We start from the raw sequence: 140717 nt of genomic DNA, 5'->3' as shown, positions 1-140717 counted from the left end.
TTGCGCTATACTGCAGGTGTGGAAGCCATTAAACTGTGTGCCCATGGTCCAAACAGGACCTCAGGCCTGCAGCTCTAACAAGATGTCTAGCTTATTGTGCTTTGGTGTTTGCATTAGTACAAAACCACAGAAGTAAACATCCTAATTGAAAAGCATCACTGGACATAGCTGGACTGGATAGCTCATCTATGGTATCAGTGTGCAGAAGGTGGCACACAGACATTAGACCGATCGTGGGTCTTGGAGGTGACGTAGCAGCACGGACACACCATAGGCATGGCTTTGCTGAAGGCCCTGTGCTGCTTTTGCAGCTGCATGTGAATTCACCAGACAGCCGGTGCTATCGCCTCTCTGGCCCTCAGCTGATGCCCAGGAAAGAGGTGTCTATCTCAGGGATTTCCCACACGGTTTACAAGCACTGGCACACATCAGGAGCAGCCCAGGCATGGTGTGCATCACACAGTGTCTGTGTGTGAGCAGCTGCATCCCGGCTGAAGGACCGAGGATTCAGAGCAGGAGCTCACATGCAGGCAACTCCTTGTGCACTTCTGAACTGAACCAGAGGAATCCCAGCTCCTGTGGGTGTGTAGGGAGCTGAATCCCATTTCAGCTCCAGGATTTCTGTCAAGGGATGAGACTCCTGCACTGCCTCAGCTGGATCACTGTCCTGCACAGGGAAAGTCCAAACCTCACCTCCCTTGTCTGGGTGCCCTCATCAAACGATCTGTGGGAGCACTCCCCATATGTCTCCAATCTGTCACTGACCACTGGACATGTGGTGGTTAATTGAGAGAATTTCATTGCACAGTCATGATGCAGTTGTCTTTCAGGAGCTGTTGGCCGTGAGGACCCAGGGACGTGTCAGAGTAGATGAGTGGGAAGTATAAAAATGACATAATCTGTGGCTGATCTGGGCTGGGCTCCTGGGGCACAGGGAGCTCATAAAAGTGGGCAGAGATGCAGAGAGACAGCTGTGCCCAGGAGCAGCTCTTGTTCACAGCACAGCCTGCAGTTGACAGAAGGAGAGGAGAGAAACTGGAGAGAGCTTCCAGGATGTGTGCGGTGTGAGAGGGATGCGTGCTCTCTGCAGGAGAGACCATGACAAGGTAAGTCTCACTGCAGACCGTGAGCTGCTTTTCATAGAGGGTTAACTTAATTTGGGATAACCCATAGCAGATCTGGATGTAGGCACTGCATGTTTCTTTACTGTGGAAAAAGTCTTCTGCTCCAGCTGATGGCATCTGTACTGCAGTGTCAGAGCACAGCCCTGAGGGCTGCATGTCCCAGCACGGCTGCAGGCTGTGCAGCCGGGGCTGCAGGCGGGTGCCCAGGGCTGTCCTGCAGAGCAGGGTCCCTGCTGTGCCCCAGGGGCTGTGTGCCGGGTATGGGACTCTGCCGCCTGCCAGGCTCAGCACTCAGCCTGCCCGGGGAGCTGCCCAGGGCGCTGCCGGGAGACGTGTGGGGGGAAGGAGCCCCCCGGCAGGGCTTGTGCTGCCACAGCTGCTGCCTGGGGCAGAGGATCACAGCTCCACTACACAACTGAATGTTTCTGAGGGCCCTTTGCAAGAGGAGAGCCAAGGCAGGGGGTTTCCATTTCCTGTTCTGAGGCGAAGAGGTTTGGAGTCAGAAATCTAAAAGGGGCAATAGGAGTTCTGAGAATTTTTCGTCAATCAATTGCTTGTTTTGTGAACAGTCACACATTATTTGCTTTCAGTCTCCCCTTTCTCGAAGGATGGAATTATCATCATTTTCTGTAGGCATGAATAATTCACTTATCCAACAAACAGTCAGCATTTTCTAACTGAAACTGAATGACACAGAAACTGGAGTATGGGGCTCTAAGAGCACTTGGGGTAAATATATGAGACATGAAGCACATGAAAATATCCAGGGAGAAACGATAAGAAAATAAGAGGAAGGTTAGAGCTCCATACGCTGCTTCTGCTTAAGGAATGCTGAACGACATGAAATTAAATGCAAGTAATGGTGCTAAATGTACACTGTTGTAGGAGAATAAAAACATTTCATAGTATAGCAAGAGGAATGCCTCGGAGAGTGGTCTGGACTTGTCATTATCTTCTGCACTCTGAACAGGACTCCAAGCCCATCAACAGCAGATGCCCAACAGCAGCTCCATCAGCGAGTTCCTACTGCTGCCGTTGGCAGACACGCGGCAGCTGCAGCTCCTGCACTTCTGGCTCTTCCTGGGCATCTACCTGGCTGCCCTCCTGGGCAACGGCCTCATCAGCACAGCCGTAGCCTGCGACCGCCGCCTGCACACCCCCATGTACTTCTTCCTCCTCAACCTGGCCCTCCTCGACCTGGGCTGCATCTCCACCACTCTCCCCAAAGCCATGGCCAACGCCCTCTGGGACACCAGGGCCATCTCCTACACAGGATGTGCTGCGCAGGTGTTCTTCATTTTATTCTTCCTCTCAGCAGAGTATTCCCTTCTAAACATCATGTCCTATGACCGCTACGTTGCCATCTGCAAGCCCCTGCACTACGGGACCTTGATGGACAGCAGAGCTTGTGCCACCATGGCAGCAGCTGCCTGGGTGCTCTGTGCTTCTCTATTCCCTGCTGCACACTGCCAGTACGTTTTCATTGCCTCTCTGCCAAGGCAATGTTGTCAACCAGTTTTTCTGTGAAATACCCCAGATCCTCAAGCTCTCCTGCCCAGAATCAAATCTCAGGGAAACTGTGTTTCTCAATTTTAGTGCCAGTTTAGCCTTTGGCTGCTTTGTTTTCATAGTGGTGTCCTATGTGCAGATCTTCGTGGCCATGCTGAGGATGCCCTGTGAGCAGGGACGGCACAAAGCCTTCTCCACATGCCTCCCTCACCTGGCTGTGGTCTCCCTATTTCTCAGCACTGGCTTTTTTGCCTACCTGAAGCCCCCGACCATTTCTTCCCCACTCCTGGATCTGACAGTGGCACTTCTGTACGCAGTGGTTCCTCCAACACTGAACCCTATTATCTACAGCATGAGGAACAGGGAGAACAAGCACCCTCTCATGAAGGTATTGCATTATGCACTATTCTACCTTCCATAAACTGCACATCTTCCTCACAGGATTCCCAGTTATGGTTCTTTATGTTTTATTCATCTTTGATTGTTTGATTGTGTGTGATATAGTAACCCACAAAAAAATGTTAATGAACATATAAATAAATAAAAATTTAGTTCATTTCTTTCCCACCTACTTTCCATTTTCTCACTCCGAGAGCTCATGTAAACATGGAACCGAATTCCCCAAATAGGCCAAGTGAAAAATAAAAAGCATTCAAAATACGCTTTTCCTTAGCTCTTCTCTTTTCCAACTTTGTCTGGATCTGGGGGAGGTACAGCCACAGATAGGAGCACAACGTGCTCTTTTTATTCCTCCCCTCTTTACACTGCCACAATGCACAGAGGATTTGAGTCCTCTTATTTGTACAGTCCTGAAGGTCTTGTGTGTCTCACAGCAGACCCGTTGCCTCTACAGCAGCACTCCGGGGCTGCAGTCAGTAGCCGGCAATATGAATAGCTGTGTCAGAGCTGGTCTCCTTGCTGGCACTGCCATAACAAGAGGGCCCCTTCAGAGCAGGACCAGAGAACTGGAGGCCTCTTCCAAAGCTGGTGTAAGGAATATACCTCAGGAGCTGCTCCCTGAGAAGTCTTTGAGATCTTTTGTTGCTCTTCAGTGTGTGACCGGATCAGATTGAATAGTCCCAAGGAGATCACTAAGTGACTCGGGGCAGTGCTGTGGTTTAAAGTTTATGGGTTGAGACAAAGAGAAAAAGAAAAGGATAATAATTATGACAAATGTATTTATACATATATAATATATTTAGTGTATTTTCACACATATACACCATATGCAGTTGCAATCATATATGAACTAATTCCTATGTTTATCTGTTTTCAAGTCCAGGACTAGTTGCAGGGGTTTTAACAGCCAGAGGGTTCACTGTAGGAGCTGTACTGACTTTCAGGCTGTTGCTGGAGTTGAAGTGACCCCAGAGTTCATTGCCAGAGCTGGAACCACCACAGGACATGTGACGAAGTTGGAGCAGCCACTGGGCTCATTGGAGGGGTTGGAGTGACCACAGGGCTGAACCTCCTGGCACAGTGCACCTCCCTTGGGAGGAATTTGTTTCATTTTCTTATAGCAATACATGGAACAGCTACAGGACCTGTAGCAGGAGTGACTGCAGAGCTCATTATGAGGGGTGGAGTGACAGCGGGATCTGTCCAGAGTGTGGAGTAAGTGCAGAACGTGTAGCAAAACCTTGGAGCTGCTGCAGGGTCTGTGCCAAGAGTTGCAGAGGCTGCTGCACTGTCAGCAGATCCAGCTCTCTTCCCCTTGAGGATGCTGAAGACACACTTATGGGGCTGGGGACTCAGTTATGGGGCTGGGGATGCAGTTATGGGGCTGGGGACTCAGATATGGGTCTGTGTTCCCACTTATGGGGCTGGAGAGGCAGTTATGGGATTGGGGATGCAGGTATGGGGCTGTGGGTGCACTTATGGGGCTGGAGATGAACCTATGGGGCTGGGGAACCACTTATGGGTCACACTTACGGGGCTGGGAACAGGTATGTCAACCAGGGACCCCCATCGTGTCCCTATTGGGGTCACACTTATGGGGCTGGAGATGCAGTTATGAAGTTTGGGGTCTCACTTGTGGGACTGGGGATGCACTTATGGGGCTGGGGAGGCACTTATGGGTCACACTTTTGGGGCTGGGGACAAAATTATGGGGCTGGGGAACCACTTATGGGGCTGGGGTCCCCATTTGGCCCCTATGGGGTCACACTTATGGGGCTGGGGACCCACTTATGTGCCTGGGGATGCACTTATGGGTCACACTTATGGGGCTGGGAACATCTCTAAGTCTATAGTTATGGGGCTGGGGACACAGTTATCAGGCTGAAGATTCAATTATGGGGTTTTGGGTAACACTTATGCGACTAGGGATGGACTTATGGGGTTGGGGTCCCCATTGGCTTCTATGAGGTCACACTGATGGGGTTGGGGATGCACTTATGGGGCTGGGGAGGCACTTATGGGTCACACTTATGGGTCTGTGTTCCATGTTATGGGGCTGGGGTCCCCATTGGCCCCTATGGGGTCCCACTTATGAGGCTGGGGACATCTCCAAGTCTTTAGGGTCTCAGTTATGGGGTTGGGGTTACAGTTATGGGGCTGGGGATGCAGTTATGGGGCTGGGGTCCCCATTGGCCCCTATGGGGTCACACTTATGGGTCTGGAGCCTCACTTATGGGTCTGGAGCCTCAGTTATGGGTCTGGAGACCCACTTATGGGGCTGGATTCACACTTAGGAACTCAGTTATGGGGTTTGGGGTCCCACTTATGGGTCTGGAGACCCACTTATGGGGCTGGGGCCATCTCCAAGTCTATAGTTATGGTGTTTTGGGTCATACTTATGGGTCTGTGTTCCCACTTATGGGGCTGGAGTCCCCACTGGCATTTATGGGGTCACACTTATGGGGCTGGGGATGAAGTTATGGTGCTGGAGCCACACTTATGGGTCACATTTATGAGGCTGGGGACATCTCAAAATTTTTATAGGGTCTCGGTTAGGGGGCTTTGGGTGACACTTATGGGGCTAGGGTCCCCATTGGCCCCTATGGGGTCACACTTATGGGTTTGGAGCCTCTCTTATGGGTCACACTTATGGGGCTGCGGAGGCACTTATGGGGTTTGGGGTGTCACTTATGGGGCTAGAATCATACTTATGGGGTTTGGGGTCACACTTATGGGATTGGGGTCCCCGTTGACCCCTATGGGGTCCCACATATGGGTTGCACTCACCTTGTTCCTTGCCGGCCTTCCCGTTGTCATTGGGGTGAATTAGGCCCTATATAAATGGGGTTTGTGGTCACACTTATGGGTCTGTGTTCACACTTATGGGTCTAGGGACCCACTTATGGGGCTGGAGCCTCACTTATGGGTCTGGAGACCTCTCCAAATCTATAGTTATGGGGTTGGGGCCACACTTATGGGTCTGTGTTCACACTTATGGGGCTGTGGACATCTCCAAGTCTATAGTTATGGGGCTGTGGCCACACTTATGGGTCTGGGGGCCCACTTATGGGTCTGGATCCTCACTTATTGGTCCCACCTATGGGTCTGTGTTCCCACTTATGGGTCTGGGGTCCCCATTGGCCCCTATGGGGTCACACTTATGGGTCGCACTTACCTTGTTGCTTGCTGGCCTTCCCGTTGTCATTGGGATGAATGAGGTCCCATATAAAGGCCTTGATGGACTCATCACCCCGATAATGGATTAGGCAATAGAGCAGGATGGCCCTAGAGATGGTGACTTGTGGAATCAAACCCCATAGCCACCAAGTAGTTCTAAAGCAGGTATGTTTAAGGAGTGATGCACACACACCCTGGTGCAAGGGAGAGAGCTCCACCTCACTTGCAAACCGTCAGGAGAAAGCGTGCAACAGATACAGGCTGAACTAATACATCATCAGTAGTTGGCAGGAATTGGGATACATATTCATTACATTCCTCAGACCCCATTAGCTTGCAGTCCCTCCCCCCTTGTGCATGTGTAGTGAGTTGTGGGGGTGGTCGTGGGATGAAAGCTCATCATCTTCCTCACCATAAACTTTCGACCCTTCAGGAGGGGCACCCCCCAACCTGGTTCCAGTTGCTCTGTGGACATCTAATCACCACGCTGTTCTCGGGCTGTTCCACCCTGATCTTCATGGCCTTCATCCCCTTCTTTTCTCAAGCGTAGCGTCTGCTATTCCCCCTCTCTCTGCTCCCCCTTAACATAAACTATCTATCTGTAACTACCCTTTGCCTTAGTGAGGCCCCCTTTCCCTTTCTGTAGCAAAGTGTTCTCTTTTCATCTACTATGGGCTCCCTTTTCCCTATTCACTGACACTTCATGATGGATGGGCAAGGAAGATGAGGAAAGGCTGCTGCCCTTTGTGAGAGTGCACTGAGCTCTGCCTGGAGATGGCAGAGGAGCCAGCTGAGAACTGATGGAAAAGGCACAAAGAGGAGAGCGGCAGATTCTGTTCCTTGCTTCCTGATCAGGAAGAACAAGAGGAGGAGGACAGGCAGGAATCTGAGTTACAGCTCAGATGGAATTGTCTTCAGACTGCCTGCTATGGTTCAGTGTTTTGGTTCTAAGAGAAAACCATTGATAACACTCTGATGTTTACAGCTGCTGCTAAGCAGTGTTGTACGGAGCCAAGGCCATGGTCAGTGGAGGGCACATGGAGCTGGGAGGGAACAGAGTGAGGACAGCTGACTGAAAGTGGCCAAAGGGACGTTCTCTATCAGCTGACAGCAAGCAGAAATTGTATTGAAAGGGGTGGGAGTTCATCTCAGTCTCTTCACTGCCCAGAGCCCAGCTGAGCATCAGTCTGGTGGTGCTGAGCAAGAGCTTGTGCATCAGTTGTTACATACAATTCCATATCAAGAGATATATAGCAATAACTATTACTCCTCTCATTTTATCTCTCTTAGTAAATTGCTTTGTTACAACCCACAAGTTGTACTTTTTTTCCCAGTTCTCATCCCCATCCCACTGGGAATGGGGCAGTGCACAAAGCATTATGTGCTGCTGAGCCACATGTTGGGTTCAACAACCACCATCATTTTGGTGCCTGATGTGAGGCTCCAAGGGTTGAGATAACAGCACAACTGTCCTGAGTGAGATAATACAGGGCTTTGTGGGAGCTGGAGAACTGCTGTCCATGATGCTGATAGTTTCCCTATTTGTGGAGCTTGTTGAGTCTTCTCATGAAGCTGCAATGCACAGCTCGTTACTTGGTGCTTGGATTCTGGATTAGGGTATTTATTTTGCTATGCTGTTTGACCTCAGTTTGTACCACGATAAAATTGGCAGCTGACAAAGTGAAGTTTTGTGCACATTCAGCTCTGTGGTCATCTTTGGGTTTTAGAAGTAATATTGTCGATATGATTATGAATTACACAATTTACATTGTCGTCTCTGTGAGTCTGGGGGTGTTCAAGGAGTTACTGGATGTTGTGTTGAGGGACATGTTTTAGTGGGAGCTATAGGTAATAGGTGAACGGTTGGACTGGATGATCTTTTAGGCCTTTTCCAACCTTGGTGATTCTATGAATCTATGATTGAGGTTAAACAATTATTGAGGAATATCAGTGAGAGATCTGCGACAAGGTGAGAAAGCTCTGCATGGCAGAGGGTGTGGGACGGTCTCGGCAGATGCCTGGAGCGGTGGGAACCCCCAGGGCTTTGGAACTTCATCTCCGAGCAACTGCAGGATCCTCAGAAACTGGTAGAATATTGGGAGCAGGTCTGCTGTAGCTTTGGTAACCCCTAAGAGGCACACATGACTGCAGTGTGCCAGATCCAGAGAGCTGGAAATGCTGACAGTGCTGCAGCCTCTGCAACTCCAGTCACAGACCATGCAGCAGCTCCAAGGTTTTGCTACACGTCCTGCAGTTGTTCCATGCTCTGGACAGATCCCGCTGTCACTACACCCCTCATAATGAGCTCTGCAGTCACTCCTGCTACGGGTCCTGTAGCTGTTCCAAGTATGGTAATGAGAAAATGCAACAAATTCCTCCCAAGGGAGGAAGTACAGCCCTGCAGTGGCTCCAACCTTTCCAATGAGCCCAATGGCTGCTCCAACTTAGTCACAGGTCCGGTGGTGATTCCAGCTCTCGCAATGAACTCTGAGGTCACTTCAACTCCTGCAACAGCCCGACAGCCACTTCAGCTCCTACAGTGAACCCTGAGGCTGTTAAAACCCCTGCAACTAGTCCTGGACTTGCAAACAGATATGCATATGTATTTAGTATCTGTGCATATATGTTTGCAGCTGCGTATGTTGTATATGTGTGAAAATATAATAAATATATTATATATCTATTAATACATTTGTCATAATTATTATCCTTTTCTTTTTCTCTTTGTCTCAACCCATAAACTTTAAACCACAGCACTGCCCCGAGTCACTTAGTGATCTCCTTGGGACTATTCAATCTGATCCGCTCACACACTGAAGAGCAAAATAAGATCTTGAAGTTTTCACAGGGAGAAGCTCCTGAGGTATATTCCTTACACCAGCTTTGGAAGAGGCCTCCAGTTCTCTGGACCTGCTCTGAAGGGGCCCTCTTGTTATGGCAGTGCCAGCAAGGAGACCAGCTCTGACACAGCTATTCATATTGCCGGCTACTGACTGCAGCCCTCGATTTCTGCTGTAGAGGCAACAGGACAGTCATGAGACACACAAGACCTTCAGGACTGCACAAATGAGAGGGCTCGAGAGCACTGTGGTGGTGTAAGGAGATCAGAAATGAAAAGAGCACGTTGAGCTGCTGTCTGTGGCTGTACCTCCCCAAATGCAGACAAAGTAGGAAAATGGAAAACCTAAGCAAATGTTCTTTTGGAAACATTTTAGGTATCTTCAAACATATTCAGGGAATCCGGTTACATGTTTACATGAGATCTTGGAGTGAAAAAATGGAAATTAGGTAGGAAAGAAGTGTAATACATTTTTATTTATGAGTTCAATTTTTTATTTTTTTTTTATTTTTATTTTTTTTTTACGTTGCTATATCTCATGTAATCAAACAAACAAAGATGCATAGAACATAAAGAACCATCACTGGGAATCCTATGAGGAAATTGTGCATTTTATGGAAGCTGGAATAGTGTGTATTGCAACACCTTCCTGAGAGCGTGCTTGATCTCCCTGTTCCTCATGCTGTAGATAAAAGGGTTCAGTGTTGGAGGAACCACTGCGTACAGAAGTGCCACTGTCAGATCCAGGAGTGGGGAGGAAATGGTCGGGGGCTTCAGGTTGGCAAAAAAGCCAGTGCTGAGAAAGAGGGAGACCACAGCCAGGTGAGGGAGGCATGTGGAGAAGGCTTTGTGCTGTCCCTGCTCACAGGGCATCCTCAGCACGGCCATGAAGATCTGCACATACGACACCACTATGAAAACAAAGCAGCCAAATACTAAACTGATACTAAAATTGAGAAACACAGTTTCCCTGAGATTTGATTCTGAGCAGGAGAGTATGAGGATCTGGGGGATTTCACAGAAAAACTGGTTGACAACATTGCCTTGGCAGAGAGGCAGTGAAAATGTACTGGCAGTGTGCAGCAGGGAATTGAGAACCCCAGTGCCCCAGGCAGCTGCTGCCATGGTGGCACAAGCTCTGCTGTCCATCAAGGTCCCATAGTGCAGGGGCTTGCAGATGGCAACGTAGCGGTCATAGGACATGAAGGTGAGAAGGGAAAACTCTGCTGAGATGAAGAAGAGAAAGAAAAAGAGCATTGCAGCACATCCTGTGTAGGAGATGGCCCTGGTGTCCCAGAGGGCGTTGGCCATGGCTTTGGGGAGAGTGGTGGAGATGCAGCCCAGGTCGAGGAGGGCCAGGTTGAGGAGGAAGAAGTACATGGGGGTGTGCAGGCGGCGGTCGCAGGCTACGGCTGTGCTGATGAGGCCGTTGCCCAGGAGGGCAGCCAGGTAGATGCCCAGGAAGAGCCAGAAGTGCAGGAGCTGCAGCTGCCGCGTGTCTGCCAACGGCAGCAGGAGGAACTCGCTGATGGAGCTGCTGTTGGGCATCTGCTGTTGTTGGGCTTGGAGTCCTGTTCAGAGTGCAGAAGATAATGACAAGTCCAGACCATTCATTCTCAGACACAATCCTCCTGCTATAACATGAAATGTTTTTATTCTCCTACAACAGTGTACATTTAGCACCATTACTTGCATTTAATTTCATGTTGTTCAGCATTCCTTAAGCAGAAGCAGCATATGGAGCTCTAACCTTCCTCTTCTTTTCTTATCCCTCCTCCCTGGATATTTTCATGTGCTTCATGTCTCATATCCTTAACCCAACTGCTCTTAGAGCCCCAAAAACAGCCTCTGTGCCATTCAGTGTGAATCCTAAAAAACTGCCTGTTTGCAGATGAAGTGAATTATCCATGTCTACTGAAAATTAAGATTCCCTCAGAACAGGAAAAGGAAACCCCCATCCATGGCTATCCTCAAACGAAACACCATCACGAACATACTGTTGTGCAGTGGAGCTGTGTTCCCCTGCCCCAGGCAGTAGCTGTGGCAGCACAAGCCCTGCCGGGGGGCTCCTTCCCCCCACACGTCTCCCCGCAGCGCCCTGGGCAGCTCCCGGGCAGGCTGAGTGCTGAGCCTGGCAGGCGGCAGAGTCCCATACCCGGCACACAGCCCCTGGGGCACAGCAGGGACCCTGCTCTGCAGGACAGCCCTGGGCACCCGCCTGCAGCCCCGGCTGCACAGCCTGCAGCCGTGCTGGGACATGCAGCTCCCCCCCCACACACACACCCTGTAGCCCTTATGCTGCAGCACAGAAGCCCTCAGCTGGACCAGAAGGCTTTTTCCACAGTAAAGAAACATGCATTACCTGCAGCCAATCTGCTATGGAATGTCGCATATTTTGTTAACCCTCTATTAAAAGCAGCTGCATTGCCTACTGCATGAGACTTACCGTGTTGTGGTCTGTGAGCGATGCTCCTTCATAGAGCTCACAGCCCGCTCACACAGTACATATCTTGTAAGCTCACTCCAATTTCTCTCCTCTCTTTCTGTCAATTGCAGGCTGTGCTGTGCACAAGAGCTGCTCCTGGGCACAGCTGTCTCTCTACATCTCTGCCCACTTTTATGAGCTCCCTGTGTTTTAGGAGCCCAACCCAGCTGAGCAGTAGAGGATGTCATTTTTATCCTTCCCACTTGTCTCCCCTGAGATTTCCCTGCATCATCATGGCCAACAGTTCCTGAAAGTCAACAGCATCATGACTGTGCTTTGAAATGTGTTGAATTTAACACCAGATTTCAGGTGGTCAGTGACAAATTCCTGACATGTGGTGAAGCCTCTCAGAGAGTGTTTGCTAAAGCAAAAAGGAGCACACAGACAGGGACAGGATACCATAGAATCATAGAAACACCAAGGTTGGAAATGACCTAAAGGATCATCCAGTCCAACTATTCACCTATCACCAATAGCTCCCACAAATCCATGGCCCTCAGCACAACGTTCAATGATTCCTGGAACACCTCCAGGGTCAGTGAATCCACCCCCACCCTTGGCAGTCCATGCCAGGTCCCAAAGTTCAGGACGTGGCATTTGGTCTTGGTGAAACTCATCCCATTGGCTTCAGCCCAGATCTCCAGCCTGTCCAGATCCTTCAGTAGGTCCTTGCTAATGACAGACAGGTCCACACTCGCAGTCAATTTGGTGAAATCAGCAAACCTACATAGGATGCACTCAGTGCCCTCATCCAGGTCATCAATAAAAATATTGAAGAGGACAGGCCCCAGCACAGACCCCTGGGGAACACCAGGTAGGCACACAGGTGGGCGTCCAGGCGGGTCTTGAATATCTCCAGTGAAGGATACAACACAACCCCCTCGGTTAGCCTGTTCCAGTGCTCCATCACCCTCACCATAAAGAAATTCTTGCACAAATTCGTGCAGAACTTCCTATGCTCCAGTTTCTGTTCAGTTCCCCTACTCATATTTCCTCACACTGACATCACGACACCCAGGTCCCTCTCTACAGAGCTCCTCTCCAGCAGCTCATTCCCCAAACTGTCCTGGTGTGTGCAATTATTCCTTCCTAAGTGCAACACTCTACACTTGCTTTCATTGAACCTCGTCTGGTTTCTTGCTGCACATCTATCCAGCCTGTCCAGGTCTCGCTGAATGGCAGCACAGCCTTCAGGCGTGTCAGCCAATCATCAGCAAACTTGCTGAGGGTGGCCACTATCCCCTTGTCAAGGTCACTTATGATGAAGCTGAACAAGACCAGGCTCAGCACCAGCACCTGGGGAACACCGCTACTTACAGGTCTCCAAATGGACTCTGCTTTGACAACGACCACCCTCTGTGCTCTGTCAGTCAGACAGTCCTCAAACACCTCACTGTTCACTCATCTTTCCCACATTTCCTTATCCTTGTTATAAGGGTATTGTGGGTGACAGTATCAAAAGCCTTGCTGAAATCAAGGTAGACAACATCTACCGCTCTCTCCCAATCCACCCAGCCAGCAACAGTGTTAGGCTGGTGTTAGGCTACCAGGTTGGTCACACATGACCTCCACTTGGTAAACCCATGCTGACAACTCCTGATAACCTCCTTTTCTTCCAACTGTCTGAAGATGGCATTCAGCACAAGCTGTTCCATCGCCTTTCCAGGGACAGAGGTGAGGCTCTCTGGCCTGTAGTTACCCAGATCTTCCTTCATACACATTTTTGAAGACAGGATTGACACTGGCTATCCTCCAGTCTTCAGGCACCTCCCCCATTCTCCAAGCCCTCTCAAAGATGATAGAGAGTGGTTCTGCAGTCATCTCTGCCAGCTCCCTCAGCACACATGGATTTCTGAATATTCTTGTGGCCTAGGCGCTCATGGGCCAACTCTACCTTGACTAAAGGCAAGTCCTCCATTCCCCATACCCTCTCACTAAGCTCCAGGGTCTGGGATTCCTGAAGGAGAGCTTTTACCCTGAAGACAGAAGCAAAGTAGGCCTTCAGTATCTCCACCTTCTCAACAACCCCCATTACCAGAACACCTCCCTCACTTAGTAGGGACTCACAGTCTCACTGGTCTTCATATTATTCTTAACGTAATTTCAAAAGCCTTTTTTATTATCCTATTTAATGAGTGTCAACCCATTTACGTAATACTATGTTCTGCCTGTGAGGAAGCGTGAGAGGGAGGAGGGCCACTCAGTGCTGGTTCTGTGGCAAGGTGTTTTTCACTGAAGAATACTAACTGTTAATGGAAAGATATATGGTATTAACGGAGTTTATGGGAACTGAAGTACTGTATTGTTTGACAAACTGTTCTTATGGTATAAGAAAGCATAATTGTTAATGGCATACGGAAGTGTTGTTGAGGGAATGTGGAAGTGTATCTGAGGGTACAAATAGTGGAATAGTTCACAGAGGAAAAAGGGTTAAAGAGAAAGTGAGTTTATCTGCACTGACATGAGAGCAACCCCCCGCTCCATTCCCCTGCAAGCAGAGCAAAGCAGAGCAGAGCAGAGTAGAGCAACTGTCCCCATGTAGCATGTAGTGTTATTCTGCTTACTAAATGGATGAGCTCACTACAGAAGAGGCAAATCTTCTGTTCTGCTCCATCTCTGGCATACTCTGGAGTCCAAGGCATTTCAAAGCTATGGAACACCTACGTTCTTTCAATGATGACACCTTAGTATGCTCTGGGCTCTCATTTCAATTGCATCTAAGTAAGTTAAGAGTCATGACAGCTGACTGGAAGGCCAATGGTCCCATAAAGTGCATCAAGTAAGTTATTGCCATCTGGGTGAGGGAAAGGGTCGTCCCTGTCTGCTCTGCACTGCTGCAGCCTCACCTGGAGCACTGGGTGCACTTCTGGGCACCACAGAAGATAAAGTGCATCAAACTATGGGGGAGTGTGCACAGGAGGGCAACTGAGAGATCAGAGATTCAGACTTACATTGGGATTGACTGCTTGTTCAGACGGGGCCCTTCTCACATCCCACATCCTGTGATGAGACACAGGGCACATGTGGGTTATGAACTTGACAGCATTTCTGCAACACATGCAGAGCCTGGGATCTTCCCTTCCCATGTCTTTCACTTAACATCATATAGATTTCCAACTCACTGCCACAGGAAGTGCCCTGAGCCAACATGAGAGACAGGATCTCCATGCCAAGGGTCTGGGAATCAGGTCTTGTCCTGTTTGCTTTTTAAGACAAAGGAGGATTTTCTTAGCATCAGAGCCACCATACCAGTGCCTTTGCCTGACTGGAGTCATGGCTTCCAATTATCTGCTCTAACAAGTCCCTTGGGAAGCTTACTTGGTAATGGCCCTCAGTGGGCCCATTAATACTCCAAGAAACTTCATTGTTACTTCTGACTTTGTCTTGCCAAGTACTTTATGCAAACTTCTCTCTGCACTGGAGGTTGATGGACTCAGCACCAAATGCACCCTGGGGCCCATTCTAAACTAAAGAGCCTCTTGTGCCTTGTGCCTTCCTGTTGTCTTCAGGTTTTCAGAACGTGTTCAGCAAAATGGAGAGAGCTTAAAGAGCAAGAATCCAAAATGCATTTAATGTCTGTTTATTTATAGTTTGTTTTATACAAGAAGTTAAAGAAGCACTTTGCAACTGATGTCAATGCAGGATGTCCCCAATGAGTTCTATTCTGTTGCTGTGTGGACAAAGTTCCTCCTCAACCTCCCCACCCCTCTTCTACTCTCATTGGCCCCATGGGACTTGCATCACTTTTCCTCACATCACTCTTCTCTGTTGTCACCCGCTCAGTGTTAAACCTCCTTTGTACCAACTCCCACTGGCTTTCCACAGAGAACCAGCTGCACACAGAAAAAGAAAGAATTCTCTTCATTTATGGACAACAAACAGAAGGAAAGGTGATGCAATTGAATGAACAGTAAAACACAGTGATCAACTGCATGCCATGTCCAAACTGTTTCTATTGAGGTTTATGTTTCACAGGGACTATTTCCTCAAGAAATGAGTTAGACACAGATAGGACGGGGTAGATAGAATCACGGTGAAAGAGTTGACAACAGACTTTTGAGGAATGGGGCAAATTCCACTAATCTCTCTGGGATAGATCAGCCAGGGAGCTGGGAGGTATCAACTTAAAACTGAACAGGACTCGTGAGTATTTCACACACTGAGATGAGTTAACACATTCTTACTGATTTCTATCTATGTCTTCAAATCTTTTTTTCACTTTTACTGACACTAATGAACATCTTTCAGAATTAATGATTTTTTAAAGTATGAAAATAAAGAGAAAGTGAAAAAGAAAAAAAGTGAAATAGTAAAAGGAAAAGGAAAATAATAAAAAGGATATGGAAATTGAAAAGGAGAAGGAAAAGGAAATGGAGAAGGAAACGGCATAGAAAAAGATAAAGAAAGAGATAAAGAAAAGGCAGGAAGGGATTGATAGAATCACGGTGAAGGAGTTGACAACACAGTCCATCAGACTTTGGCAAGATGGAGCAAATTTGTGTCATCCCACAAAAAGTCAGAAATCAGACAGATATATGGGAGGTATCAGACTGAACAAAGAGGAAGGGATGGGGAAATCTGGCAGGCTGCGGCAGGAGCGTGTGTCTAAATGGCCTGCTGAAAACATGCCCTTAACCACGGCCATTTATTGAGGAGAACTGGAGACACCTGGAGGATGAGGGACATCAAATAGGCAGCAGGGAAGAGCAGTGGTGACGCCAGGATTTAGTCACAGGGCATTGGCACTGGCACTGCTGTCTGTGTCCCTGAACCTGAAGGCATTTGTGTCCAGCAAACACAGTTCTGGAAAAACATAGTAATTTCAGAGAAAAAAAAAAAAAGAAAAAAAAAAAGATAATAATAAAAAAAAAAGACATCAAATAAGCTCAAATATTCATATTTACAACTTAAAATGGAACAAGACTCATGAGATATTCTCATGTTAAGAAGGGTTAACACATTTTCATTGATTTCAATCTTTGTTTTCAATTATTTGTCTCAATTTTATTGACGTATATGAACATTTTTTAAGCTTACGGCCAAAATATAAATAAATAAATAAATAAATAAATAAATAAATGAAAAGAGATCCATTTGCGTCTTGAACTTGGCCTGATGCCCCTTTGACCTTTATAATTCCCACCAGACCTTCCATGCTGGAGAGCATGAGATCCAGCAGAGAATCTCTCCACTTTGGTTCCTCCACAGCTTGGTCAAGAATCTCCCATCTGTGCTCTCCACGGATCTGCTGGATAGCACATGCCCTGCTGTGCTGTCCCTGCAGAAGATACTGGAGTGAAAAAGGCTCCCAAAGAGGACAATGGCCTGACAACATTTTAAACCCATCTGTCTGCAGAGGGCACCTTCCAATTGCTCTCTATGATCAAGAAGCCAGGAACAGACACTGATGGTCTCCTCTGTTGGCCATTTCCATTAGCTTTGACCTGGCTGCTCTTCCATCCCCAGGCAGAGCTCAGTGCACTCTCACAAAGGGCAGTCGCCCTTCCTTGACTCCTCGCCCATCCATCCTAAAGACTCCGTATCCCCCTTGCGCTACAGTGCAGTTGTGGAAGCCATTAAACTGTGTTCCCATGGTCCAAACAGGAGCTCAGGCCTGCAGCTCTACCAAGATGTCTAGCTTATTGTGCTTTGGTGTTTGCATTGGTGCAAAACCGCAGAAGTAAACATCCTAATTGAAAATCATCACTGGACATAGCTGGACTGGATAGCTCATCTATGGTATCAGTGCGCAGAAGGTGGCACACAGACATTAGACCGATCGTGGGTCTTGGAGGTGACGTAGCAGCACGGACACACCATGGGCATGGCTTTGCTGAAGGCCCTGTGCTGCTTTTGCAGCTGCATGTGAATTCACCAGACAGCCGGTGCTATCCCCTCTCTGGCCCTCAGCTGATGCCCAGGAAAGAGGTGTCTATCTCAGGGATTTCCCACACGGTTTACAAGCACTGGCACACATCATGAGCAGCCCAGGCATGGTGGGCATCACCCAGTGTCTGTGTGTGAGCAGCTGCATCCCGGCTGAAGGACCGAGGACTCAGAGCAGGAGCTCACATGCAGGCAACTCCTTGTGCACTTCTGAACTGAACCAGAGGAATCCCAGCTCCTGTGGGTGTGTAGGGAGCTGAATCCCATTTCAGCTCCAGGATTTCTGTCAAGGGATGAGACTCCTGCACTGCCTCAGCTGGATCACTGTCCTGCACAGGGAAAGTCTGAACCTCCCCATCCTTGTCTGGGTGCTGTTTGTGCTTCATCAAACAAACTCTGGTAGCACTCCCTATATGTCTCCAATCAGTCACAGACCACTGGACATGTGGTGGTTAATTGAGCGAATTTCTATACACAGTCATGATGCAGTTGTCTTTCAGGAGCTGTTGGCCATGAGGACCCGGAGACGTGTCATGGGAGATGACTGAGAAGGTCAAAAATGTCATCATCTGCTGCTTGCTTGTCCGGGCTCCTGGGACACAGAGAGCTCATAAAAGTGAGCAGAGCTGCAGAGAGACAGTTGTGCCCAGGAGCAGCTCTTGTGCACAACACAGCCTGCAGGTGACAGAAGGAGAGGAGAGAAATTGGATTGAGATTTCAAGTTATGTACTGTGTTAGCAGGCTGCAAACTCTCTGAAGGAGCATTGCTCACAGACCATGACACGGTAAGTCTCATGCAGTAGGCAATGCAGATGATTTTAACTGAGGGTTAACTAAATCTGGGACATTCCATAGCATATTAGCTGCAGGTAATGCATGTTCTTTACAGAGGAAAAAAGACTTCTGCTCCACCTGAGGGCTTCTGTGCTGCAGCATAAGAGCTTGGGGGGGGGGGGGGGGGGGAGCTGCGTGTCCCAGCACGGCTGCAGGCCGTGCAGCCGGGGCTGCAGGTGTGTGCCCAGGGCTGTCCTGCAGAGCAGGGTCCCTGCTGTGCCCCAGGGGCTGTGTGCCGGGTATGGGACTCTGCCGCCTACCAGGCTCAGCACTCAGCCTGCCCGGGGAGCTGCCCAGGGCGCTGCGGGGAGACGTGTGGGGGAAAGGAGCCCCCCGGCATGGCTTGTGCTGCCACAGCTGCTGTCTGGGGCAGGGGGATCACAGATGCATTGCACAACTCTGTTTTTAGGGCCCATGGAAGAGGAGATCCAAGGCAGGGGGTTTCCATTTCCTGTTCTGAGGCAAAACAAATTGGAGGCAGATAGTGGCAGTCACACTTTTGAGAATTTTTCATCAGTCAGTTGCTTGTTTTGTAAAACTCACACGTGATGTGCTTCCAGTCTCCCATTTTTTGATGGATGGAAACAATTTAATTATCATCATTTTATGTAGGCATGAATAATTTACTTTAGCTGCAAGCAGGCAGCTTATTCTAACTGAAATTGAATGGCACAGAGGCTACTTTTGGGGTGCCAAGAGCAGTTGGGGTAAAGACATGAGGCAGAAAACAGATGAAAACATCCAGGGAGACGGGATGAGGTAAGAAAGTAAGAGGAATGGTTAGAGCTCCATATGCTGCTTCTGGAATTATGGAAGGAATGCTGAACGAAATGAAATTAAATGCAAGTAATTGTGCTAAATGTACACTGTTGTAGGAGAATGAAAACATCTCATATTATAGTATAGCAAGAGGAATGCCTCAGAGAATGGTCTGGACTTGTCATTATCTTCTGCACTCTGAACAGGACTCCAAGCCCAACAACAGCAGATGCCCAACAGCAGCTCCATCAGCGAGTTCCTCCTGCTGCCGTTGGCAGACACGCGGCAGCTGCAGCTCCTGCACTTCTGGCTCTTCCTGGGCATCTACCTGGCTGCCCTCCTGGGCAACGGCCTCATCAGCACAGCCGTAGCCTGCGACCGCCGCCTGCACACCCCCATGTACTTCTTCCTCCTCAACCTGGCCCTCCTCGACCTGGGCTGCATCTCCACCACTCTCCCCAAAGCCATGGCCAACGCCCTCTGGGACACCAGGGCCATCTCCTACACAGGACGTGCTGCACAGCTCTTTTTCTTTGTCTTCTTCTGTGGAGAGTGTTTATGCAGAATGGCTTCATGAGAAAGGACATGAAGAGATTCCACTAGTTAAATTGTAAAAGAATGAACGTGATTAAAGACAAAGACGCTCTATTCTAGGGACGGTCACGGGCTAAGCAGCTGTGGAGAAATCAGTATGTGAAAAGACAGGGTATGTAGCTAAAGAAGAAATATGTATCTAGAAGCAAGGACGGCCTAAGGGAAAAGCAAGATGTGTAGCAAGGTGTAGACAAAGCTGCAAAGAAAAAGTATCCATAAGACTAACCACAAAGGTCAGACGAAGTAATGTCTAATTCACCAATCCTGAGCTTAACTTTTGCAATATGCATGAACTTATTACTGATTTTATAAATGAGATGCTGTAACACCTAATAAACGAGGCTTGTTGACCATGATAGCATGAGACTTGTCTCCCGCGGTTACTTCCAACACTACACAGGATGTGCTGCACAGCTCTTTTTCTTTGTCTTCTTCCTCTCAGCAGAGTATTCCCTTCTCACCATCATGTCCTATGACCGCTATGTTGCCATCTGCAAGCCCCTGCACTACGGGACCTTGATGGACAGCAGAGCTTGTGCCACCATGGCAGCAGCTGCCTGGGGCACTGGGGTTCTCTATTCCCTGCTGCACACTGCCAGTACGTTTTCACTGCCCCTCTGCCAAAGCAATGTTGTCAACCAGTTTTTCTGTGAAATCCCCCAGATCCTCATACTCTCCTGCTCAGAATCAAATCTTAGGGAAGTTGTGTTTCTCATTTTTAGTGTCATTTTAGCCCTCGGGTGCTTTGTTTTCATAGTGGTGTCGTATGTGCAGATCTTCATGGCCGTGCTGAGGATGCCCTCTGAGCAGGGACGGCACAAAGCCTTCTCCACGTGCCTCCCTCACCTGGCTGTGGTCTCCCTCTTTCTCAGCACTGCCTTTTTTGCCTACCTGAAGCCCCCATCCATTTCCTCCCCACTCCTGGATCTGACAGTGGCACATCTGTACGCAGAGGCTCCTCCAACACTGAACCCTGTTATCTACAGCATGAGGAACAGGGAGATCAAGCACACTCTCAGGAAGGTGTTGCAATACACACTATTCCAGCTTCCATAAAATGCACAACTTCCTCACAGGATTCCAAGTAATGGTTCTTCATATTTTATGCGTCTTTGATTGTTTGATTATGTTAGATATAGCAACATGCAAAAAAATGTTATTGAGCTTATAAATAAAAATGTCTTTTTTTCTTCTTCCTACTTCTTTCCTACCTAATTTCCATTTTTTTCACTCCAGGAGCTCATGTAAACATGTATCCAGATTCCCCGAATACATTAAAAGTTACCTAAAAAGGTTTCAAAATAGTCTTTTACTTAGCTTTTTTCTTCCTACTTTGTCTGCATTTGGGGAGGTACAGCCACAGACAGCAGCTCAACGTGCTCTATTCATTTCTGATCTCTTTACACCACCACAGTGCTCTCGAGCCCTCTCATTTGTGCAGTCCTGAAGGTCTTGTGTGTCTCACGACAGTCCTGTTGCCTCTATAGCAGCAATCCAGTGCTGCAGTCAGTAGCCAGCAATATGAACGGCTGTATCAGAGCTGATCTCCTTGCTGGCACTGCCATAACAAGAGAGCTGCTTTAGAGTAGGACCAGAGAACTGGAGGGAGGCCTCTTCCAAAGCTGGTGTAAGGAATATACCTCAGGAGCTGCTCCATGAGAAAACCTCGAGATCTTCTGGTGCTCTTCAGTGTGTGACCAGATAAAATTGAATAGTCACAAGGAGACCCGTAAGCGTCTCAGGGCAGTGCTGTTGTTTAAAGTTTATGGGTTGAGACAAAGAGAAAAAGAAAAGGATAATAATTATGAGAAATGTATTTATAAATATATAATTAGTGTATTTTCACACATATACAACATATTCAGTTGCATACATATATGCACAGATACTAAATACATATGCATATCTGTTTGCAAGTCCAGGACTAGTTGCAGGGGTTTTAACAGCCAGAAGGTTCACTGTAGGAGCTGAAGTGGCTGTCTGGCTATTGCAGGAGTCAAAGTGACCTCAGAGTTCATTGCCAGAGCTGGAATCACCACAGGAACCGTGACTAAGCTGAAGCAGCCAATGGGCTCATTGGAGAGGTTGGAGTGACCACAGGGCTGAACCTCCTGGCACAGTGCACCTCCCCTGGGAGGAATTTGTAGGATTTTCTTATTACCATCCCTGGAACAGCTACAGGACCTGTAGCAGAAGTGACTGCAGAGCTCATTATGAGGGGTAGAGTGACAGCGGGATCTGTCCTACAGCTTGGAACAACTGCAGGACACGTGGCAAAAACTTCAAACTGCTGCAGGGTCTGTGCCAGGAGTTGCAGAGGTCACAGCACTGTCAGCATTTCCAGCTCTCTGGATCTGGCACACTGCAGTCATGTATGTGTTTTGGGGAATTACCAGAGCCACAGCAGACCTGCCCCCAATATTCTACCAGTTTCTCAGGATCCTGCAGTTGCTCGGAGATGATGTTCCAAAGCCCTGGGGGTGCTCACCTCTCCAGGCAGCTGCCCAGACCGTCCCACACCCCCTGCCATGCAGAGCCTTCTCACCTTGGGGCAGATCTCTCACTGATATTCCTGAATAATGTTTAACCTCAATCCTAGAACCATAGAATCACGAAGGTTAGAAAAGGCCTAAAAGATCATCCAGTCCAACCGTTCACCTATTACCAATAGCACCCAGTAAACCGTGTCCCTCAACACAATATCCAGTCACACCTTGAATACCCTTGGGCTCCCAGAGAAGTCAATGTCAAATGTGTAATTCCTAATCATACCAACAGTATTACTTCCAAAACCCAAAGATGACCACAGAGCTGACTGTGCACAAAATTTCATTTGTCAGCTGCCAATTTTATCATGATACAAATCAAGGTCAAACAGCATAGCAAAATAAATACCCTAATCCAGCATCCCGAGTTGACAAATAATGTAGCAGGGAAAACAAGCAAAAGCAAGGAGCTGTGCATTGCAGCTTCATGAGAAGACTCAACAAGCTCCACACATAGGGAAACAATCAGAATCATGGCCAGCAGTTCCCAACTCCCACAAAGCCCTGTATTATCTCACTCTGGACAGTTGTGCTGTTATCTCAACCCTTGGAGCCTCACATCAGGCACCAAAATGATAGTGGTTGTTGAACCCAACATGTGGATCAGCAGCACATAATGCTTTGTGCACTGCCCCATTCCCAGTGGAATGGGGATGAGAACTGGGAAAAAAAGTACATCGTGTGGGTTGTAACAAAGCAATTTACTAAGAGAGATAAAATGAGAGGAGTAATAGTTATTGCTATATATCTCTTGATATGGAATTGTATGTAACAACTGATGCACAAGCACTTGCTCAGCACCACCAGACTGAAGCACAGCTGGGCTCTGGGCAGTGAAGAGACTGAGATGAACTCCCACCCCTTTCAATACAATTTCTGCTTGCTGTCAGCTGATAGAGAACGTCCCTTTGGCCACTATCAGTCAGCTGTCCTCACTCTGTTCCCTCCCAGCTCCATGTGCCCTCCACTGACCATGGCCTTGGCTCCGTACAACACTGCTTAGCAGCAGCTGTAAACATCAGAGTGTTATCAGTGGTTTTCTCCTAGAACCAAAACACTGCACCATAGCAGGCAGTCTGAAGACAATTCCATCTGAGCTGTAACTCAGATTCCTGCCTGTCCTCCTCCTCTTGTTCTTCCTGATCAGGAAGCAAGGAACAGAATCTGCCGCTCTCCTCTTTGTGCCTTTTCCATCAGTTCTCAGCTGGCTCCTCTGCCATCCCCAGGCAGAGCTCAGTGCACTCTCACAAAGGGCAGCAGCCTTTCCTCATCTTCCTTGCCCATCCATCATGAAGTGTCAGTGAATAGTGAAAAGGGATCCCATAGTAGATGAAAAGAGAACACTTTGCTACAGAAAGGGAAAGGGGGCCTCACTAAGGCAAAGGGTAGTTACAGATAGATAGTTTATGTTAAGGGGGTCAGAGAGAGGGGGAATAGCAGATGCTAAGCTTGAGAAAACAAGGGGATGAAGGCCATGAAGATCAGGGTGGAACAGCCCGAGAACAGCGTGGTGATTAGATGTCCACAGAGCAGCTGGAACCAGGTTGGGGGGTGCCCCTCCTGAAGGGTCGAAAGTTTACGGTGAGGAAGATGATGAGCCTTCATCCCACCACCACCCCCACAACTCACTACACATGCACAAGGGGGGAGGGACTGCATGCTAATGGGGTCTGAGGAATGTAATGAATATGTATCCCAATTCCTGCCAACTACTGATGATATATTAGTTCAGCCTGTATCTGTTGCACGCTTTCTCCTGACGGTGTGCAAGTGAGGTGGAGCTACCCCCCTTGCACCAGGGTGTGTGTGCATCACTCATTAAACACACCTGCTTTATAACTACTTGGTGGTTATGGGGTTTGATTCCGCAAGTCACCATCTCTAGGGCCATCCTGCTCTATTGCCTGCTCCATTATCGGGGTGATGAGTCCATCAAGGCCTTTATATGGGACCTCATTCATCCCAATGACAACAGGAAGGCCGGCAAGCAACAAGGTAAGTGCGACCCATAAGTGTGACCCCATAGGGGCCAATGGGGACCCCAGCCCCATAAGTGGGAACACAGACCCATAAGTGAGGGTCCAGACCCATAAGTGGGTCCCCAGAATCATAAGTGTGACCCAAAACGACATAACTATGATTCTAGCCCCGTAAGTGTGACCCCATAGGGGCCAATATGGGCCCCAGACCCATAAGTGTGACCCGTAAGTGAGGCACCAGCCCCATAAGTGGGTCCTCAGATTATAAGTGTGGCCACAGCCCCATAACTATAGACTTGGAGATGTCCCCAGCCCCATAAGTGGGTCTCCAGCCCCATAAGTGTGAACACAGACCCATAAGTGTGGCCCCAACCCCATAACTATAGATTTGGAGAGGTCTCCAGACCCATAAGTGAGGCTCCAGACCCATAAGTGGGTCCCTAGACCCATAAGTGTGAACACAGACCCATAACTGTGACCACAAACCCCATTTATATGGGCCCTCATTCACCCCAATGACAACGGGAAGGCCGGCAAGCAACAAGGTGAGTGCGACCCATAAGTGGGACCCCATAGGGGTCAACGGGGACCCCACCCCCAGAAGTGGGAACACAGAGCCATAAGTGTGACCCCAAACCCCATAAGTACGATTCTAGCCCCATAAGTGATACCCCAAACCCCATAAGTGCCTCCGCAGCACCATAAGTGTGACCCATAAGAGAGGCTCCAAACCCATAAGTGTGACCCCACAGGGGCCAATGGGGACCCTAGCCCCATAAGTGTCACCCAAAGCCCCCTAACCGAGAACCTATGAAACGTTGAGATGTCCCCAGCCTCATAAATGTTACCCATAAGTGTGGGTCCAGCCCCATAACTTCATCCCCAGCCCCATAATTGTGACCCCATAAAGGCCAGTGGGGACCCCAGCCCATAAGTGGGAACACAGACCCATAAGTGTGACCCATAGGGGCCAATGGAGACCCCAGCCCCATAAGTGGGAACACAGACCCATAAGTATGACCCAAAACACCATAACTATAGACTTGGAGATGGCCCCAGCCCCATAAGTGGGTGTCCAGACCCATAAGTGGGACCGAAAACCCCATAACTGAGTTCCTAAGTGTGAATCCAGCCCCATAAGTGGGACTCCAGCCCCATAAGTGAGGCTCCAGACCCATAAGTGAGGCTCCAGACCCATAATTGTGACCCCATAGGGGCCAATGGGGACCCCAGCCCCATAACTGGGAACACAGACCCATAAGTGTGACCCATAAGTGCCTCCCCAGCCCCATAAGTGCGTCCCCAACCCCATCAGTGTGACCTCATAGAAGCCAATGGAGACCCCAGCCCCATAAGTCCATCCCTAGCCGCATAAGTGTGACCCAAAACCCCATAACTGAATCTTCAGCCTGATAACTGTGTCCCCAGCCCCATAACTATAGACTTAGAGATGTTCCCAGCCCCATAAGTGTGACCCATAAGTGCATCCCCAGGCCCATAAGTGGGTCCCCAGCCCCGTAAGTGTTACCCATAACTGAGTCCCCAGCCCCATAAGTGGGAACACAGCCCCATAAGTGCCTCCCCAGCCCCATAAGTGTGACCCACAAGTGAGGCTCCAGCCCCATAAGTGTGACCCATAACTACATCCCCATCCCCATAACTGAGTCCCCAGCCCCATAAGTGGGTCCCCAGCCCCATAAGTGTGACCCATAAGTGTGACGCCATAGGGGCCAAATGGGGACCCCAGCCCCATAAGTGGTGCCCCAGCCCCATAATTGTGTCCCCAGCCCTGTAAGTGTGACCCCATAACTAAATCCCCAGCCCCATAAGTGGGAACACAGCCCCATATGTGCCTCCCCAGCCCCATAAGTGTATCACCAGACCCAAAAGTGTGTTCCATAAGTGAGGCTCCAGCCCCATAAGTGTGACCCCAACCCCATAATTGTGTTCCTAAGTGCCTCCCCAGCCCCATAAGTGTTACCCATAACTGAGTCCCCAGCCTTATAAGTGGGAACACAGCCCCATAACTGCGTCCCCAGCCCAATAAGTGGGTCTCCAGCCCCATAAGTGTGACCTATAACTGCATCCCTAGCCCCACATCTGAGTCCGCAGCTCCATAAGTGTGACCCGGGCCCCATAAGTGTGACCCATAAGTGAGGCTCCAGCCCCATAAGTGGGTCCTCAGACCCATAAGTGGGACCCCAGACCCATAACTGCGTCTTCAGCACCATAAGTGTGGCCCATAACTACATCCCCAGCCCCTTAAATGTGACCCATATCTGCATTCCCAGCCCCATAAGTGTGACCCGTAACTGCATCTCCAGCCCCATAACTGAGTCCCCAGCCCCATAAGTGTGTCCCCAGCCCCATAAGTGCATCCTCAGCCCCATAAGTGTGACCAATAAGTTGTCATGGTTTAATAATTTTGTATTTTTTGCTATCAGTATTCCACATCATAACATCATATAAAGCATGAATAATTTTACTGAATCTGCAACTTACAGAAGAAGACTACATCTCCCAGGGAACAACACGATAGGTCACGGGACCTGGACTCTATATTAACTTGGTCGCAGAACAGACTGACATCTTTCGAGTTCTGGTGTTCAGGGGTGTGTGTGGGAGCCTTCAGCCGTTCGCCCAGATTCACAGTAGGCCTCTCGGTTACGGGACTCATTCTCTCTCCTATTTTGCTTGATTCGTTAGCTCAATTTTCAATTATATTGTATTATATTGTGTTATCCTGTATTTTGATATAGTATTTAGTAAATAAGTGTGCCTCCTTAGATCGTTGCCGCTGTTTTCTTTTCCTAATTAATTTTTTTCCTTTCGGCCTAGGGCCCCTCTGGGGCCCACGGCCCCCTGTCACGGATGCAGGTGGATTTTTAGTTCAAACCGTGACATAAGTGTAACCCCATAGGGACCAAGGGGGACCCAAGCCCCATAAGTGTGACCCCAGCCCCAAAAGTGTGACCCATAAGTGCCTCCCCAGCCCCATAAGTGCCTTCCCAACCTCTGCAACTCTTGGCACAGACCCTGCAGCAGCTCCAAGGTTTTGCTACACGTTCTGCACTTACTCCACACTCTGGACAGATCCCGCTGTCACTCCACCCCTCATAATGAGCTCTGCAGTCACTCCTGCTACAGGTCCTGTAGCTGTTCCATGTATTGCTATAAGAAAATGAAACAAATTCCTCCCAAGGGAGGTGCACTGTGCCAGGAGGTTCAGCCCTGCGGTCACTCCAACCCCTCCAATGAGCCCAGTGGCTGCTCCAACTTCATCACATGTCCTGTGGTGGTTCCAGCTCTGGCAATGAACTCTGAGGTCGCTTCAACTCCGGCAACAGCCTGAAAGTCAGTACAGCTCCTACAGTGAACCCTATGGCTGCTAAAACCCCTGCAACTATTCCTGGACTTGCAAACAGATAAACATAGGGATTAGTTCATATAGGACTGCAACTGCATATGGTGTATATGTGTGAAAATACACTAAATATATTATATATGTATAAATACATTTGTCATAATTATTATCTTTTTCTTTTTCTCTTTATCTCAACCCATAAAATTTAAACCACAGCACTGCCCCAAGTCTCTTACTGATGGCATTGGGATTATTTAGTCTGATCCGGTCATGCACTGAAGAGCAGCAGAATATCTTGAGGATTTCAAAGGGAGCAGCTCCTGAGGTATATTCCTTACACCAGCTTTGGAAGAGGCCTCCAGTTCTCTGGACCTGCTCTGAAGGGGCCCTCTTGTTATGGCAGTGCCAGCAAGGAGACCAGCTCTGACACAGCCGTTCATATTGCCGGCTACTGACTGCAGCACTGGATTGCTGCTATAAAGGCAACAGGACTGTCATGAGACACAGAAGACATTCAGGACTGCACAAATGAGAGGGCTCGAGAGCACTGTGGTGGTGTAAAGAGATCAGAAATGAAAAGAGCACGTTGAGCTGCTGTCTGTGGCTGTACCTCCCCAAATCCAGACAACGTATGAAGAAAGAAAACCTAAGCAAATGTCCTTTTTGAAAATACTTTAGGTATCTTCAAACGTATTCAGTAAATCTGGATACATGTTTACATGAGCTCTTGGAGTGAAAAAATGGAAATTAGGTAGGAAAGAAGTATAATACATTTTTATTTATGAGTTCAATTTTTTTTTATTTTTTTTTTACGTTGCTATATCTCAAGTAATCAAACAACCAAAGATGCATAGAACATAAAGAACCATCACTGGGAATCATATGAGAAAGTTGTGCATTTTATGGAAGCTGGAATAGTGTGTATTGCAACACCTTCCTGAGAGCGTGCTTGATCTCCCTGTTCCTCATGCTGTAGATAACAGGGTTCAGTGTTGGAGGAACCACTGCGTACAGAAGTGCCACTGTCAGATCCAGGAGTGGGGAGGAAATGGATGGGGGCTTCAGGTTGGCAAAAAAGGCAGTGCTGAGAAACAGGGAGACCACAGCCAGGTGAGGGAGGCACGTGGAGAAGGCTTTGTGCCGTCCCTGCTCACAGGGCATCCTCAGCACAGCCACAAAGATCTGCACATAGGACAAAACTATGAAAACAAAGCAGCCAAAGGCTAAAATGACACTAAAAATGAGAAACACAATTTCCCTGTGATTTGATTCTGGGCAGGAGAGCTTGAGGATCTGGGGGATTTCACAGAAAAACTGGTTGACAACATTGCCTTGGCAGAGAGGCAGTGAAAACGTACTGGCAGTGTGCAGCAGAGAATTGAGAACCCCAGCGCCCCAGGCAGCTGCTGCCATGGTGGCACAAGCTCTGCTGTCCATCAAGGTCCCGTAGTGCAGGGGCTTGCAGATGGCAACGTAGCGGTCATAGGACATGATGTTTAGAAGGGAATACTCTGCTGAGATGAAGAAGAGAAAGAAAAAGAGCTGTGCAGCACATCCTGTGTAGGAGATGGCCCTGGTGTCCCAGAGGGCATTGGCCATGGCTTTGGGGAGAGTGGTGGAGATGCAGCCCAGGTCGAGGAGGGCCAGGTTGAGGAGGAAGAAGTACATGGGGGTGTGCAGGCGGCGGTCGCAGGCTACGGCTGTGCTGATGAGGCCGTTGCCCAGGAGGGCAGCCAGGTAGATGTCCAGCAAGAGCCAGAAGTGCAGGAGCTGCAGCTGCCGCGTGTCTGCCAACGGCAGCAGGAGGAACTCGCTGATGGAGCTGCTGTTGGGCATCTGCTGTTTTTGGCCTTGGAGTCCTGTTCAGAGTGCAGAAGATAATGACAAGTCCAGACCATTCTCAGAGACACTCCTCCTGCTATACTATGAAATGTTTTCATTCTCCTACAACAGTGTACATTTAGCACCATTACTTGCATTTAATTTCATAAATTTCAGAATTCCGTAGGCAGAACCAGCATTTGGAGCTCTAACCATTCCTCTTACTTTCTTACCTTATCCCTTCTGATTACTATCCCCTGCTGGTAGTTCAGGCTGGCAGTGAAGAAGTTAGTAAAAAAAAGCCTGAAAACTCTCAAAGATGATTTCAGGGTACTGGGGCGGGTAATCGAAGGAACCGGTGTGCAAGTGGTTATTGCATCTGTACCTTCACTGGCAGGGAGGGATACTGAGTTGGGCCTAAAAACCCACCTCTTAAACAAATGGTTATAGAGTTGGTGCAGACATAGGAGTCTTGGTTTTTTTGATCATGGGGCAAATTATTCGGCACCTGGCATGACAGCTGCAGATGGAAGCGGCCTGTCTCAAAGGGGTAAGAGGGTTCTAGCCGAGGAACTGTCAGGACTTATTGACAGGTGTTTAAACTAGGTAGGATGGGGGAAGGGGACAAAACAAGGGTCGCTGGGTCTGAGGCGGCAGTTCAAGACTTAAAGCAGAGCTCGCTGGGTGCAGACAATGGAGTCAAAAGGCATGGAGAGGGGTGGGGAGATGCTGCCTCTCTCAAGTGCCTGTATACCAACGTGCAAAGCATGGGGAATAGACAGGAAGAATTGGAGCTCTGTGTGCGGTCAAGTGGCCATGATCTCATTGCGATCACGGAGACGTGGTGGGACAGCTCGCATGACTGGAATGTTGTCATGGAGGGCTATGTGCTTTTTAGGAAAGATCGGCTGGCAAGGCGGGGTGGTGGAGATGCTCTTTATGTGAGAGAGCAGCTAGAATGTATTGAACTCCACCTGGGGGAGAGTAATGTAGAAGTCGAGAGCTTGTGGGTGAGAATCAAGGGCCAGGCTGGCAAAGGGGACACTGTTGTGGGTGTGTACTACAGGCCTCCTGATCAGGAGGAGGAGGTTGATGAGGCCTTCCATAAGCAACTAGAAGTAGCGGCACGCTCCCAGGCACTGGTACTTATGGGGGATTTCAATTATCCAGATATTTGCTGGACGACCAACATGGCCAGGCATGCGCAGTCCAGACAATTCTTGCAGTGCATTGAAGATAACTTCCTGATGCAGGTGGTAGAGGAACCGACGCGGGGTGGGGCGTTGCTGGACCTTATTCTCACCAATAAGGAAGGACTTGTTAAGGAAGTAAAAGTTGGGGGCAGCTTGGGATGTAGTGACCATGAGATGGTGGAGTTCGAGATCCTGAGTGGAGGTAGCAAAGCAAAAAGTAGGAATGCTACCCTGGACTTTAGGAGAGCCAACGTTGATCTCCTTCAGGACCTACTTGGGGCTATCCCGTGGGCCAGGGTGCTAGAAGGCAAGGGGGCCTGTGAGAGCTGGTTAGCGTTTAAATGGCTCTTCTTCCAAGCTCAGGATCGGTGCGTCCCTGTGACTAAGAAATTGGGAAAAGGTGCAAGGAGACCTGCGTGGATGAGTAAGGAGCTCATGTGCAAGCTCCACGGAAAGAAGAAAGTACATGATATGTGGAAGAAGGGTCTGACCACTTGGGAACAATACAAGAATGTAGTCAGGGACTGCAGAGATACGACCAGGAAGTCCAAAGCCCACCTGGAGTTGAATCTAGCTAAGGAGATAAAGGATAATAAAAAAGGCTTTTTAACATACGTTAACAGCAAAAGGAAGGCTAGGGAGAATGTGGGCCCCATACTAAGTGAGGGGGGCGCTCTGGTAACAGGGGATGCTGAGAAGGCGGAAATACTGAACGCTTTCTTCGCTTCTGTCTTTAGTGAAAGGGCTCTCCCTCAGAAATCCCGGACCCTGGAGGTTGATGAAAGAGTCCGGGGAATGGGAGATTTCCCTTTAGTCAGGGAAGAGGTGGTCCGTGAGTGCCTAGGAAACATTAAAGTCCATAAATCCGTGGGACCTGATGGGGTGCATCCGCGGGTGCTGAGAGAGCTGGCGGAGGTCGTTGCTGAGCCGCTCTCTGTAATCTTTCAGAGGTCATGGAGAACTGGGGAGGTGCCTGAAAACTGGAGGACGGCCAATGTCACTCCAGTCTTCAAAAAGGGCAAGAAGGAAGACCCAGGTAACTATAGGCCAGTCAGCCTCACCTCTGTCCCAGGGAAGGTGATGGAACAGCTTGTTCTGGATGCCATCTCCAGACAACTGGGTGATAAGGAGGTTATCAGGAGTACCCAGAATGGGTTCACCAAGGGGAGGTCGTGCTCGACCAAGCTGGTGGCCTTTTATGAAGATGTCACTAGCTGGGTGGATGGGGGGAGGGCGGTAGATGTAGTCTACCTTGATTTCAGTAAGGCTTTTGATACTGTCCCCCATGACATCCTTATAACAAAGCTGAGGAAGTATGGGATAGATGAGTGGAAGGTGAAGTGGGTCAAGAATTGGCTGACTGGCAGAGTGCAGAGGGTTGTCGTTGGCGGTGCGGTGTCTGGCTGAAGGCCTGTAACTAGCGGCATCCCCCAGGGGTCTGTACTGGGTCTGGTCTTGTTCAACATCTTCATCAACGACCTTGATGAGGGGATAGTGACCACCCTCAGCAAGTCTGCTGATGACACGAAGTTGGGAGGATTGGCTGACACGCCTGAAGGCTGTGCTGCCATTCAGCGAGACTTGGACAGGCTGGAGAGCTGGGCAGTAAGAAACTGGATGAGGTTTAGCAAAAGCAAGTGTAGAGTCTTGCACCTAGGGAGGAATAATTGCATGCACGGGTACAGGCTGGGGGAAGACCTGCTGGAGAGGAGCTCTGCTGAGAGGGACCTGGGCGTCCTGGTGGACAACAGATTGGCCATGAGCCAGCAGTGTGCCCTTGTAGCCAAGAAGGCCAATGGCATCCTGGGGTGCATTAAAAAGAGCGTGTCCAGCAGGTCGAAGGAGGTGATCGTCCCCCTCTACTCTGCCCTATTAATGCCTCATCTGGAATATTGTGTCCAGTTCTGGGCTCCCCAGTACAAAAAAGACAGGGATCTCTTGGAGAGAGTCCAGCGGAGGGCCACGAAGATGGTGAAGGGCCTGGAGCATCTCCCCTATTAAGAAAGGAAATGCCTTGTCCAGAAGCAAGCAGTGGGCTGGAGAGGGCACCAAAACCAAACCCTGCTTGCACCTTTCCCTCTCCTCATTCCACATGCTGACATTTATTTTAAGAGCAAAAACAAGACTACAGTGAAGAAAGCTCCAGAACAACTCAGCTACTTTATTCACCCCCTTCTCTTTCCACTACAGAAGATTCTCAGAAAACCTCCAAGAGCCACGTTACTGCTCTGCTGACCCTTCTCTGGGATGCATCAGTGCGCCCAGAAATGACTGAGAGCAACACATGCACACAGACACACAGCAGATCCCTACACAACCACTTCTCCACTAGGAAACAGCATCAAAAAGCAGCTGGTGAGAAGAGTAGAAGTGGAAAGCGGGCATGGTGAGAGAAGTGCTTTGGGCAGCAAGGAAAGGCCATCTGAAGCTCCTGGGTTAAGTCCCTTCTGCAGAGGGTGTCGGTGATGCCGTCTCCTTTGCAAACTCTTCCTGCATGGAGAGAAGCATTGGTCTCCCTCATCCCTGGGCTCTCCAGCATTTTGAGGGTCTCTCCTGCTGGGTTGTTTTCCCATGAGAAATGAGGCACCAGCCCTGAGAGAAACTCTTCCTGCAGGAGATGCACTCCTAGTAGCTACCTGTCCTGTGGACTGCAATGTTTAATGAGGACTGAGCTTTGCATGAAGTTCTTCTGGGAGTGTGAGGAGCTCTCTGCTAGGCACAAAGCCCTTCTCACACTCAAGGCTTCCTGCCATTTCAGCTCACTGGTGCAGACATTCTGGTAACACAGCAGATGGGATTCTCTGAGGGAGAGAAAAGACAAGTTCCCAGGCATCTCCCTGCATGCAGGCCTGGCCAAAATGTTCTAAAATGTCTGACAGAAGCTATGGTCTCTCTCCTGTGTGCATATGCTGGTGCAGCTTCAATTCAGAACTCCCTTTGAAGCTCTTACCACACTCAGGACACTCACAGGGTCTCTTTTTCCTGATGGATGCTCTGATGCAGTGTCAGCTCAGAACACCTTTTAAAGCTCATCCCACACTCAGGACACTTATAGGGTCGCTCTCCTGTGTGCATGCACTGGTGCATCTTCAATTCAGAACTGCTTATGAAGCTCTTCCCACACTCAGGACATTTATATGGTCTCTTTCCTGTGTGGATGCGCTGGTGGCGCTTCAAATCAGAACTGCTTATGAAGCTCTTCCCACACTCAGAGCACTTATATGGTCTCTCTCCTGTATGGATGCGCTGGTGGTGCTTCAAATCAGAACTGCTTATGAAGCTCTTCTCACACTCAGAGCACTTGCAGGGTCCCTCTCCTGTATGGATGCTCTGGTGGTGCTTCAAATTAGAACTGCTTTTGAAGCTCTTCTCACACTCAGAGCACTTATATGGTCTCTCTCCTGTGTGGATGCGCTGGTGGAGCTTCAAATTAGAACTGCTTATGAAGCTCTTCTCACACTCAGAGCACTTATATGGTCTCTCTCCTGTGTGGACACGCTGGTGCATCTTCAGTTCAGAGCTGCTTATGAAGCTCTTCCCACACTCAGAGCACTTATATGGTCTCTCTCCTGTGTGGACACGTTGGTGTATTTTGAGTGTAGAACTATCCTTAAAGCTCTTCCCACACTCAAGGCACTTATACGGTCGCTCTCCTGTGTGGACACGTTGGTGTATTTTGAGTGTAGAACTATCCTTAAAGCTCTTCCCACACTCAAGGCACTTATACGGTCGCTCTCCTGTGTGGACACGTTGGTGTATTTTGAGTTTAGAACTATCCTTAAAGCTCTTCCCACACTCAAGGCACTTATACGGTCGCTCTCCTGTGTGGACACGTTGGTGTATTTTGAGTTTAGAACTATCCTTAAAGCTCTTCCCACACTCAAGGCACTTATACGGTCGCTCTCCTGTGTGGACACGTTGGTGTATTTTGAGTTTAGAAATACCTTTCAAGCTCTTCCCACACTCAAGGCACTTGTACAGTCTCCCTCTTCTGTGGATACACTGGTGGGAAGTGAGGCTCCCACTGTCCGTAAAAGTCTTTCCACAGTCAGAGCACTCAAAGGCTCTCTCTCCTGTGTACATGCACTGCTGGCCGGTGGGGTGGAGTCTCCATTTCATGCTCTCTGCAGAATCACAGATCTCATAATGCCTCTTTGCTGAGTGCGTGCACTGGTGGCTAGTGATGCTGGAATCCAGTTTAAAGCTTTTCTCACACTCAGTGCATGGATTCTGCTTTTTCTTCTGGCACACATCCTTGCTCCTGGTTTCCTCAGGCTGCTTTGGACCTATGTTGGAGTCCACTGGGTTCCTCAGTGTCATTCCCAGATGCTTTCCCAGGGGCTTCTTGATGTGCTCACCCTGACCTTGCTGCAGGACTTCCTGGACATCCCTTCTGATTTCTTCCACAGAGATGTGATTCAGCTGCATTTCCGCTACACAATTTCTCTGCGGAACCTCCTTTGTATTTTTGATCCCATCAGCTGCTGGATGACAGAGGAAATGCAGCAATAGCACACGGTGCCCAAAATAAAACACAGGCAGAGAAGGCTCTTACAGCCCCAACATTCCCCTTCCCTCCACCACCTCACCTGGGCTGAGGTCTCCTGGCATGGCCTCAGGGCTACGCACATCTGGGATCCAGGGGTCTTCCCCTCCTTCAAGCAGGGAGATCAGCATGGGCTTGGGGGCTGGAAGTGGAGCTTCAGGGAGAGAAACAGGGAACAAGAGAGCATTTCCCTCATGCTGGCACAGTGCCTGTTCAACAGTTCCACTCTGTGCCCCTCCCCAAGGAGAAACCACCATTTAGGTCTAAATGACACTGTGCCTACAGCTTCCCTTGGAGCAAAGAATGTTTTGACATCTCTGAACATTGTGAAGGGATATTTTTTCTTTCAAATTAACATTACAACAGCTTATTTGTTTTCTTACAGTCTACCAGAGGTCAAGGCATCAAAATGTTGATGGCAGTTGCATGGAAAATCCTCAATTCCATAGCAGTAACCAGGGATTCATCTGTGAGCTGGAGCTGGTGGCACCAAGCAACACACAACACAAGGGCTGGTTTTCTCCCTCCTGGTTGATGCCTGCTTGCCAGCACTGACTCTGTGGCTTAGATCAGAGTGCCGTGCATACTAATCCCTTCTGAAACTCATGCTTTTCAGTATCTCCTTTCTTGCTGGCACTGTGGTGTGAGTCAATATGTAGCTGCATGGTGTTTATTCAAGGCCCGGCTTGCAGAGGCTCATTCTGCACAGCCAAAGGTGCCCTAACAAGGAGGAAAGGCAAACAAGCTCTCACCCAGCGAGGCCACACACTGGTATGTCTCCAACATCACGTCCCGGTAGAGCTCTTGTTGCACAGGGTCCAGCAGCGCCCACTCCTCCCTGCTGAAATACACGGCCACCTCCTCAAAGCTCACGGGCTCCTGCAAGCAAAGAGGCTCCTTGCTGGGAACAGCCAAGGCCCAGGCAAGCAGCTCGCACAGGACAGAACCTCACACCCCAGCTGCTTTTCTGTCCCCAGCACACACACACTGGCTGAGGGCACCTCCCTCTACCCCTGCATTCACATCCCTGGCCCCTTGGCCTCTCCTGCCTGCTTCCCCAACCCCTACCTCAACTGGATGTGCTGCGGCCATTTGCTGCTCTCCTGCAGGCTGGGATGATCACGGCTGGAAGGCAGAAGTTGAACTGGAGCCTGCAGAGAGAAGAGAAATGGCAGGGGAGCTGTGAGGGAATGCAGCAGTCCCAGTCCCAGCTCAGCCCTTCTGCAGGGCACTGCCTGGCCTTGCAGAGAAAGACAATGAGCTGCAGCACAGGAAACAGTCTGGCTCAAAGAGATGAACCGTCACAAAGCTGTCTCAGACTGGGAGGCTGAAACAACTGGTAGCTGACACTTAGTTCAACAGCTGAGACTAAGATGGGACTTAAGACAAAGCACGGCAAGGAGGCAGTCATCTTACCCCAAAAGAGGGAGCAGCCCAAGTGCCCCTCCAGCTCTGCTGCACAGCAGCGGGCTGCACCACAGGACCTGCCCTCAAGCAGGGCTGTTTCTGCAGCTCACACCTGCACAGAGATCCCTTGCAGCTTGACATCGAGACTCCTTCTCAATACAGATCTTCTGTAAGACACCCATGGTTACTTTGGAGCTTTCATGTATTCTCTAAGGTTTTGTCTTAGAGGGACTGTGCACGTATGATTCCTTCCACACAAAGCCTTGACCAAGCTTGGGACTAGGAGAGGATCCAGCCACATCCCAGCTCCTTACCTCTGTGGACTGAAGACATGAGAAAAAAAGGGGAACTACTCTGAGCCTCGTGACTCAATGGGAGGGCCTCCTGTAGGTGTGTGCGTAACCCTACCCTCCATGCAGTAAATAACCAAGTGTATCCAGCCACCTCCGATCCTGCTGTGTCACTGTTAAATCACTACAGCATATCCCTATTATATCAACAAATATAGTCCTGCTTCTCCCTTAGTCTCGTGGCGACTGCTGTAGTTGAGCGGAAAGCAGAGGTCACTGGGGACAGTAATTGGATGCAAAATGGGAAAGGTGTTATCAGCATCGTGTCGGGTTTGGAAGTGACATATGAAGCAAAGGAGAACTGCACCAGTCCTCCCAGAATCAAAAGCGACTGATATTCCACAATATTTCTGCTGCACTACGTGGTGCAAGTTGTGCAGGTAATGCTTATTCACACAATAAACGAAGACCTCCCCGAGTCGCCTACAATCCTTTAGGCCACACATCCTCCACCTGTAGGGTTTGGCTCCAAACAGATGCAAAACTGCACCCATTGCACTAATTAAAGGCACTGCCTCTACACAGTTAAGGCAAACAGGGGCAGCAGAATGACGGCTTATCGCCTGCCCTAGCTGCAGTTAAGGAAACTGAAGAGTGATACAGAAGGAATGGGAAAGGGGAGTTTTATTGGAGGTCTGAGTGGTGAAGGAAGTTGAGGACATACAACAAGGACAGCCTGTGCCAACTGGGGGATCTTTTGATTGACTGGAAGCACGCCTAAAGGGGACGGCTACCCAGGAAAGAGATGCAGAAATACTGTTAGAAAATGGTATGGCCATCCAACCATCCAGCAGGAGGTGCAGAAAAGCACCTGGTTCATGGAAGAACACCGTGAATGCAGCCCCCAACACTCAAACACAGCAAGCCTGCTGGAGCACCACCTCCACAGATCCGTGAGGGAACACCTGGTGGCAAATGGATTAAATCCTCTGGCAGATGTCCGTACATCCTCTCAGGAGTGGAAGTAGCCCTGGGCTTGCTGAAATCAAGCAAGCCCTCAGAAAAGGGTTGGGAAAAGTACTCTGTAAAGGTGACTGATGTAGTTCTCAAAACCACCTACTGCTGATGTTACCTAAAAGTGGTGATGGCTCACATTCCTCAGGTAAGGAAGTGCAAAACGGCGAGGAGTCAACTGGATGGTTCACACTTCTCAAATAAATAGGATGGCTTACTTAAACACAACAATAAATCAACAAAACATCCAACCACATGGAGATTATTTTTCCATCTCCTGAGAAGAGAGAGTATCTGACAGCACTGCAGCCAAACCAGCCTGTGACGGTCACAGCCACCACCAGCCGATGCTGTGCTGGGAATTTTAACTGAACCGTGAAGGCAACTTATCGAATAGCAGCAGTGCTAAACAGAACAATTAAGGCAATAAACAACCACGTGGTTACAACAGCCTTGTTAAGCAGTTGTTAGAGCACTCCAGGACACCTGCATGATATCAATAAATTCATTCCTCCCTCCCTCTTCAGCCGAGCACGCAGACTGTGCTCACTGCCAGGGGACGCTCTCAGCAGCGCGTGCCCTTTGCAGAAGGCACCTGGGCTGTGCTTTACTGACCTGCTGCTGCTCGGCCGTGTTCTCAACGCGTGCTCCAGTCAGCCCACAGGCTGCCAGCTTCTCATCGTCTGTTCCAGAGCCCAGTGCCGGAGCTGCTGCAGATGCTGAACGTGCTCAGGGCCCGCAGCTGTGCGCTCAAGGCATCTGCAGCTGCCGGGACAGCCTGAACAAAAGCCTTGCCAGGGCTTTGCACAACCCCAGCTGAGCCATCAGGCAAGCGCTCAGCAAACAAAAGGTAACGCCATTTCAAGGGTCGCCAGAGGCACGTGTTGCCCGCAGGGTCCCCGAAGAGAAGCTGGGGGCTGCCGGGGAGGAGGAGCAGGGCGAGTGCAAATTTCCACTTGGAGGCTTCACATTAAGACACTCCAAAGGAGGCATCGGGGGGTTTAAAGCTTCCGTCAATCCACGCGTGCACAGCTGCAGAGCGAGGCCGTCTCGTGTCTCCCGTGGCCCAGAGGAAGAACTGCAGCCCCAGCTGCGCTGTGTTACAGAGATCCAACCGGGCAGCAGAGCACGCTGACCTCCTCTGCTCCCTTCCTCACTGTCCCAGCTCCCAGCCCGTTCCCGTGCCCCTCGGAGCCAAGCCCGGGCTGCATGAACTGCCGCCCTGGTTGCAGCCCGTCTGGGCCAGCAAACCTGCTGCGCTGAGCGGGAGCTGGAGCCGGGACCAGGGTCCCGCCTGGGGTACGGCAGTGCGGGTTCCGCCCCGTCCGGGGCCGCTCCCCGCTCCTCTCCCGGTGCTGCTGGCAGGGGGCAGGAAGCGTGCGCTCCTCTGCACGAGCCACGAAGGGCACCTACCTTGGGTGCGGAGCAGGCTGCTCCCAGCTCTGGTGCAGGTAGCCGGGCTCCTCGGAGTCGCGTAGAGCAGAGGACGCCGAGTGCCCTCAGCCCGGAGCTGGCCGCAGGACGGCCTTGGTGCACCTCCTGCCACCGCGGTGCTGCCCGGATGGCTTCCAGCCAGGCTCTCGCCTCTTCCGCACAGGCTCAGGAAGGCAGGAATTCCCACAACGATCACACCCAGAGCTCGTTTTCATGGCACATCTGCCCCCGGGGGATGGCGATGGGAAGGGGTGCGGGGGAGGAGGGAGGGAGGAATGGGGGCTGTGTTTTGTTACGCTAATGAAGCATCGCTTTCTGCCGGCTCTCTTTGCTTCCTTCGGTGGGGACATTCGCACACCCTTGTCATCAGGCATCCCTCCCTTGCTGTCCTGGCGTTCCTGTTACTGCTCTCCCCCACGAGTATGTCCCAGCAAGAGGCAATCTCCAGTACAGCACCAGAGGACATTGTGTGTTGAACAGAACTCTTGCAATGGAACCGAGCTGTGGGTAGGAGCTTTACCCAGAAGCTGCTGTAAGAATACGACTTTCCCCAGGTCCTTGTCTAAGGGTCCTAATAAGTCTTCTGTGCAGCGATACCTTGCGGTTCTGTGTGGGTTTGTGGTCCGTATGGCTGGCCATACCTACCGTTGAGTTGCACTGGGCAATGTACCTGGGGGTCACCTCACTGGAAGGAAAGCAGTGTGCAAACTGCAATGGGAAATTGCATTTAGGAAAGCAGGATATTGAGGTTCGTTTTCTGGTGGATATGGGTGCTTCTTACTACCCATAGATGGTTTTGTAACAGTAGTAGATGCTACTGCCCAACGGGAAAAGTTTTCCTTTTTTGGATTAATTAAACATAAGCTAAGAAAACAAGCAGGAATACAGAAATTCTTGTACCTGCCAGGTTACTCTGGCAAGAAATTGAATAAAACTGGAGCTAAGAGTGCAACGATATTGGCTGATTTAAAACTGTAACTCTGGCTTTAACACAAACTGGGCAAAACAATGTTGTACCCCCAGGAGTTACAGCAGTCTCAAATATGATACACTTAGTGGTGTGGGCATCAGGGCCAAAAATGAAGCCCTAAGTAGAAGTTAAAAGCAAGAGCTTGCCTAGTCAGGGTAAAGCGGTGCCCTTTGAGGGTATGGGACTGTAGGAGGATAAAAGAAATAATAGGTAACTTTTTGGAGTTTGGATTCCAATTTTGATAGCAAGTGCTGTACTTTGGTACAAGACTTGAGGGCAAGTACTAGAATAGTTGAATGGATACACTCAGTGGTGGCAAATCCGTGCACTTTATTAACCAAGTTAAGGAACGAAAAGATGGAGTTTACCTTCTGGATTTGAGGGATGTCTCTTCTGCCTGGTTTGGCCAAAGGAAGCCTAAGGTTATTTGTCTTTGAATAGGAAAGCCCTGATATGGGGAGAAGAGTCTCAGTTAACCTGGACAGTGTTACCCAGGGTTGTGAGAACAGCTTAATGATGGTCAACTCATGAGCCTGAGATCTGGGATCCTCCATCCTAGGGTGGAACTTTACTGCAGCACGTGGCTGCCACAGCAACAAAAGGACTGTGTACAATAGACTGAGAGTTTGCTGAGTTTCTTGGTTTACAGAAAGCACAAATAACTCAACAGGAAGTGACATATTTGGGAAATGAGATTACAGCTGGACTTTGAACCTTAAGAACTGCCAGGAAAAAAGTCATCTGCCAAACCCCTGAGCTGCAAATTGCCAAGGAAGTGAGTAAGGGATGGCCAGGGTGCCTGAGGGCGGTGGCTGCACTGGTACTTGTGGGAATACAAGAAAAGCTGTTCAGAGCAGCAGCTGTGGAGCAAGATAAACAGCATGAGAACCAAGGACACCTCTGCAAGGAGAAGAAGGGTCTCACAGCTCTGATTGGATACGTGCCTGCATGGACAGTTGAAAAGGGTTCTGTAGAATGCTTTGTTGACATGTAAAGGTGGTTGGGAAAGTTGTAAGGGCGGACGGGAAAGTTAGAAAATAACAACTTGTGAAGGTCTATAAGGGATGTGAGAACTTGTAATAAACGATTTGGATCGTTCACATCTGAGTCCGTGCCTCAAACGCTGCAAATGTGGTGCTGATAGGTTGATGGTTGGACTTGTTCTTAGAGGTATTTCCAACCGTAATGATTTTTTTATTCTATGAGGGTTAAGGACTCCAGGACAGTATCAGTGAATACTTCATTCATGGCTTGAAAGCTGAAGCTTGAAGCTGCTGAGGTTGAATGAGGAAGAGTATGTCCTTTGATGTGGTTGAAAACTGATCTTGAACAGACTTTCTCAACAGGATACTCTTTGGTTGGGACAAATACAGAGGAGTGTATTTGTGATTTTTCTTGCACAGGGTCAGTGATCACTGTCTGCACAACAGTTTTAGGAAACAAGAAAAGAGAAACAAAAAAAACTGCACGGGACCTAAGTAAAATGAATTCTTAATGACTGACTGTGCTAGTGAAACATATTGAGTAGCTTGAAGCTTAAGACAAAGGAGTTAATTGCTTTGTTGTATGTGACTATATGAAGGGTTGCTGTAAAGAAGAATTGTAAACTTGTTATATGGCAAACAGGCTATGAACTAGTGGTTGTATCAGTCAGGAAGATTCGTGTTAGTTACTGCCTTTGAGTAGTAAAGCTTGTAGAGCTTGGGAAGAATAGGTTGGAAAAGCTACAGAATTTTCATCAGTAACAGCTTAGACATATATTGGGGTTAGTCTAGTTATGGATTTTATTGCTGTAAGACATGAGGGATGGGCAAAATGACTTGTTCCTAGTCCCTCCCAGTGCTGTTATTCTGTGCTGCTTGTGTGTTTTCAGAAATCTATGTATTACTTACTATTGTGCCTTTGTTCTTTAGTTGTCATTAGTTGTGGCAAGGGTGACAGCCCTTTCTTCACTCTGTTTCCTTACTGTAGAATTAGGAAATTTACAAAGAGGAAAAACGTGAATAGTCAGGAATATTTTGGAAAGTGTTTCCACTGTTAAACACTTCAGAATTTCTCAGAAATTCTGCTTCCCAGCTGTAAAGAAAAGGCTTGTGCATAATTTCAAAGGGTTGAGAATACTTAATCCTGAAATTGTTTATTGGTTTTTTACTCTGTTTTGGCCTTGTACTTTGTCTCCAGTAGTATGTAGTTGGCACTCAGAAGTAATTTGATTCAGCTTGTCCTTCTGCACTGTTTGCTTTCTGTTCCGTTGTGCTGCTTTGCCTGTGGAGTCCTCTAGTCTGAGATCTGTTTTCTCACCTTGCCTGAATTCTGCCTCAACTGAATAGACATAGATTCAAAACCTGTGTTGCATTATTTTCTGGTTTCAGAAGTGTCCAGTCTTTTACTAGACAGACTTTCCTGGTTTTGAGTAACTTGCAAAACTGATAGTATTCCTGCCTGCTTCCCAAGAGTCTCTGTTTTTCAGACAAGGTTATGTTAACAAATCCATGAAACCCCAATAGAAATTCTGGGCTCTTTGCTGTGTGTCTACTTGCATCTTCTGCTTTCTGCCCTTGTCTTTGTGATGTCTTCGTTTTGCACATCCTCTTTATTTGTCTTACTTGAGTAAATGAATCCATCTGTCACAATCTTCTCACCTGGATGTCTGAAAGTTCTCTTCCCGGCAGGGGAATTATTTCACTGTTTACCTCTTAACTTTTGTCCTTCCATTTCCTTCTCTGTTACTTTGGTTTTATTTGCTGCAACGCTTCCTCCTCTTTATTTTCAGGAGTACTTCTAATCTCTTAACATGAACTGTGTGTTCCTGTACTTCAGGTTCTCTTCAAAGATTTTTTCCATATCTCTTCTTTGATTTTGATTAACGTTAACTGTTGAGATTTTTCTGGATGTATTCCCAAGACTCAGTCTGAGGTTTAAAATCCATCCAGTAGTACTACTGAATTCAAGTCTGCAATTCAGAATTGCATCGTTTGTAGAGCAGGGCCTTTTTAGAATTGAATTCAGTGGGATGAATCACAGAAGACTCAGGGCAGCAGGGTCTGTTTTAGTTGGATAAGGCTTTTGGTTAACTCTTCTCATTCCTGTAGATATGGATTTATCTTGTTTCATCTACACGCAAAACTTTGTAGTGTAATCAGTTACATAAAAATACATTCTCTTCCCTTCCTGTGTTTCTAGTTCTGTCTTAGTAATTTTCTTGAAATGTGTTAGCACAGTCCTGCTTCATGTAGTTCCTGTCCTTGTTTTTCTGTTCCTCCTGCTTTCCCTAGTCCTGTTCTGATAACCTCAGAAGTACTCTCTGTTCTTCTTAATTTCTTCATGCCTAAATAGAATTGTCTCCTCAACACCAAATCTGAAATGTTTTTGTGTTATCTTAGCAGCCCACAAGTAAATACCAGGTTAGTTTTTATGAGAATTTCCTTTTCAGTGTCAGAATCTGAGCTTGGTTTACCAGAAGAGCTCAGGAAAACTAATGTTTATTAAAAATCAGTGTATTCTGTAACTCCACCACGTTCGGCATAGTGCAGTTTAGGTTCAATGGAATACAGTATTCTCCTGAAGCTTTGAGATGTTTGTCTTTTTGATTAATGGAAATGGTGGAAAGCATTGTACTTGAATTGCAGGTGTTGTGCTTCTTCCAAGGATTATGAAAATCAGCTGTATTGTCTGGTGCCTTGGGAAAAATACAGCAGGAATTGAAAAGTCCTGCCAGGTTTCATGCTTTTGTTTTGCATGTGGTAGTATTGAGCTATTAAGAAAGACTTCAAATGTTGTGCGGTACAGCTCGTATTTCCTATCTGCTTAAAGGGAGAAGCAAAGTCTTTGATACTGCTACAGCTGTTGGATGTGAAGCTTTAATTAAAAAGTTCTTTGCTTTGTTTGGTAGCAATAGCTAAATATCCTGTTGAAGGAAATGTAACTTTTTTTAATCAGGGGTGATTAAATTCTTATGATCATGTTAGCAGATGTTTTGGGACAGATCTTAAACGAAAGTTTTAACAGTCATATCTGTTTCCATTGCTTACATGTCCATTACCAGTAGTTGTGGGTCTGTTTAACATGTTTTTCTTTGCTCCGTGTAATTATTATTTTTTCAACAAAATAACAGTACTTTGTGCTTTTACTGTGCATTCTGCTATTATCTTATTGTAAAACATGGGACCCCATTGTAATATATCTATGAGGGCTGCTCTGAAAGTAATGCCTCCTATTTTATTATGTCAGCCCATGACATGAGAGGCAGATGTTAGTGGGATGGCAGTAGAGGTTGAACCTCCCCGCCAGTATTCCATTACATTTTATTACTGTGCAATGAAAGCTTTGCTTCTATCATAAGCATGTATCCTTCTCAGTGTCTAGCTTCAGCAGTAGAGGTTTTCACAGAGCTCTGAGAGCAGAGCTACACTTTATAACCGGTGAGTCTGCCCCATGGGTTGGAAGTGATAAGCTTGGCTTTTGTTTGTAACTTTGAGACAGCTGCTCAAGAGTGGGGTTATTCTCATGTGTGCATTAACAGATAGCTTATTACCTGCTGGTGAAGATTAGTTAAGCATCCATAAATGTTGACGGTTTTTGTCATCACCAGGCATAATGTTAGGATTTAAATGCATTCCCAAAGTGGAAAATGCTCATGAAGATTTCTGTTTGATTGTTTTCAGAGTTGTGGGTTATACTGCTTTCTTTTAATGGGCTTGCTATGACAAATATAAAGCCTGTTCTTTTCAGCCTTTAGTTTACTAGCTATTAACAACAGAATATTTACAGTGAAAAAGATCTAAGGGGATAAACACATTATATTTTAGCACCTCAACATTTGCAAAAAATAAATGGACAAAACCACCTCCCTTCCCACTACAGCACTTATCTGGCAGAACTGGTTGGATTGCTTCTGTTCTCTTAGCTCTTGGGGCTGTTGTTTTGCCACTCATAGAACTGCTTCCCATGAGTTTATGTTGTGTTTGCACTGGAGGGGTTGAGAAGCAGCTGAAACTGTCAGCTTCATTCTTGTCCTGCATCCCACTGAATGTGAGCTGTGTATGAACTCAATAAGCAAATACGATTTTTGGTATTGCATTAAGTATATTCCTGTGCTGTGCTCTGGTGGTATGTAGCTGTTCAGGCTTTGACATTATTAATGGAAGCATGCCTGACTTCAGCATGTGCAAGGCTTAATCATGAGCATCTAACCCATCTTTTAACAATGAGGCAGAGTTCAAGTAGATTTTCAGGTGATCAGTTGTGCCAGACAAAACTGAATTCCTTCTTTGATAGAACGACCAATTCCTTTTTTCCTCCAGACAAAGAGAAGAGATGTAGTCCCATATGTCATACTTCACTTGTGCTCTTGAGGCTGTGCCAGACAGTAAACAGCTAATTCATGTAAAAGAGATGATCGTTGCGAGAGTTGGTGTTTGCTGAAGGAAACAACTGCTTGTGGTTCTTTTTTTTATTTAGGGCAACCACCTCAAAAGCCATAAGCAACAACAAAAATTCCTGCAGGAGTGATTGGAACGAGAAATGTTGGCAATAAGGGGATTTTCCAAGGGCTCAAATTGAGGGCTAGTCTTGCACTGTTTGCAGTAATGACCTTGGCACCAAAAACTCGTTGGGATTTTCTTATGAGAATTTGTGGTGTGTTGTCAGTAGGTGACAACTGAGGAAACGCATGTGCAGCAGAACACATGCGTTTGGGACATGGTACAGATACAGAAAAACCAGTAAGACTGGGCATGTCAAGGCCAATAACAACCCTCCTGGGAGACAGTAGAAATCCTTACTGTTGCAGCATGAGTAACTGGAGAGAAGTGAACATGAGAGTGGAAGATGTATAGGGAAGGATATTCTGTGGAGAATAAGCTGCAATTAAGGCATTGTACAATGTTCTTCCAGCTGGAATATTACTTGCAGTTCTGGCTACTGTATTCAAGAAACATTGATTGAAGCTGCTTGGAATTCAATGAAGGGAATATTATGGGAATAAAGAGCCTGTTATGGAAGGACAGTAGAGAAATTTTTCAGTCTGTGGGTAAGATCTAATGGCTGGATAAAATAAATGTAAATGAATGGAAAAGCTCTTGCCTCTTAAGGTGGGATCCTGGAAGAGCCTCTGTGGTCATTTGTCCAGTGTGTTTTCCCCCAACTCTTTCTGTACAGGGAGTGATATTGTTTAAACCTACCTTTATAAATGAATCAGTTGGGTATCTTACATGAGTTATTGCCTTTGTTTATAAACAGTATTGGACAGTATTGATTTATGTAATTGGAAATGAAAAATCATCGTTATGAAGATTTTGTTTGGGACCTGAGCAAGGTCAGTTGAGCTCCCAACACGCTGTGGAAGAAAACTTGTTTTTATTCTTGTGAATTATTTTTTTAATCTCTAATGTCGTTCTGGGAACACTGTTACATCCCTAAAAGGCAGCAGCATATTTAAATTATCCCAGTAATGAATAATAATATACAGTAAGGAATAATAATAGTTTCATTATAAGTGTTAAAATTTTCACTGATAGTTTAAAAAAAGGAAATGCTATTTATCAGATGTCAAAAACAGGATAATTTACCAAATGCAGAAATTTAGGATTTAGTGAAATTAATTCAGGTGTAAGAATATTGGTGGCCTGTATTTGACTCCTGCATAGTTTGCAAGATTCTTGCACATAAAACCTAGTTTTGTGGTATTTTTGCTTCTAATTCTACCCTCTTGTTAGCAATTTGTGGGTCAGGCTGGGTCACATCACACTTCATTTCAGTTTTCAGTTCCTTCTTACTTCATCTACTTTTATTCCTCCATCATACAGGTAGTTAGGGCAGTCGATATATGAATCATTGTGGAGATGACTGTTCCTGTAACATTTGAAAGAAAAAATTGTTTTTTGATCAAGCATTCCCAGTAAAAGATAAATAATTCTATGTGAACCAAAAAACTCTGAGTAACTAGTGAAATAAGTTGACCTTTTTCTTTCCAGTTTTGCAGGTAGGAAGACAAACCTGATGAGCTGAATGAGTTTTCTGTTTAGCTGCTGTGTCTGAAATAAAACTAGTTCATAGACTGCATGCAATTTCAGTTATTCATTGGTGGGGTATTTCTTGTTTTGCTTGTAGTTGCCTTGTGGTCACCGGTGTGAAGAGATTTGCCATTCAGGTGATTGTCCTCTGAACTGCAGCCAGAAGGTTAAACTCAAGTGTCCTTGTAAGCGACTGAAAAAGGTAAGTTTTGAAGTTGCAGTTCTGAGAGTGACACATTTTCTTTGTATGTTCCTAGGCTTGTGTACATGGATTGTCTCTGGTCAAGACTGGAATAGAATCAGTTACTTGAGCAGAGCAGCAACAGCAGCTGAAAGTCTGGGTGGAACAATCAAAATATTCACTAAGGAAAATAAAATTCATTGTAGAAAATGTTAGCTCCCAGATTTGCAATACCTTTCTCTTCAAGCACACTTCAATTTTTGTAGTTCCATTAGGAAAATAATCAGATGATCTGGAGTGATTTAAGAAGTCAAAGCACATTTTCCTCATTAGGAACTGAGAAGTTTATAATTACATAAATTGGAACAGTCACAGATGTTTTGAATTCCTAATTGATGGTTGTCTGAGGCCCTTAAAGCAAACAGAGGCATCAGCATCCTTAGCTTTCAGCAGAGATAAAGGACAAAGCTTATAGCTATCAAGTATGATGAGGGGAAAACCAGAGGCTGCTGTGACCTCTTGACAAGTGTTAACTTAATGAAAAATTCACTATCTGGCTTGAACAAAGCATGCTTAAATTATTTTCAAGACCCGGTTAACTTCTGAGCTTTCCACACAGATGCAGTTTCCCCAGAGTTCTTAGCTTCTCCAAGAAATGTCTTCAGAAATCTCAGATCTTGCAGGGCGCATGTTCAAGAGAAAGGATGGTAATGCCCAGAGTACGTGCTTCAAATTGAGCAGTCTCTGCTTATAAATAACTAGCTTTTCTTTATTTGTAAGTTGAAATGTTGACTTCTGCTGAGGATAAATTATTTTGTTGTGACTAAGTGCTCTTACTAATTTCAGTTTTTCTTACTCTACTGTGTTCAGTAAAATCAATAATATCATTGGTTGCGTGTATACTTCCGCTTCTTGTTCCTTAAGATATAGGTTTACAGTTGGACTTGATGATCTTTGAGGTCTTGTTTCTTATGCCAGACTTAATTGAATAAGGAAGATGGGTATTTCCATGATAGCTCTGTTACATCTAGTTGTTGCTGTCCCTAATTTTCATACTGTTTTTGGAAAACTGAAATGTGTTATCATCTTCTGCTGAGTTCTGATGCTGTATAGCTATTTCAGACCAGTTCAGATTTTATTGTCCCAGAGTGCCGGGATGTCTTCAGTGATTATGTGGATGTCCAACTGAAATGTGGTAGCAAGAAGCAATGAAATTAATGTTTAGGATGCTCACTTTTCACTTTTACAGTGGCCTGAAATGGAACATTCCAGATCTGCTATTCTGAAAGTTTTATGGTCCTTAAATATGATGACGGTTACTTTTTTTCCCCCCCTCAATCTTGTAAATTTGATTTTAATAAGGTGGAAAGGTTGTTATGAGTTAATTATATAATTAATAAAAATTAATTCTTATATGATGACAGCCCACTTATTTAAATAGCCATGAAGTGGTCCTTCTGATTCCTAGTGAAATGGTGTCTCCCTTCAGAAAGAGAAGAAAACACTATCCCCACCTTAAATATCATCTCACTGTTTTCCAGGTCAAGCCCCAAATCCATGCTCTCTTTTGTACAGAGAGCTACAGTGTAGAGGGTAAATGATGGTAGAACAAATAAGCCACTGATAATTGGACTGTGTATTAGTTGCAGCTAATCTGACTGCAGAAATATGACTCGTTTCTGTAGTGTGAAAGATGATGTCCTTTAACGTTTGCTTTATGCATCTGCCCTTGCCTGAGATCGTAATTAGGATATCTTTGATTCCAGAAGGTCCTTATGCATATTTGCTTGGAGCTGCATACTTACAGCAGATAGTGTACTTCTTTCTTAGCTTGGATTGGATAGTGTACCTGTATATTTAGTCTTTTGTGCCTGCAGCCTGCGATCTTGAAGATAAGGAGAAACAGAATTGAGTACCTAATATTTGCAGTTGAATTCTCCTCTACCAGTCTTCGGTCTGTGTATACTACTGGTGAAGTTGGGGGTTGACAGGACACGTATTCCAAGCTGCTCTGTAAATATGCCTCATCTGAACCATCACAATTAATATCAAATGTAGGAGCTCATAATTTGAGTGCAAAACAGGAGGATTTTTTCTTCCTTTTCTGGTGTTGAAGTTAACTGTTGCATCATGAGGCTATGCATGTAAACATGCAAGGTCGTATAAACCACTTGAATTTGTAACCCACAACTTGTAGTGGACCATATTCTTAACCATCTAGGCAGGTGGTTTATCTTAGCGTGCTGGAATTGCTCTGAAGAAGTTAGTTTTTGGATTTTGCTGTATGCTATGAAAATTGTTCTGCATATTGTCAGAAAGCATGAAAACCAGAATAGCTTCTGGCTATGTTACTGTGCTTTCCTGACAAAATTCTTCATAGGCTAGTAGTATAGATTATAAGATTATAACTTTCTCTCTGTGCTGGTATTCTGTTTTGGTTTTGTTGGTGGTTTTTTTTGGGGTTTTTTTTCTGTTGTTGTTTGTTTGTTTGTTTTGGCCTTCAATGTAAGGGGGAGGAAGGAGAAGGAAGTAGGGGAGATCTTCCCATGACCAGACCTTGCCCTGTAGTTTCAGCCAGTTTAGAGAATTGATACGAAGTTTCAGAAGAGTTACTTATTAGTTACTTTGCATGGTATCTTTTGTAACAGAGTTCACAAGGTTATATTGCTTTGTCTTAAATAAACAAGTGAAAAAAAAGACAAGAAAAATTAAACTGGACCACTTGATTTATTCTTGATTCAGTTTAGCTTATCAGAAAGAAGGAAAATAGAAAAGGATGCTTGAATACAGTTACAGTTTCAAATAATATTTATTTATTAGCTTCATTCTGTAAATATACCGAATAAAATTGTTTTACAATTTTCCCAACAAAATGAACGTTATAATTAAATTTTTATATAGGGAAATGAATTACAAACAATTCAATTTATACTTAACAGGAAGTACAGTGCAGCAAGATACAAGAAGGCCAAGTTTCCCTGGAGTGTGATGCGTTATGCAAGGAAATGAAACGGAAGGCGTCTGAGGTGGTGTATCCATTTTAGTTATGTTGTCTTCATTACCTTGAGAAAAGTTGGAAAAAACAGGCAGATCGTTATTTTTTCAAGACAGTAATAGCAAGAAATGCAGTGTAACTCAGCGTACAGTTTAATGGCACATTTAATTTTTGGACTATTGAATCTGGCTTATTGCTGAGAATTGCACTACTTGTAGATAGTGTCAACTCACTTGATGAAACACTATGTTAAGGTAATGCTCTATTACCTCTTTATTTTTATATAATATATAAATGAAATAGAGATGAAAAGATAGAAAGAGAATTGTAAAAAGCTTTGTTTGGAAATGCTTGTGGCTTCTGTTACAAGACTGGAGGGAGGGGAAACACATCAGGAAAGGGCTTTCCCTTTCAAAGGACTTTTAAAGAGACTGTTACAGCACATAAAAATTAGGATATTTATCTTCACTTAGGGGAAATGTTCAGCAAAACACAGAATGAAGAAAACCCAGTTCAAACAAATACAACCATAAATGTAAACTCATTTCTAGGCTCTCAGGATGGGAACATGACAGAATCACTGCAAAAATTGGAAGCTGGCTCCAGAACAAGACTTGCAGTCTTTTGTAACCAAGCACTGATTAACAGTGAGTGCCAAGGAAGGATATACATTACTTTGAAAACCAGGAATAATTTAACTATTCAGGTTGTCAGTACAGAGAGAGCCTAAGTGACCTCTTGAATTCCTTTCCAACTATTTCCCCCTTGAGATTCCAAGTTGTATTTGATACTGCGAGGTCAGGCACTGTGCCCTGACTCCCAGCTGACCAGCTGCACCAGTTTGTGTAGGTTGAAGACAGAGGAAATGGACACTGAGGTGCTCCAGGCAATGCTGACCCACAAGCACATGTCCAATCCCTGGGACATTTGTATTCTCTGTCCTTCCTGCTTGGCCTTCATCTCCCTCCATAGCCATTTAAAGCATTTTAAGAATGCAACTCATGTCTTAGAGGCAGTCCCTTATTAAAACAATACCTAGTTTTATTGTTCACACAGGTTTGTAAAGTCTGAGAAAAAAAAAAAAAAAAAAAGAAAAAGAAAAAGAAAAAAAAAAAAAAAAGAAGAAGAAAATAAAAAGAAATTAAGAAAAGGAGAACCAAGATGGGTATTAAAGGGAACATTAGCTCATCTTCTAACACCCTACTTAGTGCTGTTTGAGATCGCTAAATTCTGAATGGCTTTCTTAATGCCCCTAATAATCAAGATGTGCTAGACTCTCACACACCCACCACCACAGCTGACTGGCTCTGGCATAACTCCAGCTCTTTGATTAAAACCTGGCACTAGAAGAATCCACAGGTTAACCCCATCCACTTGCCTGGGGCTGGATCTTCCATCCCCTTCATGGAGTGAGAAGGTGGGAGGTCTGCAGCTGGAAGAAAGATGGATGTGGTGTGGCAGAACTTTGAAAAAGCACTTGATGGCTGCTTGGCAAACATTTTCTCCCTGGTGGTACTGGTAGCAGGTTCTTAGTGCTGTAGGTCTCAGGGTGTTTCACTGTGCAGATGACACTATTTCCTCTTCAGAGATGGGCAAAAGAGGGGGAAAAAATGTCCTGATGAAGGCAGACTCCACTGAAAGCTCACAGGTGCCAGCTCAGCAGTCTATTCATCAAGCTGCCCTGCCTTTAGCGTTATCACAGCAAAGATTGAAAAACAATTGCATGCAGCATCTCAGCCATCTGTAGTCCATTCCAGCCTCTGGGACATATACTGCCTTGGGAACAGCCCTTTTCACACTGACAAAGTGGTAAGTCCCGTACCATCTTCTATCCCTTTCCACGCTCAGCTGCTTGTACTCACTGTTTACTTGTTTCTCCTTCAGGAAGAGGCAGCTGGTAGCAAGAAACGCAGGAATCCTGCAACTCCTCCATCCCTCGCAGCCAGCTCTCAGGGATGCCCAGCACTGGGGGTCTGCTGGACAGCAAAGGAGGGTTCACAGCTCCTGGATGTGGCAGCAGGACACCGGGGTTCAGTTCTGATTCTGCTATATATCAGACACCTGGAGCTATCCTTAGCTCCACTGGCCATGAAATGAGAGACAAGCAGAACTAATCTCCCATACACACAAAGGAAACACTTTCATCCATTAATCTGGCCATACAACTAGGAGAATCTCAGGGCAGGCACTAATTGTAGTTTTTCCAGTTTTGTTTTTCATGCACCAACAATAAACAGCCTGATTGTTTCATTATCTGCAAACTTAATGCACTGCACAATTTCAAATCCTTGCCATTGCAGAGAGAGTACTCTCACCATCTCTCAGCACAGAGGATTTTTTTTGGCTAGAGCTTAAGTTAGATTGCTGTTGCATAATCAGTGTTTCATTAGGGCAAGCTGCCAGGTCAGGGAACATGTAAATCCCTATAATATCTGTCCTGGTAGAAATCCTACTGATCTAATCCAGAGAGATCCCAGCTCTACATCAGTGGCCCCTACCAGATGCAAGCACAGATAGACACATCACAGCCTCCTGCATTCTAGGGACTGTCATTGCTATGAGATTTTAATCAGATCCTCCTGGACCAGCTCCCTCCATTGCCACACCCAGGGCCAGGCTGATCAGGGGCTCATCCAAGATTCATTAATTCTGGTTCCCCACATTTTTATAATGAGCTTGTGGTGCCATCCATTCTTTTCTGCCTCCCTCTGCTGTGACCACAGGGATCACTTTGTCGGATGGGGAAAGCCAGCAACTCCAGCAGGAAGAGCAGCTGAGTGGGTTTTCCCTGTATTAAACTCCAGAGGGAAAGACACAAAATTAGTGACTTTTCCTAAACACACAGTCTGAACTGACAGTCTGTAGCACAATTTCTTTTGTCCTGGCTATGCTGTGCACAAGGAAGTCTGCTCTCCACTGGCTCTTGGTGCAAATCCCCTCCGACTGCAGGGGAGAAAGGTTATACTCACATAAGAGAAGGAGTTCATAAGTTGCTCTTCTTCATACAAACAGCACTCCTGAGCAAAGACATGCTTTCCTCATGGACACAGGGAGCTGCAGAGCAGAGCTGAAGCTGCAAGGAAGCAGCCAGATGCACATCCCACCAGCAGGCAATGGTACATGGTATTTCTCCTGCACCTACAGCCTGGATGCTGCAAGTCATTGGGTTTGTGCAACTGCAGGCTCAGCATGAGTCTGGCTCCAACAGCAGGTGGTCTGATGAATCTATTTGAGGCTGCTTTCATTCGTCAGGCCACTATGGTCACCTCCTGGCCCCTCTGCTTTCCCAACCTGTTTCCAAGTAGTTCCTCATGCACTATAAGGATACAAACCCTCAACGAATTTCCTTTATCTTCCTGCAGTGTATTTGTTAGACGCTGATTGGGTCCTTCTTTGCATTTATTTCTTTGCACCAGCTGCCATTCCCACCTGCATCATTGTGGATGCCTAGCAGCTCCAAATGACAATATGGATTTCCACCACCTCTTACACCTGTGCTCATAGCTGATCTTTTGCTGTTCAGTATTCAGCTTTAGGTCTGTCCAAGAGCTTTTGCACAGCCTTCAGTAAACAGAGGAGACTACACTGGTATTCAGTGACAGAAATCCATTAGTGCCAATATTTGTTAGCTTTAATAAAGCCATGATGAAAAAAGCAGTCACCTTTTACATGGCCTTTGGCTATGCCTAGGATACAAGAGAAAATCTGGCAGTGCCAGTCCTATGAGATACAGAGGGCCACTCAGGAGGTTTGTAGTCAATTGACTTCAAAGAACCTCAGAGTGCTCAGCAACCCACAAGAAGAGCTTTGTTTATAAAAGCAAAAAGACTCCAATCTTCAAAAAGGGCAAGAAGGAAGACCCGGGTAATTACAGGCAAGTCAGCCTCACCTCTGTCCCAGGGAAGGTGATGGAACAGCTTGTGCTGGATGCCATCTCCAGACAACTGGGTGATATGGAGGCTATCAGGAGTACTCAGCATGGGTTCACCAAGGGGAGGTCGTGCTCGACCAACCTGGTCGCCTTTTATGAAGATGTCACTAGCTGGGTGGACAGGGGGAGGGCGGTAGATGTAGTCTACCTTGATTTCAGTAAGGCTTTTGATACTGTCCCCCATGACATCCTTATAAAGCTGAGGAAGTATGGGATAGATGAGTGGACAGTGAAGTGGGTTGAGAATTGGCTGACTGGCAGAGTGCAGAGGGTTGTCATTGCCGGTGTGGTGTCTGGATGGAGGCGTGTAACTAGCAGTGTCCCCCTGGGGTCTGTACTGGGTCTGGTCTTGTTAAACATCATCAGCAACCTTGATGAGGGGATAGTGACCACCCTCAGCAAGTTTGCTGATGACACGAAGTTGGGAGGATTGGCTGACATGCCTGAAGGCTGTGCTGCCATTCAGCGAGACCTGGACAGGCTGGAGAGCTGGGCAGTAAGAAACCGGATGAGGTTTAGCAAAAGCAAGTGTAGAATCTTGCACCTAGGGAGGAATAATTATATGCACCGGTACAGGCTGGCAGAAGACCTGCTGGAGAGGAGCTCTGCTGAGAGGGACCTGGGCGTCCTGGTGGACGACAGATTGACCATGAGCCAGCAGTGTGCCCTTGTAGCCAAGAAGGCCAATGACATCCTGGGGTGCATTAAAAAGAGCGTGTCCAGCAGGTCGAAGGAGGTGATCCTCCCCCTCTACTCTGCCCTATTAATGCCTCATCTGGAATATTGTGTCCAGTTCTGGGCTCCCCAGTACAAAAAAGACAGGGATCTCTTGGAGAGAGTCCAGCGGAGGGCCACGAAGATGGTGAAGGGCCTGGAGCATCTCCCCTATTAAGAAAGGAAATGCCTTGTCCAGAAGCAAGCAGTGGGCTGGAGAGGGCACCAAAACCAAACCCTGCTTGCACCTTTCCCTCTCCTCATTCCACATGCTGACATTTATTTTAAGAGCAAAAACAAGACTACAGTGAAGAAAGCTCCAGAACAACTCAGCTACTTTATTCACCCCCTTCTCTTTCCACTACAGAAGATTCTCAGAAAACCTCCAAGAGCCACGTTACTGCTCTGCTGACCCTTCTCTGGGATGCATCAGTGCGCTCAGAAATGACTGAGAGCAACACATGCACACAGACACACAGCAGATCCCTACACAACCACTTCTCCACTAGGAAACAGCATCAAAAAGCAGCTGGTGGGAAGAGTAGAAGTGGAAAGCGGGCATGGTGAGAGAAGTGCTTTGGGCAGCAAGGAAAGGCCATCTGAAGCTCCTGGGTTAAGTCCCTTCTGCAGAGGGTGTCGGTGATGCCGTCTCCTTTGCAAACTCTTCCTGCATGGGGAGAAGCATTGGTCTCCCTCATCCCTGGGCTCTCCAGCATTTTGAGGGTCTCTCCTGCTGGGGGTTTTCCCATGAGAAATGAGGCACCAGCCCTGAGAGAAACTCTTCCTGCAGGAGATACAGTCCTAGTAGCTACCTGTCCTGTGGACTGCAATGTTTAATGAGGACTGAGCTTTGCATGAAGTTCTTCTGGGAGTGTGAGGAGCTCTCTGCTAGGCACAAAGCCCTTCTCACACTCAAGGCTTCCTGCCATTTCAGCTCACTGGTGCAGACATTCTGGTAACACAGCAGATGGGATTCTCTGAGGGAGAGAAAAGACAAGTTCCCAGGCATCTCCCTGCATGCAGGCCTGGCCAAAATGTTCTAAAATGTCCGACAGAAGCTATGGTCTCTCTCCTGTGTGCATATGCTGGTGCAGCTTCAATTCAGAACTCCCTTTGAAGCTCTTACCACACTCAGGACACTCACAGGGTCTCTTTTTCCTGATGGATGCTCTGATGCAGTGTCAGCTCAGAACGCCTTTTAAAGCTCATCCCACACTCAGGACACTTATAGGGTCGCTCTCCTGTGTGCATGCACTGGTGCATCTTCAAATCAGAACTGCTTATGAAGCTCTTCTCACACTCAGAGCACTTATATGGTCTCTCTCCTGTGTGGACACGCTGGTGCATCTTCAGTTCAGAGCTGCTTATGAAGCTCTTCCCACACTCAGAGCACATGCAGGGTCTCTCTCCTGTATGGATGCTCTGGTGGAGCTTCAAATTAGAACTGCTTATGAAGCTCTTCTCACACTCAGAGCACTTATATGGTCTCTCTCCTGTGTGGATGCGCTGGTGGAGCTTCAAATTAGAACTGCTTATGAAGCTCTTCTCACACTCAGAGCACTTATATGGTCTCTCTCCTGTGTGGACACGCTGGTGCATCTTCAATTCAGCACGCCTTTTGAAGCTCTTCCCACACTCAGGACATTTATATGGTCTCTCTCCTGTGTGGATGCGCTGGTGGCGCTTCAAATAAGAACTGCTTATGAAGCTCTTCTCACACTCAGAGCACTTATATGGTCTCTCTCCTGTGTGGACACGCTGGTGCACCTTCAGTTCAGAGCTGCTTTTGAAGCTCTTCCCACACTCAGGACACTTATAGGGTTTCTCTCCTGTGTGGATGCGCTGGTGGTGCTTCAAATCAGAACTGCTTATGAAGCTCTTCTCACACTCAGAGCACTTATATGGTCTCTCTCCTGTGTGGACACGCTGGTGCATCTTCAATTCAGCACGCCTTTTGAAGCTCTTCCCACACTCAGGACATTTATATGGTCTCTCTCCTGTGTGGATGCGCTGGTGGCGCTTCAAATAAGAACTGCTTATGAAGCTCTTCTCACACTCAGAGCACTTATATGGTCTCTCTCCTGTGTGGACACGCTGGTGCATCTTCAGTTTAGAGCTGCTTTTGAATTTCTTCCCACACTCAGAGCACTTATAGGGTTTCTCTCCTGTGTGGACACGCTGGTGGATGGTGAGGTGGGTTCTCCTTTTGAAGCTCTTCCCACACTCAGTGCACTTGCAGGGTCTCTCTCCTGTGTGAATGCGATGGTGGATGGTGAGGCTGGAACTGTTTTTGAAGCTCTTCCCACACTCAAGGCACTTATACAGTCGCTCTCCTGTGTGGACACGTTGGTGTATTTTGAGTGTAGAACTATCCTTAAAGCTCTTCCAACACACAAGGCACTTATACGGTCGCTCTCCTGTGTGGACACGTTGGTGTATTTTGAGTTTAGAACTATCCTTAAAGCTCTTCCCACACTCAAGGCACTTATACGGTCGCTCTCCTGTGTGGACACGTTGGTGTATTTTGAGTTTAGAACTACCTTTCAAGCTCTTCCCACGCTCAAGGCACTTGTACAGTCTCTCTCTTCTGTGGATACAATGGTGGGAAGTGAGGCTCCCACTGTCCGTAAAAGTCTTTCCACAGTCAGAGCACTCAGAGGCTCTCTCTCCTGTGTACATGCACTGCTGGCCAGTGGGGTGGAGTCTCCATTTCATGCTCTCTGCAGAATCACAGAACTCGTAATGCCTCTTTGCTGAGTGCGTGCACTGGTGGCTAGTGATGCTGGAATCCAGTTTAAAGCTTTTCTCACACTCAGTGCATGGATTCTGCTTTTTCATCTGGCACACATCCTTGCTCCTGGTTTCCTCAGGCTGCTTTGGACCTATGTTGGAGTCCACTGGGTTCCTCAGTGTCATTCCCAGACGCTTTCCCAGGGGCTTCTTGATGTGCTCACCCTGACCTTGCTGCAGGACTTCCTGGACATCCCTTCTGATTTCTTCCACAGAGATGTGATTCTGCTGCATTTCCGCTACACAATTTCTCTGCGGAACCTCCTTTGTATTTTTGATCCCATCAGCTGCTGGATGACAGAGGAAATGCAGCAATAGCACACGGTGCCCAAAATAAAACACAGGCAGAGAAGGCTCTTACAGCCCCAACATTCCCCTTCCCTCCACCACCTCACCTGGGCTGAGGTCTCCTGGCATGGCCTCAGGGCTACGCACATCTGGGATCCAGGGGTCTTCCCCTCGTTCAAGCAGGGAGATCAGCATGGGCTTGGGGGCTGGAAGTGGAGCTTCAGGGAGAGAAACAGGGAACAAGAGAGCATTTCCCTCATGCTGGCACAGTGCCTGTTCAACAGTTCCACTCTGTGCCCCTCCCCAAGGAGAAACCACCATTTAGGTCTAAATTACACTGTGCCTACAGCTTCCCTTGGAGCAAAGAATGTTTTGACATCTCTGAACATTGTGAAGGGATATTTTTTCTTTCAAATTAACTTTACAACAGCTTATTTGTTTTCTTACAGTCTACCAGAGGTCAAGGCATCAAAATGTTGATGGCAATTGCATGGAAAATCCTCAATTCCATAGCAGTAACCAGGGATTCATCTGTGAGCTGGAGCTGGTGGCACCAAGCAACACACAACACAAGGGCTGGTTTTCTCCCTCCTGGCTGATGCCTGCTTGCCAGCACTGACTCTGTGGCTTTGATCAGAGTGTCGTGCATACTAATCCCTTCTGAAACTCATGCTTTTCAGTATCTCCTTTCTTGCTGGCACTGTGGTGTGAGTCAATATGTAGCTGCATGGTGTTTATTCAAGTCCCAGCTTGCAGAGGCTCATTCTGCACAGCCAAAGGTGCCCTAACGAGGAGGAAAGGCAGACAAGCTCTCACCCAGCGAGGCCACACACTGGTATGTCTCCAACATCACGTCCCGGTAGAGCTCTCGTTGCACAGGGTCCAGCAGCGCCCACTCCTCCCTGCTGAAATACACGGCCACCTCCTCAAAGCTCACGGGCTCCTGCAAGCAAAGAGGCTCCTTGCTGGGAACAGCCAAGGCCCAGGCAAGCAGCTCGCACAGGACAGAACCTCACACCCCAGCTGCTTTTCTGTCCCCAGCACACACACGCTGGCTGAGGGCACCTCCCTCTACCCCTGCATTCACATCCCTGGACCCTTGGCCTCTCCTGCCTGCTTCCCCAACCCCTACCTCAACTGGATGTGCTGCGGCCATTTGCTGCTCTCCTGCAGGCTGGGATGATCACGGCTGGAAGGCAGAAGTTGAACTGGAGCCTGCAGAGAGAAGAGAAATGGCAGGGGAGCTGTGAGGGAATGCAGCAGTCCCAGTCCCAGCTCAGCCCTTCTGCAGGGCACTGCCCAGCCTTGCAGAGGAAGACAATGAGCTGCAGCACAGGAAACAGTCTGGCTCAAAGAGATGAACCGTCACAAAGCTGTCTCAGACTGGGAGGCTGAAACAACTGGTAGCTGACACTTAGTTCAACAGCTGAGACTGAGAGGGGACTTAAGACAAAGCACGGCAAGGAGGCAGTCATCTTACCCCAAAAGAGGGAACAGCCCAAGTGCCCCTCCAGCTCTGCTGCACAGCAGCGGGCTGCACCACAGGACCTGCCCTCGAGCAGGGCTGTTTCTGCAGCTCACACCTGCACAGAGATCCCTTGCAGCTTGACATCAAGACTCCTTCTCAATACAGATCTTCTGTAAGACACCCGTGGTTACTTTGGAGCTTTCATGTATTCTCTAAGGTTTTGTCTTAGAGGGACTGTGCACGTATGATTCCTTCCACACAAAGCCTTGACCAAGCTTGGGACTAGGAGAGGATCCAGCCACATCCTAGCTCCTTACCTCTGTGGTCTGAAGACATGAGAAAAAAAGGGGAACTACTCTGAGCCTCGTGACTCAATGGGAGGGCCTCCTGTAGGTGTGTGCGTAACCCTACCCTCCATGCAGTAAATAACCAAGTGTATCCAGCCACCTCCGATCCTGCTGTGTCACTGTTAAATCACTACAGCATATCCCTATTATATCAACAAATATAGTCCTGCTTCTCCCTTAGGAGTGTATGCTGTGTTTGGATCCACTTGTGACCAATGGGCAAAGTCTGCAGGATGGCAAGAAGGGAAACAAACCGATGACAAGAGACATGAAGCGCATCCCAAATTCTTCTGTGAGTGTTCTCCTGGCGACTGCTGTAGTTGAGCGGAAAGCAGAGGTCACTGGGGACAGTAATTGGATGCAAAATGGGAAAGGTGTTATCAGCATCGTGTCGGGTTTGGAAGTGACATATGAAGCAAAGGAGAACTGCACCGGTCCTCCCAGAATCAAAAGCGACTGATATTCCACAATATTTCTGCTGCACTACGTGGTGCAAGTTGTGCAGGTAATGCTTATTCACACAATAAACGAAGACCTCCCCGAGTCGCCTACAATCCATAGGCCACACATACTCCACCTGTAGGGTTTGGCTCCAAACAGATGCAAAACTGCACCCATAGCACTAATTAAAGGCACTGCCTCTACACAGTTAAGGCAAACAGAGGCAGCAGAATGACGGCTTATTGCCTGCCCTAGCTGCAGTTAAGGAAACTGAAGAGTGATACACGAGGAATGGGAAAGGGGAGTTCTATTGGAGGCCTGAGTGGTGAAGGAAGTTGAGGACATACAACAAGGACAGCCTGTGCCAACTGGGGGATCTTTTGATTGACTGCAAGCACGCCTAAAGGGGACGGCTACCCAGGAAAGAGATGCAGAAATACTGTTAGAAAATGGTATGGCCATCCAATCATCCAGCAGGAGGTGCAGAAAAGCACCTGGTTCATGGAAGAACACCGTGAATGCAGCCCCCAACACTCAAACACAGCAAGCCTGCTGGAGCACCACCTCCACAGATCCGTGAGGGAACACCTGGTGGCAAATGGATTAAATCCTCTGGCAGATGTCCGTACATCCTCTCAGGAGTAGAAGTAGCCCTGGGCTTGCTGAAATCAAGCAAGCCCTCAGAAAAGGGTTGGGAAAAGTACTCTGTAAAGGTGACTGATGTAGTTCTCAAAACCACCTACTGCTGATGTTACCTAAAAGTGGTGATGGCTCACACTCCTCGGGTAAGGAAGTGCAAAACGGCGAGGAGTCAACTGGATGGTTCACACTTCTCAAATAAATAGGATGGCTTACTTAAACACAACAATAAATCAACAAAACATCCAACCACATGGAGATTATTTTTCCATCTCCTGAGAAGAGAGAGTATCTGACAGCACTGCAGCCAAACCAGCCTGTGACAGTCACAGCCACCACCAGCCGATGCTGTGCTGGGAATTTTAACTGAACCGTGAAGGCAACTTATCGAATAGCAGCAGTGCTAAACAGAACAATTAAGGCAATAAACAACCACGTGGTTACAACAGCCTTGTTAAGCAGTTGTTAGAGCACTCCAGGACACCTGCATGATATCAATAAATTCATTCCTCCCTCCCTCTTCAGCTGAGCACGCAGACTGCGCTCACTGCCAGGGGACGCTCTCAGCAGCGCGTGCCCTTTGCAGAAGGCACCTGGGCTGTGCTTTACTGACCTGCTGCTGCTCGGCCGTGTTCTCAACGCGTGCTCCAGTCAGCCCACAGGCTGCCAGCTTCTCATCGTCTGTTCCAGAGCCCAGTGCCGGAGCTGCTGCAGATGCTGAACGTGCTCAGGGCCCGCAGCTGTGTGCTCAAGGCATCTGCAGCTGCCGGGACAGACTCAACAAAAGCCTTGCCAGGGCTTTGCACAACCCCAGCTGAGCCATCAGGCAAGCGCTCAGCAAACAAAAGGTAACGCCATTTCAAGGGTCGCCAGAGGCACGTGTTGCCCGCAGGGTCCCCGAAGAGAAGCTGGGGGCTGCCGGGGAGGAGGAGCAGGGCGAGTGCAAATTTCCACTTGGAGGCTTCACATTAAGACACTCCAAAGGAGGCATCGGGGGGTTTAAAGCTTCCATCAATCCACACGTGCACAGCTGCAGAGCGAGGCCGTCTCCTGTCTCCCGTGGCCCAGAGGAAGAACTGCAGCCCCAACTGCGCTGTGTTACAGAGATCCAACTGGGCAGCAGAGCACGCTGACCTCCTCTGCTCCCTTCCTCACTGTCCCAGCTCCCAGCCCGTTCCCGTGCCCCTCGGAGCCCAGCCCGGGCTGCATGAACTGCCGCCCTGGTTGCAGCCCGTCTGGGCCAGCAAACCTGCTGCGCTGAGCGGGAGCTGGAGCCGGGACCAGGGTCCCGCCTGGGGTACGGCAGTGCGGGTTCCGCCCCGTCCGGGGCCGCTCCCCGCTCCTCTCCCGGTGCTGCTGGCAGGGGGCAGGAAGCGTGCGCTCCTCTGCACGAGCCACGAAGGGCACCTACCTTGGGTGCGGAGCAGGCTGCTCCCAGCTCTGGTGCAGGTAGCCGGGCTCCTCGGAGTCGCGTAGAGCAGAGGACGCCGAGTGCCCTCAGCCCGGAGCTGGCCGCAGGACGGCCTTGGTGCACCTCCTGCCACCGCGGTGCTGCCCGGATGGCTTCCAGCCAGGCTCTCGCCTCTTCCGCACAGGCTCAGGAAGGCAGGAATTCCCACAACGATCACGCCCAGAGCTCGTTTTCATGGCAAATCTGCCCCCGGGGGATGGCGATGGGAAGGGGTGCTGGGGAGGAGGGAGGGAGGAATGGGGGCTGTGTTTTGTTACGCTAATGAAGCATCCCTTTCTGCCGGCTCTCTTTGCTTCCTTCGGTGGGGACATTCGCACACCCTTGTCATCAGGCATCCCTCCCTTGCTGTCCTGGCGTTCCTTTCACTCCTCTCCCCCACGAGTATGTCCCAGCAAGAGGCAGTCTCCGGTACAGCACCAGAGGACATTGTGTGTTGAACAGAACTCTTGCAATGGAACCGAGCTGTGGCTAGGAGCTTTACCCAGAAGCTGCTGTAAGAATACGACTTTCCCCAGATCCTTGTCTAAGGGTCCTAATAAGTCTTCTGTGCAGCGATACCTTGCGGTTCTGTGTGGGTTTGTGGTCCGTATGGCTGGCCATACCTACCCTTGAGTTGCACCGGGCAGTGTACTTGGGAGTGAACTCACTGGAAGAAAAGCAGTGTGCAAACTGCAGTGGGAAATTGCATTTAGGAAAGCAGGATATTGAGGTTCGTTTTCTGGTGGATATGGGTGCTTCTTACTACCCATAGATGGTTTTGTAACAGTGTAGATGCTACTGCCCAACGGGAAAAGGTTTCCTTTTTTGGATTAATTAAACATAAGCTAAGAAAACAAGCAGGAATACAGAAATTCTTGTACCTGCCAGGTTACTCTGGCAAGAAATTGAATAAAACTGGAGCTAAGAGTGCAACAATATTGACTGATTAAAAACTGTAACTCTGGCTTTAACACAAACTGGGCAAAACAATGTTGTACCCCCAGGAGTTACAGCAGTCTCAAATATGATACACTTAGTGGTGTGGGCATCAGGGCCAAAAATGAAGCCCTAAATAGAAGTTAAAAGCAAGAGCTTGCCTAGTCAGGGTAAAGCGGTGCCCTTTGAGGGTATGGGACTGTAGAAGGATAAAAGAAATAATAGGTAACTTTTTGGAGTTTGGATTCCAATTTTGATAGCAAGTGCTGTAGTTTGTAACAAGACTTGAGGGCAAGTACTAGAATAGTTGAATGGATACACTCAGTGGTGGCAAATGCGTGCACTTTATTAACCAAGTTAAGGAACAAAAAGATTAAGTTTACCTTCTGGATTTGAGGGATGTCTCTTCTGCCTGGTTTGGCCAAAGGAAGCCTAAGGTTATTTGCCTTTGAAAAGGAAAGCCCTGATAGGGGGAGAAGAGTCTCAGTTAACCTGGACAGTGTTACCCAGGGTTGTGAGAACAGCTGAATGATGGTCAACTCATGAGCCTGAGATCTGGGATCCTCCATCCTAGGGTGGAACTTTACTGCAGCACGTGGCTGCCACAGCAACAAAAGGACTGTGTACAATAGACTGAGAGTTTGCTGAGTTTCTTGGTTTACAGAAAGCACAAATAACTCAACAGCAAGTGACATATTTGGAAAATGAGATTACAGCTGGACTTTGAACCTTAAGAACTGCCAGGAAAAAAGTCATCTGCCAAACCCCTGAGCTGCAAATTGCCAAGGAAGTGAGTAAGGGATGGCCAGGGTGCCTGAGGGCGGTGGCTGCACTGGTGCTTGTGGGAATACAAGAAAAGCTGTTCAGAGCAGCAGCTGTGGAGCAAGATAAACAGCATGAGAACCAAGGACACCTCTGCAAGGACTTCTCCTTGCAGCTCTGATTGGATACGTGCCTGCATGGACAGTTGAAAAGGGTTCTGTAGAATGCTCTGTTGACATGTAAAGGTGGTTGGGAAAGTTGTAAGGGCGGACGGGAAAGTTAGAAAATAACAACTTGTGAAGGTATATAAGGGATGTGAGAACTTGTAATAAACGATTTGGATCGTTCACATCTGAGTCCGTGCCTCAAACGCTGCAAATGTGGTGCTGATAGGTTGATGGTTGGACTTGTTCTTAGAGGTATTTCCAACCGTAATGATTTTTTTTATTCTATGAGGGTTAAGGACTCCAGGACAGTATCAGTGAATACTTCATTCATGGCTTGAAAGCTGAAGCTTGAAGCTGCTGAGGTTGAATGAGGAAGAGTATGTCCTTTGATGTGGTTGAAAACTGATCTTGAACAGACTTTCTCAACAGGATACTCTTTGGTTGGGACAAATACAGAGGAGTGTATTTGTGATTTTTCTTGCACAGGGTCAGTGATCACTGTCTGCACAACAGTTTTAGGAAACAAGAAAAGAGAAAAAAAAAACAACTGCACGGGACCTAAGTAAAATGAATTCTTAATGACTGACTGTGCTAGTGAAACATATTGAGTAGCTTGAAGCTTAAGACAAAGGAGTTAATTGCTTTGTTGTATGTGACTATATGAAGGGTTGCTGTAAAGAAGAATTGTAAACTTGTTATATGGCAAACAGGCTATGAACTAGTGGTTGTATCAGTTAGGAAGATTCGTGTTAGTTACTGCCTTTGAGTAGTAAAGCTTGTAGAGCTTGGGAAGAATAGGTTGGAAAAGCTACGGAATTTTCATCAGTAAAATTTTCATAGTTTCATAGTGTTCCTAGTCCCTCCCAGTGCTGTTATTCTGTGCTGTTTGTGTGTTTTCAGAAATCTATGTATTACTTACTATTGTGCCTTTGTTCTTTAGTTGTCATTAGTTGTGGCAAGGGTGACAGCCCTTTCTTCACTCTGTTTCCCTACTGTAGAATTAGGAAATTTACAAAGAGGAAAAACGTGAATAGTCAGGAATATTTTGGAAAGTGTTTCCACTGTTAAACACTTCAGAATTTCTCAGAAATTCTGCTTCCCAGCTGTAAAGAAAAGGCTTGTGCATAATTTCAAAGGGTTGAGAATACTTAATCCTGAAATTGTTTATTGGTTTTTTACTCTGTTTTGGCCTTGTACTTTGTCTCCAGTAGTATGTAGTTGGCACTCAGAAGTAATTTGATTCAGCTTGTCCTTCTGCACTGTTTGCTTTCTGTTCCGTTGTGCTGCTTTGCCTGTGGAGTCCTCTAGTCTGAGATCTGTTGTCTCACCTTGCCTGAATTCTGCCTCAACTGAATAGACATAGATTCAAAACCTGTGTTGCATTATTTTCTGGTTTCAGAAGTGTCCAGTCTTTTACTAGACAGACTTTCCTGGTTTTGAGTAACTTGCAAAACTGATAGTATTCCTGCCTGCTTCCCGAGAGTCTCTGTTTTTCAGACAAGGTTATGTTAACAAATCCATGAAACCCCAATAGAAATTCTGGACTCTTTGCTGTGTGTCTACTTGCATCTTCTGCTTTCTGCCCTTGTCTTTGTGATGTCTTCGTTTTGCACATCCTCTTTATTTGTCTTACTTGAGTAAATGAATCCATCTGTCACAATCTTCTCACCTGGATGTCTGAAAGTTCTCTTCCCAGCAGGGGATTTATTTCACTGTTTACCTCTTAACTTTTGTCCTTCCATTTCCTTCTCTGTTCCTTTGGTTTTATTTGCTGCAACGCTTCCTCCTCTTTATTTTCTGGAGTACTTCTAATCTCTTAACATGAACTGTGTGTTCCTGTACTTCAGGTTCTCTTCAAAGATTTTTTCCATATCTCTTCTTTGATTTTGATTAATGTTAACTGTTAAGATTTTTCTGGATGTATTCCCAAGACTCAGTCTGAGGTTTAAAATCCATCCAGTAGTACTACTGAATTCAAGTCTGCAATTCAGAATTGCATCGTTCGTAGAGCAGGGCCTTTTTAGAATTGAATTCAGTGGGATGTGAACAGAAGACTCAGGGCAGCAGGGTCTGTTTTAGTTGGATAAGGCTTTTGGTTAACTCTTCTCATTCCTGTAGATATGGATATATCTTGTTTCATCTACATGCAAAACTTTGTAGTGTAATCAGTTACATAAAAATACATTCTCTTCCCTTCCTGTGTTTCTGGAAAATGCTCATGAAGATTTCTGTTTGATTGTTTTCAGAGTTGTGGGTTATACTGCTTTCTTTTAATGGGCTTGCTATGACAAATATAAAGCCTGTTCTTTTCAGCCTTTAGTTTACTAGCTATTAACAACAGAATATTTACAGTGAAAAAGATCTAAGGGGATAAACACATTATATTTTAGCACCTCAACATTTGCAAAAAATAAATGGACAAAACTGTGGGAATACAAGAAAAGCTGTTCAGAGCAGCAGCTGTGGAGCAAGATAAACAGCATGAGAACCAAGGACACCTCTGCAAGGAGAAGAAGAGTCTCACAGCTCTGATTGGTTATGTGCCTGCATGGACAGATGAAAAGTGTTTTGTAGAATGCTTTGTTGACATGTAAGATGTTTGGGAAAGTTGTAAGGGCGGATGGGAAAGTTAGAAAATAACAACTTGTGAAGGTATATAAGGGATGTGAGAACTTGTAATAAACGATTTGGATCGTTCACATCTGAGTCCGTGCCGAGTCGCTGCAAATGGCGCCCACAACGTGGAGCAAATCAACCCGCGGCTGAGCGAGCCCGGTCCGGCAGCGTCGCCCGACTGAACTTCGGAGAGACTGTTTCGCGCGCACCCGCACCGTTCTGCAGGACAGAAGGTGAGCAGTCGGGAACTATGGGGAGCTCACTAACGAGGGAGCAACGAGTACATCTCGAAGTATTGCGTTCAGTGTTACTGTATCAGGATGAGACTGTGTCTACTTCAGCATTAGCTACTCTTCTTAAATGGATAAGCAAAAACGTCCCTGAATTTCCAAAAACTGAGTTCTCTCTCGATGGAGAACTTTGGGACAAAATCGGCTCAAAACTCTACGAGGCTTCCCTCGCTAAAGACAGAAAGGCTGCTAAGCTGTTGCCCGTTTGGAGCCGGATAATGGAAGGGATTAAGCAATCACGACGGGAAAGAATTTATTCCGACCATTCCCTGCCGCCCTCCGTCCCAACCCCGCCGCTGCCTCTCGCTGCGGGAAGCGGCCCGTGCCCGGATCCGACCGGCGGCTCCGACCCCCCCGATTCGGGGAGACGAAAAGCCGCAACCGCCTCCCCTCGCGCTCCCGCCGTTCGCTCCTCCCCCGACGCTCGCCGCGTTGCCGCCCTCTATGGCGCCCCCGCCCTTCGCACCGCCTACGACGTTCGTCGCTCCGCCCCCCGCTCCGCCTACGACGCTCGCCGCGCCTCCGCCCTCCGCTCCGCCCATGACGTTCTCTGCGCCGCCGCCCTCCGCCCCCCCCACGTCTTGCGCTGCAGCGTCTGTGCAGCCGGAGTGTAACGTGATTAAAGACACGGACGGATCGAAACCAGGGGATCGTTGTGACCCAGGTCCAGTATATCCGGAATGCGAATCGGGCGCATTTCTTCCTGATGATAATTTGAAGGGAGCAGAAACGACAAATTTCCCTACAGCGTACTGTGGTGTCTTAGAGCAGTGCAGAAAAGAAGCAATATTAAGGGGTGATGGTGACACATTGCAAGCCTTTCCTGTGTTGTATCAGCCGAATCAGGTCCCCCGTTGGGAACCCCTGCCTTATGAGGCAGTGAAAGAGCTAAGGAAGTCAGTGAGAACATACGGAGTTCAGTCTACCTTTACATATAATCTTTTGGTTGCAATTGGTGATAGTTATGTTATGACCCCTCATGACTGGAAAAGTGTGTTACGAATGATCCTCTCTCCCATGCAATACACCGTGTTCATGACTGAATACCGGGATCAGGCTGCTGTCCAGGCCTTGAATAATTTGAACAATCTAAATCACATTGGCCTAGAGGAACTCATGGGGGAGGGGGTCCGGGCAACACCTCAGGCACAGGCACAGCTGGACAGGCAATGCCTGGAACAAGTTAAGACTTTGGTGTTGCGTGCTGTCCGTCGGGTTCCTGATATTAATTCACCCGATGCTTCATTTACTTCAATTAGGCAAGAGGCTACTGAGCCTTACATTAAATTTCTTGACCGTTTACAAAATTCATTAGAGAGACAAGTAGAAAATGAAGCTGCCCGAAATGTCTTGCTTAAGCAATTAGCAGTAGAAAACGCAAGTGCAGACTGTCGAAAGGTTTTAAAGTCCCTAAGGAATGCAGATCCATCAATTACTGACTTGATTAAAGCCTGTCAAGATGTAGGCACAGAAAGTCATAAAATGGCCCTGCTAGCAGATTCATTGGCCACCCAACTTGATGCAGGGACAACTCAAAAAGTAAAGTGTTACAATTGTGGAGAACCAGGTCATGTCCAACGGGACTGTAAAAAGCCCAAGCGAGTAAATAAAAATGCTTCTGCTGTTCCAACTCGACCCTGTCCACGGTGCAGGAAGGGGCTACACTGGGCTAGAGACTGCCGATCCAAACTTCCTGTTGCTGCACAGCCCTGCGATCTGCCGGGAAACGGCAAGAGGAGCGCGAGACCGCGCGCTATGACAGCAAATACGGTCCCGACTCAGCCAGACGCTGTCTGGCCAGCTCACTCAGACTAGCCACCATTGGCAGCGCAGGAGTGGATTTGTCCACTGCCCAGTCAGTGACGCTGACTGATAGCACCGTGACTCTCATTCCAACAGGGGTAATGGGTCCCCTTGGGGACGGGCGTGGCGCCCTCTTGTTAGGACGTTCTTCTGTTACAAGGATGGGACTTTTTGTTTTACCTGGAGTTATAGATGCTGACCATACCGGGGAAATTAAGATAATGGCATGGACACCCTCACCCCCCTGTTTTATTCCAAAAGGCCAAAAAATAGCACAATTAGTCCCTTTTCATTCTATGACCAAACCTGGTATTAGAGATCGAACCGGTGGATTTGGGAGCACAGATAAACCTGTTGTGCTATGGACCACACAACTGTCAAAAGACAAACCTTTATTACCATGCTTAGTAAATGGCAGACAGTTATTAGGACTAGTGGATACTGGAGCTGATGTTACCATCATTAAGTCCAGTGATTGGCCCTCTGAGTGGCCACTAAGAGACCCTAATTCTGCTATTGTGGGGGTTGGGGGCCTACAGCAGCCAAAACAAAGTGCCCGAATTTTATCTTTTGAAGGGCCTGATGGTCGCATTGCTCACGCTGCTCCTTACATTTTACCAATTCCCTGTACTTTGTGGGGTCGTGATCTCTTAAGTCAGTGGGGTATGATTTTGCAGACAAATTTTCAGTAAGGGCCATTGATCGGCAGCAACCTATACCCTTAGCTTGGAAAACAGAACAACCTATTTGGGTAGATCAGTGGCCCTTAAAAAGAGAAAAGTTGCTGCACTTACATGAGTTAGTTCAAGAACAGCTAGCTGCTGGTCACATAGTGCCTACTACCAGCCCTTGGAATACTCCGGTTTTTGTTATCCTCAAGAAGAGTGGAAAATGGAGACTTTTACAGGACTTGCGTACTGTCAATGCAGTAATTGAGCCTATGGGAGCGTTGCAGCCTGGCCTTCCTTCACCCTCAATGTTACCTTCGGATTGGCCTATAGCAGTCATTGATTTGAAAGACTGTTTTTTTACCATTCAGCTTCATCCAAAAGATGCACCACGATTTGCTTTCTCAGTGCCCTCTATCAACCTACAAAGCCCTGTTCAGCGGTATCATTGGACAGTGTTACCACAAGGAATGCTTAATAGTCCAACGATATGTCAATTGACTGTAGCAAATGCATTACAACCAGTACGAAAGGCTAGACCTCATGTCCTTATTTATCATTACATGGATGATATTTTAATAGCAGCAGAACAAGAAGAGGGTCTAAAGGACGCTTTACTGCTCGTCCGGGAGGCAGTCCAATCTATTGGCTTACAAATAGCAGAAGAAAAAGTGCAACTTAGTTCTCCATGGAAATATTTAGGATGGAAAATTGCATCTCACACTATTCAGCCACAAATCCTCAAAATAGTACCTCACGTACGGACATTAAACGATCTGCAAAAGTTATTAGGAACCATCAATTGGTTGCGGCCACTTTTGGGAATTACTACTCAAGAGCTGCATCCTTTATTCAAACTACTGAAAGGAGACCCAGATCTAACTTCTAAAAGACAATTAACACCAGAAGCACAACAATGCTTAGACCCTGTAATAACATCAGTGCAAAATCGATACAGCCATCGTGTTTGTTTATCACTTCCAGTACATCTCATAATAATATCCAACTTCTATCAGCCATATAGCTTGTTATGTCAATGGGATACCTCAAGAAAGGATCCTCTCATTATTCTCGAATGGGTATTTTTACCTCATACATTTTCAAAAACTATTACATCACGAGTGGAAATGTTTGCTATGCTAATACAGCGAGGTCGTCATCGTCTACAAATTCTACGAGCTCTTGACCCTGAGTGCATATACGTACCTGCTACTAAAAAAGATTTAGATTGGATGCTTGCGCAGTCACTTCCTTTTCAGACTGCTATGGCAGACTATACCGGACAATTGTCCACTCATCCTCCCAAACATCAGTTACTACATAATTTGGCTGATATCCCCATTGCTACTAATACTTTACTTTCACATGTTCCAATACCTAATGCTGTTACTGTATTTACAGATGGCTCTGGCAAGACACACCAAGCAGTGGTTCTCTGGCGTGCGACTGCTACACAATGGCAGTCAGACGTACATGTTGTTGATGGATCACCTCAAGTTGTAGAACTCGCTGCAGTAGCTCGAGCTTTCCAAATTTTTTCAGACCAAAAGCTTAATATAATAACTGACTCTTTGTATGTTACAGGTATCATTCAGCGGATTGAAGGATCCTTTCTTAAGGAAGTTAATAATCCGGTTTTGTTTGTACAGCTGAAACGAGTCTTGCATTATGTTTCTCACCGTACTCTTCCTTATTTTATTATGCACATTCGATCGCATACTACATTGCCTGGTCCTTTAACTGAGGGCAACCGTAAGGCTGATCAAGCCACAGTCGCTTTTGCTACTCCTCAATTATTTGAGCAAGCACGACTCTCCCATCAATTTTTCCATCAGAACAGGAGAGCCTTACAAAAACAATTCCAACTGACAGTAGATCAAGCCCGTAACATTATTTTAACATGCCCAGACTGCCAGGCAATTGCCCCTTTGCCTCAAACTGGGACAAATCCACGTGGAACAGCCCCTCTTCAACTCTGGCAGACAGATGTCACTCACATTCCTGAATTCGGCCGTCTAAAATACGTACATGTAACGATAGATACTCATTCTTCTTACATATTTGCCACAGCACATACAGGTGAACGCAGTCGTGACGCCCGTAAACACTGGTTATCTGCTTATGCTGCTATGGGAATCCCTCATACGATAAAAACAGATAATGGGCCCGCTTATACTTCTAAGGCCACTCAAACTTTCCTTCAAGAATGGGGAGTTAGACATATTACAGGCATCCCTCATTCTCCCACTGGACAAGCTATCATTGAGCGTACTCATCAAACACTGAAATCTGTTCTTAATAAACAAAAAAGGGGGAATACGGGAGACACACCACAAGAAAGATTATGTAAGGCTTTGTTTGTGCTGAATTTTTTGAATCGTGATCATACAAATACAACTCGTGTGGATCGTCATTTTGGGGGCTCCCCAGTGCTCAAGGAATGGCCAATAGTTAACATTCGAAATATGGCCACAGGGCACTGGGAAGGTCCCTTACCATTGATAACCTGGGGTCGAGGATATGCTTGTGTTTCTACAAGGACTGGCCCTACATGGGTTCCGGCAAGATATGTTCGGCCTCATCTCAAGGCAGAAAATAACACCCAGCCTTAATAATGATTGTGATTATACGCCTCTTACTTCATTGATATTGCTTTGTAATTTGTTGTATTGCAAATAATAATTTTAGTAATGGTAAGACATAGTAGGTAACTCTTCCACATTACTGGTATAAATTTAAGAATTAGAATTATTAAGCATTATTTAGATTATTGTGTGTCTTTCCTATTTTGGCAGTAGATAGAATATAAGTCAAATAGGATTTGATGTTACCAATGCTGGAAATTATGGGACTAACTCTTCTAGTGTATTAGTAATGTTCAGTTATGATTTTATTAGCCTATCAACTAGCCTCTTCTTAGTTTGTAAAAATAAGACCCTGGAAAAGAATCCTGGACAAACGGATGATTCTTAAACATAACAGTTATTAACTCTTTTTCATCTCACTAATTGGGATTTTCAAAATATGACCATGCATCAATTGAAACAAAGGTGCTTGCAAAAAAAGCTAACCTCGGCAATTTATTCTGTTTTGTAAGCAGGTGTTCCACTTGGGCTCTGTACCACGCACTGGCCATGCGGATGCAGTGTACAAATGGAAAATACCATTCAGACCCTGAGTAGGAAAAGAGCAAGAGAGAATCCGTGGTGGATGAGAAAGGGAAAGTGCACCTTGAAGCAGGGGACGCCCTGCTGGCGCTGCCTATCGCATCCACCGCCAACATAATCCTTCTCTCTCCTTTTCTGCAGTTTTCTGCCTCTCCAGGGACAATAAGTAATAATGTGCTAGCTTAGGGAGTATTTGCTTCATGCTGACGGGATGGTTTAAAATGGATAACACGAAATTGAAGTCTTTTCTAACCTATTTCAAATTTACACAGAATTGGATTCTCAGGGGTTCTTTTCCAGGTTGTAGGAACTTAGGCCGCAGGCAAAATGCGTCTGATATTTTAGTGGATTTAACCATATATTTTGTCATTTGCCATATCTCCTTTTTCATTTTCAGAATATTGTCAATCGAGGCCTTGATTGAGTTATAATGATTATGTTATTAATATAATTAGTGTTATTATATTATAGTATGGTAGTAGCTTGTCAATAAACAAAAAAGGGGGAATTGTGGGAATACAGGAAAAGCTGTTCAGAGCAGCAGCTGTGGAGCAAGATAAACAGCATGAGAACCAAGGACACCTCTGCAAGGAGAAGAAGAGTCTCACAGCTCTGATTGGTTATGTGCCTGCATGGACAGTTGAAAAGTGTTTTGTAGAATGCTTTGTTGACATGTAAGATGTTTGGGAAAGTTGTAAGGGCGGATGGGAAAGTTAGAAAATAACAACTTGTGAAGGTATATAAGGGATGTGAGAACTTGTAATAAACGATTTGGATCGTTCACATCTGAGTCCGTGCCGAGTCGCTGCACAAAACCACCTCCCTTCCCACTACAGCACTTATCTGGCAGAACTGGTTGGATTGCTTCTGTTCTCATAGCTCTTGGGGCTGTTGTTTTGCCACTCATAGAACTGCTTCCCATGAGTTTATGTTGTGTTTGCACTGGAGGGGTTGAGAAGCAGCTGAAACTGTCAGCTTCATTCTTGTCCTGCATCCCACTGAATGTGAGCTGTGTATGAACTCAATAAGCAAATACGATTTTTGGTATTGCATTAAGTATATTCCTGTGCTGTGCTCTGGTGGTATGTAACTGTTCAGGCTTTGACATTATTAATGGAAGCATGCCTGACTTCAGCATGTGCAAGGCTTAATCATGAGCATCTAACCCATCTTTTAACAATGAGGCAGAGTTCAAGTAGATTTGCAGGTGATCAGTTGTGCCAGACAAAACTGAATTCCTTCTTTGATAGAACGACCAATTCCTTTTTTCCTCCAGACAAAGAGAAGAGATGTAGTCCCATATGTCATACTTCACTTGTGCTCTTGAGGCTGTGCCAGACAGTAAACAGCTAATTCATGTAAAAGAGATGATCGTTGCGAGAGTTGGTGTTTGCTGAAGGAAACAACTGCTTGTGGTTCTTTTTTTTATTTAGGGCAACCACCTCAAAAGCCATAAGCAACAACAAAAATTCCTGCAGGAGTGATTGGAACGAGAAATGTTGGCAATAAGGGGATTTTCCAAGGGCTCAAATTGAGGGCTAGTCTTGCACTGTTTGCAGTAATGACCTTGGCACCACAAACTCGTTGGGATTTTCATATGAGAATTTGTGGTGTGTTGTCAGTAGGTGACAACTGAGGAAACGCATGTGCAGCAGAACACATGCGTTTGGGACATGGTACAGATACAGAAAAACCAGTGAGACTGGGCATGTCAAGGCCAATAACAACCCTCCTGGGAGACAGTAGAAATCCTTACTGTTGCAGCATGGATAACTGGAGAGAAGTGAACATTAGTGTGGAAGATGTATAGGGAAAGATATTCTGTGGAGAATAAGCTGCAATTAAGGCATTGTACAATGTTCTTCCAGCTGGAATATTACTTGCAGTTCTGGCTACTATATTCAAGAAACATTGATTGAAGCTGCTTGGAATTCAATGAAGGGAATATTATGGGAATAAAGAGCCTGTTATGAAAGGACAGTAGAGAAGTTTTTCAGTCTGTGGATAAGATCTAATGGCTGGATAAAATAAATGTAAATGAATGGAAAAGCTCTTGCCTCTTAAGGTGGGATCCTGGAAGAGACTCTGTGGTCATTTGTCCAGTGTGTTTTCCCCCAACTCTTTCTGTACAGGGAGTGATATTGTTTAAACCTACCTTTATAAATGAATCAGTTGGGTATCTTACATGAGTTATTGCCTTTGTTTATAAACAGTATTGGACAGTATTGATTTATGTAATTGGAAATGAAAGATCATCGTTATGAAGATTTTGTTTGGGACCTGAGCAAGGTCAGTTGAGCTCCCAACACACTGTGGAAGAAAACTTGTTTTTATTCTTGTGAATTATTTTTTTAATCTCTAATGTCGTTTTGGGAACACTTGTTACATCCTTAAAAGGCAGCAGCATATTTAAATTATCCCAGTAATGAATAATAATATACAGTAAGGAATAATAATAGTTTCATTATAAGTGTTAAAATTTTCACTGATAGTTTAAAAAAAGGAAATGCTATTTGTCAGATGTCAAAAACAGGATAATTTACCAAATGCAGAAATTAAGGATTTAGTGAAATTAATTCAGGTGTAAGAATATTGGTGGCCTGTATTTGACTCCTGCATAGTTTGCAAGGTTCTTGCACATAAAACCTAGTTTTGTGGTATTTTTGCTTCTAATTCTACCCTCTTGTTAGCAATTTGTGGGTCAGGCTGGGTCACATCACACTTCATTTCAGTTTTCAGTTTCTTCTTACTTCATCTACTTTTATTCCTCCATCATACAGGTAGTTAGGGCAGTCGATATATGAATCATTGTGGAGATGACTGTTCCTGTAACATTTGAAAGAAAAAATTGTTTTTTGATCAAGCGTTCCCAGTAAAAGATAAATAATTCTATGTGAACCAAAAAACTCTGAGTAACTAGTGAAATAAGTTGACCTTTTTCTTTGCAGTTTTGCAGGTAGGAAGACAAACCTGATGAGCTGAATGAGTTTTCTGTTTAGCTGCTGTGTCTGAAATAAAACTAGTTCATAGACTGCATGCAATTTCAGTTATTCATTGGTGGGGTATTTCTTGTTTTGCTTGTAGTTGCCTTGTGGTCACCGGTGTGAAGAGATTTACCATTCAGGTGATTGTCCTCTGAACTGCAGCCAGAAGGTTAAACTCAAGTGTCCTTGTAAGCGACTGAAAAAGGTAAGTTTTGAAGTTGCAGTTCTGAGAGTGACACATTTTCTTTGTATGTTCCTAGGCTTGTGTACATGGATTGTCTCTGGTCAAGACTGGAATAGAATCAGTTACTTGAGCAGAGCAGCAACAGCAGCTGAAAGTCTGGGTGGAACAATCAAAATATTCACTAAGGAAAATAAAATTCATTGTAGAAAATGTTAGCTCCCAGATTTGCAATACCTTTATCTTCAAGCACACTTCAATTTTTGTAGTTCCATTAGGAAAATAATCAGATGATCTGGAGTGATTTAAGAAGTCAAAGCACATTTTCCTCATTAGGAACCGAGAAGTTTATGATTACATAGATTGGAACAGTCACAGATGTTTTGAATTCCTAATTGATGGTTGTCTGAGGCCCTTAAAACAAACAGAGGCATCAGCATCCTTAGCTTTCAGCAGAGATAAAGGACAAAGCTTATAGCTATCAAGTATGATGAGGGGAAAACCAGAGGCTGCTGTGACCTCTTGACAAGTGTTAACTTAATGAAAAATTCACTATCTGGCTTGAACAAAGCATGCTTAAATTATTTTCAAGACCCGGTTAACTTCTGAGCTTTCCACACAGATGCAGTTTCCCCAGAGTTCTTAGCTTCTCCAAGAAATGTCTTCAGAAATCTCAGATCTTGCAGGGCGCACGTTCAAGAGAAAGGATGGTAATGCCCAGAGTACGTGCTTCAAATTGAGCAGTCTCTGCTTATAAATAACTAGCTTTTCTTTATTTGTAAGTTGAAATGTTGACTTCTGCTGAGGATAAATTATTTGGTTGTGACTAAGTGCTCTTACTAATTTCAGTTTTTCTTACTCTACTGTGTTCAGTAAAATCAATAATATCATTGGTTGCGTGTATACTTCTGCTTCTTGTTCCTTAAGATATAGGTTTACAGTTGGACTTGATGATCTTTGAGGTCTTGTTTCTTATGCCAGACTTAATTGAATAAGGAAGATGGGTATTTCCATGATAGCTCTGTTACATCTAGTTGTTGCGGTCCCTACTTTTCATACTGTTTTTGGAATACTTAAATGTGTCATCATCTTCTGCTGAGTTCTGACGCTGTATAGCTATTTCAGACCAGTTCAGATTTTATTGTCCCAGATTTCCGGGATGTCTTCAGTGATTATGTGGATGTCCAACTGAAATGTGGTAGCAAGAAGCAATGAAATTAATGTTTAGGATGCTCACTTTTCACTTTTACAGTGGCCTGAAATGGAACATTCCAGATCTGCTATTCTGAAAGTTTTATGGTCCTTAAATATGATGACGGTTACTTTTTTTCCCCCCCTCAATCTTGTAAATTTGATTTTAATAAGGTGGAAAGGTTGTTATGAGTTAATTATATAATTAATAAAAATTAATTCTTATATGATGACAGCCCACTTATTTAAATAGCCACGAAGTGATACTTCTGATTCCTAGTGAAATGGTGTTTCCCTTCAGAAAGAGAAGAAAACACTATCCCCACCTTAAATATCATCTCACTGTTTCCAGGTCAAGCCCCCAATCCATGCTCTCTTTTGTACAGAGAGCTACAGTGTAGAGGGTAAATGATGGTAGAACCAATAAGCCACTGATAATTGGACTGTGTATTAGTTGCAGCTAATCTGACTGCAGAAATATGACTCGTTTCTGTAGTGTGAAAGATGATGTCTTTTAACGTTTGCTTTATGCATCTGCCCTTGCCTGAGACCGTAATTAGGGTATCTTTGATTCCAGAAGATCCTTATGCATATTTGCTTGGAGCTGCATACTTACAGCAGATAGTGTACTTCTTTCTTAGCTTGGATAGGATAGTGTACCTGTATATTTAGTCTTTTGTGCCTGCAGCCTGCGATCTTGAAGATAAGGAGAAACAGAATTGAGTACCTAATATTTGCAGTTGAATTCTCCTCTACCAGTCTTCTGTCTGTGTATACTACTGGTGAAGTTGGGAGTTGACAGGACACGTATTCCAAGCTGCTCTGTAAATATGCCTCATCTGAACCATCACAATTAATATCAAATGTAGGAGCTCATAATTTGAGTGCAAAACAGGAGGATTTTTTCTTCCTTTTCTGGTGTTGAAGTTAACTGTTGCATCATGAGGCTATGCATGTAAACATGCAAGGTCGTATAAACCACTTGAATTTGTAACCCACAACTTGTAGTGGACCATATTCTTAACCATCTAGGCAGGTGGTTTATCTTAGCATGCTGGAATTGCTCTGAAGAAGTTAGTTTTTGGATTTTGCTGTATGCTATGAAAATTGTTCTGCATATTGTCAGAAAGCATGAAAACCAGAATAGCTTCTGGCTATGTTACTGTGCTTTCCTGACAAAATTCTTCATAGCCTAGTAGTATAGATTATAACTTTCTCTCTGTGCTGGTATTCTGTTTTGGTTTTGTTGGTGGTTTTTTTTGTTTTTTTTCTGTTGTTGTTTGTTTGTTTGTTTGTTTTGGCCTTCAATGTAAGAGGGAGGAAGGAGAAGGAAGTAGGGGAGATCTTCCCATGACCAGACCTTGCCCTGTAGTTTCAGCCAGTTTAGAGAATTGATACGAAGTTTCAGAAGAGTTACTTATTAGTTACTTTGTATGGTATCTTTTGTAACACTTCACAAGGTTATATTTCTTTTTCTTAAATAAATAAGTGAAAAAAAAAGACATGAAAAATTAAACTGAACCACTTGATTTATTCTTGATTCAGTTTAGCTTATCAGAAAGAAGGAAAATAGAAAAGGATGCTTGAATACAGTTACAGTTTCAAATAATATTTATTTATTAGCTTCATTCTGTAAATATACCGAATAAAATTGTTTTACAATTTTCCCAACAAAATGAACATTATAATTAAATTTTTATATAGGGAAATGAATTACAAACAATTCAATTTATACTTAACAGGAAGTACAGTGCAGCAAGATACGAGAAGGCCAAGTTTCCCTGGAGTGTGATGCGTTATGCAAGGAAATGAAACGGAAGGCGTCTGAGGTGGTGTATCCATTTTAGTAATGTTGTCTTCATTGCCTTGAGAAAAGTTGGAAAAAACAGGCAGATCGTTATTTTTTCAAGACAGTAATAGCAAGAAATGCAGTGTAACTCAGCGTACAGTTTAATTGCACATTTAATTTTTGGACTACTGAATCTGGCTTATTGCTGAGAATTGCACTACTTGTAGATAGTGTCAACTCACTTGATGAAACACTATGTTAAGGTAATGCTCTATTACCTCTTTATTTTTATATAATATATAAATGAAATAGAGATGAAAAGATAGAAAGAGAATTGTAAAAAGCTTTGTTTGGAAATGCTTGTGGCTTCTGTTACAAGACTGGAGGGAGGGGAAACACATCAGGAAAGGGCTTTCCCTTTCAAAAGACTTTTAAAAAGACTGTTACAGCACATAAAAATTAGGATATTTATCTTCACTTAGGGGAAATGTTCAGCAAAACACAGAATGAAGAAAACCCAGTGCAAACAAGTACAACCATAAATGTAAACTCATTTCTAGGCTCTCAGGATGGGAACATGACAGAATCACTGCAAAAATTGGAAGCTGGCTCCAGAACAAGACTTGCAGTCTTTTGTAACCAAGCACTGATTAACAGTGAGTGCCAAGGAAGGATATACATTACTTTGAAAACCAGGAATAATTTAACTATTCAGGTTGTCAGTACAGAGAGAGCCTAAGTGACCTCTTGAATTCCTTTCCAACTATTTCCCCCTTAAGATTCCAAGTTGTATTTGATACTGCGAGGTCAGGCACTGTGCCCTGACTCCCAGCTGACCAGCTGCACCAGTTTGTGTAGGTTGAAGACAGAGGAAATGGACACTGAGGTGCTCCAGGCAATGCTGACCCACAAGCACATGTCCAATCCCTGGGACATTTGTATTCTCTGTCCTTCCTGCTTGGCCTTCATCTCCCTCCATAGCCATTTAAAGCATTTTAAGAATGCAACTCATGTCTTAGAGGCAGTCCCTTATTAAAACAATACCTAGTTTTATTGTTCACACAGGTTTGTAAAGTCTGAGAAAAAAAAAAAAAAAAAAAAAAAGAAAAAGAAAAAGAAAAAAAAAAAAAGAAGAAGAAAATAAAAAGAAATTAAGAAAAGGAGAACCAAGATGGGTATTAAAGGGAACATTAGCTCATCTTCTAACACCCTACTTAGTGCTGTTTGAGATCGCTAAATTCTGAATGGCTTTCTTAATGCCCCTAATAATCAAGATGTGCTAGACTCTCACACACCCACCACCACAGCTGACTGGCTCTGGCATAACTCCAGCTCTTTGATTAAAACCTGGCACTAGAAGAATCCACAGGTTAACCCCATCCACTTGCCTGGGGCTGGATCTTCCATCCCCTTCATGGAGTGAGAAGGTGGGAGGTCTCTGCAGCTGGAAGAAAGATGGATGTGGTGTGGCAGAACTTTGAAAAAGCACTTGATGGCTGCTTGGCAAACATTTTCTCCCTGGTGGTACTGGTAGCAGGTTCTTAGTGCTGTAGGTCTCAGGGTGTTTCACTGTGCAGATGACACTATTTCCTCTTCAGAGATGGGCAAAAGAGGGGGAAAAAATGTCCTGATGAAGGCAGACTCCACTGAAAGCTCACAGGTGCCAGCTCAGCAGTCTATTCATCAAGCTGCCCTGCCTTTAGCGTTATCACAGCAAAGATTGAAAAACAATTGCATGCAGCATCTCAGCCATCTGTAGTCCATTCCAGCCTCTGGGACATATACTGCCTTGGGAACAGCCCTTTTCACACTGACAAAGTGGTAAGTCCCATACCATCTTCTATCCCTTTCCACGCTCAGCTGCTTGTACTCACTGTTTACTTGTTTCTCCTTCAGGAAGAGGCAGCTGGTAGCAAGAAACGCAGGAATCCTGCAACTCCTCCATCCCTCGCAGCCAGCTCTCAGGGATGCCCAGCACTGGGGGTCTGCTGGACAGCAAAGGAGGGTTCACAGCTCCTGGATGTGGCAGCAGGACACCGGGGTTCAGTTCTGATTCTGCTATATATCAGACACCTTGAGCTATCCTTAGCTCCACTGGCCATGAAATGAGAGACAAGCAGAACTAATCTCCCATACACACAAAGGAAACACTTTCATCCATTAATCTGGCCATACAACTAGGAGAATCTCAGGGCAGGCACTAATTGTAGTTTTTCCAGTTTTGTTTTTCATGCACCAACAATAAACAGCCTGATTGTTTCATTATCTGCAAACTTAATGCACTGCACAATTTCAAATCCTTGCCATTGCAGAGAGAGTACTCTCACCATCTCTCAGCACAGAGGATTTTTTTGGCTAGAGCTTAAGTTAGATTGCTGTTGCATAATCAGTGTTTCACTAGGGCAAGCTGCCAGGTCAGGGAACATGTAAATCCCTATAATATCTGTCCTGGTAGAAATCCTACTGATCTAATCCAGAGAGATCCCAGCTCTACTTCAGTGGCCCCTACCAGATGCAAGCACAGATAGACACATCACAGCCTCCTGCATTCTAGGGACTGTCATTGCTATGAGATTTTAATCAGATCCTCCTGGACCAGCTCCCTCCATTGCCACACCCAGGGCCAGGCTGATCAGGGGCTCATCCAAGATTCATTAACTCTGGTTCCCCACGTTTTTATAATGAGCTTGTGGTGCCATCCATTCTTTTCTGCCTCCCTCTGCAGTGACCACAGGGATCACTTTGTCGGATGGGGAAAGCCAGCAACTCCAGCAGGAAGAGCAGCTGAGTGGGTTTTCCCTGTATTAAACTCCAGAGGGAAAGACACAAAATTAGTGACTTTTCCTAAACACACAGTCTGAACTGACAGTCTGTAGCACAATTTCTTTTGTCCTGGCTATGCTGTGCACAAGGAAGTCTGCTCTCCACTGGCTCTTGGTGCAAATCCCCTCCGACTGCAGGGGAGAAAGGTTATACTCACATAAGAGAAAGAGTTCATAAGTTGCTCTTCTTCATACAAACAGCACTCCTGAGCAAAGACATGCTTTCCTCATGGACACAGGGAGCTGCAGAGCAGAGCTGAAGCTGCAAGGAAGCAGCCAGATGCACATCCCACCAGCAGGCAATGGTACATGGTATTTCTCCTGCACCTACAGCCTGGATGCTGCAAGTCATTGGGTTTGTGCAACTGCAGGCTCAGCATGAGTCTGGCTCCAACAGCAGGTGGTCTGATGAATCTATTTGAGGCTGCTTTCATTCGTCAGGCCACTATGGTCACCTCCTGGCCCCTCTGCTTTCCCAACCTGTTTCCAAGTAGTTCCTCATGCACTATAAGGATACAAACCCTCAACGAATTTCCTTTATCTTCCTGCAGTGTATTTGTTAGACGCTGATTGGGTCCTTCTTTGCATTTATTTCTTTGCACCAGCTGCCATTCCCACCTGCATCATTGTGGATGCCTAGCAGCTCCAAATGACAATATGGATTTCCACCACCTCTTACACCTGTGCTCATAGCTGATCTTTTGCTGTTCAGTATTCAGCTTTAGGTCTGTCCAAGAGCTTTTGCACAGCCTTCAGTAAACAGAGGAGACTACACTGGTATTCAGTGACAGAAATCCATTAGTGCCAATATTTGTTAGCTTTAATAAAGCCATGATGAAAAAAGCAGTCACCTTTTACATGGCCTTTGGCTATGCCTAGGATACAAGAGAAAATCTGGCAGTGCCAGTCCTATGAGATACAGAGGGCCACTCAGGAGGTTTGTAGTCAATTGACTTCAAAGAACCTCAGAGTGCTCAGCAACCCACAAGAAGAGCTTTGTTTATAAAAGCAAAAAGACTCCAGTCTTCAAAAAGGGCAAGAAGGAAGACCCGGGTAATTACAGGCAAGTCAGCCTCACCTCTGTCCCAGGGAAGGTGATGGAACAGCTTGTTCTAGATGCCATCTCCAGACAACTGGGTGATATGGAGGCTATCAGGAGTACTCAGCATGGGTTCACCAAGGGGAGGTCGTGCTCGACCAACCTGGTCGCCTTTTATGAAGATGTCACTAGCTGGGTGGACAGGGGGAGGGCGGTAGATGTAGTCTACCTTGATTTCAGTAAGGCTTTTGATACTGTCCCCCATGACATCCTTATAAAGCTGAGGAAGTATGGGATAGATGAGTGGACAGTGAAGTGGGTTGAGAATTGGCTGACTGGCAGAGTGCAGAGGCTTGTCATTGCCGGTGTGGTGTCTGGATGGAGGCGTGTAACTAGCAGTGTCCCCCTGGGGTCTGTACTGGGTCTGGTCTTGTTAAACATCATCAGCGACCTTGATGAAGGGATAGTGACCACCCTCAGCAAGTTTGCTGATGACACGAAGTTGGGAGGATTGGCTGACATGCCTGAAGGCTGTGCTGCCATTCAGCGAGACCTGGACAGGCTGGAGAGCTGGGCAGTAAGAAACCGGATGAGGTTTAGCAAAAGCAAGTGTAGAATCTTGCACCTAGGGAGGAATAATTATATGCACCGGTACAGGCTGGCAGAAGACCTGCTGGAGAGGAGCTCTGCTGAGAGGGACCTGGGCGTCCTGGTGGACGACAGATTGACCATGAGCCAGCAGTGTGCCCTTGTAGCCAAGAAGGCCAATGACATCCTGGGGTGCATTAAAAAGAGCGTGTCCAGCAGGTCGAAGGAGGTGATCCTCCCCCTCTACTCTGCCCTATTAATGCCTCATCTGGAATATTGTGTCCAGTTCTGGGCTCCCCAGTACAAAAAGACAGGGATCTCTTGGAGAGAGTCCAGCGGAGGGCCACGAAGATGGTGAAGGGCCTGGAGCATCTCCCCTATTAAGAAAGGAAATGCCTTGTCCAGAAGCAAGCAGTGGGCTGGAGAGGGCACCAAAACGAAACCCTGCTTGCACCTTTCCCTCTCCTCATTCCACATGCTGACATTTATTTTAAGAGCAAAAACAAGACTACAGTGAAGAAAGCTCCAGAACAACTCAGCTACTTTATTCACCCCCTTCTCTTTCCACTACAGAAGATTCTCAGAAAACCTCCAAGAGCCACGTTACTGCTCTGCTGACCCTTCTCTGGGATGCATCAGTGCACCCAGAAATGACTGAGAGCAACACATGCACACAGACACACAGCAGATCCCTACACAACCACTTCTCCACTAGGAAACAGCATCAAAAAGCAGCTGGTGGGAAGAGTAGAAGTGGAAAGCGGGCATGGTGAGAGAAGTGCTTTGGGCAGCAAGGAAAGGCCATCTGAAGCTCCTGGGTTAAGTCCCTTCTGCAGAGGGTGTCGGTGATGCCGTCTCCTTTGCAAACTCTTCCTGCATGGGGAGAAGCATTGGTCTCCCTCATCCCTGGGCTCTCCAGCATTTTGAGGGTCTCTCCTGCTGGGGGTTTTCCCATGAGAAATGAGGCACCAGCCCTGAGAGAAACTCTTCCTGCAGGAGATACAGTCCTAGTAGCTACCTGTCCTGTGGACTGCAATGTTTAATGAGGACTGAGCTTTGCATGAAGTTCTTCTGGGAGTGTGAGGAGCTCTCTGCTAGGCACAAAGCCCTTCTCACACTCAAGGCTTCCTGCCATTTCAGCTCACTGGTGCAGACATTCTGGTAACACAGCAGATGGGATTCTCTGAGGGAGAGAAAAGACAAGTTCCCAGGCATCTCCCTGCATGCAGGCCTGGCCAAAATGTTCTAAAATGTCCGACAGAAGCTATGGTCTCTCTCCTGTGTGCATATGCTGGTGCAGCTTCAATTCAGAACTCCCTTTGAAGCTCTTACCACACTCAGGACACTCACAGGGTCTCTTTTTCCTGATGGATGCTCTGATGCAGTGTCAGCTCAGAACGCCTTTTAAAGCTCATCCCACACTCAGGACACTTATAGGGTCGCTCTCCTGTGTGCATGCACTGGTGCATCTTCAATTCAGAACTGCTTATGAAGCTCTTCTCACACTCAGAGCACTTACATGGTCTCTCTCCTGTATGGATGCGCTGGTGGTGCTTCAAATCAGAACTGCTTATGAAGCTCTTCTCACACTCAGAGCACTTATATGGTCTCTCTCCTGTGTGGACACGCTGGTGCATCTTCAGTTCAGAGCTGCTTATGAAGCTCTTCCCACACTCAGAGCACTTGCAGGGTCTCTCTCCTGTATGGATGCTCTGGTGGAGCTTCAAATTAGAACTGCTTTTGAAGCTCTTCTCACACTCAGAGCACTTATATGGTCTCTCTCCTGTGTGGATGCGCTGGTGGAGCTTCAAATTAGAACTGCTTATGAAGCTCTTCTCACACTCAGAGCACTTATATGGTCTCTCTCCTGTGTGGACACGCTGGTGCATCTTCAATTCAGCACGCCTTTTGAAGCTCTTCCCACACTCAGGACATTTATATGGTCTCTCTCCTGTGTGGATGCGCTGGTGGCGCTTCAAATAAGAACTGCTTATGAAGCTCTTCTCACACTCAGAGCACTTATATGGTCTCTCTCCTGTGTGGACACGCTGGTGCACCTTCAAATCAGAGCTGCTTTTGAATTTCTTCCCACACTCAGAGCACTTGCAGGGTCTCTCTCCTGTGTGGATGCTCTGGTTGCGCTTCAAATTAGAACTGTTTATGAAGCTCTTCTCACACTCAGAGCACTTATATGGTCTCTCTCCTGTGTGGACACGCTGGTGGATGGTGAGGTGGGTTCTCCCTTTGAAGCTCTTCCCACACTCAGTGCACTTGCACGGTCTCTCTCCTGTGTGAATGTGATGGTGGATGGTGAGGCTGGAACTGTTTTTGAAGCTCTTCCCACACTCAAGGCACTTATACGGTCGCTCTCCTGTGTGGACACGTTGGTGTATTTTGAGTGTAGAACTATCCTTAAAGCTCTTCCCACACACAAGGCACTTATACGGTCGCTCTCCTGTGTGGACACGTTGGTGTATTTTGAGTTTAGAACTATCCTTAAAGCTCTTCCCACACACAAGGCACTTATACGGTCGCTCTCCTGTGTGGACACGTTGGTGTATTTTGAGTTTAGAACTACCTTTCAAGCTCTTCCCACGCTCAAGGCACTTGTACAGTCTCTCTCTTCTGTGGATACACTGGTGGGAAGTGAGGCTCCCACTGTCCGTAAAAGTCTTTCCACAGTCAGAGCACTCAAAGGCTCTCTCTCCTGTGTACATGCACTGCTGGCCAGTGGGGTGGAGTCTCCATTTCATGCTCTCTGCAGAATCACAGATCTCATAATGCCTCTTTGCTGAGTGCGTGCACTGGTGGCTAGTGATGCTGGAATCCAGTTTAAAGCTTTTCTCACACTCAGTGCATGGATTCTGCTTTTTCATCTGGCACACATCCTTGCTCCTGGTTTCCTCAGGCTGCTTTGGACCTATGTTGGAGTCCACTGGGTTCCTCAGTGTCATTCCCAGATGCTTTCCCAGGGGCTTCTTGATGTGCTCACCCTGACCTTGCTGCAGGACTTCCTGGACATCCCTTCTGATTTCTTCCACAGAGATGCGATTCAGCTGCATTTCCGCAGCACAATTTCTCTGCGGAACCTCCTTTGTATTTTTGATCCCATCAGCTGCTGGATGACAGAGGAAATGCAGCAATAGCACACAGTGCCCAAAATAAAACACAGGCAGAGAAGGCTCTTACAGCCCCAACATTCCCCTTCCCTCCACCACCTCACCTGGGCTGAGGTCTCCTGGCATGGCCTCAGGGCTACGCACATCTGGGATCCAGGGGTCTTCCCCTCGTTCAAGCAGGGAGATCAGCATGGGCTTGGGGGCTGGAAGTGGAGCTTCAGGGAGAGAAACAGGGAACAAGAGAGCATTTCCCTCATGCTGGCACAGTGCCTGTTCAACAGTTCCACTCTGTGCCCCTCCCCAAGGAGAAACCACCATTTAGGTCTAAATTACACTGTGCCTACAGCTTCCCTTGGAGCAAAGAATGTTTTGACATCTCTGAACATTGTGAAGGGATATTTTTTCTTTCAAATTAACTTTACAACAGCTTATTTGTTTTCTTACAGTCTACCAGTGGTCAAGGCATCAAAATGTTGATGGCAATTGCATGGAAAATCCTCAATTCCATAGCAGTAACCAGGGATTCATCTGTGAGCTGGAGCTGGTGGCACCAAGCAACACACAACACAAGGGCTGGTTTTCTCCCTCCTGGCTGATGCCTGCTTGCCAGCACTGACTCTGTGGCTTAGATCAGAGTGCCGTGCATACTAATCCCTTCTGAAACTCAAGCTTTTCAGTATCTCCTTTCTTGCTGGCACTGTGGTGTGAGTCAATATGTAGCTGCATGGTGTTTATTCAAGGCCCGGCTTGCAGAGGCTCATTCTGCACAGCCAAAGGTGCCCTAACGAGGAGGAAAGGCAGACAAGCTCTCACCCAGCGAGGCCACACACTGGTATGTCTCCAACATCACGTCCCGGTAGAGCTCTCGTTGCACAGGGTCCAGCAGCGCCCACTCCTCCCTGCTGAAATACACGGCCACCTCCTCAAAGCTCACGGGCTCCTGCAAGCAAAGAGGCTCCTTGCTGGGAACAGCCAAGGCCCAGGCAAGCAGCTCGCACAGGACAGAACCTCACACCCCAGCTGCTTTTCTGTCCCCAGCACACACACGCTGGCTGAGGGCACCTCCCTCTACCCCTGCATTCACATCCCTGGACCCTTGGCCTCTCCTGCCTGCTTCCCCAACCCCTACCTCAACTGGATGTGCTGCGGCCATTTGCTGCTCTCCTGCAGGCTGGGATGATCACGGCTGGAAGGCAGAAGTTGAACTGGAGCCTGCAGAGAGAAGAGAAATGGCAGGGGAGCTGTGAGGGAATGCAGCAGTCCCAGTCCCAGCTCAGCCCTTCTGCAGGGCACTGCCCAGCCTTGCAGAGGAAGACAATGAGCTGCAGCACAGGAAACAGTCTGGCTCAAAGAGATGAACCGTCACAAAGCTGTCTCAGACTGGGAGGCTGAAACAACTGGTAGCTGACACTTAGTTCAACAGCTGAGACTGAGAGGGGACTTAAGACAAAGCACGGCAAGGAGGCAGTCATCTTACCCCAAAAGAGGGAGCAGCCCAAGTGCCCCTCCAGCTCTGCTGCACAGCAGCGGGCTGCACCACAGGACCTGCCCTCGAGCAGGGCTGTTTCTGCAGCTCACACCTGCACAGAGATCCCTTGCAGCTTGACATCAAGACTCCTTCTCAATACAGATCTTCTGTAAGACACCCGTGGTTACTTTGGAGCTTTCATGTACTCTCTAAGGTTCTGTCTTAGAGGGACTGTGCACGTATGATTCCTTCCACACAAAGCCTTGACCAAGCTTGGGACTAGGAGAGGATCCAGCCACATCCTAGCTCCTTACCTCTGTGGTCTGAAGACATGAGAAAAAAAGGGGACCTACTCTGAGCCTCGTGACTCAATGGGAGGGCCTCCTGTAGGTGTGTGCGTAACCCTACCCTCCATGCAGTAAATAACCAAGTGTATCCAGCCACCTCCGATCCTGCTGTGTCACTGTTAAATCACTACAGCATATCCCTATTATATCAACAAATATAGTCCTGCTTCTCCCTTAGGAGTGTATGCTGTGTTTGGATCCACTTGTGACCAATGGGCAAAGTCTGCAGGATGGCAAGAAGGGAAACAAACCGATGACAAGAGACATGAAGCGCATCCCAGATTCTTCTGTGAGTGTTCTCCTGGCGACTGCTGTAGTTGAGCGGAAAGCAGAGGTCACTGGGGACAGTAATTGGATGCAAAATGGGAAAGGTGTTATCAGCATCGTGTCGGGTTTGGAAGTGACATATGAAGCAAAGGAGAACTGCACCAGTCCTCCCAGAATCAAAAGCGACTGATATTCCACAATATTTCTGCTGCACTACGTGGTGCAAGTTGTGCAGGTAATGCTTATTCACACAATAAACGAAGACCTCCCCGAGTCGCCTACAATCCATAGGCCACACATCCTCCACCTGTAGGGTTTGGCTCCAAACAGATGCAAAACTGCACCCATAGCACTAATTAAAGGCACTGCCTCTACACAGTTAAGGCAAACAGAGGCAGCAGAATGACGGCTTATTGCCTGCCCTAGCTGCAGTTAAGGAAACTGAAGAGTGATACACGAGGAATGGGAAAGGGGAGTTCTATTGGAGGCCTGAGTGGTGAAGGAAGTTGAGGACATACAACAAGGACAGCCTGTGCCAACTGGGGGATCTTTTGATTGACTGCAAGCACGCCTAAAGGGACGGCTACCCAGGAAAGAGATGCAGAAATACTGTTAGAAAATGGTATGGCCATCCAACCATCCAGCAGGAGGTGCAGAAAAGCACCTGGTTCATGGAAGAACACCGTGAATGCAGCCCCCAACACTCAAACACAGCCAGCCTGCTGGAGCACCACCTCCACAGATCCGTGAGGGAACACCTGGTGGCAAATGGATTAAATCCTCTGGCAGATGTCCATACATCCTCTCAGGAGTGGAAGTAGCCCTGGGCATGCTGAAATCAAGCAAGCCCTCAGAAAAGGGTTGGGAAAAGTACTCTGTAAAGGTGACTGATGTAGTTCTCAAAACCACCTACTGCTGATGTTACCTAAAAGTGGTGATGGCTCACATTCCTCGGGTAAGGAAGTGCAAAACGGCGAGGAGTCAACTGGATGGTTCACACTTCTCAAATAAATAGGATGGCTTACTTAAACACAACAATAAATCAACAAAACATCCAACCACATGGAGATTATTTTTCCATCTCCTGAGAAGAGAGAGTATGTGACAGCACTGCAGCCAAACCAGCCTGTGACGGTCACAGCCACCACCAGCCGATGCTGTGCTGGGAATTTTAACTGAACCGTGAAGGCAACTTATCGAATAGCAGCAGTGCTAAACAGAACAATTAAGGCAATAAACAACCACGTGGTTACAACAGCCTTGTTAAGCAGTTGTTAGAGCACTCCAGGACACCTGCATGATATCAATAAATTCATTCCTCCCTCCCTCTTCAGCCGAGCACGCAGACTGCGCTCACTGCCAGGGGACGGTCTCAGCAGCGCGTGCCCTTTGCAGAAGGCACCTGGGCTGTGCTTTACTGACCTGCTGCTGCTCGGCCGTGTTCTCAACGCGTGCTCCAGTCAGCCCACAGGCTGCCAGCTTCTCATCGTCTGTTCCAGAGCCCAGTGCCGGACCTGCTGCAGATGCTGAACGTGCTCAGGGCCCGCAGCTGTGTGCTCAAGGCATCTGCAGCTGCCGGGACAGCCTGAACAAAAGCCTTGCCAGGGCTTTGCACAACCCCAGCTGAGCCATCAGGCAAGCGCTCAGCAAACAAAAGGTAACGCCATTTCAAGGGTCGCCAGAGGCACGTGTTGCCCGCAGGGTCCCCAAAGAGAAGCTGGGGGCTGCCGGGGAGAAGGAGCAGGGCGAGTGCAAATTTCCACTTGGAGGCTTCACATTAAGACACTCCAAAGGAGGCATCGGGGGGTTTAAAGCTTCCGTCAATCCACACGTGCACAGCTGCAGAGCGAGGCCGTCTCGTGTCTCCCGTGGCCCAGAGGAAGAACTGCAGCCCCAGCTGCGCTGTGTTACAGAGATCCAACTGGGCAGCAGAGCACGCTGACCTCCTCTGCTCCCTTCCTCACTGTCCCAGCTCCCAGCCCGTTCCCGTGCCCCTCGGAGCCCAGCCCGGGCTGCATGAACTGCCGCCCTGGTTGCAGCCCGTCTGGGCCAGCAAACCTGCTGCGCTGAGCGGGAGCTGGAGCCGGGACCAGGGTCCCGCCTGGGGTACGGCAGTGCGGGTTCCGCCCCGTCCGGGGCCGCTCCCCGCTCCTCTCCCGGTGCTGCTGGCAGGGGGCAGGAAGCGTGCGCTCCTCTGCACGAGCCACGAAGGGCACCTACCTTGGGTGCGGAGCAGACTGCTCCCAGCTCTGGTGCAGGTAGCCGGGCTCCTCGGAGTCGCGTAGAGCAGAGGACGCCGAGTGCCCTCAGCCCGGAGCTGGCCGCAGGACGGCCTTGGTGCACCTCCTGCCACCGCGGTGCTGCCCGGATGGCTTCCAGCCAGGCTCTCGCCTCTTCCGCACAGGCTCAGGAAGGCAGGAATTCCCACAACGATCACGCCCAGAGCTCGTTTTCATGGCACATCTGCCCCCGGGGGATGGCGATGGGAAGGGGTGCGGGGGAGGAGGGAGGGGGGAATGGGGGCTGTGTTTTGTTACGCTAATGAAGCATCGCTTTCTGCCGGCTCTCTTTGCTTCCTTCGGTGGGGACATTCGCACACCCTTGTCATCAGGCATCCCTCCCTTGCTGTCCTGGCGTTCCTTTCACTCCTCTCCCCCACGAGTATGTCCCAGCAAGAGGCAGTCTCCGGTACAGCACCAGAGGACATTGTGTGTTGAACAGAACTCTTGCAATGGAACCGAGCTGTGGCTAGGAGCTTTACCCAGAAGCTGCTGTAAGAATACGACTTTCCCCAGATCCTTGTCTAAGGGTCCTAATAAGTCTTCTGTGCAGCGATACCTTGCGGTTCTGTGTGGGTTTGTGGTCCGTATGGCTGGCCATACCTACCCTTGAGTTGCACCGGGCAGTGTACTTGGGAGTGACCTCACTGGAAGAAAAGCAGTGTGCAAACTGCAGTGGGAAATTGCATTTAGGAAAGCAGGATATTGAGGTTCGTTTTCTGGTGGATATGGGTGCTTCTTACTACCCATAGATGGTTTTGTAACAGTGTAGATGCTACTGCCCAACGGGAAAAGGTTTCCTTTTTTGGATTAATTAAACATAAGCTAAGAAAACAAGCAGGAATACAGAAATTCTTGTACCTGCCGGGTTACTCTGGCAAGAAATTGAATAAAACTGGAGCTAAGAGTGCAACAATATTGACTGATTAAAAACTGTAACTCTGGCTTTAACACAAACTGGGCAAAACATTGTTGTACCCCCAGGAGTTACAGCAGTCTCAAATATGATACACTTAGTGGTGTGGGCATCAGGGCCAAAAATGAAGCCCTAAATAGAAGTTAAAAGCAAGAGCTTGCCTAGTCAGGGTAAAGCGGTGCCCTTTGAGGGTATGGGACTGTAGGAGGATAAAAGAAATAATAGGTAACTTTTTGGAGTTTGGATTCCAATTTTGATAGCAAGTGCTGTAGTTTGGTACAAGACTTGAGGGCAAGTACTAGAATAGTTGAATGGATACACTCAGTGGTGGCAAATCCATGCACTTTATTAACCAAGTTAAGGAACGAAAAGATGGAGTTTACCTTCTGGATTTGAGGGATGTCTCTTCTGCCTGGTTTGGCCAAAGGAAGCCCAAGGTTATTTGCCTTTGAATAGGAAAGCCCTGATATGGGGAGAAGAGTCTCAGTTAACCTGGACAGTGTTACCCAGGGTTGTGAGAACAGCTGAATGATGGTCAACTCATGAGCCTGAGATCTGGGATCCTCCATTCTAGGGTGGAACTTTACTGCAGCACGTGGCTGCCACAGCAACAAAAGGACTGTGTACAATAGACTGAGAGTTTGCTGAGTTTCTTGGTTTACAGAAAGCACAAATAACTCAACAGGAAGTGACATATTTGGGAAATGAGATTACAGCTGGACTTTGAACCTTAAGGACTGCCAGGAAAAAAGTCATCTGCCAAACCCCTGAGCTGCAAATTGCCAAGGAAGTGAGTAAGGGATGGCCAGGGTGCCTGAGGGCGGTGGCTGCACTGGTACTTGTGGGAATACAAGAAAAGCTGTTCAGAGCAGCAGCTGTGGAGCAAGATAAACAGCATGAGAACCAAGGACACCTCTGCAAGGAGAAGAAGGGTCTCAGAGCTCTGATTGGACACGTGCCTGCATGGACAGTTGAAAAGGGTTCTGTAGAATGCTCTGTTGACATGTAAAGGTGGTTGGGAAAGTTGTAAGGGCGGACGGGAAAGTTAGAAAATAACAACTTGTGAAGGTCTATAAGGGATGTGAGAACTTGTAATAATGATTTGGGTCGTTCACATCTGAGTCCGTGCCTCAAACGCTGCAAACGTGGTGGTGATAGGTTGATGGTTGGACTTGTTCTTAGAGGTATTTCCAACCATAATGATTTTTTTATTCTATGAGGGTTAAGGACTCCAGGACAGTATCAGTGAATACTTCATTCATAGCTTGAAAGCTGAAGCTTGAAGCTGCTGAGGTTGAATGAGGAAGAGTATGTCCTTTGATGTGGTTGAAAACTGATCTTGAACAGACTTTCTCAACAGGATACTCTTTGGTTGGGACAAATACAGAGGAGTGTATTTGTGATTTTTCTTGCACAGGGTCAGTGATCACTGTCTGCACAACAGTTTTAGGAAACAAGAAAAGAGAAAAAAAAAAACAACTGCACGGGACCTAAGTAAAATGAATTCTTAATGACTGACTGTGCTAGTGAAACATATTGAGTAGCTTGAAGCTTAAGACAAAGGAGTTAATTGCTTTGTTGTATGTGACTATATGAAGGGTTGCTGTAAAGAAGAATAGTAAACTTGTTATATGGTAAACAGGCTATGAACTAGTGGTTGTATCAGTTAGGAAGATTCATGTTAGTTACTGCCTTTGAGTAGTAAAGCTTGCAGAGCTTGGGAAGAATAGGTTGGAAAAGCTACAGAATTTTCATCAGTAACAGCTTAGACATATATTGGGGTTAGTCTAGTTATGGATTTTATTTCTGTAAGACATGAGGGACGGGCAAAATGACTTGTTCCTAGTCCCTCCCAGTGCTGTTATTCTGTGCTGCTTGTGTGTTTTCAGAAATCTATGTATTACTTACTATTGTGCCTTTGTTCTTTAGTTGTCATTAGTTGTGGCAAGGGTGACAGCCCTTTCTTCACTCTGTTTCCCTACTGTAGAATTAGGAAATTTACAAAGAGGAAAAACGTGAATAGTCAGGAATATTTTGGAAAGTGTTTCCACTGTTAAACACTTCAGAATTTCTCAGAAATTCTGCTTCCCAGCTGTAAAGAAAAGGCTTGTGCATAATTTCAAAGGGTTGAGAATACTTAATCCTGAAATTGTTTATTGGTTTTTTACTCTGTTTTGGCCTTGTACTTTGTCTCCAGTAGTATGTAGTTGGCACTCAGAAGTAATTTGATTCAGCTTGTCCTTCTGCACTGTTTGCTTTCTGTTCCGTTGTGCTGCTTTGCCTGTGGAGTCCTCTAGTCTGAGATCTGTTGTCTCACCTTGCCTGAATTCTGCCTCAACTGAATAGACATAGATTCAAAACCTGTGTTGCATTATTTTCTGGTTTCAGAAGTGTCCAGTCTTTTACTAGACAGACTTTCCTGGTTTTGAGTAACTTGCAAAACTGATAGTATTCCTGCCTGCTTCCCGAAAGTCTCTGTTTTTCAGACAAGGTTATGTTAACAAATCCATGAAACCCCAATAGAAATTCTGGACTCTTTGCTGTGTGTCTACTTGCATCTTCTGCTTTCTGCCCTTGTCTTTGTGATGTCTTCGTTTTGCACATCCTCTTTATTTGTCTTACTTGAGTAAATGAATCCATCTGTCACAATCTTCTCACCTGGATGTCTGAAAGTTCTCTTCCCAGCAGGGGATTTATTTCACTGTTTACCTCTTAACTTTTGTCCTTCCATTTCCTTCTCTGTTCCTTTGGTTTTATTTGCTGCAACGCTTCCTCCTCTTTATTTTCTGGAGTACTTCTAATCTCTTAACATGAACTGTGTGTTCCTGTACTTCAGGTTCTCTTCAAAGATTTTTTCCATATCTCTTCTTTGATTTTGATTAATGTTAACTGTTGAGATTTTTCTGGATGTATTCCCAAGACTCAGTCTGAGGTTTAAAATCCATCCAGTAGTACTACTGAATTCAAGTCTGCAATTCAGAATTGCATCGTTTGTAGAGCAGGGCCTTTTTAGAATTGAATTCAGTGGGATGTGAACAGAAGACTCAGGGCAGCAGGGTCTGTTTTAGTTGGATAAGGCTTTTGGTTAACTCTTCTCATTCCTGTAGATATGGATTTATCTTGTTTCATCTACATGCAAAACTTTGTAGTGTAATCAGTTACATAAAAATACATTCTCTTCTCTTCCTGTGTTTCTAGTTCTGTCTTAGTAATTTTCTTGAAATGTGTTAGCACAGTCCTGCTTCATGTAGTTCCTGTCCTTGTTTTTCTGTTCCTCCTGCTTTCCCTAGTCCTGTTCTGATAACCTCAGAAGTACTCTCTGTTCTTCTTAATTTCTTCATGCCTAAATAGAATTGTCTCCTCAACACCAAATCTGAAATGTTTTTGTGTTATCTTAGCAGCCCAAAAGTAAATACCAGGTTAGTTTTTATGAGAATTTCCTTTTCAACGTCAGAATCTGAGCTTGGTTTACCAGAAGAGCTCAGGAAAACTAATGTTTATTAAAAATCAGTGTATTCTGTAACTCCACCACGTTCGGCATAGTGCAGTTTAGGTTCAATGGAATACAGTATTCTCCTGAAGCTTTGAGATGTTTGTCTTTTTGATTAATGGAAATGGTGGAAAGCATTGTACTTGAATTGCAGGTGTTGTGCTTCTTCCAATGATTATGAAAATCAGCTGTATTGTCTGGTGCCTTGGGAAAAATACAGCAGGAATTGAAAAGTCCTGCCAGGTTTCGTGCTTTTGTTTTGCATGTGGTAGTATTGAGCTATTAAGAAAGACTTCAAATGTTGTGCGGTACAGCTCGTATTTCCTATCTGCTTAAAGGGAGAAGCAAAGTCTTTGATACTGCTACAGCTGTTGGATGTGAAGCTTTAATTAAAAAGTTCTTTGCTTTGTTTGGTAGCAATAGCTAAATATCCTGTTGAAGGAAATGTAACTTTTTTTAATCAGGGGTGATTAAATTCTTATGATCACGTTAGCAGATGTTTTGGGACAGATCTTAAACGAAAGTTTTAACAGTCATATCTGTTTCCATTGCTTACATGTCCATTACCAGTAGTTGTGGGTCTGTTTAACATGTTTTTCTTTGCTCTGTGTAATTATTATTTTTTCAACAAAATAACAGTACTTTGTGCTTTTACTGTGCATTCTGCTATTATCTTATTGTAAAACATGGGACCCCATTGTAATATATCTATGAGGGCTGCTCTGAAAGTAATGCCTCCTATTTTATTATGTCAGCCCATGACATCAGAGGCAGATGTTAGTGAGATGGCAGTAGAGGTTGAACCTCCCGGCCAGTATTCCATTACATTTTATTACTGTGCAATGAAAGCTTTGCTTCTATCATAAGCATGTATCCTTCTCAGTGTCTAGCTTCAGCAGTAGAGGTTTTCACAGAGCTCTGAGAGCAGAGCTACACTTTAAAACTGGTGAGTCTGCCCCATGGGTTGGAAGTGATAAGCTTGGCTTTTGTTTGTAACTTTGAGACAGCTGCTCAAGAGTGGGGTTATTCTCATGTGTGCATTAACAGATAGCTTATTACCTGCTGGTGAAGATTAGTTAAGCATCCATAAATGTTGACGGTTTTTGTCATCACCAGGCATAATGTTAGGATTTAAATGCATTCCCAAAGTGGAAAATGCTCATGAAGATTTCTGTTTGATTGTTTTCACAGTTGTGGGTTATACTGCTTTCTTTTAATGTGCTTGCTATGACAAATATAAAGCCTGTTCTTTTCAGCCTTTAGTTTACTAGCTATTAACAACAGAATATTTACAGTGAAAAAGATCTAAGGGGATAAACACATTATATTTTAGCACCTCAACATTTGCAAAAAATAAATGGACAAAACCACCTCCCTTCCCACTACAGCACTTATCTGGCAGAACTGGTTGGATTGCTTCTGTTCTCTTAGCTCTTGGGGCTGTTGTTTTGCCACTCATAGAACTGCTTCCCATGAGTTTATGTTGTGTTTGCACTGGAGGGGTTGAGAAGCAGCTGAAACTGTCAGCTTCATTCTTGTCCTGCATCCCACTGAATGTGAGCTGTGTATGAACTCAATAAGCAAATACAATTTTTGGTATTGCATTAAGTATATTCCTGTGCTGTGCTCTGGTGGTATGTAACTGTTCAGGCTTTGACATTATTAATGGAAGCATGCCTGACTTCAGCATGTGCAAGGCTTAATCATGAGCATCTAACCCATCTTTTAACAATGAGGCAGAGTTCAAGTAGATTTGCAGGTGATCAGTTGTGCAAGACAAAACTGAATTCCTTCTTTGATAGAACAACCAATTCCTTTTTTCCTCCAGACAAAGAGAAGAGATGTAGTCCCATATGTCATACTTCACTTGTGCTCTTGAGGCTGTGCCAGACAGTAAACAGCTAATTCATGTAAAAGAGATGATCGTTGCGAGAGTTGGTGTTTACTGAAGGAAACAACTGCTTGTGGTTCTTTTTTTTATTTAGGGCAACCACCTCAAAAGCCATAAGCAACAACAAAAATTCCTGCAGGAGTGATTGGAACGAGAAATGTTGGCAATAAGGGGATTTTCCAAGGGCTCAAATTGAGGGCTAGTCTTGCACTGTTTGCAGTAATGACCTTGGCACCACAAACTCGTTGGGATTTTCTTATGAGAATTTGTGGTGTGTTGTCAGTAGGTGACAACTGAGGAAACGCATGTGCAGCAGAACACATGCGTTTGGGACATGGTACAGATACAGAAAAACCAGTGAGACTGGGCATGTCAAGGCCAATAACAACCCTCCTGGGAGACAGTAGAAATCCTTACTGTTGCAGCATGAATAACTGGAGAGAAATGAACATGAGAGTGGAAGATGTATAGGGAAAGATATTCTGTGGAGAATAAGCTGCAATTAAGGCATTGTACAAAGTTCTTCCAGCTGGAATATTACTTGCAGTTCTGGCTACTATATTCAAGAAACATTGATTGAAGCTGCTTGGAATTCAATGAAGGGAATATTATGGGAATAAAGAGCCTGTTATGAAAGGACAGTAGAGAAATTTTTCAGTCTGTGGATAAGATCTAATGGCTGGATAAAATAAATGTAAATGAATGGAAAAGCTCTTGCCTCTTAAGGTGGGATCCTGGAAGAGCCTCTGTGGTCATTTGTCCAGTGTGTTTTCCCCCAACTCTTTCTGTACAGGGAGTGATATTGTTTAAACCTACCTTTATAAATGAATCAGTTGGGTATCTTACATGAGTTATTGCCTTTGTTTATAAACAGTATTGGACAGTATTGATTTATGTAATTGGAAATGAAAGATCATCGTTATGAAGATTTTGTTTGGGACCTGAGCAAGGTCAGTTGAGCTCCCAACACGCTGTGGAAGAAAACTTGTTTTTATTCTTGTGAATTATTTTTTTAATCTCTAATGTCGTTCTGGGAACACTGTTACATCCCTAAAAGGCAGCAGCATATTTAAATTATCCCAGTAATGAATAATAATATACAGTAAGGAATAATAATAGTTTCATTATAAGTGTTAAAATTTTCACTGATAGTTTAAAAAAAGGAAATGCTATTTGTCAGATGTCAAAAACAGGATAATTTACCAAATGCAGAAATTTAGGATTTAGTGAAATTAATTCAGGTGTAAGAATATTGGTGGCCTGTATTTGACTCCTGCATAGTTTGCAAGGTTCTTGCACATAAAACCTAGTTTTGTGGTATTTTTGCTTCTAATTCTACCCTCTTGTTAGCAATTTGTGGGTCAGGCTGGGTCACATCACACTTCATTTCAGTTTTCAGTTTCTTCTTACTTCATCTACTTTTATTCCTCCATCATACAGGTAGTTAGGGCAGTCGATATATGAATCATTGTGGAGATGACTGTTCCTGTAACATTTGAAAGAAAAAATTGTTTTTTGATCAAGCGTTCCCAGTAAAAGATAAATAATTCTATGTGAACCAAAAAACTCTGAGTAACTAGTGAAATAAGTTGACCTTTTTCTTTGCAGTTTTGCAGGTAGGAAGACAAACCTGATGAGCTGAATGAGTTTTCTGTTTAGCTGCTGTGTCTGAAATAAAACTAGTTCATAGACTGCATGCAATTTCAGTTATTCATTGGTGGGGTATTTCTTGTTTTGCTTGTAGTTGCCTTGTGGTCACCGGTGTGAAGAGATTTGCCATTCAGGTGATTGTCCTCTGAACTGCAGCCAGAAGGTTAAACTCAAGTGTCCTTGTAAGCGACTGAAAAAGGTAAGTTTTGGAGTTGCAGTTCTGAGAGTGACACATTTTCTTTGTATGTTCCTAGGCTTGTGTACATGGATTGTCTCTGGTCAAGACTGGAATAGAATCAGTTACTTGAGCAGAGCAGCAACAGCAGCTGAAAGTCTGGGTGGAACAATCAAAATATTCACTAAGGAAAATAAAATTCATTGTAGAAAATGTTAGCTCCCAGATTTGCAATACCTTTATCTTCAAGCACACTTCAATTTTTGTAGTTCCATTAGGAAAATAATCAGATGATCTGGAGTGATTTAAGAAGTCAAAGCACATTTTCCTCATTAGGAACTGAGAAGTTTATGATTACATAGATTGGAACAGTCACAGATGTTTTGAATTCCTAATTGATGGTTGTCTGAGGCCCTTAACGCAAACAGAGGCATCAGCATCCTTAGCTTTCAGCAGAGATAAAGGACAAAGCTTATAGCTATCAAGTATGATGAGGGGAAAACCAGAGGCTGCTGTGACCTCTTGACAAGTGTTAACTTAATGAAAAATTCACTATCTGGCTTGAACAAAGAATGCTTAAATCATTTTCAAGACCCGGTTAACTTCTGAGCTTTCCACACAGATGCAGTTTCCCCAGAGTTCTTAGCTTCTCCAAGAAATGTCTTCAGAATTCTCAGATCTTGCAGGGCGCATGAAAGGATGGTAATGCCCAGAGTACGTGCTTCAAATTGAGCAGTCTCTGCTTATAAATAACTAGCTTTTCTTTATTTGTAAGTTGAAATGTTGACTTCTGCTGAGGATAAATTATTTGGTTGTGACTAAGTGCTCTTACTAATTTCAGTTTTTCTTACTCTACTGTGTTCAGTAAAATCAATAATATCATTGGTTGCGTGTATACTTCTGCTTCTTGTTCCTTAAGATATAGGTTTACAGTTGGACTTGATGATCTTTGAGTGCAGCGACTCGGCACGGACTCAGGTGTGAACGATCCAAATCGTTTATTACAAGTTCTCACATCCCTTATATACCTTCACAAGTTGTTATTTTCTAACTTTCCCATCCGCCCTTACAACTTTCCCAAACATCTTACATGTCAACAAAGCATTCTACAAAACACTTTTCAACTGTCCATGCAGGCACATAACCAATCAGAGCTGTGAGACTCTTCTTCTCCTTGCAGAGGTGTCCTTGGTTCCCATGCTGTTTATCTTGCTCCACAGCTGCTGCTCTGAACAGCTTTTCTTGTATTCCCACATTTGAGGTCTTGTTTCTTATGCCAGACTTAATTGAATAAGGAAGATGGGTATTTCCATGATAGCTCTGTTACATCTAGTTGTTGCTGTCCCTAATTTTCATACTGTTTTTGGAATACTGAAATGTGTCATCATCTTCTGCTGAGTTCTGACGCTGTATAGCTATTTCAGACCAGTTCAGATTTTATTGTCCCAGATTTCCGGGATGTCTTCAGTGATTATGTGGATGTCCAACTGAAATGTGGTAGCAAGAAGCAATGAAATTAATGTTTAGGATGCTCACTTTTCACTTTTACAGTGGCCTGAAATGGAACATTCCAGATCTGCTATTCTGAAAGTTTTATGGTCCTTAAATATGATGACGGTTACTTTTTTTCCCCCCCTCAATCTTGTAAATTTGATTTTAATAAGGTGGAAAGGTTGTTATGAGTTAATTATATAATTAATAAAAATTAATTCTTATATGATGACAGCCCACTTATTTAAATAGCCACGAAGTGATACTTCTGATTCCTAGTGAAATGGTGTTTCCCTTCAGAAAGAGAAGAAAACACTATCCCCACCTTAAATATCATCTCACTGTTTCCAGGTCAAGCCCCCAATCCATGCTCTCTTTTGTACAGAGAGCTACAGTGTAGAGGGTAAATGATGGTAGAACCAATAAGCCACTGATAATTGGACTGTGTATTAGTTGCAGCTAATCTGACTGCAGAAATATGACTCGTTTCTGTAGTGTGAAAGATGATGTCTTTTAACGTTTGCTTTATGCATCTGCCCTTGCCTGAGACCGTAATTAGGGTATCTTTGATTCCAGAAGATCCTTATGCATATTTGCTTGGAGCTGCATACTTACAGCAGATAGTGTACTTCTTTCTTAGCTTGGATAGGATAGTGTACCTGTATATTTAGTCTTTTGTGCCTGCAGCCTGCGATCTTGAAGATAAGGAGAAACAGAATTGAGTACCTAATATTTGCAGTTGAATTCTCCTCTACCAGTCTTCTGTCTGTGTATACTACTGGTGAAGTTGGGAGTTGACAGGACACGTATTCCAAGCTGCTCTGTAAATATGCCTCATCTGAACCATCACAATTAATATCAAATGTAGGTGCTCATAATTTGAGTGCAAAACAGGAGGATTTTTTCTTCCTTTTCTGGTGTTGAAGTTAACTGTTGCATCATGAGGCTATGCATGTAAACATGCAAGGTCGTATAAACCACTTGAATTTGTAACCCACAACTTGTAGTGGACCATATTCTTAACCATCTAGGCAGGTGGTTTATCTTAGCATGCTGGAATTGCTCTGAAGAAGTTAGTTTTTGGATTTTGCTGTATGCTATGAAAATTGTTCTGCATATTGTCAGAAAGCATGAAAACCAGAATAGCTTCTGGCTATGTTACTGTGCTTTCCTGACAAAATTCTTCATAGCCTAGTAGTATAGATTATAACTTTCTCTCTGTGCTGGTATTCTGTTTTGGTTTTGTTGGTGGTTTTTTTTGTTTTTTTTCTGTTGTTGTTTGTTTGTTTGTTTGTTTTGGCCTTCAGTGTAAGAGGGAGGAAGGAGAAGGAAGTAGGGGAGATCTTCCCATGACCAGACCTTGCCCTGTAGTTTCAGCCAGTTTAGAGAATTGATACGAAGTTTCAGAAGAGTTACTTATTAGTTACTTTGTATGGTATCTTTTGTAACACTTCACAAGGTTATATTTCTTTTTCTTAAATAAATAAGTGAAAAAAAAAGACATGAAAAATTAAACTGAACCACTTGATTTATTCTTGATTCAGTTTAGCTTATCAGAAAGAAGGAAAATAGAAAAGGATGCTTGAATACAGTTACAGTTTCAAATAATATTTATTTATTAGCTTCATTCTGTAAATATACCGAATAAAATTGTTTTACAATTTTCCCAACAAAATGAACATTATAATTAAATTTTTATATAGGGAAATGAATTACAAACAATTCAATTTATACTTAACAGGAAGTACAGTGCAGCAAGATACGAGAAGGCCAAGTTTCCCTGGAGTGTGATGCGTTATGCAAGGAAATGAAACGGAAGGCGTCTGAGGTGGTGTATCCATTTTAGTAATGTTGTCTTCATTGCCTTGAGAAAAGTTGGAAAAAACAGGCAGATCGTTATTTTTTCAAGACAGTAATAGCAAGAAATGCAGTGTAACTCAGCGTACAGTTTAATTGCACATTTAATTTTTGGACTACTGAATCTGGCTTATTGCTGAGAATTGCACTACTTGTAGATAGTGTCAACTCACTTGATGAAACACTATGTTAAGGTAATGCTCTATTACCTCTTTATTTTTATATAATATATAAATGAAATAGAGATGAAAAGATAGAAAGAGAATTGTAAAGAGCTTTGTTTGGAAATGCTTGTGGCTTCTGTTACAAGACTGGAGGGAGGGGAAACACATCAGGAAAGGGCTTTCCCTTTCAAAAGACTTTTAAAAAGACTGTTACAGCACATAAAAATTAGGATATTTATCTTCACTTAGGGGAAATGTTCAGCAAAACACAGAATGAAGAAAACCCAGTGCAAACAAGTACAACCATAAATGTAAACTCATTTCTAGGCTCTCAGGATGGGAACATGACAGAATCACTGCAAAAATTGGAAGCTGGCTCCAGAACAAGACTTGCAGTCTTTTGTAACCAAGCACTGATTAACAGTGAGTGCCAAGGAAGGATATACATTACTTTGAAAACCAGGAATAATTTAACTATTCAGGTTGTCAGTACAGAGAGAGCCTAAGTGACCTCTTGAATTCCTTTCCAACTATTTCCCCCTTAAGATTCCAAGTTGTATTTGATACTGCGAGGTCAGGCACTGTGCCCTGACTCCCAGCTGACCAGCTGCACCAGTTTGTGTAGGTTGAAGACAGAGGAAATGGACACTGAGGTGCTCCAGGCAATGCTGACCCACAAGCACATGTCCAATCCCTGGGACATTTGTATTCTCTGTCCTTCCTGCTTGGCCTTCATCTCCCTCCATAGCCATTTAAAGCATTTTAAGAATGCAACTCATGTCTTAGAGGCAGTCCCTTATTAAAACAATACCTAGTTTTATTGTTCACACAGGTTTGTAAAGTCTGAGAAAAAAAAAAAAAAAAAGAAAAATAAAAAAAAAAAAGAAGAAGAAAATAAAAAGAAATTAAGAAAAGGAGAACCAAGATGGGTATTAAAGGGAACATTAGCTCATCTTCTAACACCCTACTTAGTGCTGTTTGAGATCGCTAAATTCTGAATGGCTTTCTTAATGCCCCTAATAATCAAGATGTGCTAGACTCTCACACACCCACCACCACAGCTGACTGGCTCTGGCATAACTCCAGCTCTTTGATTAAAACCTGGCACTAGAAGAATCCACAGGTTAACCCCATCCACTTGCCTGGGGCTGGATCTTCCATCCCCTTCATGGAGTGAGAAGGTGGGAGGTCTCTGCAGCTGGAAGAAAGATGGATGTGGTGTGGCAGAACTTTGAAAAAGCACTTGATGGCTGCTTGGCAAACATTTTCTCCCTGGTGGTACTGGTAGCAGGTTCTTAGTGCTGTAGGTCTCAGGGTGTTTCACTGTGCAGATGACACTATTTCCTCTTCAGAGATGGGCAAAAGAGGGGGAAAAAATGTCCTGATGAAGGCAAACTCCACTGAAAGCTCACAGGTGCCAGCTCAGCAGTCTATTCATCAAGCTGCCCTGCCTTTAGCGTTATCACAGCAAAGATTGAAAAACAATTGCATGCAGCATCTCAGCCATCTGTAGTCCATTCCAGCCTCTGGGACATATACTGCCTTGGGAACAGCCCTTTTCACACTGACAAAGTGGTAAGTCCCATACCATCTTCTATCCCTTTCCACGCTCAGCTGCTTGTACTCACTGTTTACTTGTTTCTCCTTCAGGAAGAGGCAGCTGGTAGCAAGAAACGCAGGAATCCTGCAACTCCTCCATCCCTCGCAGCCAGCTCTCAGGGATGCCCAGCACTGGGGGTCTGCTGGACAGCAAAGGAGGGTTCACAGCTCCTGGATGTGGCAGCAGGACACCGGGGTTCAGTTCTGATTCTGCTATATATCAGACACCTTGAGCTATCCTTAGCTCCACTGGCCATGAAATGAGAGACAAGCAGAACTAATCTCCCATACACACAAAGGAAACACTTTCATCCATTAATCTGGCCATACAACTAGGAGAATCTCAGGGCAGGCACTAATTGTAGTTTTTCCAGTTTTGTTTTTCATGCACCAACAATAAACAGCCTGATTGTTTCATTATCTGCAAACTTAATGCACTGCACAATTTCAAATCCTTGCCATTGCAGAGAGAGTACTCTCACCATCTCTCAGCACAGAGGATTTTTTTGGCTAGAGCTTAAGTTAGATTGCTGTTGCATAATCAGTGTTTCACTAGGGCAAGCTGCCAGGTCAGGGAACATGTAAATCCCTATAATATCTGTCCTGGTAGAAATCCTACTGATCTAATCCAGAGAGATCCCAGCTCTACATCAGTGGCCCCTACCAGATGCAAGCACAGATAGACACATCACAGCCTCCTGCATTCTAGGGACAGTCATTGCTATGAGATTTTAATCAGATCCTCCTGGACCAGCTCCCTCCATTGCCACACCCAGGGCCAGGCTGATCAGGGGCTCATCCAAGATTCATTAACTCTGGTTCCCCACGTTTTTATAATGAGCTTGTGGTGCCATCCATTCTTTTCTGCCTCCCTCTGCAGTGACCACAGAACCACTCAGCGTACAGTTTAATTGCACATTTAATTTTTGGACTACTGAATCTGGCTTATTGCTGAGAATTGCACTACTTGTAGATAGTGTCAACTCACTTGATGAAACACTGTGTTAAGGTAATGCTCTATTACCTCTTTATTTTTAATGTACATTGGAACTGGAGATTTCCTCTTCAGCCAAGAAGTGCTAATCAATGATAATAAAATCATTACTGCTAGTGAGAGCTATAGAAGCACTTCATTTAGGCCTTACTTTTACTTTGAAGGTTAGCAAAGTGTTATCTTGTGTGTTCCTGTCACACAGTATTAGGTGACTGCCACAATTATAGAGAGCTTTCAGCAACTGCATGTGCTTTTCAGCCCATTGTAAACATGGATGCTCTCCAATAATTTTGTTTGAAGTAAAGAAACTGCTGCATAATCTCACCTAAAGAGACAGAGTATCCACATTGTTTTTCTAGGCCTTTTATGGAAACATGAGGAAGTGGTGCATGAGCTGGTTAAGTTTCTGGCATTTAATTTGCTGTCTTGAATGCTATGTAACAGTTCTGTAGAGTGATCAGTTGTAGTTCCAGGTTCTATTTTTCATAAAACTTTCTGATGGTGAAGCAAATGTAATTGCATTGACAGTTTCCATTACAACAAGAGCAGTAGAACAATATGAGTATGCATTATCCAATATGTCATTTGGTACAAAAGTGGAGATTTCCTTTTGCTCTAGCAGTCAGGGCATATTTAACTACTTGGAATGAAGTGTGTGAGTGTAAATTACATACATATATAAGGATTTACCCGTCAGTGTAGAGTGTGCTGAATTGAGGACTGAGTTACTGAAAGCTTAGAGTGACTTTATTAAGGAATTTTCCCTGGTATTAATGAATATATATATTTATATTTTCCCCAGGTTTTATATTTGTCATTTGAATTTTCCAGTTAGTCAGAAGTTTAGTTTTATAACATGGTAGCGTCTCTTATGTTCCATGTTTTTCAAACATGAATTGATAGAGGTTTTTCACAGAATGTTTTAGAATCTGAGTAAGCTCACAGCTCACTTGGTGAAGGTTTTGCTTGCTTTTCTGAGAACTGTTCTATAAATTATGGCTCAGTAAGATAATAGTTTTACCTGCTTTTACAACAGTTACTTATCACTTTGTATGTCTGGACAGATAAAAGAGGCAGAAGCCAAAGCTGTTATTGAAGAGGAGAAACGAAGACAACAGGTATCAAACTTAATTCTTCTTCCCCCCCAACCTCGTTGTGTTAATAAATCACTTGACGCACGTGCAGCCCAATCTGTATACTTTGTATAGTGTTTCTCCCAGTTACTGCTTTCAGCTGTTATGTTGTCCTTAGGTATGTGCCATGGGTGATCTACAGTGGTTAAAAGCAAGTATATTTTCTCTTAACAGTTCTCACATCTGTGGGCAAAATGGTAATCATTTGATGTCGCATTAGAATAACTGTATAATGTATACATATATTTAAATACAAAATACTTCTGATTTTTATCCATCATTTTATGATTCCTTAAATTCACAGAATTACTAAGTAGCCTCTGTAAGGTTGAATTACTGAGTGAACCTTCTTACTTACTCCCCTTCGTGAGAGTGAAGAAACCTAAATTGGTCTCTGTCCTTCAAGTTCTGGTGGGAGTGGGAAATTTTTTTGTCATTGCTGGCTCTGGTGAATGTGTGTTGTCAGCACTGTAATCCAAGAAGCTTCTGTGCCAGCTGCGTGGAAATACTATCACTAATCTTGTTTCAGAAATTAACCGTAAGCTTGGTTGCTGGTGACAGCTAACTCAGGTTTATCATCTGGGCGCTGCAGCCTCAATGCACTCCTTCCAACAGGCTTGTATGCCTGTGACAGAGCACAGACCCCCCCGGTTGTACACCCCCCATCGGACCCCCCCCCACATTAGATTCCCCCCCATTGTATCCCCCCCCCATTGAATCCCCCCGCCCTCCATTGGATCCCCCCGTTGTACCCCCCCCCCCTCCCCCACTGAACCCCCCCCATCGGACCCCCACCCCATTATATCCCCCCCATTGGACCCCCCCGGTCTATTCCCCCCCTATTGGACCCCGCCGTTCGATCCCCCCCCATCGGACCCCCCCGGTCCCGGTCCGTCCCCACTCACCGCTTCCTCCTACGGGGCTGCCAACACCTCCGCACTTTACGGCGACGCTGTCGCAAAAGCGCCGCACCCCGCTGCGCTTTACGGCGCGCCGCGAACTGCAACTCCCAGTGTCCCCCGCGCTGCGCCGCGTTACGTCTCTCCGGGGACTGCAACTCCCAGCGTCCCCCGCGCGGCGCAGGCGCAGAGCGCGCGGTGTGAAAAAGGCGGGAAGGCGTTGGGCGGGAGCTGAGGTGAAGCAAAATGGCGGCGGGGCCGGGAAGGGCCTTGGGGCGGGATGGGCGCCATTGGGCCTCGTTATAGCGGGATAACGGTGTTATTCTGGGACGTGGAGTGAGAGAGACCGGGCGGTCAGGGGGGATTTGAGGGGAAATAGTGAGGAAATAATGCTCAATGGGCGTGTGTTCCCCTCAGGTGAGCGGCGCCATGGGCAAAAGGAGGAGCAGCCAGGTGACAGGTAATGACTTAAAATGGCCTCAAAATGGCCAAGAAATGGGCTTAAAATGGTCTCAAAATGTCCTCCAATGGGCCTCCAAGCGGTCTCAAAATGGCCACCAAATGGCCTCCAAGCAGCCGCAAAATGGCCTCAAAATGGCCACCAAATGGTCACAAAATGGTTTCCAAAGGGCCTCAAAATGGCCACAAAATGGCGTCCAAGCAGCTGCTGTTCCTCTTGCAGGTGTTGACCACCATGATGGCCCCAATGTCAAAGTCAGGGCAGGACTGAGGGGAGACAACAAGGGGGGGGACGACTATAGTGGGGACAACAATATGGTGGACAGCAAGGGGGGGGACATCAATGGAGGGGGCACAAATGGAGGGGACACTAATAGAGGGGACACCAATATGGGGGGCAGCAATATGGTGGACAGCAATATGGAGGACACTAATGGGGGGGACACTAATATGGGGGACAGCAAGGGAGGGGACATCAATGGAGGGTATACTAATAGAGGGGACACCAATGAGGGGGGAAACAATGGAGGGGACACCAATATGGCGGACAGCAAGGGGGGGGACATGATTGGATGGGGCACCAATGGGGAGGACAACAATAGAGGGGACACCAAGGGGGGGGACACCAATATGGCAAACACCAATATGGCAGACACCAATATGGTGGACACCAATGGAGGGAACAAAAATGGAGGGGACAGGGACACCAAGGGGAGGGACAGCAAGGGAGGGGACACCAGTATGGTGGACACCAATATGGCAGACACTAATGGAGTGGATACCAAGGGGGAGGACATCAATAGAGGGGACACCAAGGGGGGGGATACTAATATGGGGGGCACCGAGGAAGAGGAAACCAATGGAGGGGGCAGCAATATGGGGGACACCAATGAGGGGGACATCAATGGAGGGGACATCAAGGAGAGGGACAGAAATGGGGGGGACACCAATAGAGGGGGCAGCAATGAGGGGTATGTAAGTGGAGGGGACACTAATATGGGGGACACCAAGGGGGGAGACAGCAATATGGGGGACAGCAATGGGGGAGACATAAATGGGGGGGACACCAATATGGAGGACATCAGTATGGGGGCCATGATTGGAGGCGACGCTCTGGACAATGGCGGAGGGATGGACTCAGTGCATGGAGATGGAACAGAGAGGTAATGGGGGGAAATGGGAGGGTGGGGGGCAGAGGGGGGGCTGGAGGTGGAAATGGGGGCAGAAATGGGGCTTGGGGGTAGGAATGGGGCCTGGGGCCAGCAATGGGTCCTGGTGCCCCCCAGCTGATGGGGTTTGGGGTCTGTTTGGTTCCCAGCCGCTCTGATAACGGAGGCCCAGCAGCCACCCCACAGCTCAGCGTGATGGAGGAGCTCAGCCCCACAGCCCATAGTGACACCGATGGGGGCACAGAATGCATTGAGGCCACCAAGGAGCCATTGGAGGGGGAGTGGGCAGCCAAAGTGGAGCCCACTCGTGGGGCAGAGCATGAAGAGCGCTATGGGGCTGGCACTGTGGGGCTGCCCCACATCTCAGCACCGGAGCACAGTGGGGTGCCAGGGGGGGACACCGAGCTGCTGCAGGTAATGCCAGAGTACTATGAGAACCCATAGGGAACAGCCCCATAGCACCCCACTGCACCCCACATTGTCCCACTTCACCCCATAGAGCTCCAGTTCACCCCAGTTTACCCCCCATTCCACTCTAGATTGCCCCAATTTACCCCAGTTCACCCCAAATCACTCCAACTTACCCCAGTTAACCCCAGTTCTCCGCCATTCACCCCCAAATCACCCAAATTCATCCCAGTCCCCCCCTAAGTCACCCTCAGATCCCCCAATCCTCCCCAATTTCCCCCCATTCACCCCAGTCCCCCCTCAGGTCACTCTCATATCCCCCAGTCCCCCTCAATTTGCCCCCATTCACCCCAAATCATCTCAGTTCCCCCCCCAAGTCACTCTCAGATCCCCCCAGTCCCCCCCAGTTCACCCCATTTCATCCCAGTTCCCCCCAGTTCAGCCCTTGGTGCCCCAGTTCACCCCAGTTCCCCCCCATTCACCCCCAAATCATCCCAAGTCACACCAATTCCCCCCCCAAGTCACTCTTAGATCCCCCCAATCCCCCCCAATTCACCCCCATTCACCCCAGTCCCCCCCCAAGTCACTCTCATATCCCCCAATCCCCCCCCATTCACCCCCATTCACCCCAGTTCATCCCAGTTCCCCCCAGTTCATCCCCTGTTGCCCCAGTTGCCCCCATTTCACCCCATTTCCCCCCCAGCCCCCCACCCCCTCCCAGCCTGCAGCCCCTCTGTGCCCTGTGGACGCCGATGGGGACCCGGCCTCACCCAGCTGCACCCCCAGGTCGGACCCCCCTCCCCCCACCAGAACCCAGAGCTCATTTGGGGCTTAAAAAGCCCCGGATTGGTGCTATTTTCACCCCCTTTGACCCCCAGGAATGAGGTGGCACCACGTGAGGATGCGTCAGCGGTGCTGGGGGGGCTGATCCTCGAGCTGTCCAACCTCAAGTGAGTGCTGGGGGGGGGGTTAGGGTTAGGGTCCCATTGGCACTTATGGGGTCTCACTGTCCCCTATGGGGTCTCACTGTCCCCTGTGTGGTCTCACTGTCCCCTGTGGGGTCTCACTATCCCCTATGGGGTCTCATTGGTCTCTATGGGGTCTCTTGTCCCTGCAGCTGCCGTGTGATGAGCGCCCATCGTGCCCTATAGGGGTCTCACTATCCCCTATGGGGTCTCACTGTCCCTTATGGGGACTCTCATTGCCCCCTATGGGGTCTCATTGGTCTCTGTGGGGTCTCATTGTTCCCTATGGGGTCTCATTGGTCTCTATGGGGTCTCATTATCCCCTATGGGGTCCCATTATCCTACAGCCGCCATGTGATGAGCGCCCATCGTGCCCTGGAGTCGCTGCTGCGGCTGCGTCGTGAGCGGAGCCGGGGGGTGAACAACAGCAGGAGGAGGAGGAGGAGGATGGAGGGGGACGAGCCAGGATGAAGCTGCAGCTGTGAGTGGGGCTTTATTGGGGGAAAAAAGCCCATAATGGTGCAATAAACACACGAGTGTGAGCAGGGCTGGAACAACACAACTACACAATAACACAACAACACAACAGGGAACAGCTGCTGAGCTCTGCTCCTGGTGCAAAGTGGGGGTGTAAAGCTGATGGTGCACAAGTGATGGTGCAAAGTGGTGGTGCACAACTGAAGGTGCAAAGGGATGCTGCAAAGTGATGGTGCACAAGTGATGGTGTACAAATGATGGTACAAAGTAGTGGTGCAAAGTGATGGTGCAAAGGTATGGTGCACAAGTGATGATGCACATCTGAAGGTGTAAAGTGATGGTGTAAAGATGATGGTGCACGAGCGGTGGTGCAAAGCTGATGGTGTACAAATGATGGTGCACAAGTGATAGTGCACTAATGATGGTGCACAGTTGGTGCCCAGCTGCTGCCTTCTGTCCCACGTTGTGCTCAGCACAGCCTGGGGATGACACAGAGTGCGTTATTAGTAATAGTAATTAGTAATTACGGCCTTAATTAACATCATCACCACCACAACTGCCCCGACACACACAGTACAATATGTGGGGGCCAACCCCATAACCCCTATAGCCCATAACCCCTTATAACCCCACAACCCCAAACCCCAATAACCCCATACCCCTATAACCCCATAACCCCATAGCCAACCCCATAACCCCATAAATAACCCCATAACCCCCACAACCCCATAAATAACCCGATAACCCAAAAGCCCATCACCTAATAGCCCCTATAACCCCATACCCCATTACCTGCTATCAGTCACCGCCGTCCCCGTGTCCCCGTGCTCTCGGTGCATACACAGAGCGATATGACGCCGGGGTGAGCGGGCAGAACCTCCTGGTGTGCGCGTTGTCCCGTGTGGCGCCGCACTGCGGACACACGTAGCGCCGCAGGATGGGGCACAGCACGCGGCCACGCGCGTCCTTCAGAGCGTGGCTGCTCCACACCGCGTGGGACTCCCCGTTACGGCGGCAGAACGGGCAGAACGGGGACGGGAAACGGGGGCGGGCTGATAAGGGGGGGCGGGCCGACAGGGGGCGCTGTGGTGGTGCGATAGTGGGTCGTGATAGTGAGAAGGAGGGCCTTGGTGGTGATAGGGGGGGACATGGTGATAAGGGGGGGTGGGGGGATGGGGGGGGTCCTGCTGATAAGGGAGGTCCTGCTGATGCTGTGCTGAGCCGTGGTGACACCGACACACCTGGGGACACACACAGACATGGTGGAACATGGCAAATGGCGACCAGGGATGGGGACACCCCCCCCCAGTATGGTGACCCCAGTGGCAATGACCCCAGGTGACCCCCATTATGTTGACCCCCCCCCATGACAGTGACCCCAGTAATGGTGAATCCCCCCAATATGGTGACACCCCCATGATGGCGACCCCAGTGACACTGACCCCAGGTGACCCCCCGGTCACATTGCCCCCCCCTGCCGTTGCCCCCCCCCCCCCCTCCCATTCCCATACCTGCCGTCCCGGTTTGGTCCGCTCGGTTCTGTCCCGTCCCGGCTCGGTCCGTTCCGTTCTGTCCTGTCCCAGTTTGGTCCGTTCCGTTCAGTCCGGTCCTATGGTTCCGTTCCCGCAGCAGAGCCCTCAGCAGGGCCGGCAGCCCCATGGAGTCGCACCACGGCTCCCATATAGGGCCGTGATCCCTTATAGGGCCCTGATCCCATAGGGGGCTCTGATCCCATATAGGGCTGTGCTCCCTTATAGGGCCGTGCTCCCCTATAGGGCCATGCTCCCTTATGGGGCCGTGATCCCTTATAGGGCCCTGATCCCATAGGGGGCTCTGATCCCATATAGGGATGTGCTCCCTTATAGGGCCGTGCTCCCCTATAGGGCCATGCTCCCTTATGGGGCCGTGCTCCTCTATAGGGCGCTGATCCCATATAGGGCCCTGATCCCATATAGGGCTGTGATCCCTTATAGGGCCATGCTTCCATAGCCGTCCATGCGCCCCTATAGGGCCGTGCTCCCGTTGCCGTCCGTGCTCCATTCCCCCCCCAGCCCTGTCCCCCACCTCCTTTATCCCCCGACCCCCCCCTTGATCCCCCCCCATTGGAGCCGCCTCGTCTGCCCTGTGGGGCGGCGGCGTCTGGGGCTGCTGCCGTGTGGGGTCGGTGGTGCTGCTGTGGGGTGGGGCTGGCACCGGGGGAGCGTTGGGTGGGGGGCACCTCATGGGGGCATGGGGGGGGCCCGGCGGGGGCTGATGGGCCCCTTTGGGGTCCCATTGTAAGAAGTTTGTAAACGTTTGTTCATTGTGTTGGGTGTCACAGTTTGTAAACGTTTGTTCATTGTGTGGGGTGTCACAGTTTGTCAATGTTTGGGGGGATGTTGCTGGGGGTGGGGGCTGTGCGGGAGCGGGGTCGAGCGGGCTGCCGGGTTCCTGGATAATCCCCCAGTGGTGGACATTCAGAACGATTCTGCACAGCCAATATGGTTTTGTCTTCTTATCTGGTTATGGAGTGTGACATTATAATGCACACTGGACAGAACTGGAATGCCACGAAGATTCTGTACAATAGTGTTACATTGAACTTGGAAAAGTTGTAACTCCATTGTGTACTGTGCTGTTATCTTGAACTTGAATGCACTGTTCTCTACAAGTTGACTAAGTGTTGCCATACAGCATTTCACAATTGTTAGGCAGATTGCTGTTGTGTGCTTTCAGGATTGTAGGCACTACAGCTGCATCACTTTGGTCTGTTATTATGACAGCTTAATTGTTTTTTGCATATGTTTAATGTTTGATTCATTTGCGGAATAGCCTTCAATGTGCAAATCACCTTTGGAGTAACAGGGAGTACGTGGGGGAACCTTTACAGGGGCTGGAGATGATAAAGAGGGGGGAGATGTTGGGTATTGGGCAGGTGGTGCCTGCGTGCACCACGGCTGGAGTCAGGGAGGTCACGGGTATCTGATAGGGGCGGTCACCTGCACCATTAAATAGGGTTTGTGGCATGGCATTAAACTGGTACTTTTGGCGTTACACACTGTGTGTTCTGGTTAGCATTTGGGCTGCTGTGCTAACAGATGTGTCTGGGGTTATCTTGTTTTAAAATGGAAGGGCTCGTAAGGAGCAGAGGGATGTGAGGTATTTCTAGTCCGCTTCATGCTCCCGATTCCAGAACCCTTCCAATTGTGAGGAGAACAGAAGTGCTGAGCTGTGTGCGTGTTCCACGGTGCAGAGTCCAGTGACAGTTGGTGCCCGGTGTCTGTGCCGAGCAGCATTGAGGTCTTTAGGAACGTAGGAATCTGCCAATCCGTTGTGAAGGTACTAAAGGTAAAAGGCAGCATTTCTATCAGTATTGGAGGAGGGAAGGAAACTTTGTCCTTAACTGCTGTTTTTGTTCCCTTTGTCATGCAGTCAGTCCAGCAACTAACTTGAGAGCCCGACTTCTCCTCTCTTTAGTTTAGATTTGGGAAAATTCCCTGAAAAAAAACATTTCTTTTTGGAAAATTCACTAGTGTCTGTGTGAGTAAAAGGTTCCAACCTTTATTGACTATCGGAAATGCTTAGCACAGAAAAGTGCAGCACTTTAATGAAAGAGTTCCGAATCACTTGAATTTGATCTTCTGTCTGTCCTGGTTGTAGGTTTTACTGCATTTGATACCTTAAAAAAAAAAACAAACAACAAAACAAACCTAAAATACCAAAATATTTGATTTTTACATCAGAAAAGAAAAAAAAAATGAACCAACCCAAACCCTTGTTGTGGCTGAGCAGAACGTGCTGCAGCTCCATGCAGTGCTGAGTTACCGTATTCAGGCACATGTGTGTGGATTTGTGTATTGATACGCACTGGCATGCTTTTGCTGTACAGGTAACAAAGACAGGGGAAGGTTTTAGTGTTTTCTTCATAGGTGAAGAAACCTTGAAGACCAGAAATTCCAACTTACAGAATTTGACATTGGCAAAGTGAGGAGGAAAATTCTTCCTACCCCGTTATTCTTAATTGACGGATTCAGTGTTGGTTCAGCCTACAGGAGAAGTGAACTGCAAGGCTTGGAAGATCGCTGTCTTTGCTGAGGTTGTCCAGGTGGGTGAGCTTGAAGACCTGCAGAGGTCAGACAAATGTGTTGGGGTTACTCACTGCTGTCACTCGTGGTGTTGAAGGAGGGGCTCCATTGGAGGGCTTGCAGCCGTGCAGCCCAGGGGCTCCGTGCTGAGTCAGGGTGATGTTACTAGAGTTTGACCAGTGTTGAGGAGGGCAATGTTTTGAAACAACTGCTCCTGAGAGACTGATTGAATGAAGAGAAGAAAGCTGGGAAGATGATAGATAGGAGCACAGCTCAAATTTATGTGCTTCTGATATTTCAGTTTTTTCTTGCATGCTCAGCTTCTTTTTGCTCCTGTGGCCTTTGCCTTGCAGATTGTTTTCCTGAATTTAAGCTTTTACTGGGTGAATGTTGTGTAGGGGGGATTTCCTTGTTCACCCAGTAGCCAGTTGGATGGGCAACTGGTGACTCAGCATTTATCTGTGTGGGTTTTCAGCCTTGCCTGCCATCTTTGTGCAGTGGTTGTAAGGTTAGGATCAAAGTTTTAAATTGATCCTTTTCTTCCTGTAGCTACGCTGCCAAGTCCACCAGAGTCTGCAGGTGACGATCTGAGGGCAGCTCAGATAACAGTGCAGCAGAGCAAGCTTTCCGTGCAATCCGATCCCTCTCCACAGTCGATGGAAGTGATGGAAGTGGAAAACTCAGAGAATGTCCCAAGCCCGACACATCCTCCCGTTGTCATCAATTCTGCAGATGATGACAAAGGTGATGGTGAGTGTGGTTGATTTCCCGGTTCTCTAGTAGTTACTCTATTCACTTAGGCTGCTTCTATGTGTTTACCAGGTAAGTGTAGCAGTTTAAATAAAGAACCCATCTGTAGTCACTTACATTTGTACTTAAGAATATTAACTGTGGGCTGAAGTGTATGAGCTACATAAATGTGGGAAATCTGATTGAATTCCTACTGCGTAACTGAAGAGGCTGATTTTTTCTTTCCTTGTACAGACCAGCTTTCTAAGGAAGGAGAAGAAATAAAAACACCTGTCCAGCAACCAGCTAAAGAAAACCATCATGGATTGCGGATCATTTCCATTAGGAAATCTAATGCTGATACAAAACAAGGTATTCCAGGATTAATCAGAAGCACTTGCCAATTAACTCCAAAGCAATGTATTGTACAAACACAACAGAACATAGGGTTGCTGAATGGACTCGGCTATTTCCATGATCTTGTTCCTACCTTGTAACTTCATGTGCCTTTCAGATTAGGAAGGTAAACTCCTTTGTTTAGAGCATTAGAGCACGACGAGGCCACAGCATGGAGTTTAAGTGCCTGTATGTGCATCTTTCCAACCAGTGGTGAAAGCCACATTTGCTGATAGAGGAATCTAATGTCATGTGGATGGGATAAAGTAAGGGATAAAGCCTACTTTTAATATCCAGAAGGATGAAAGGAGGGCAGCAGACAGACATCAGGTCCATGGTGCTCTTAGCTGTGGGGAGAGCTGACAGGGTTTGTTCTGCATGCTTCTGAGCAGGAGGCAGTTTGCAGAGCTGTGGTCCTCAGCGTGTGCCTCTGTCCTTCAGTCTCATTCACTGCTCTGTGTTCCCAGATGACAGTCTGAATTTTGGAATAAAAACACTTGAAGAGATCAAACTGAAGAAACAAAAGGATAAAACCAAACAACAAAGTGGTGAGTTCATATGCCCTACTTTGTTATCCTTCTGATAATACTCAGATAGCTGGCACTGTGTTGGGGAATAGAGCTGTGCAGTGGTTGTTGCACATTGGACAGTAGTGAGTAAGAAATGCGCTTTGGTCTTTGTGACGGTTCTGTCAGGTTTGCTTTTGTTGTTGGCAGTGGCTTTTCTTTTTCTTGTTGTAAACACTGTCTGTTTGTTCACTTGGATCAGAAGGGCCTTCAGGAGCTCCTGCTCATCTGCTCCAGTCTCAGACTGTTCCTGTGCCTAAGAAGGAGAATGTGCGGACACTGGTCAGAACTGTGACGCTGTCTGCAAAGCAGGGTAATGATGAGTACCTTTCTTTCCATTTGGTGGCTCCTAAGTGGAATGGATAAATTACAATTGGGACTTGCCCTGAGTGCATTACAGTTGCAATATTATTTTCTGTCAGGGCTGTCAAAGTGGTGTCTTTTGGGTGTCTTTGTTTTGGGTGGGAAATGGGCTCACAAGACAGTAATTCTGTTGGTTTCTGTCAAATAAGCACTTTGTTTTTCTTTGTTTTAGGGGAGAAGCCTGTGATTCGACTGAATATTGCTGATAAACCTGGAAAACAGGAATCCTCTGTAGGTAAGGGCTGCTTGTGAGCTGCTGTTTGGCTGCCTCCACGTAAATGGGAGGGCACTGCTGAAGCAGGAGGGAGGAAAGTGTGTCGTGGGTCTGTGATGACTCCATGTGGCACACAAGTGTAGCAGCTGAAAGGTGAATTTGAGAACATACACTTGGAGAAACCAAAGTTTGTGGTTGACTGTTGTAAAAATCTTTCTCCAAAGGAATTATCTTAGGAATGTTGTTGTTTTCTCTCTGTAGCTGATGTCAGTGGCCTTCCGCTGAAATGCAGCCTTGCAGAAAGGCTGGGGAAGAAGATCAAGATTGACAGAGCACCAAGGAGAGGTAAATGGTCATTGGTGTTTGCTGCACAGATTCTCTAGGCTTTCTGCTTGTTCTTTCCTGGGAGCGTTCTCTTTGCGTGCTTGCTGAAGTCTTCATCACTGGGATTTGAAGTTCCTTTCCCTGCCCCGTTTTGAAACGTGAACACAGAGCTGGCATTTATGCAGCATCCCTGGTTTGTTCCGTTCTGTAGTTCAAGGAATGAAGTCTCTGAAGGAGAGACAGGGACATACTTGTGCTCAGATAGATAATAACTAGGTATTGCACCTGCTTTCCCCTTTTTCCTTCTCATGAATTTAGACCACTTCCACAGAGCCCTAAATGTTAATTTGAAAGGGAAAAATGGGACTGGTTTTCAAAATATAGGACAGGTGGCTTAGAAGAGAAAACTGCAGAGTGAAGCTGTCCTGCGATGCGCTGCTGGGAACACTCATATTCTGTAATATTATGAAAAATCTGGAAACTTAAGCTCTCGTTGGACTCTCATTTAATCATTATGCTTCTCCTTTCTTGATGATGGCAGAGAAGGGTGCCAAGCCAGCAGGGGAGATCCATGTCAAAACTCTGGAAGAGATCCGTCTTGAGAGAGCGAATCAGCGAGGAGAAACCCCAGCTGCCCCCCAGGCAGAAGGGTGCTGTAAGGTGGAGGATCCCAGCTCCAGGGTGAGGCCTTCCCCTGCAGTTCACATCAAAACCTACTCGGAAGCCCTGGCTGAAAGGAAACACAAAGGACTGGAGGAAGAGAAGCAAAAAGTAGAAGAGCTTCTTACTGACAAGAGAGCTGAGGGTAAATGCAAGAACAAGAGAATTTTCCCTCCACCTGGGCCGGGTAAAGTGAAACTGGAAGAGCCACGGCGTAAAATCAAGCGATTGGAAGAAGTGCATATTAAAACCTTGGAAGAAATCAAGCAGGAAAAAGCCCTGCGGATGCAGCAGATCGCAAAGCCAGCAGGTAAGGAGGTGCTTCACTGTCTGCTCTGCCAAAGTGATTCCCCTGTCAAGCAAATGGAGTTTGCTTAGAATTGCCTGGGCTGTTTCTTACCAAATGCAAAGGCAGGAAGTGCCAGGATGTCCATCCATGTGTTTTTCCATTGAATCCGTGGTGTCTGCCTGCTTCATTCTGGAGAATTCATTCGCTGTGAGGTTTTGTAATTCAGTTTCTCCTGTATTTTCTTTCTGCCATGTTTTTGGTGTGGCATGTTCTGTGTGCTGATGCCAAGGTTGCCTTCATCTTTGGCGTGTGTTGCTTAGTTCGATATGTAAATGTATTTGTAAAGCAGGGATTGACTCCTCAACATGGGGGCCAACCTCTGTCAGAAAGGTCAGGGGGGTGAGTTATTCATTGGGGAGGTGAAAGGCTTTGTGATGAGACAGCATGTGAAGGAGGGAAGAGCTTGGATACTGTATGGACTGCGTGATGTCGCCTCTGTCTGTGCTTTGTTATTGAATGTGAGGAAATAAGCACATGGAGGAAACACTGGCACTCGGGTTTCTTTCTATGCTTGCTGTTGACCAAGTGATTTTCTTTTTCCTTGTTTTAAAGCACCTGGAAGAGAAGAGAAAAAGACTGTGGAATGGAGCAGGGCTGCTCCCAAAGCTGTCTCTGCACCCGCAGAGGTGAGTCCCTTCTGAAGATGGACACAGTAACTCAATTTCTTCACATGTTCTTGTGTCTCACTGCTCACCATGTGCCACCATCATGAGTGCATTCCTACCTTCCTGCCTTTGGTGAAGAGCTGCAGCCATGTTTCACAATCCTGATACTTTCAATGGCTTTCCCAGACAGCTTTGCACTCCTCAAACTCAGAATTGATCTGATTGTATCTGGCAGTGAGGCAGTAACCCTGCTGGCACCAGGTACAACTTGTGAGGTTAACGTGGGTGGCACTGGATACAAAAAGGCCACGACGGCTTCGTGTTCAGGGAAATCAGACTGTGGGTGGATGTTGTGTAGGGGAACAGGAATGACTTTCTGTTGCTCAAATAGAATGTGGTAGGTAACAACTCCAGTACTGCGCTGATTTAAACGAGCTTGCTTTGTTAATTGCACACGTTTGAAACAGTGTTTTCACAGCAAAGCATGGATCTTGTTATATGCAGGCATTTATGAAAGGGTCAGTGACCCAAGTGACAGGAATGTACTGTTCCAGGTGCAGCCGTTTTTGCAATATCTCCAATCTGATTTCCTTCATACACTCCCCCTGGTGTTTGTTCTGATTTTGCACTTACTTTATTTCTTTTTAGCCCTGGGATCAGAGTACACCAAATTCTAGAGCTCAAGCAAAGAGCCTTGAGGGGACAATAAAGGAGAAGCTGCAGCTGAGACAACCGGAGAAGCTGAAGAAGGAAGTGGCTGCTGTGCCGGCTACTGCTAAAGAAACAGTCAAAGGTAAAAGTGCAGAGCTTAGCAGTCCTGAATCCACCCTTCGTGGTCAGCTTATCAGCTTGCAAGGGCCTAAGTGAAATCTCAGCATGGTGGGCACCAGCATTGCCAGGGAAACCATCAGCCCAACCTCAGGAGCAGAGAAGTATGAATGAGTGTTGAGTGTGAGGTGGTCCTCGGAAGTAAAGGGACCTGAGTGCTCATGGTGGGTGCGTGCCTTTGCTTAGTGCTAGAAAAGGAAATGCTTATTTTCTTAGTTCACTTGTGTTCCTTCCAGCCAGACTTCAGCTTGAGAACGAGGGACAGACAGTGGCACTGAGCTGCAGACTTACCTGTGTGATAAACCCCTGGATGTATTTTGTGGGTCTGTTGTGGCTTGCACAGCGTCTGGTTGCACACTCTTGTCTGTAGCTCCTGCTTTTTCCTTTCTCTAGAGGGACCATGTATTGCTTTCTCCTGCTGTATGGCTGTTTCCCTTGTCTGGGTTATAATATGGTGTAGCTGTGCAGTTTCTTTGTTCCTTTGGTCAGACTGTTGGTATGCAGCACTTACTGTGGAAGATATTGCTGAGATTTGTGGAAAGAGCAATGTAATTTTGCTGGCCGGATGTATTTAACTGTGGAGAAGAGCTGTGGGAATGACAGGACAACCTGGACTCCTCTCAAGGCACAATTGTACCAGCTCTCTCTTCTTCCTGTAGCCAAGGGCAACGTTTGTGTGAAGCCTTGGGATGGCAAAGCCAGCAGCCCCACGAAGCGAGCAAGGAAGCGGAAGGCTGCTGAGATCTCTCCCTCTGCTGTGGCAGCTGTGAATCCTCGGAGAAGCACTGAAGAAGAGGAGCCTCCAGCTAAAAAGGCTAAAATAGCAGCTTTGGTAAGGAGGGGAGGAAGCGTCAGTGCTGTCCTGGTCAGGCTTACTGTTAACGTCCTTCAGGAGCCCCTTGGCCTCCATGTTGGGTTAAGGCTCAGCAGTGCTGAAGGAGAAGTGCTGCAGAGGAAGGATCTCCTGAGCAATCATTGACTTTGTCTTCCTTCTTCCCAGACTGCTGCTCCAGCCCTGCCGGAGGTCAGCCTGCTCACCAAGGCTGTAGAAGTTGACCTTGAAAAGTTCATCTCGGAATTCTTAGAGGAAATGGAAGGACAATATGACTTGGAGCTGGAGAAGGATGTGGATGAACTCCATCTTGAACTTTCCGAGATGATTGACAGTATAACTGAGTAGTCTTATAGTATATATATATATATATATAAATAAATATTTTAAAAGGCTTCACAATGAGTCTTAAAGCACAGCTGAACTGGTAAAAGATTGGCAGACTACATTCCATTGTCCTGAGTTTTCCTGTGGGTCAGAGTTGAGGTCCTGTGCATCCATTCCCTGCTCCTGGTTGGCTCCTTTCAGCAGCAAGAGGACAAAGCAGTTCTGTGACAGCCCAGAAGGACGTCCATCTGTGTGCTGCAGTGCCTGGCAATTGATCTCCTGATTCAGTGACGCTCCGAAGGCTTCAGCCTCAAGCTCCTTCCTTCCTCCTCCCTTGGCCATGCTCAGCGTTGGGTGCAGCTGGAAGCTTCTTCAGTGCTCCCATTTCTTGGGTAGTCCCTATGTCTAGCTTGGAGTTCTGCCAGCTCTTGAGTTTTGTTGGTGTATGCTTTTGTTTTTGACTTGAATCCTTTAAGGCAACTTAATGACAGTGTGGGGGTGGGAGGGAGCAGAATTATTCTGGTGTTTTGGACCAAATGTGCCACCAATGATGGGGGCTGCCCCCTGCCTTCCACTTATCAGCAGTGATGCAGCAGCAGTGTGAGAAGCGGGAGCTGCACGCCGCAGCTGCGTTATTCCCCCCTTTCCCTTTTTCTGGACCTCCAGTGCTGTTTGCTGGCAGAGCTTGATGCTGTGCTGATGATTTCTGGAAGCCAACACGTGTGCGCTTCGCTTGTCTCAGTTCAGTGTGCAGCCATCCCAGCCCTGCTGTTGGCACAGTGCAGCCCTGGCCCTGCTGGAGGACGTCGTGGTGACTCTGTGCTTCAGCAGGGTATTGAGTGGTTTTCTGCTGCCTCTGGGTGGGACTGTGCCCATGTCATGTCTGCCATTGTTACTGTAAATATTTTATCCTTTCCTTTTGTATTTGCCTTCTATTTAAGATATTGTATGAATGCAGACAGGCTCCTCTGTTTGTGCCAGCGGCTCTCAGCTGTGTTTTTAAATAAACCTGGCACAGGACAGCAGTGCTGTACGTCTGCCTGCAGCTCATGGAGGGAGCAGGAGGGGAGCCAGGAGTGCTGCTCCAACAACATCCTGGTGCTGCTGCCACCAGGGTTACTGCTGTGCTGCTGTTATGAGCTCCATGGAAGAGATGAGCTCCAGCACTGCCTCCTCTCACTTATTTGGTTCTGAAGCCTTCAGTTGCTATTGGCCGTGGCACATTCCATGCAGTGTGAATCTCTCTAACAGACATAACTGTATAGGTGGAATTATGGGGGCTGGGAGGGAGGACACAGTGCTGCTGAGAGCAGGGCCAGGCAGCCCAGCATGCTCAGCACCACAGCCAGGTGAGGCTGGCAGTTCAGTTACAGTCTTTGCACTCCCTGTGCTATCTGCACCGCTTTGGCATGAAGACATGACTGGAAAGTTCATCCAGTATTGAGCTGAGCTGTGCTTCCCCCCCATAACCCACAGTGCTGCCACAGCCACATTCTGAGGGCAGACACCCAGCTTCCATAACCAACCATGCACTGAGGCTGAGCTGCCCACACCCCACATCCCAACCTGCTCCTCTACAAAACATCTCCGCTTTATTCCATACAAATCCCAGAGCATCCCACTCTTCCCATCCTGCAGCGGGGAGCGGAGACAGCCACAGCTCCCCATGTCCCATCGCATCCCACTCCAGCTGCACTGTGGTCCTCAGTGCTGCAGCAGCCAGCTGTAGGGTCCACCGCGGGTCCTCAGTTCGGTGGGTGTCCCCATCTCAGCCATTGTGTCATGCTCCAGCACCACAACACGGTCTGCCTTCTCCAGCATCCGGGGTTGATGGCTGATGAGCAGCATTGACTGGTCCCCCCTGTTGGGCATTGGGTAGGTTTGTGGCGTGGCATTAAACTGGTACATTCGGTGTTACACACTGTGTGTGAGTCCCGTCTGATCCCATGTGTGGAGGCACGGTACTTTCACACAGCAGCCTTGATTTGTCGCCGGATCGGGAGGTGACAGCCTTCATGTTAGAAATGTGGACAAATGCTTCTGTTGTCTGAACTGTCTCTTGGCCCTCAGCACAATGGTGCGCTGCCTTTCCAACCCTTCACAGCACTGCTAGGTGCCAAGTGCTGTGCTTTAAGTCTGTTGTACGATGAGTGGCAGCAGAGACTTTCCAAGTGAAATGCTTCATGCTGTAGATAAACAACAACAACAAATACAGCTGGGTTAATGTGGTTGTCTTCCTGTGGCATATTAGTTGAAGCAAAAAAGAAAATCCCCATCCCTTCTTGCTGGTGCTCTTGGCCACCCCCAGGAAGGGCTGAAAAGCTCTTCCAGCTCCTTTCCCTTGAGCCTTTGATGCAGAGGGTCCCCACAGATTCCATTCCAAGATCTCCCTAAGCCTTCCTGTTTCCTACAGCTGTAGGCACTGATCCTAAAACAGCTGGGCTCTGTTTCCAGCCTGTGGGACCCCAGGAGTTCCTCACACCATCTTCTGCAAAGACAGAGCTGCCCACAGTCCCCCACAGCCACTCTTCCCACTACATACGTCAGGGTGCGGATGCAGTGCGCTGAGTCCCGGATATCCCACACTTTGATGTACAACGTGGACACGATGAACTCCAACCCCGTGTGGCTGCAGTACTTGATGGAAACGACATTATTTGGGTGACCCTTGAGGGAAGCAATTTCCTGACCCGTCACCAAGTTCCACATCTTACAGCTCCGGTCTGTAGGAAGAAGAACGTGCCTGAGAGAGTTGGGCTGGGGAGTTCATCCGTGGCGTGGAGGCACCGACTCCTTCCCAAGCGCTGCCTCCCACCACCCACAGCTCCTCTCCAGGGCAATGGAGCCAGCCTGCTCCAGCACCTGGACATCAGAAGGCAGGGACAGGGGAGCAGCCCAGAAGGAGCCATCCCTGCCATGCACCCCAATTCCCCACGCCAGCCTGGGGAGATCTATGAGAATAACGCATAAAAAGCCAGCAGCCCCCACACCTGTTCTGTCCAACCTATACCTTTTTAGGCAGTGAAAAGCAGTTCATCGGTGGCATCCAGGCAGAGCACAGGCTTGGTGTGTCCTTCTGCCACAGAGACGCACTGCAGTGGGGCTGTCCGGGCATTCTTGGTGCCACCCACTGGATTAATGATGCCCCCTGCATGGGAAAGAAAGAAGGTGGGGTAGGTATGTGGAAAGGCACAGCACTGTAAGGTCCTACAGGCATGGGAAAGCACGAGCTGCCTCACCCCCAAGCATCTTCCACTTCCTGGTAGGGCAATGGGCCCCTCCATCTGAACTCAGGCATATCTGAGCAATCATCTTCATGGAAAACCTTGGCATCTCCCCACTAGCAGCCCCTGCCTAACGGCTCTGCCCAGGTGACACAGACTGTGAGACGTGATGCTCACGGCCTCTGCTCTGAGCCAGGAAACTCAGCTCATTGGACCCCAGCTCAGTTGAGGACAAACTGCAATTTCTCCATGTGAAGCTCTGCCAGGAACGCTTCATTAGACCTATTTCATGGCAGTTCCTTCAAGCTGCCAGCCAGCCTGTGGTTGGCAAAGTTTGGAAACGGAGCTGTACTCCTTTTAAAACCAACAGGATGACAGGGGGCAGCACTGGCATTTGCACCCAGCAGCCTGTCCCCGATGCTGGCTCAGAGGATCCATCCTCACCAAACCTTCTTCCAAGGGACGCCCTGCAGGCACCTCATCCCTCCGGCCACAGCATCTGCCAATCACTTCCACATCAGAGTGTTCAGAACACTGAGGTCCAGCAGCCCCACTGCTGCAGTCCTGAGCTATGTGGACACCAGCAGCTCTTTCCTGCTGGCATTCCAAGCGCCGCCTGGGGCTCTGAGCTATGCTAAATCTTTTTCTATGAGTAGGCAAAACAAGGCAGGAGGCTGGAGAAGGGCAGGCCCAGGGCTGCATGAGGTCTGCATTAGTCAGGAGGGTGAAGGGAAGCTCATTAATTCGGGTTTCGAAGTCACACGCGTGCGATCTCCTTCTCAATTAGCAGCTTTGCTCACACATTCAGCAGCTCTCCTCTGACCCCTAGTGTTGCTACTGGTCTCGAAGTGACACCGAGACCAAAGGGAAATCCCGGCTCCCCAGGGTGAGATGCGATCAGAGCAAACAGCTCAAGGCGACAAAGCACACACGCGTCTGGCGCCGTGTATCCAGTGGTTGCTGAGAGCAGAGCACCCATCAGCACCAGAGGTGCTCCTAAAGGGCAATGAGAAGGTTGTCCTTGCACTGGGACAAACTCAGGAGCACATTCACCCCGAGGCTGAGCTCTGCACAGCAGTGACTTGGCTTCTGGGGCAGAGAACTCTGCTCATACAGGACCCAGCACTGCAGAGATATAGCCAAGAGTGGGGAACACCTGCACGTATTTCCCTGGAAGATGCTTGCAAGAAAAACACACTGACAGTGCCCAGTGTTGCTCACCCCAGCATTACAGTCCTGCTGGAGAGCCAGGGATGGGACAGGACATGCTGACAAGAAATGACACAGAGTGTGTGATGAGGACCTCAATCTGCTTATTATGTGGATAATGCGGAGAGGTCTGGCTGACGGAGCTTCTCACTGTGTGAGTCGGTCAGCATTAGAGAAAGCCAGCATGGAGTTCTGTGAGCTTTTGCAGGGGACAAATAGGCGCAGAAGCTGCTACCCACCTTTGGTACTCTTAGAAAGTTAACTGAGAGAATTGGAAGGGAGACCATCAGCTGACCAAATGGACACCAATAGGTCAGGTCCTGATCAGACCCGACGGAGGGCCATGGCTCCCAGACCCTATGTCACTCCTTGTCAAGGGCAGGAAACACGTTTGTGTCGGGACCCCAAGTGGGCCCTGCTGGCTGCCGGCACGTTGGGTTAAGCCGGCACCAAACGACGAGCCATCCTGTGCACCGTGAGGATCTGAACATCTCAGCACCAGTTTTGGCCAACAACTCCTTGGTTAATGTCTCCAGTGCAGCCAGTGATTTGACGTCAGCACTGGGCAGCGGCTGCTGGTAACGGCACATGAGACAGCGTTGCTCCCAATGTGCCTGAAGGTCCGAACTGGGAATCCAGCCTTCATGCCGGACTGATAGTTCGTGAGCGGGTGTCATGGTTTTGTAATTTTGTAATTTTGCTATCAGTATTCCACATCATAACATCATGTAAAGTATGGATACTTCTGTTGAATGTGCAGTCCACAGAAGAAGACTACATATCCCAGAGAACAACAGGAGTGACAATAAGTCACGGGACCAGGACTCTATATAATCTCGTTCCCAGGCTGGAGTGCCCTCCTTCTTCTCTCGAACTTCTCGGAGAGTGGGAAGCGTTCCAGCCGTGTCGCCTAGAGTTCACAGTAGGCCTCTCGGTTTTCGGAGACTCTCTCTCTCTCTGTTTCGTTCGATTTTGTTAGCCTTAATTATATTATATTGTGTTATCTTGTATTTCGATATCATATTTAGTAAAATAAGTTTTTCCTCCTTAGATTGTCGCTGTTTTATCCCACTCCCCTTTTCCCCCTCCTTTCCAGGCCCCGGGGGGGGGGGCGTGGGGTGGCTTCCCCTGTCACGGGCATAGGTAAATCTAAGTAACCCGTGACAGATTTTTGGTGGAGGATGCGGGCATAGAGCTTTTTAGCTTTTAGAACAACTCTCTCTTTGCTCTTAAAGAGCTTCGTTACGGGAGTGTTGGGAGTGTTATCTTTCCGTAGCTGCTGTGTGGAGCCCCACACGACAGGTTGCAGAGGCCACTGAAGGTAAGGGAGAATCAAGTCAGTTTGCAGAGGTAAAAGCTGTCCAGCTGGCCTTAGATGTTGCTGAACGGGAGAGGTGGCCAATGCTGTATCTTTATACTGACTCATGGATGGTGGCAAATGCCTTATGGGGGTGGTTACAGCGGTGGGAACAAAATAACTGGCAACGGAGGGGAAAATCTGTTTGGGCCGCTGAATTATGGAAGGACATTGCTTCCCGAACAAAGAATATGGTTGTAAAGGTGCGTCATGTGGATGCACATGTGCCCAAAAGTCGGGCTACTGAAGAACAACAAAACAACCATCAGGTAGATAAAGCTGCTAGAATTGAGGTGGCTCAAATCGACTTGGATTGGCAGAATAAGGGCGAATTATTTCTAGCTCGATGGGCTCATGAGACCTCAGGCCATCAAGGAAGAGACGCAACATATAAGTGGGCCAGAGACCGAGGGGTGGACTTAACCATGGACGCTATTGCGCAGGTTATTAATGATTGTGAAACATGTGCCATAATTAAACAAGCCAGAAGGATGAAACCTCTCTGGGAGGAAGGGCGATGGCAAAAGTATAAATATGGGGAGGCGTGGCAGGTTGATTATATCACCTTGCCACGATCTCGCAGTGGTAAGTGTTATGTACTCACTATGGTAGAGGCAACCACTGGGTGGCTTGAAACATACGCAGTACCCCATGCAACTGCTCGAAACACCATATTAGGTCTTGAGAAACAAGTCCTGTGGCGACATGGTACCCCAGAAAGAATTGAATCTGATAATGGGACACATTTCAAAAATTCTCTTATAAATACTTGGGCCAAAGATCATGGCATTGAGTGGATTTATCATATTCCCTACCATGCACCAGCTTCTGGTAAAATTGAACGATATAATGGGTTGTTGAAAACTATGTTGAAAGCAATGGGTGGTGGAACATTTAAGCACTGGGAGAAGAATCTGGCAGAAGCCACTTGGCTGGTCAATACTAGAGGATCTGTCAATCGTGATGGTCCTAGTCAATCTAGCCCCCTACACACTGTAGAAGGAGATAAGGTCCCTGTTATACATGTAAAGAACATGTTGGGAAAAGCTGTTTGGGTCCTTCCAGCTTCTGGAAAGGGCAAACCTATCCGTGGAACTGTCTTTTCCCAGGGACCTGGGTGCACTTGGTGGGTAATGCAGAAGGATGGGGATGTTCAATGTGTGCCACAAGGGAATTTGATGCTGGGGGAGTGCAGTCAATAATTTTATGTATCTATATATATATATATATATATGTTTGCATGTGTAGTGTATTTTAGTTATTATAGTTGTACATTTAGTTATGTTACATGCAATTCTACTATTTAGCTATCACAATTTTACATATGTGTATATATATGTATATATATGTATATATTAACCATGATGTAATAATGTAGAATAAGGGGTGGAATGTCATGGTTTTGTAATTTTGTAATTTTGCTATCAGTATTCCACATCATAACATCATGTCAAGTATGGATACTTCTGTTGAATGTGCAGTCCACAGAAGAAGACTACATATCCCAGAGAACAACAGGAGTGACAGTAAGTCACGGGACCAGGACTCTATATAATCTCGTTCCCAGGCTGGAGTGCCCTCCTTCTTCTCTCGAACTTCTCGGAGAGTGGGAAGCATTCCAGCCGTGTCGCCTAGAGTTCACAGTAGGCCTCTCGGTTTTCGGAGACTCTCTCTCTCTCTGTTTCGTTCGATTTTGTTAGCCTTAATTATATTATATTGTGTTATCTTGTATTTCGATATCATATTTAGTAAAATAAGTTTTTCCTCCTTAGATTGTCGCTGTTTTATCCCACTCCCCTTTTCCCCCTCCTTTCCAGGCCCCAGGGGGGGGGGGCGTGGGGTGGCTTCCCCTGTCACGGGCATAGGTAAATCTAAGTAACCCGTGACAGCGGGGGAGACCTTGTTCCTGGATAGTCCCCCAGTGGTGGACATTCAGAACGATTCTGCACAGCCAATATGTTTTTGTCTTCTTATTTGGTTATGGAGTGTGACATTATAATGCACACTGGACAGAACTGGATTGCCATGAAGATTCTGTACAATAGTGTTACATTGAACTTGGAGAAGTTGTAACTCCATTGTGTATTGTGCTGTTATCTTGAACTTGAATGCACCGTTCTCTACAAGTTGACTAAGTGTTGCCATACAGCATTTCACAATTTTTAGGCAGATTGCTGTTGTGTGCTTTCAGGTTTGTAGTCACTGCAGCTGCATCTCTTTGGTATGTTATTATGACAGTTTCATTGTTTTTCGCATATGTTTAATGTTTGATTCATTTGCGGAATAGCCTTCAATGTGCAAATCACCTTTGGGGTAACAGGGAGTATGCAGGGGAACCTTTACAGGGGCTGCAGATAATAAAGAGGGGGGAGATGTTGGGTATTGGGCAGGTGGTGCCTGCATGCACCAGCAGTGGAGTCTTGGAGGTCATGGGTATCTGATAGGGGTGGTCACCTGTACCACTATATAGGGTTTGTGGCGCGGCATTAAACTGGTACTTTCAGCGTTACACACTGTGTGTTCTGGTTAGCATTTGGGCTGCTGTGCTAACAGATGTGTCTGGGCTTATCTTGTTTTAAAATGGATGGGCTCGTAAGGAGCAGAGGGATGTGAGGTATTTCTAGTCCGCTTCATGCTCCCGATTCCAGAACCCTTCCAATTGTGAGGAAACAGAAGTGCTGAGCTGTGTGCGTGTTCCATGGTGCAGAGTCCAGTGACAGTTGGTGCCCGGCGTCTGTGCGGGGCAGCACCGAGGTTGTTAGAAGCATAGGAATCTGCCAGAGAGGAATCTGATGTGAAGGTACTAAAGGTAAAAGGCAGCATTTCTATCAGTACTGGAGGAGGGTAGGAAACTTTGTCCTTAAGTGCTGTTTTTGTTCCCTTTGTCATGCAGTCAATCCAGCAACTAACTTGAGAACCCGACTTCTCCTCTCTTTAGTTTAGATTTGGGGAAATTCCCTGGGAAAAAAAAAAAAAAAAAAAAAAAAAAAATCCTCGAAAATTCACTAGTGTCTGTGTGAGTAAAAGGTTCCAACCTTTATTGACTATCGGAAATGCTTAGCTCAGAAATGTGCAGCACTTTAATGAAAGAGTTCTGAATCACTTGAATTTGATCTTCTGTCTGGCCTGGTTGCAGGTTTTACTGCATTTGGTACCTTAAAAAATACAACAACAAAACACATCTAAAATATCAAAATATTTGATTTTTACATCAGAAAAGAAAAAAAAAAATGAACCAACCCAAGCCCTTATTGTGGCTGAGCAGAACTTGCTGCAGCTCCATGCAGTGCTGAGTTACAGTATACAGGCACATGTGTGTGGATTTGTGTATTGATACGCACTGGCATGCTTTTGCTGTACAGGTAATAAAGACGGAGGATGGTTTTTGTGGATTCTTCAAAGGTGAAGAATCCTTGAAGACCAGAAATTCCAACTTACAGAATTTGACATAGGCAAAGTGAGGAGGAAAATTCTTCCTAACCTGTTATAATTAATTAATTCACGGATTCAGTGTTGGTTCGGTCTATAGGAGAAGTGAACTGCAAAGCTTTGAAGATCACTGTATTTGCTGAGGTTGTCCAGGTGGTTGAGCTTGAAGACCTGCAGCGGTCAGACAAATGTGTTGGGGTTACTCACTGCTGTCACTCGTGGTGTTGAAGGAGGGGCTCCATTGGAGGGCTTGCAGCCGTGCAGCCCAGGGACTCCGTGCTGAGTCAGGGTGATGTTACTAGAGTTTGACCAGTGTTGAGGAGGGCAATGTTTTGAAACAACTGCTCCTGAGAGACTGATTGAATGAAGAGAACAAAGCTGGGAAGACGGGTGGGCATTCCTCATCCTTTTCTGCTTTTTGGTGTTCTGCTTAGGGTTCCTTTTCAAAAGAAGATTTCACTGATCAAGACTGTAGAAGACTTTCAGTCCAAGGAAGCACGAGCCAGCTCTTTGAGAAGCACAGGAAGAGCTGCACAGAGATCCCTGAGACCAGAACTGCTTCTGTGCGCTCGTCCAGCATGTCGATTAAAGGAAATGATTGCTATTTCTACTTCTATTCCACTTGTAAAAAGGTCTGCTTGGGTTTTTTCCTTCATTTTTTCTTTCTTTCAGTTCTGAAGTTAAGAGGAATGGGTAGAATAAGTAGAAGTATTACTGGTCTTCAGCAAACTTCATAACTAATTGCATTGTACAATAGAGCAACTCGCTAAAAATGAGCTCAAAGCATGGCCAGTTCTCAGGCTGTACTATTTCATTTTCCTCTCTTGGTTTCCATTGGGTTACAGGGAGACAACTGTCCCTTCAGGCACTGTGAAGCCGCTTTGGGCAATGAAACCATCTGCACGCTGTGGAAGGAGGGCCGCTGCTTCAGGAATGTCTGCAGGTTCAGGCACATGGAGATCACTGTGAGTGTTGGCTCCTCAGAGTTTATCACCAAACCCACTTCTCATTTCTTTAGGTGGGCAGAATGTGCTTTTGCAGATTAGGTTCATTTGCTTTGAAATGATGATGGTTCCTACGGTTAAGAATAGGGGAGGAAGCAGAGGGAAGAGAGCTCAATGGCATTGGTATATCATAGCAGAATATTCTTGTAGTTGATACCAACAGTGTTCTATCAACAGATGCTAAAGAACCACATCAATCAGACAAGCATTCTGCAAGGTGTGTTAGTTTAACCCCTTCTAAACTGGTGTCCTCACCCACAGAATTCTAGGAAAGCTCAGTGAGCCTGGTGCTCCCAGCCTGCGCACGCTTCAGAGTGGTGTTTGAGTGCTGCTTTGTGGCAGTCTGCTCACTGGCACCATCTGGAGCTCAGTCTCCCTTTGCAGATCTTAGGTCCATGTTACCATCAGCTCTTCTTCCTTTCTGTCTTCAGAAAAAACGCAGCATGATTTCCTGCTACTGGGAGAACCAGCCAGGAGGCTGCCAGAAATCCAACTGTGCCTTCCATCACACCAAGGGACGTTACCTCAATGGGGTTTTCTTTCCACCAAGCCAAAGTGAGTTTGTCTTTTTTAGGTACGAAAGATTAACTCTATTACTCACAGGTGGGTATAGTGTCATAAAGAATGCCAGGTAACGTTCACTTGTGAGCTGATAGATAGGTTCAGAGCTGAACTTTGTGCGCTTCTGATACCTCAGTTTATCTTGCATGCTCAGCTTCTCTCTGCTCCTGTGGCCTTTGCCTTGCAGGTTGTTCTCCTGCATTTAAGCTTTTTCTGGGTGTCAGGGAGATGAATGTTGTGTAGGGGGGGATTTCTTTGTTCACAGAGAAGCCATTTGGATGGGCAAGTGGAGACTCAGCATTTATCTGTGTGGGTTTTCAGCCTTCCCTGCCATCTTGGTGCAGTGGATAATCTGATTGAATTCCTACCGCATAACTGAAGAGATTGATTTTTTCTTTGCTTGTACAGACCAGCTTTCTAAGGAGGGAGAAGAAACAAAAACACCTGTCCAGCAACCAGCTGAAGAAAACCATCATGGATTGCAGATAGTTTCCACTACAAAATCTGATGCTGATACAAAACAAGGTATTCCAGGATTAATCAGAAGCACTTGCCAATTAACTCCAAAGCAATTCATTGTACAAACACAACAGAACATAGGGTTGCTGAATGGAATCAGCTATTTCCATGATCTTGTTCCTACCTTGTAACTTCATGTGCCTTTCAGATTAGGAAGGTAAACTCCTTTGTTTACATCATTAGAGCAAGACGAGGCCACAGCATGGAGTTTAAGTGCCTGTATGTGCATCTTTTCAACCAGTGGTGAAAGCCACATTTGCTGATAGAGGAATCTAATGTCATATGGATGGGATAAAGTAAGGGATAAAGCCTACTTTTAATATCCAGAAGGTTGAAAGGAGGGCAGCAGACAGACATCAGGTCCATGGTGCTCTTAGCTGTTAGGAGAGCTGACAGGGTTTGTTCTGCATGCTTCTGAGCAGGAGGCAGTTTGCAGAGCTGTGGTCCTCAGCGTGTGCCTCTGTCCCTCGGTCTCATTTACTGCTCTGTGTTCCCAGATGACAGTTTGAATGCTGGAATAAAAACACTTGGATCAGAAGGACCTTCAGGAGCTCCTGCTCATCGGCTCAAATCTCAGATTGTTCGTGTGCCTAAGAAGGAGAATGTGCGGACACTGGTCAGCACTGTGATGCTGCCTGCAAAGCAGGGTAATGATGAGTACCTTTGCTTCCATTTGGTGGCTCCTAAGTGGAATGGATAAATTACAATTGGGACTTAGCCTGAGTGCATTACAGTTGCAATATTATTTTGTGTCAGGGCTGTCAAAGTGGTGTCTTTTGGTTGTATTTGTTTTGGGTGGGAAATGGGCTCACAAGACAGTAATTCTGTTGGTTTCTGTCAAATAAGCACTTTGTTTTTCTTTGTTTTAGGGGAGTTGCCTGTGAGTCAACCGGATACTGCTGATAAACCTGGAAAACGGAAATCCTCTGTAGGTAAGGGCTGCTTGTGAGCTGCTGTTTGGCTGCCTCCACGTAAATGGGAGGGCACTGCTGAAGCAGGAGGGAGGAAAGTGTGTCGTGGGTCTGTGATGACTCCAAGTGGCACACAAGTGTAGCAGCTGAAAGGTGAATTTGAGAACATACACTTGGAGAAACCAAAGTTTGTGGTTGACTTGTAAAAATCTTTCTCCAAAGGAATTATCTTAGGAATGTTGTTGTTTTCTCTCTGTAGCTGATGTCAGTGGCCTTCCGCTGAAGCGCAGCCTCGTAGAAAGGCTGGGGAAGAAGATCGAGGTTGACAGAGCACCAAGGAGAGGTAAATGGTCATCGGTGTTTGCTGCACAGATTCTCTAGGCTTTCTGCTTATTCTTTCTCAGGAGCGTTGTTGTTGGGAACACGTATATTCTGTAATATTATGACAAATCTGGAAACTTGAGCTCTCGTTGTAATTTCTTGTAATCCTTATGCTTCTCCTTTCTTGATGATGACAGAGAAGGGTGCCAAGCCAGCAGGGGAGATCTGGAAGAAGAGACGACTGGAAGAAGAGAAGCAAAAAGTAGAAGAGGTTCTTACTGAGAAGAGATCTAAGGATAAGCGCAAGAAGAAGAGAATTTTCCCTCCACCTGAGCCTGGTAACGTGAAACTGGAAGAGCCACCGCGTAAAATCAAGCGATTGGAAGAAATGCATATTAAAAGCTTAGAAGAAATCAAGCAGGAGAAAGCCCTGCGGATGCAGCAGATCGCAAAGCCAGCAGGTAACGAGGTGTTTCACTGTCTGCTCTGCTGAAGTGCTTCCCCTGTCAAGCAAATGGAGTTTGCTTAGAATTGCCTGGGCTGTTTCTTACAACATGCAAAGGCAGGAAGTGCCAGGATGTCCATCCATGTGTTTTTCCATTGAATCCGTGGTGTCTGCCTGCTTCATTCTGGAGAATTCATTCGCTGTGAGGTTTTGTAATTCAGTTTCTCCTGTACTTTCTTTCTGCCATGTTTTTGGTGTGGCATGTTCTGTGTGTTGACGCCAAGGTTATCTTCATCTTTGGCGTGTTGCTTGTTTTAATATGTAAATGTGTTTGTAAAGCATGGATTGAGTTTTTAACATGGGGGCCAACCTCTGTCACAAAGATCAGGGGGGTGAGTTATTCATTGGGCAGGTGAGAGAGGCTTCGTGAAGAGACAGCATGTGAAGGAGGGAAGAGCTTGGATACTGTATGGACTGCGAGATGTCGCCTCTCTCGTGTTCTTTGTTATTGAATGTGAGGAAATAAGCACATGGAGGAAACGCTGGCACTCAGGTTTCTTTCTATGCTTGCTGTTGACCAAGTGATTTTCTTTTTCCTTGTTTTAAAGCACCTGGAAGAGAAGAGGAAAAGACTGTGGAATGGAGCAGGGCTGCTCCCAAAGCTGTCTCTGCACCCGCAGAGGTGAGTCCCTTCTGTAGATGGACACAGTGACACAATTTCTTCACATGTTCTTGTGTCTCACTGCTCACCATGTGCCACCATCATGAGTGCATTCCTACCTTCCTGCCTTTGGTGAAGAGCTGCAGCCATGTTTCACAATCCTGGTACTTTCAATGGCTTTCCCAGACAGCTTTGCACTCCTCAAACTCAGAATTGATCTGATTGTATCTGGCAGTGAGGCAGTAACCCTGCTGGCACCAGGTACAACTTGTGAGGTTAAGGTGGGAGCACTGGATACAAAAAGGTCACGATGGCTTCGTGTTCAATGAAATCAGACTGTGGGTGGATGTTGTGTAGGGGAACAGGAATGACTTTCTGTTGCTCAAATAGAATGTGGTATGTAACAGCTCTAGCACTGTGCTGATTTAAACGAGCACTGAAGAAGAGGAGCCTCCAGCTAAAAAAGCAGCTTTGGTAAGGAGGGGAAGAAGTGTCAGTGCTGTCCTGGTCAGGCTGATACTGAGATACAACTCCTGTAGAAAGTGTGGAGAACTGAAATGTTCTGCAGGTTTCCTTTCAAAGTAGTCACTGTGTGCAGGATGCTGGATGAATGACAGTGTGTGCAAAATGCTCTGCAGCCCTGTGATTCCTCTGTAGTGTGAAGGAATTTGTCCATTAATGCTGCATTGTTAAAAAGACCTGAGGTGCTCTGCAGCCTTCACGTGGTTGTTAACATCCTTCAGGAGCCCCTTAGCCCCCGTGTTGGGTTCAGGATCAGCAGTGCTGAAGGAGAAGCACTGCAGAGGAAGGGTCTCCTGAGCAATCATTGACTTTGTCTTCCTTCTTCCCAGACTGCTGCTCCAGCCCTGCCGGAGGTCAGCCTGCTCACCAAGGCTGTAGAAGATGACACTGAAAAGTTCATCTTGGAAATCTCAGGAGGGGAAATGGTAGCAGAAATTGACTTGGACCTGGAGAAGGATGAGGATGATCTCCTTCGTGAACTTTCTGAGATGATTGACAGTTGAACTGCATAGTAGTTATTATAGTATGTTTAAAAAAACAAAAAACAAAAAACAAAAAAACCAAAAAAAAACCCTTTAATTTAATAAAAACCTTTTCTTTTTGTTGGATACCCCAGGGTGGTACTTTACTAAAAGAGTCTTTGCAATAATGAGTCATAAAGCACAGCTGAACTGGTAAAAGATTGGCAGACTGCATTCCATTGTCCTGAGCTTTCCTGCTGGTCAGAGTTGAGGTCCTGTCCCTGATCCTGGTTGGCTCCTTTCAGCAGCAAGAGAAGAAAGCAGTGGGGATCTGTGCCCTGGGATGTGCCCAAGCCTCCAGCCTGGCACCCACCTGCCTGGTGCTGCCCCTGGCACGTGTGGTGCTGGGATGAGGGGGGAGCCCAGCGGGTTCTCCCTGCTGCTCCCTTCAAACCAGTGTGCGAGGTATGACCCACTGACGCCATCACCCCGGAGTGGGGCACAACGCGGTGCCAGCATCATCATCTCTGCGGGCACTGCAGCGCAGTCAGCGCGGCTCGGGGGCGGGGGGGGGCAGAAAGGAGTTGGGAGGGAGGGAGGGAGGAACCTCACAACATCCCGCAAACGGCCCCGGTGTGTGCCCCGGTGGCGCAGTGGTTTAAGACGCCGCCTTGCAACACTGGGGCCCGGAGTTCGAATCCCCCCTGTGGCGCAAGTGGTAGAAGTGCCGCTCTGCTACACAGAGGCTCGAATTCCGGGGGCTGGACTCGATGATCTCTAAGGTCCCTTCCAACCCGCACGAAACTATGAAACTATGAAACTATGAAACGGCCCCGGTGCCAACACCGCCCACCGCCCGCCGTCCCCGCACCGCAGCCCGCGCTGCCACCTGGCGGCTGTCCCCGCAGCGCTGCCGGGGGTTCCAGCAGCCGGGCCGCCCCCAGGATGGGACAAATGCGGGGGCAATTAAATTGGATGGAGGAGCCGGAAGGGACCGAGCGGGTCCTGAGCGCTTCAGGGCTGCCCTGAAGTTAAGCACCACATTCGGGGCATTGTCCAAACGCCACTCGGTCAGTGACGGGCTCGGGGCATCCACCACCCCCCAGAAGGGCCCGTGCCTGCGTTGGACCACCCCCACGGCAAAGACGCGTTTCTCAGCCCTCCCCCGCTTCCTTCATCAGTTACGGGCAGCTCTGTGCCATTCCCCTGCTTAGGAAGCCACAACGAGCAACGGGACGGATTCTCAGCCCCATCTCCTGCAGCTCGGACGAGCCGGGGGTCCTCAGCCTCTCCTACAGGATGAACCTCGTAGCCCTTACCAGCTTTGTCGCCTCCTTGCGATGCTTTCAAGGACCTTTTTGTAGGGTGGAGTGCCCCAAAATGCACTTTGCTCCCTGAGCTGGCTCACTGAGCCCAGGCAGCTGCTCAGGTACATCCCAGAGCCACGGGGACATCCCTGCAGTCCCTGAGGACCCTGTTCCCATGTGCTCACTTCCTCACAGCACCCACGGCACAGAAGGACAGGATGCACATCAGGACGGGCGGCTCCCAGCTCTGTTCTTCCCCATAACAGTCAGCACTGCTTTGTCTCTTCCTTTCAGTAACGCTTTATTTGTGAAGACAAAGAGGCGAGGAACAAACACATCCATCGGGAAACAATTCAAACCAACGTACATCATGAGAGCGAAATAAGTTACACTATTTACAGGAACACATCGAGGGATCAAATATTTGTACACACCTTGACAAACCCAGAGCGCAGTGCTGGGCTGCACCACCCAGCAGAGAAAAAAAGCCTTCACCAACAGGAGTTGGGCTCTGTACAACAGCTCTGAGCAAGAAAAGGCACCTGCTGCTGTGTGGGATGGGCTGATGGAGCAGGCAGTGCAGCACTGCAGAGCAGGGAGCAGAGTGCAGGGTGGTGGTGGGATGCAGAGCAGTGAGCAGCTAAAGGGGCAGAGCTGCTCCACTGGGAATGGGGACAAAGGCCCGGGGTGGCAGGAAGGTGAAGGGCAACGCTTTGCTGGAAAGGCCTGGGGGGGGAGTGGGACTGTGCTGGGATCCCTCACAGTTGGGGTGGGAGCAGCACGGGGAGAGAGGGGCAGCTGGTGGGAGCCCTGGGGAGGGTGATGCTGCCTGCAGGATGGAGCAAAGCAGGGGTGAGCACGCTGCAAGGCAAGGGGACAAGTGACAGGTGCTCTGTGGGATCGTACCTGGAGCCCATCCAGTGTGGGATGGGAGGGCATCCCTGGGAGCAGACTGCCCAGGCAGGGAGCCCAAAGCAGCTGTGCTTTTGGAGGCGCTGGGGAGGAACAACGCATCCTTGTGCTTCTCGCAGCTGGCCAGGCTGGGGACAGCCCTACAGCCTTGTCTTTTGTGCCGGGAGAGCTGCAGCTCCCTGGAGGGGCTCACAGTGGTTGGTTTGGGGGCCCAAACATTTGGACTTCTGGGTCAACTCCAGCCCTTGTGTGCAAAGCTCAGCTCCAGGCAGTGCAGTGCCCTTAGCAGAGCATGAAGCTGGCTCCTGTGTGCTGGGAGGAGGAGATCCAGGAGCAAGAGGCAGAAGCCAGGAAGAAGAAGTCCCCCAGCTCTCAGCAAAGGAAGGAGCTCCCTCCCTGGACAGCAGTTATTATCTCCATGCTTGACACCACCAAAGGCACCGAGGGAGAAGCAAAATTAGGTGCACAGAGGCTCAGAGACCACAAGAAAGCAGTGCAAGTCCTGAGCCCTAAAGGAGCACCCAGCACAGTGCGAAAGGACGGAGCCCATCTGCAGCCCAGCCCTGAACCTTCACCCTCTGTGGCCAAAGCCCTCAGCCCCAGCACGGGGCCTGCAGGCACCGTGCTCTGGGGCATGGAACAGATGGCAAAACAGGCAAGTGCAGCCCCAGGGCCTCCTGCTGCCTGCCCACAGGCAGAGGCAGGGCAGCAAGGGAAGGATCTGAAGAAGCAGAGGCCAAGAAGCCACGCTCACTGGACTGCAGCTGAGTTGGGACTTTGTGCTTTAGCATTTGGGGGACCTGCCCCCCCAACCTGACAGCATGGCTCAGAGCTGCCCCCCCACAGCCCCCTGTGATGGGGAGCAGGGCAGAGCTCTGTGCCAGCTTCCTGGGGCTGTCCTCATCATGTTCAGTGCCTGGGACAGGATCTAGATTGAACTGCATTTTGGGGACAACAACTCTTAACAGCATTACGAGATTCAGTTTAACTCAGATTGCCTCGACCTCAGGCAGAGGCTGTTACAACACCAGAAACCCTTGAGCTCCCCAGCCCACCCCCAAAATGAAATCAATGACAACAGCACCCAGCTTGAACCGTGAGGTAGCTACACCAAATCAACACACACCCTCCATCTCCCCAGATCAACACCCCCCCACTCTTCCACATGGGAGATACCAACCCACACAGGTACTGAGACACCAGTACCTATGGTACACCCAGCTACAGCCACACGAACGCAGACATACACATCCCAATGGAAAAGAACAGGCTGAGAGGGCAGCGTTGCCCCCACCTCCCAGTGCTGTGCGTCACAGGGCAACCATGGGGCCTGTGATCCATCCTGCCCAGCCCCACAGCACAGGGCTCAGCTGTGACCCAGGAGCAGCCACCATCCTCTCCATGGCAGGGTGACCCTGCGCATGCTTACATCCAACTAATTGGGACCTGAAAATATAACCATGCATCATTTTAGAGGAAAGTGCACGCTAATAGAACTAAATTTGATAGTTTATTCTGTTTTCCAAGCAGGTGTTCCACTTGGGCTCTATATCATGCACTGGCCATGCGGATGTGGTGTACAACTGGAAGAAATCCTTCAGACCCTGAATGCAGGAGAGAATCTGTGATGGGTGAGAGAGGAAAGGTGCACTTTGAAGCAGGGAAGGCCCTGCTGGCACAGCCTGTCGCAACCACCACCAACACGGTTTGCTGTTTCTCAAGGGTCAGTAAGTAATAATGCCCCTAGTGATACTCTAGTACATTTGTCCTCTAAAATTGGTTCTATTTGACATGCTATTCCATTAAATTGCGCGATCATTAATCAATTATTAGCCCGGATAACTCAGTCAGTAGAGCATGGTTATGAGCATCTTAAAAGCATTTATTGCACAAATTTTAGTGGTCATTAAAAAATCAATGTATCAGAGTATATGAAAATTGAAGACTTTTCCAAATCAGGTACAGATTAACACAATGGGACCCTCACAGATTTATTTTCAGGTTGCAGAAACTTAGGTTGCAGTACAGACATATTTGTTCTTTTTAGTGGGTTTAACAGTAATGTTGTTATGTTGTATTTGACTTGTCTCTTTTTTCACTTTTAGAGTATTGTCAATCAAGGCCTTGATTGAGTTATCATAGTTATGTTATTAATATAAGTAGTGTTGTTATTCTATAGGCAGTATCTTGAAATTGTTGTAATACAAGAAGAATTTTATGGAGCAGCAGCCATGGATCAAGATAAGGAGTTCACAGAGCAGCAGCTACGGAGCAGGATAAAACTACATGAGAACAAATGAACTGAATTGCTTGTTAAATATGGTTAGTCGGTCGGTAAACTGAGCCTTTTCAGCCTAAAAGAAAACGAGGGAAATGTAGAGAGTGTTTTTTACAGCTAGTTAGCTGAGAAGGGTCGTAAACACGGTGCAGTTAATCAAGCAGCCATAACACCTGCAAGGACAGTGAGAACAACAGGATGCCCTGGGATGGTGAGAAACTAGCCATGGTTTTGTGAACTCAGCAAGGGAGTAGCTTTCAGGATGATAACAAGAAGCTGCAAAGATACTTGGGGATGGTATGTAATTGGGAACCAATGATGAGCTCCACTTTTGCAATATGTATGAGCTAATTATCCGTATTATAAATGTACACGCAGCCAAGGAATAAACGAGATTAGCTGATCATATGTCAATGACAGGTGTGATCGTTTGCTTTTCTCCCGCCGTTCTGCAACAGGTGCTGTTCTTTAGAAAGCTCTGCCTGATTATGCACATCTCTCTGCATAGAGTTGGGCTTCTTTTGACAGAGGGCCCTATTACAATCTTGAAAAAAAACACAGAACATGATAACTGGAAAACTCACGTTGTAAAGCTAGATAACACCAATTTTTAACAAAGCTTGCAGCTGCACTTCCCCACAGAGAGCATGGCAAAGCTTTGATGACAGGGCTTAACAGACTTAGGAAAACTC

General features: G+C 46.9%; 5 protein-coding genes, 5 long non-coding RNA genes and 2 pseudogenes across 16 annotated transcripts in view; 7 read left to right on the top strand and 5 right to left on the bottom strand.

The window, feature by feature from the left end:
* Positions 1-33078: 33078 nt before the first annotated feature.
* On the bottom strand, positions 33079-35383 carry LOC146756923 (uncharacterized). Its single transcript, XM_085523884.1, has 2 exons — positions 35099-35383; positions 33079-34993 (listed from the first exon to the last, which is right to left on the bottom strand). The coding sequence occupies exons 1-2, from the start codon at positions 35310-35312 to the stop codon at positions 33474-33476; spliced, it is 1734 nt and encodes a 577-aa protein (XP_085380010.1). The 5' UTR covers positions 35313-35383; the 3' UTR covers positions 33079-33473.
* An 11874-nt stretch (positions 35384-47257) lies between these two features.
* LOC146756922 (uncharacterized) lies at positions 47258-51420 on the top strand. The gene is made up of 3 exons (XR_014937199.1): positions 47258-47385; positions 50304-50390; positions 50911-51420. It is a non-coding gene; the product is annotated as an uncharacterized LOC146756922 (long non-coding RNA).
* A 64-nt stretch (positions 51421-51484) lies between these two features.
* Positions 51485-52620, top strand: LOC146756921 (uncharacterized). Its single transcript, XR_014937198.1, has 2 exons — positions 51485-52168; positions 52244-52620. It is a non-coding gene; the product is annotated as an uncharacterized LOC146756921 (long non-coding RNA).
* Positions 52621-55322: 2702 nt separating this feature from the next.
* LOC146756920 (uncharacterized) lies at positions 55323-59163 on the bottom strand (annotated as a pseudogene). The gene is made up of 3 exons (XR_014937194.1): positions 58899-59163; positions 58190-58300; positions 55323-58084 (listed from the first exon to the last, which is right to left on the bottom strand). The product of XR_014937194.1 is annotated as an uncharacterized LOC146756920 (transcript).
* A 7071-nt stretch (positions 59164-66234) lies between these two features.
* Positions 66235-79010, top strand: LOC146756919 (uncharacterized). The gene is made up of 3 exons (XM_085523885.1): positions 66235-67862; positions 75921-76025; positions 78935-79010. The coding sequence occupies exon 1, from the start codon at positions 67159-67161 to the stop codon at positions 67810-67812; it is 654 nt and encodes a 217-aa protein (XP_085380011.1). The 5' UTR covers positions 66235-67158; the 3' UTR covers positions 67813-67862; positions 75921-76025; positions 78935-79010.
* On the bottom strand, positions 78781-81469 carry LOC146756918 (uncharacterized). Of its 2 annotated transcripts, XR_014937197.1 has the most exons (3): positions 80856-81448; positions 80370-80573; positions 78781-79057 (listed from the first exon to the last, which is right to left on the bottom strand). It is a non-coding gene; the product is annotated as an uncharacterized LOC146756918 (long non-coding RNA). The 2 variants fall into 2 exon arrangements; XR_014937196.1 differs by having other exon boundaries at positions 80370-81469.
* A 2485-nt stretch (positions 81470-83954) lies between these two features.
* On the bottom strand, positions 83955-87627 carry LOC146756917 (uncharacterized; annotated as a pseudogene). The gene is made up of 3 exons (XR_014937195.1): positions 87363-87627; positions 86654-86764; positions 83955-86548 (listed from the first exon to the last, which is right to left on the bottom strand). The product of XR_014937195.1 is annotated as an uncharacterized LOC146756917 (transcript).
* Positions 87628-102115: 14488 nt separating this feature from the next.
* Positions 102116-107360, bottom strand: LOC146756916 (uncharacterized). The gene is made up of 4 exons (XR_014937193.1): positions 107176-107360; positions 104173-104314; positions 103687-103890; positions 102116-102387 (listed from the first exon to the last, which is right to left on the bottom strand). It is a non-coding gene; the product is annotated as an uncharacterized LOC146756916 (long non-coding RNA).
* On the top strand, positions 107197-110717 carry LOC146756915 (uncharacterized). Of its 3 annotated transcripts, XM_085523883.1 has the most exons (6): positions 107197-107405; positions 107587-107629; positions 108947-109211; positions 109909-109991; positions 110084-110155; positions 110518-110717. In XM_085523883.1, the coding sequence occupies exons 3-6, from the start codon at positions 108993-108995 to the stop codon at positions 110639-110641; spliced, it is 498 nt and encodes a 165-aa protein (XP_085380009.1). In that variant the 5' UTR covers positions 107197-107405; positions 107587-107629; positions 108947-108992; the 3' UTR covers positions 110642-110717. The 3 variants fall into 3 exon arrangements, with proteins under 3 accessions (XP_085380009.1, XP_085380008.1, XP_085380007.1); XM_085523882.1 differs by having other exon boundaries at positions 107303-107629; XM_085523881.1 differs by lacking the exons at positions 107197-107405; positions 107587-107629 and adding an exon at positions 108132-108791.
* An 867-nt stretch (positions 110718-111584) lies between these two features.
* On the top strand, positions 111585-118341 carry LOC146756914 (zinc finger CCCH domain-containing protein 11A-like). Its single transcript, XM_085523835.1, has 8 exons — positions 111585-111759; positions 115237-115461; positions 115696-115812; positions 116304-116384; positions 116605-116715; positions 116938-117000; positions 117241-117324; positions 117845-118341. The coding sequence occupies exons 1-8, from the start codon at positions 111585-111587 to the stop codon at positions 118339-118341; spliced, it is 1353 nt and encodes a 450-aa protein (XP_085379961.1).
* Positions 118342-119105: 764 nt separating this feature from the next.
* LOC146756913 (zinc finger CCCH domain-containing protein 11A-like) lies at positions 119106-120993 on the top strand. 2 transcript variants are annotated; one of them, XR_014937192.1, is made up of 3 exons: positions 119106-119710; positions 120405-120577; positions 120746-120993. XR_014937192.1 is itself a non-coding variant. In XM_085523880.1 (2 exons), the coding sequence occupies exons 1-2, from the start codon at positions 120311-120313 to the stop codon at positions 120923-120925; spliced, it is 447 nt and encodes a 148-aa protein (XP_085380006.1). In that variant the 5' UTR covers positions 120255-120310; the 3' UTR covers positions 120926-120993. The 2 variants fall into 2 exon arrangements, 1 of the variants encoding a protein (XP_085380006.1); XM_085523880.1 differs by lacking the exon at positions 119106-119710 and having other exon boundaries at positions 120255-120577.
* Positions 120994-139200: 18207 nt separating this feature from the next.
* Positions 139201-140717, top strand: part of LOC146756912 (uncharacterized) — a 3779-nt gene continuing 2262 nt past the window's right edge. Inside the window, exon 1 of the long non-coding RNA XR_014937221.1 lies at positions 139201-140717. This exon is cut by the window's right edge and continues 104 nt beyond it. This is a non-coding gene — a long non-coding RNA (uncharacterized LOC146756912).

The sequence above is a fragment of the Coturnix japonica genome, chromosome 25 (assembly GCF_054131305.1).
Source record: "Coturnix japonica strain WE chromosome 25, WE-NBRP24, whole genome shotgun sequence".
NCBI classification, from domain to species: domain Eukaryota; kingdom Metazoa; phylum Chordata; class Aves; order Galliformes; family Phasianidae; genus Coturnix; species Coturnix japonica.
The sequence above is the reverse complement of the archived record's forward strand: the minus strand, read 5'-3'. Positions and strand labels throughout refer to the sequence as shown.

Excerpts from the sequence above, each read along its gene's own strand:
- LOC146756914 (XM_085523835.1), top strand. The coding sequence starts at position 111,585 with ATGGGGCACAGCACGCGGCCACGCGCGTCCTTCAGAGCGTGGCTGCTC. Across the intron at positions 115,462-115,695 it reads AGATGATGACAAAGGTGATG|ACCAGCTTTCTAAGGAAGGA; the intron begins GTGAGTGTGGTT and ends TTCCTTGTACAG. Across the intron at positions 115,813-116,303 it reads TAATGCTGATACAAAACAAG|ATGACAGTCTGAATTTTGGA; the intron begins GTATTCCAGGAT and ends CTGTGTTCCCAG.
- LOC146756923 (XM_085523884.1), bottom strand. The coding sequence starts at position 35,312 with ATGGTGGTTTCTCCTTGGGGAGGGGCACAGAGTGGAACTGTTGAACAG. Across the intron at positions 34,994-35,098 it reads GCCAGGAGACCTCAGCCCAG|CAGCTGATGGGATCAAAAAT; the intron begins GTGAGGTGGTGG and ends TCTGTCATCCAG.
- LOC146756915 (XM_085523881.1), top strand. The coding sequence starts at position 108,169 with ATGGCGGACAGCAAGGGGGGGGACATGATTGGATGGGGCACCAATGGG. Across the intron at positions 108,792-108,946 it reads CATGGAGATGGAACAGAGAG|CCGCTCTGATAACGGAGGCC; the intron begins GTAATGGGGGGA and ends TTTGGTTCCCAG. Across the intron at positions 109,212-109,908 it reads GGGACACCGAGCTGCTGCAG|CCCCCCACCCCCTCCCAGCC; the intron begins GTAATGCCAGAG and ends TTTCCCCCCCAG.
- LOC146756913 (XM_085523880.1), top strand. The coding sequence starts at position 120,311 with ATGTATTTAACTGTGGAGAAGAGCTGTGGGAATGACAGGACAACCTGG. Across the intron at positions 120,578-120,745 it reads AGGCTAAAATAGCAGCTTTG|ACTGCTGCTCCAGCCCTGCC; the intron begins GTAAGGAGGGGA and ends CCTTCTTCCCAG.
- LOC146756919 (XM_085523885.1), top strand. The coding sequence starts at position 67,159 with ATGGGGAGCTCACTAACGAGGGAGCAACGAGTACATCTCGAAGTATTG.